General features: G+C 47.5%; 3 protein-coding genes and 1 pseudogene across 8 annotated transcripts; 2 read left to right on the top strand and 2 right to left on the bottom strand.

Moving 5' to 3' along the window:
• Positions 1-14,476: 14,476 nt before the first annotated feature.
• Positions 14,477-55,870, top strand: TNIP1 (TNFAIP3 interacting protein 1). Of its 3 annotated transcripts, none has more exons than XM_047729513.1 (18): positions 14,477-14,667; positions 27,137-27,307; positions 28,480-28,614; positions 29,956-30,041; positions 31,381-31,464; positions 33,951-34,142; positions 37,710-37,804; positions 39,360-39,480; positions 43,499-43,588; positions 45,296-45,361; positions 45,521-45,652; positions 47,793-47,921; positions 49,810-49,941; positions 51,379-51,504; positions 51,963-52,028; positions 52,488-52,679; positions 53,524-53,614; positions 55,103-55,870. In XM_047729513.1, exons 2-18 carry the CDS (start codon positions 27,172-27,174, stop codon positions 55,135-55,137), a joined length of 1,908 nt encoding a protein of 635 aa, XP_047585469.1. In that variant the 5' UTR covers positions 14,477-14,667; positions 27,137-27,171; the 3' UTR covers positions 55,138-55,870. The 3 variants fall into 3 exon arrangements, with proteins under 3 accessions (XP_047585469.1, XP_047585470.1, XP_047585471.1); XM_047729514.1 differs by having other exon boundaries at positions 27,136-27,307; positions 53,528-53,614; XM_047729515.1 differs by lacking the exon at positions 27,137-27,307.
• Positions 55,871-56,378: 508 nt separating this feature from the next.
• On the bottom strand, positions 56,379-64,789 carry GPX3 (glutathione peroxidase 3). The gene is made up of 5 exons (XM_047729516.1): positions 64,629-64,789; positions 59,706-59,859; positions 58,391-58,508; positions 57,836-57,935; positions 56,379-57,456 (listed from the first exon to the last, which is right to left on the bottom strand). The coding sequence occupies exons 1-5, from the start codon at positions 64,713-64,715 to the stop codon at positions 57,235-57,237; spliced, it is 681 nt and encodes a 226-aa protein (XP_047585472.1). The 5' UTR covers positions 64,716-64,789; the 3' UTR covers positions 56,379-57,234.
• Positions 64,790-90,781: 25,992 nt separating this feature from the next.
• Positions 90,782-98,022, bottom strand: LOC125100459 (zinc finger protein 300-like; annotated as a pseudogene).
• Positions 98,023-98,237: 215 nt separating this feature from the next.
• LOC125100451 (zinc finger protein 300-like) lies at positions 98,238-123,103 on the top strand. 4 transcript variants are annotated; one of them, XM_047730632.1, is made up of 7 exons: positions 98,238-98,464; positions 109,136-109,236; positions 111,754-111,881; positions 112,696-112,789; positions 114,062-114,188; positions 114,550-114,660; positions 120,364-123,103. In XM_047730632.1, exons 4-7 carry the CDS (start codon positions 112,775-112,777, stop codon positions 121,905-121,907), a joined length of 1,797 nt encoding a protein of 598 aa, XP_047586588.1. In that variant the 5' UTR covers positions 98,238-98,464; positions 109,136-109,236; positions 111,754-111,881; positions 112,696-112,774; the 3' UTR covers positions 121,908-123,103. The 4 variants fall into 4 exon arrangements, with proteins under 4 accessions (XP_047586588.1, XP_047586590.1, XP_047586587.1 ...); XM_047730634.1 differs by lacking the exons at positions 98,238-98,464; positions 109,136-109,236 and adding an exon at positions 110,439-110,635 and having other exon boundaries at positions 111,706-111,881; positions 114,550-114,645; XM_047730631.1 differs by lacking the exons at positions 98,238-98,464; positions 109,136-109,236 and adding an exon at positions 110,442-110,517.
• Positions 123,104-125,244: the final 2,141 nt, after the last annotated feature.

The raw sequence follows: 125,244 nt of genomic DNA, 5'->3' as shown, positions 1-125,244 counted from the left end.
GAGGATGGTGGTGATGTTTTCGGTGTGGAAGGGGCCCTCGGAAAGTCTCACCTCCCTCTCCCACTTACAGACAACTGTCACTTCCACAGAGGAAGTGACCGGCCCCAGGGCACTTGGCACTTCAGCGGAGGACCGAGGTGGAGCCTCGCAGTCCTGCCAGGTCCCAACCTTCTGGCACTGACCTTCCTCTTGCCCTGGACCCCGGCCTCTCCCTCCCGCGGCCACGCCCCCGCCCCGCCTCTAGCTCCTTGCCTCGCCTCCTGCCTCCACGCCTGCATTTTCCCCTCCGAGGGAACACTTCTCAGAACCCCTAAACCCCGGTGCTCCAACCTCGGTCTTTGGGGCCACAAGGAACTGTCTCAAGTGACCGGCGGGGAGGGGGTTTCCGGGCACCGCTGGGGCCACACTTCAGCTGTTGGAGAGCAGCGTGAGGACAGCGGGCTGTTGGAAGCCCCCTGAAATGTTCCCCGGCTTTGCGGGGCCACCAGTCACCTCGGGAGGAGCAGCTTCTCCTCCGCAGCCCAGACTTCCTTTGTGGTAGTGCCCGGGATCACCCCTATTCTCCTAATGAGGAAACTGAGGGACCAAGCGGTGAAGCAAACTGGCCAAAGGTACAGGCGACACACCATGGACTGAGCCGGAAATGGGCTGAGAGCTCATCCAAACCAACGCTCCTGTTTCACGAGTTTGAAAATCGAGGCCCAGTGACCATGGTATTGCTGGGGGTTGGTACTTGGGTCTCCTGATTCCTGCTCTGCTCACTATAGACATGTTGTTGTCCTCCTCCACTTGATTAATGGAAGCCAGACTTCAGTGAGAATGGGAGGGAGAAGTGTCAAGTTGCCCAACTCGAATTTCAGAACCCCAAAGTAGCAAATCGGTGTTTCTAACAGACCTGCGAGACCTCAGGTTTCCCCAGGCAGATTTCCCCACTTTACAGCTGAGTTAGGCAAGCAGGAAATTATAGTTCCTAACTGAGCCCTCTGCTCAGCAGTTAATCTATGAAAGCAGGCAGGCCGGCTGGATTGGAAACCCAGCCAACCACTTAGAAGTAGCTAAGTCACTTGGCCTTTCTATGCCTTGGTTTCCTTATCTATAGAGTGGGAATCACAAAAGTTTCTACTGCACCAGATTTTGTGAAGATTAAATAAGGCAATGCACGGATACCTCTGAGCACACTATCTGGGACATAATAAGGGCCCCATATTGGGTCTTTGGTATTAATACATAGTCTGGATTCCATTTCCTAGAGGAGGACTTGGAGGGGGAATCTCTTTCAACAACCTCTGGTGAGTCCCTACACTGTGCCTGCCCCTTACCCCTGAAGAGCTCAGTGGGGAAAAGAAGAAAAAATACAACCAAGACAGAGCAAGAAGTACCTCGTGCAGAGGCCACAGATAACCACAGAAGGACGGACACAGGATCCTTAGAAAAGGGGCATGTGAGAGGCACCTCAAAAGACAAGGAGAGATGTCTTCAACAATAAAAAATATCAAAGAAGAAAGGGAGTTCCAGGCAGAGGCAACAGTAGGAGCAAAGGCCCAGAAGTGGGAAGTGGAGACCATGGGAAGTGGCCCTGGGTGTCTTGGATCGCGTATCCAGTGTGTGAAGACACCATCTGGGAGGGTCACAGAGAGTCCAGACCACAGTGTGGACCTTACCCTCCAGGCCCTGGCCAGCCCCCAAAGGTGCCAGGGACAGGGTAGTGTGAGTAGAGATATCCTTTAGAAAGAGGTCTCTGTGGCCAAGGTGGAGAGGGAAACTGGCTGGGAGACCATCAGACAGGCTTGCAGTGTTTCCCAGAAATGGAGGGATGGGGACATGAGCCAGGGCAGAAGAAGCTGACATGGAGAAAAGAGAAGAAAGATGTGGTGGTGCAGGAAACCGAGGAACCTGCTATGGAGAATCAGAGACAGAGGCAGATACACAAAGCCAGATGTCACTATCTGGGAACAGAGGCAGGAAATGCTTTTAAAAGCAGGATGTGGGGGCACCTGGATGGCTCAGTGGGATAAAGCCTCTGCCTTCAGCTCAGGGTCCTGGGATTGAGCCCTGCATCGGGATCTCTGCTTGGTGGGGAGCCTGCTTCTTCCTCTCTCTGCCTGCCTCTCTGTCTACTTGTGATCTCTGTCTGTCGAATAAATAAATAAAATATTTTTTAAAAATAATAAAAAAAATAAAAGCAGTTGTGAGGCCAGAGGCTTCTTGTACCGACCTCCCAGATAAGGAAGAAGACCTAAACCAGAGCCATCTGGGAATGAGCCCTGTCCATGAGCCCAGCTGTTGTAGCAGTTTCCAGAACATGTATTTCCTTCTGTGGGATGGTCTCACCCCTCCCAGCTACCACCATCTGCCTATTGTTCTGCCAACTGAAATCAGAAGGAACTAGTGTCCCCCCACACTGGGATGGCCATGGACCTTGACCTGGAGATAGCCATAGGCGGGGACAGGATGGCCTGATAGGCAAGCCAGGAGGGCGGGGAGTGGACCTAGAGATCCCATGCCTGTGCTGGGCCAGTAATTACTGCTCTCCCACACAGCTGTTGTCCTCTCAAAGTCCATAAATACTATTTATCACACACCCAGAATTCCAAATCACTGCCTGTCATACCCACAGGGACACACTATGTATATCCAGAATCAGAAAGAAGCCCACGGCTATTAACACTCGCACAGAAACACACACTGCAGACCACGTGGGGAAAAATCAAATGATTGGGCCCCAAACACACTGCTTAGAAGTACAGATATTGTCATCTCTACATGAACTACCGGCCATACAGGAAACTCTTTGCACAAGTACCCAGACTTGCCTTTCACACACACTCCCCAGGGCGTGTATGCACTTGTACTTTGCTTGGCACACAGCCTTAGTGTGTAGCACACAACTCCAGAAATCAGTGACCTGCCTGCTCTCATGTACGTTCTTTCACAGGACAACAAACCACAAAACCACCGGAATCTACGGAGGGCAGACTTTGCACCCAACTGCTCTGACTTGAGCCTGCTCCTACTGGCATCCCTGCTCAGAGGAAGCAGAAGCAGCTCCTCGGAGAACCAGGCTATAAGTGGGATCAGCCTTCCGGAAAGAACAAAATCCCTGCGGAGGTCTTCCTGGGGTAGTGAGGCTCGATGTGAGTGAGATATAAAGAGGCAAGAGGGAGAGATTTCCCTTCAGAAGCCCCCGTCCCATTCTGTTCCCTTTTCTAGGAGTGTTCTAGAAGCTAGCAGTGGAAGGGTTAACAGTGCCCAGGCCACATACACCCCACCTTTGGGCTTTGGAAAACCTGAGTGCAGGGATTTGCCCAAGGGAAGTCAGGGTCACTACCTCCCTATCTGCCTTTTAGCTGTCCCCAGGATAAAACTCCCCAGGTGAGTGAGATGGAAACCCAAAATGAAACTTCACTGGAGTTCTCTGACTCTAGTCTTGTTGCTGTCACTCTGGCCAAGCAGCAATAGCAGCTCCAAATCCACCCCTATCACAGCTCTCCCAGGCCTGCTCTCCCCTCGGGGTGGTGCTGCGTTCTCTCGGGCAAATGTATCTTCCCCTCACTGTGCCTCAGGCTCCCAGCTCTCCTAGGGAGGAGACTATTGCAGGGACCAAAGGAGATACAGCATACAAGGGGCCTGGCACAGGGCTCTGTTGTCAGGCTCTGTCACTTGCCTTCCCAATTCCCCTGTCTCCCGGTCCTCTCTCCCCAGGCCCCTCTCCCATCCTGGGGTCCAGGTTCATTGGCGTGCATTATTTGCATAGACATGAGACCTCACCCCCCGGGGAAATTCCCCCTGGTGACCAGGCTTCCTTTCTGAGGTCAGGCCACATCATCAGACGCAGCGCCTTCCTCTCCAGCTTGCCCCAGCCTCCCGCTGGTTTGGGCCCCTGTTATCTGGCAGGTGGAGACCCAGCTTCACAGATTTAGTCCATCGTGTGATCTGGGGATCTGGGGTGCTGTCCAAGAATGTGAGCGTAGAGGGTGGTCTGGGGGCCTGGAGCAAAGCCAGAAATGACAGACACGGGAGGACTAGAGAAAAAGACAGCAGGCAGGAGGTGGTTGAGAAGACTAGTAATACTAGCTCTGTCAGCAACTCCCTGCCTGACCTTAGGCACTTGCCTTCCCCTCCCCGGGCCTTAGTTTCCCTTTCTGTCCAGCCAAGGGAGTGGTCAAGATAATCTCTAAATTCTGTTCCAGATTGAATGAGCTAAAAAAACCACTTCCTTTAGCAGCACAGTCTTGCAACATTTGTCCTTGGATCTTCTTCCTTTGAAAAGAACCTTGCAACATACTGCCCTGAGTCCATTTCCTTTCCTTTCCTTGGAAAGCACAATTTTGCAAAATGCATTCCTGAATCCCATTTTTTTCAGATGCTCCAGAATGACACGTACCTCCTCTCCATGTAGTGACTTGGTTTGAGGTTGAATATTGCCTTTCATATCCACTGTGTATAATCCCCAGTGACCCACAGTGCATGGACTTGAGCTCTCTTCTCTCCAGATTCTAAGACCTGTTGTCTTCTTGGTCTCTGACGCTGGTACTGAGAAGGCACTTTTCCTGGAACAAAAAGGGGAGCAGTGAAGTCCCAGGACCACCCGCATCAGAACCAAAGATTTGAAAGGCAGCTTTGAGAGCAGGAGTCCCGACTTTGAATCACCTGGGGGAGACTTTCTTTCTTTTTTTTTTTAAAGATTTTATTTATTTACTTCACAGAGATCACAAGTAGCCAGAGAGGCAGGCAGAGAGAGAGAGAGGAGGAAGCAGGCTTCCTGCTGAGCAGAGAGCCCTATGCGGGGCTCGATCCCAGGACCCTGGGCCAAAGGCAGAGGCTTCAACCCACTGAGCCACCCAGGGACCCCGTGGGGGAGCCTTTCAATGCCAATCCAGGCCACAACCTCTCCCCCACCCACCCCCCGCAAGATCCTGATATATTAGTCTGCGGTGAGGCCTGCACATTTGTATTTTTACAAAGCTCCTCTGGTGATTCTAACACGCAGTCAGGACTGAGAACCACTGACTGAGATCAGCCTAACCCAGACACATGGATCAGATGATGCTGGCAGACACTCAAATGGATGACCCCCTGACCTATGATATTCCTAATGAAATGACCTCAGTGGGCACTTCTTCTGTGCACACAGGTGTTCCCAGGATTATAGATGGCTGAAGAGCATTGACCCCCTTTCCCAGATGAGGAAGGTGAGGGACGGAGAAGGGAATGGCTGCTCACATCACACAGAGAGTTAGTAACAGCAGTGGGACTGGCCCCTAGTGGAAGCTGGTAGACGCAAAGCATTTTTGCAAAAGTCATGGATTTGATGCGTGGGTGACCCAGAGAAGTACTAGCACGCTAGGTACTGCCCACAAGTCCATGACACTGAGTTCTTGGCTGCCTTTATAGGAGCAGATGATGCTCAGTTTGGAGCTGGAAGACCCAATTAGGGAGCTTGGGCCTCTCAAACTACTAAGTACTAAGATAACTGTGGGAGCTTACTGAAAATGCTGCCTCTCAGGCCCTAACCCCCAGAAAGTATGATTTCTTAGGTCTATGATGGGATCCAGAAATCTGCCCAGAGTCCTGGACTAGGTCCCCATGGCATGAGGAATTCCCATCCTTGGGAAGCATTCGGCAGATTTGGTCAATCAGGAGACCCATGGAGTCAAGTCCATTCATTTGTTAAATAAATGTTGATCCACTAGGATGAGACTGGCCCAGTGCTGTTCCCAAAAACGTCAGTGAGACCAGAGATGTCAGGGCAGGAGAGGTGGGCCTGAGCAATTAGGTATCGAAGGGATGGGCCAGTGAGAGGTTCCCTGTGTGTATCCAAATTCAGCCATCTTTTGAGGTCCGGCATGGATCTTGTCTCCCCCAGGTGAACTCTGTAGACATGACCTGAGTTTGAATTCCCCTGTGCTACTCATTAGGTGTTGGCTTAAGCCACGTCATCTGCAAAGCAGGGGTACCAATCTCCTAGAGTTCTGATGAGGAATCCACGAGTATCATGCCTAGTACACGTTAATCTTTTTTTTTAAAGATTTTATTTATTTATTGGACAGAGATCACAAGCAGGCAGATAGGCAGGCAGAGAGAGAGAGGAGAAAGCAGGCTCCCCGCTGATCAGAGAGCCCGACGTGGGGCTCAATCCCAGGACCCTGAGATCATGACCTGAGCTGAAGGCAGAGGCTTTAACCCACTGAGCCACCCAGGCACCCCCAGTACACGTTAATCTTAAATATTAGCTATTAGTGGGCGCTTGGGTGGTTCCATTGGTTAAATGTCTGCCTTCGGCTCAGGTCATGATTCCAGGATCCTGGGATCCAGTCCTGCACTGGCTCCCTCCTCAGTGGGGAGTCTGCTTCTCCCTCTCCCTCTGCCCCTCCTCCCTGCTCTCCCTCTCTCTCTTTCTCAGATAAATAGATACAATCTTTTTCAAACATTAGCTATTAGTGTTATTATTTCCTGATCATCTTGGCCTGCCCTGATTTCTCCTTTTTCTGAACTTCTGGACTTCCTTACGGTATCAGAATGGAAGGTCCCTTAGTGATCATCCGGTCTGATTCCTTCACATTACAGAAGGGGAAGCTGAGGACCAGAGAGGCGAAGGGACTTGCCCAGGCCACACAGCAGAGCCAAGACTCAAGCTCGGCTCCTCTGATGCTCAGTCCAAGGGTCCCTTCCTCCTTGATATCCATCCCACAGCCTGAGCAAGGAAGGCAATTTCAGGGAATCCATGGCTGGATGAAGAAGAGGTGTGAAAGAAGGTGGAGAAGCTAGTTGTGCTCAGCACTCCAGCACAGAGAGCCCAGAGCCAGTTGTCCCCCAGGATCTGCAAGCCAAGTGCTCCTGCCTGGAGATTCCGGTTCATGTGGGGCCAGCTCCTTGAGCCTCCCTAGTCCTTCAAGGTCCTTCCATCATCTAAGATGCCCTGAGCAGGAACCAGTCCAAGCAAGGCTTTGTGAAGTCACAGATGATCTATGATCACCGACGCCTGCGGAAAGATGTCAGGTTTAAAGGAAACACTGCAATCCAGGCACATCAGGGCTGAATTACACACTATACTGATGAGGAATCTGAAACCCAGTTTCCTCAAGGAAGGGACATTCCTCAATTTCATAGAAGGTCCTGGCTGACCCAGATGGCTGGTCACAGGCCACCAGGAGATTTCCCCAGAGGGAGCCAGGGATAAGATCGCTCTCCCTGATGCTGAGTCCTGCCACCATTCTGAGTGCCTGTTCCTGCCCAGCTGGGGACATGGGTGAGGAAGGACCTGCAAGCAGGTAGCAGAGGGCAGAGAGGGGAACATGTGATGCTGTCAGCATGAGGTGTAATTTACTCCTTGCAGAGAAAAGGGTCTATGTGCAGGGAAGTGTATCATCCTTTGCATTTGATCTAGCTCAAGGATTGGTGCTGTAGTCCTGTAGAACTTTCTGTGTGGATGGAAATGCCTGTACTGTATGGTAGGTAGGCATTTGCCCCATGTGGCTATTGAACATTTAAAAATTGGCCAGTGTGACCAAAGGACTGAGTGCAGTGTGGGAAAGAGCACTGGACTAGGAGTCAGGAAGTCCCTTCATTAGTCACGAGGAAAGTCACTTCTCCTGTCTGGCCTTCACTTCCTCCTCTGTTGGGCCGGAGCTCCTCTCTAGCGTTCCCCATGGAATCCCAATCTGGAGGACAACAGAAGCAGGAGAGGATTGGATTCAGTGCACTCTCCCCAATCTCTCACCTCCTATCCTCCGCCTACCAACCCCCTGCTCAAGCTGAGTGTGCCCTTGTGACTTGGCCTTCCTTATTTCTCCAGGACCTACCTCTTTACTTTCCCCTTGCTTCAAAACTCCATGTTCCACTCCGAGGGAACAATTTCAGTTCCCTGAATGTATTCTCTCTTTGCATATTCTATTCCCTTGCTAAGAACACTGTTCCTGTGCTCTTGCTTGGCTGCTTTCAGGTCTTAGCTGATGTGTCACTTCCTCCAGGAAGGCTTCCCAGATCTCCAAATCCTAACTAGATGCTCCCTGTCCACGCTCCTGTAGCTCGCTGTATTTCTCCTGTCATAACACATCTCTACCATTCTTGATTATAACTACCTATTAGCCCACAGCGCCCAGAGCAATGCTATCTAATAGAACTTTCAGTAGTGATGGAAATGTTCTATACATGTGCAGCCTACTCGGACAGCCACATGTGGCTACTGAGCATTTGAAATATGGCGAGCTGTACCGAGGAACTGAGTTATTAATTTATTTAATTTTAACTAATTTATAATTAAATAGCCATAGGTGGCTTATGGCTACCATACTGGACAGGGCAGGAAGTGGGTCTGACTTGTCCATCTCTGTATCCTCAGCAGTCTGTAACGTTGCCGTTAAGAACAAAGTTCCAGAACCTGAAGTTCCAGAACCTGAAATGATCAAGAAAGGCCAGTTCATCCACAGGCAACCCATGTCCTCCCCAAGCATCTTATCGGTGGATAATGAACTAAGAGCTTATGTTTGTAAAGCACTCAAACATTCAGAATCATTCTGTTTTAATCACCTCATCACAAGAGCCAGGCCCAGCAGGACTCATTATACCCATTTTACAGCCGGGGATCACCAAGGCTCCGTCTGGATGGGAAAGTGAGGAGCAGCAGAACCAGCTGGTTAGTGTAGAGCTGGGTGGCTCCTTGCTAAGGAGCTTAGCTTTCTAAGGCCCCAATTGACCTGGAAATTAAAGCCAGCACGTAGGGAAGCAGGGGGCTTTTCCTTCCCTGTGGAGAGTCCACAGACCCTAAATGGAAACAGATGGAACAGGGATGGGGGAGGAGGATGTGGGCTGGACATCTGGCCCTTTCCTGAGGGTCCTGGGCGCTGGAATCCCCCACCTCAGGCAAAGGGAGAAGTCAAGGGCTGGGGTAGGGTGGGCAGACCGGGATGCCTCTGTGCCAGTTCCTGGTCCGGCCACAGAACCCTCAGGCTTCCAGCTCCTCCCCAGAAGGCCCCCCCCCTCCCCAGAATGCTTGGCAAGTGATAGCCAGTCTGGGAAGTGACAGGTGGGGAACTGACAAAGAAGGGCCCTGTGCTCTGCCAGGGGGGGGCAGGATGGGGCCTTGTGGGGTTGCCTGGCGGCTGACTCCTCCATCTCGGGGAATTCCCCTCCTGCCTAAAAGTCAGCCCAGCCCAGCCCTCCTTCCTGCAGAAGCACAGCGAGCTGACGAGCCTTCACAGGGTGCCAGCCCCCGCTGCACCCCCGGTTGTCTTCTCCTGCCCCAGGTAAGTGACCGAGCCCTGGGGCGGCAGGTCAGGACATGGCTAAGAGCTCACTGCGTGAGGGGTCAGGGTCACCAGGCCGCCCCCCCAGCTCTGCCAAGAGCCACCTGGCCTCCTACTTTCCTGCCAGCTGGGGTCGGCTGCTCCCCTGGGTCAGCTCCCTCTTCTCCTACCGGGGCTTAGGTTCTGGGCCTCTCTACCTCCTTGCCTGGTCTCATTCTCCTCTTGCTTCTCTCCCTCCATTTCTTACTTCCTCTTCCTGCCCTCCTCAGCCTGTGTGTTTCTTTCTAGCCACTGCTAGTTCTTCCCAAGGGAAGGCAAAAGCAGAGTCTATTTTTGTCTTATCCTTCCCTGGAGGAAAGGGATTGGGGTCACAAGTATGAACGTGGATTTGTGTTGGTGTGAGAATGTGCATCTCTGTTTGTGAGTTTCGTCTGTGTCAGATCTGTTGAGGTATACATGTGAGTGCAAGTTCACAAGCGTGTCTAAGTGTTTGCGTGTGTGTCTGGGAGTGTCTGGGTCATTATATGAACGTGTGTGCGTCTCTGGGTGAATGTGAGTTTTTGAGGGTGGGCGAGTGTGTGTTGCCCACGTCAGTGGTCTATATAGTGAGGTAGGAAGAGGCCGGGTGGGAGTCTAGCTCTGCCTCCCTCGGGAACTCGATGGAGGGCTGGGACCCTCCTCAGCGCTGGAGCAAATGGCTCTCCGGAAGTTTCGCCCACCTGCTTCCCTCCTAGGGCTGGCTGGACCCTGCTGTGGTTGAACATTTCATACAGGGTCTGAGGCACAGGGAGAGGGTGAGAGCTGGCAGACGGTAGTGATACGGCCTCCTCCTTAATCACAAACAGTCCAGATTTTCCAGAGCCGGTCGGAGGCCCAGCCCCGGGAAGTCCCTGGCTAGGAGGGGCAAGGAATAGAGACCAAGTCATTGTCACAGCAGCTTCTGGGCTGGAGAAGAACGGAGGGAGCAGTGGGAGGGACCCTGAAAGGAGGAGTATGAGAAAGGACATGGGGTGAGGTGGTAGGAGGATTGCTCCCTGGGCCCAGTTAGGGCTTCCCAGGATTAGGAAATGTCTGGTTCCCATGGGGCTGCCTCCCTCAGGGGCTGGGCTGGGCTGACCTCTCTGCACTCCCAGGAGGATCACGAGGAGCAAGCTTGGATCCAAACTCAGATCTGGCTTGACACCCTGAACTGAAGACAGGGAGGCCAGAGGGAGAGGACGTGGACTAGGGGAAGCCTGGGGCTCCCGGGAACTATGGGAGGTGCCTGGCCACATAGGCTCTGAGGCCGGGAATTTCCCCCAGAGTCACTGGCTCTTTCCTCTCCGCAGTGGTGTCCTAGAAACCCTAGTGCAAATGGCAGGCTCAGGGCTACAACGGAAACAGCTGGGAGGGAGAAGGAGGAAAACAGGGAAGACCCTGGAGAAAAAGTCAGAGAAATGCCATCTAGGCCTGGTGCTTCTGAGGACACTTTGTGAGGTCTTGGGCAAGCTCCTCCGTAGCTCTGGGCCCTGGGCTTTGCTGCCTTTAACTCATGCCAGGCCCTATGGCACCTCATTCTTTCTCTACCCTATGCACTGGACCCTGCCCTTCACATTCTTTGTGAGAAAACCGGCAGAGAGTGATCACAAGGTGTAAGGGCAAGGCTGTGACCTAAACCCAGATCTGTCTGACTCCAGAGCCCATACCCTAACCCTTGCATGACCCACATGCTCTTGGAGGAGGGGCAAATTGTGAGTTTGGTATGGTTTAATTCACCTTAAGGTGCCTAATGAACATGAAAAGTTATGGAAATCTTAGAGCTACCCATCCATCCCTCATGCAATGATCTGGGAGGTAGATAGAATTAAAATGCTTCTGAGGCTGAGGATGGGAAATGGGACCATTGCTTCTGCTTACTTATTTCTTACCAAAAAATATAGTTACCTACAATTTCAGCCAACAGCATGTGCTTGACTTGCATTTCTCATTTAACTATCACTAAAATCTCTCTCTCATGTGCACACACCCAATACCAGAAAGCACCTAGAATTCACCAAGGGTTTTATATTCCCCAGATTGCCTCAGGCTATGGGACCAGGAGACTGGATAGAAGGAAGGGACCCAGAGCCGGGACTGCTCTTTTCCTAGTTCATCAGCCGCTCACCTTGAGTTTCATTCCCCTGCAGCCAAGACCCTAACTCACAAATTCACCTCCTAGAGTAAGGCTGAGCTTGGTGGTTTTAGAAGCTCCTCTTCCCATCAGTGGGGTGTACAGATGGCCCTCAGTGGTTATATCCATGTGAAAGAAAGGTTGGATCTAATCCTTCCTAAACGAGCCATAAGGACTGGTATTTTGAGCTCTTACTGGCTGGCAAGACTCCATAGCCTAATGCTTAAGAACAGAAAGAATTTAAGACTTGTTGCTGTATAAGACCTTGGGCGAGTCATCTAACACCTCAAAGCCCCAGTTTCATCTGTGAAATGGGCATGACAGTGGTAATGACCTCAGGGTGCTTGGGAGATATCCTGTTAGGTCAGAGAGCAGAGCCACCACATGGCGAAAACAACCTTTTTGCATGGCAAAAACACTCCTTTTCAGGCACTTGATTTAAAGCTCGGTTGGTGACAGGTGAGGTTTTTGGTAGGTCTTTTATTTCTATCAAGTGTGGACTTCGGTTCTTCTTTGGAGCATCCTTAGTGGAGGTAGTAGAGAGGGAAGGACTGGTGGGAAGTTGCATGCTTTAAAACAAAAACCAAAACAAACCAAACACAGGCCTTTGATTCTCCTCCCAGGTGGGGCTCTATGCAGGTGCTTGTCATCACTCTGGAAGAGCAAGAATTTTCCAGCTGCCTGAGTCACTCGGCTCTTGGCTTGGACATCTCCTTCCGGATTTAGGGATGGCAGGGGGTGCCAGGCTGGGGGGCCCATTTCCCACCCTGCCAGGGATCTCAGGGACCATAGAGGATGTGGATGGTGACATGGAACTTGGGGAGAGTGCATTCCTGGGTTTAACAGTAAAGTTCTGTCCAGTGCTGGCAATCCGTGTATATACGCCACTACCATTTCTCAGATGCCTACTGTGTGCCAAGCTTTGGGCTTTCCTTGCATTAACTCATTTATCCCCATGATCCCCTGAGGGGTAAGATGCAATTTCCTCCATTTTTCATTTCATTTAGGGAGACCACCCAGGTAGCAAGTGGTCGAGTAGGAGTTAGATAGAACCCAGCCTTGTTCCTAATGAGTGTTGAGTTTCTATAGGGAAAATCATGACACTGGAAAGATAACAGGGTGCAGTGAAAAGAGCGCATATTACTGCAAACCAAGGTCCTGGCTTCTCACCGTGGTGGCATCATTCATTGGGTGCAGCCCTGAACAAGTCCTTTATTATCCTGAGGACTCAGTTTACCTATCTATCAAATAGGGGATTGCGAACAATGGTCTCCATGGCTTCTAACCTGGTGGGAAGTTCTGAATTCAGAGGAAGATTTAAAAAGGTGGGAAGGGGTGGGTGTGGTCACGATTTTGAAGAGGATTTTCTCACACATTATAAGTGTTAGGAAAAAGTACGCCAAAACAGGGAATCAGTCCAAAAAAAAGAAAAGACCACGTGACCTTTTTGTCATACCAGAGCACTGTCCAACAAGTCCTCCTAGTGGTCATCAGGCAATTTAAGGGATGAAGCTATTTGCCTAAATCTCGAAGGTCAGACATTTTACAAAGACAGCTGAAATAGTCTGGAAGCAATATGCAACTAGGTGGAAACTCTTCATTTTTTTAAAAGTAAATTTCAGCGTTCACGAGAAGAGTTGGGTTGAGATTAGGAAGACAGCATTCCAGGAGGAGGCAAATTGGGAACTGTAGACAAAGAGCAGGAAGAAAACCCTGCTTTGGGGAAAGCCTACTGGGTAGAGGTGATGCCTACGAGCCTCTGGTGAACCAGCTCGATTCTAATCCCTCCGTCCCCTCCTGTTGGTGACACTCAAATGTGCTTGGCTTGGCCTTTGTATCCCGCTCTCCCCACCCTCCTTAAAATCAGAGTTTATGACTACTTCTTTTCCTACTTAGAAATGAACCAGAATTACTATTGTTTTGAGAATGTGGTAACACTTTTGAAGTTAACTAAAGGCATCCCAGAATTTGAAGACACCTTTGAAGTAAATGAAGTCACAAGGCCTGACAGGATAATCTTCCAATTAGGTTCCTACTTGGGTAGAGGGGTGTGTGTGTGTGTTCACAGTCACAGTTGATTGACAGATCTCCACTTCTGTAAAATGAGGACCTGTACGAAACAGCTCACCAAGTCCTTTCTGAGGACCAGGACCTGTCAATGACTAAGTTTTCATCAGTTCTGGGGAAATGAGTCTTTTGCAATAGGTTTTTCATAAAGCTGTATTTACCCCCATTTAAAGAGCTGTCCTTTATTCTCAGTTTAGGTCCTTCCACTTTTTGAAATCAAAACCCTCTTAAATAAAATGATGGGCTTAAAAAGAAACCAAAGACAGCGTTCCCACCATTAAACCAAGCTGCTCCTTAAGGGTCTGGGAAATCCCACAGCTGTTTGGATGATCTGACCCACAAATATGTAGGCAGGGTGGGAGGAGGACTCTGGATTTGCCCATTGGGGTTTAAATGCTGGTTCAGCCACTTACTGTCAACCAACCTCCTCTCAGTGCCTTTTTTAATTTACTTACAATAAACAAGGGGTAAACCCATTTCACTAGGGTGGCTCAGTGAAAGAAATAATGCATACAAAATGCTTTCAATGTCTGGGGCTGTAAGTTTATGAAAAAAAAAAAGTTATTTAGGGGGTCCTTTCAGCTTGAATTTCTGGGAGTTCCGCGAAGTCGTTCAGGAGCGCCCTGGACCCCACTCTGCGGCCTCGAGCTCCAGCCCTGGCCCAGCTCCAGATGCTTACGTGCCTTTCGGCAAGTTCCCTCCCCGCTGTGGTCCTCGAGCCCCTAGCATCACGGAAGAGAAGGGGTGGTCTCTGCGGTTCGTCTCCGCTCTGAGATTCCGGCCTCAGCCCGGGCTCCGGGGCTTCCGGCGCGGGGAGTGACACGGGGGGCTGCCCAAGCCCCGAAGGTCACCGCCCGAAGGGCTGGCCCACGGGAGCGGGTAACAGCTACAGCTCAGCAGCTCCCGGCCCCGGACCTCCCCGGGCGGGTGCTGTTTACCTCGCTCCGTCCCGCCCCCGCGGCCGCGGGCCCGCCCCGAGGGCGCAGCGCGATTGGGCGAGCGGCCTGTCAGTCGCCCGGGACTTTCCCAGGGGTAGGGCGGCCCTGCCCCCAACACTTCCTCGTCCGCGGCGCGGTCCCCCTACCCGGCCCGGGAACCCGCGGAGTGCCGGAGGGCCGGACCGTGGCCGCGGCCGATAACCCGTCCCTGGATCCGGGGCTGGACGCAGAGGGGGAGGGCGGTGTGTCCCAGGGCCCCCAACCTCAGGTAAGCCGGCCGTGCGGAGCGGGGATGGGGCGGAAGGGAGCCCGCGACCCGGGTGTTCAGAGCCTCGGCAGTGACCGGGCGCAGAGGAAAGGGTTGGTCGGGCCCGGCCAGGTGACCTAGGCTCCTCGGCTCCTGGGCCCAGGCACCTGAGGTCCCGGCGGCGGCGAGGGTCGGACGGCGGCGAATCCCTGCCCCTCGCCGAGGGCGGTGGGCGCGCCTGCGCACTGTGTGGGCGAGCGCGTCTGGGAACGGCGTGCAGGCGGAGTGTGCAAGGCGTGCGGACCAGCGGGGTGGGGGGAGTGAGCCGGCGCGGGTCAGTGTAGAATGTGCGGGACCGGCCTGGAAGCAGTGTGCACATGTAATGCAAAAGAAAATAATTTATTGGGCGCTTTCCAAGTGCTCATCCAAACCCTTTTGGTGTATTAAACTTGTAATTGTCGCATCTTTCTTTAAAATGAATATTATTATTATCACCCCCATTTTACAATTTAGGAAACTGGGGCACCTGGAGATTGGGTTCACACAGCTAGGGAGTTGCAAAGGCAGGATTCGAACCTTGGCCTTTGGCTCCAGAGTTCAGCTGTCCAGTTTGTTTTGAACATACTTTGCACACTGTTGGAGGCAACATTTGTGTGCATGTGTAGTGCAGGAGAGCTGTAGTGAATCTCTGGGAGTGATTTTCGGTGTGTTTTTACGAATGGGTGAGTTTTCCACTGTAGAACATTTGTGTGTGTGTGTGTGTGTGTGTGTGTGTGTGTGTGAGAGAGAGAGAGAGAGATGGTGCAATACGGAAGTGATTACATTGTACATTCATTAATTGTATGTATGGAGGTGGGCGTGAATTTTGTGCCACAGGGTGAGACATTGTGTTTGGTTGGGGGTGGTTTGTGGATGATGCAGAATAGGCAATATCCCTCCCCACCCCCTTGCAGAATGACAGTACAGAAAAATCTGTGGATTCCTAATGCATCATTTTAATTTCACAGTATCATGAAATAGAATTTAATCAGCACGTATTTTCCAGGTTATGGTAGAGGGGAATTCATCATCGGATGAGAGGTCAGAGAGGATGATTCTCAATTTTTTTTTTCTTTATTCTTGAGCATGCAGGAGGCTGGAATATTTATTAGTACAAAGGCTTAGGAATCTTGTGATGTTATATTAATATCCTTACAGCAGACAGAACTGAGGCACTGAAAAATCAAGGGCAGTAATGATGACAGTGTACATTTATGAACACTTAATCTCTGCCAGGCACACTGCTTTATATTCAGTATCTCATTTAATCTTTTCAACAACCTTGGGAGACAGTCACTAATAGTAGCCTCAATTTTCAAATGAGGAAATTGAGGCCCACAAAGGTTAAGATTTGGCCAAGACCAGTAAGCCTTGCATAGTATCGCCCTGTTCCCTTTCCACTGACCAAGGTTGCTGTCTTCTCTGTGTCCTGGGAAAATAGTGTCATCAGGAACTGGCCTTTCATGGAACCACTTGATCATGACCCACTGGGAGCTGCAGTTGAGTGTCTTGTATTCTACATACTTCTGTGATCCTGTTTTCCCCCACCTGTGGGTGTCCTGGGGCTATGGTGAGGCTCTCAGGCTGAGGGGCGCTACCTGCCTCTATGCCCACACCAGACCTTGGGGGGCCCCAGGAAGCCATGGGGTCTGACTCACACCCTTACCCCTAATGCTGCCTGTGTCCTGGGGTGGCTGTGTCCTGGGGTGGCTCGGGCCGCCCTGGTTTGAGCACCTCACCATTGTAGGAGGTCGTCTGTCTGTCACTCTGAATACCCCGGGTACTGCTGCCGCTTCCCCTGCAGTTTAGCCACGGCAGCCTGCTTTTTTTCCCCTCTAACGTGCCAAGCTTGTTCTTGACTTGAGGGCTTTGTGTGTGCTGTTCCTTCTGCCGGAACGCCTTTCCCCATTTCTTCACATGGCTGGTTCTTATCTGTCAAGTCTCAGCTCAAATGTCACCTTCTTAGAGGGACCTTCCCTGACCTTTCTATGCAAAGTGGCCCCCTTTTTTTCACTTTCTGTCATATTACTATTGTGTTTTTGTACGCTCATCATACTCTGCAATAATCTTATTTGCGAATGAGAAAGTATATATATGGAACTTAGTGTCTAGAATGTAATAATGTTTAGTGTTTCCTTGTTTGTTGCCTTTCTCTGTTTCCTGGAGCAGAAGGGTGAGAGCAGGGACCAGTCCCTGATCCTGGATCAGAGTGTTGGGGGGCAAGGCTCTGCTGCATTCGCTCAGTGGACGAGTAGAATCGAAGAAACTAGAATAATGGTGCATTTCACAGATGAGGGAACTGAGACCCGGAGATGGGAAGGCACTTATCCCAGAAAGGTAGTGGCAGCATCAGGATGAGAACCAGACCATGCTCCCCAAGGGGACATTTTTCTTTCTTTCTTACAGTCAACCAATTTTTCCTGACCAGCCTCGTGCCCAGTGTTTGCTGAGGAGCATGGTGGCTCAGGTGCATAAGAAATGAGCCTGGCCCTCCAGGCACTTGTAGCGGAATGGGGAGAGATGTGCTCTGAGTGTGATCTGGAAGACATTGCACACCAGCAAGTGCCTGGCAGAAGTCTCACTGGAGCGCAGGGCAGTTCGGGGGCCCCAGGTCATTGGGGTGCGGGGTGGGTACCTCTCAGGGCAGGCAGCTTCAAGGCCAGGCTCTAGAAAGATGATGAGTGCAGAGTGGGGCCTGAGCACCTTCTGGAACTTAGTAAACTGGATGGAGGATTTGGGGTAAGGCTCTGCTGGCTTGGGGGAGCTGGCCAGCTGGACCAGGAAAAACCCTAAGGTCTTGACTACCAGGCAGAGAAGTTGTGGTTTCTCCCTGTGGGCAGCATCAGGAAGTGATTAGAGCGGTTGGTTGGCAAACGGTAAGTGTGCCTGTGCAGCACCTGTGTGGCTTGCTCAACACATACGAGGCGGTGTCCCCCCAAGAGGGGCTGATCCCGTGGGCAGTGGCCATGCTGCTGCCACAGGTGTGACTTACTTTGTCCCTGGCGGAGAGTTTGGCACACCTATGTGGGTGTGGCCCCTGCTCCCTGCTTGTAAGGTCCCCTGATGTCAGGGCTGGCTTCTCCGGTGCTGCAAATTAAGGGGACAGACCGCACAAGGCTGGTGTATGCTAAGCAGTCACTCGGTGCTGGCTGCTGATCTTGTGAGTGACGATAATCGTGAGCGTGCTGATGGCATTTCAGTAGGAGATGGTGGGGATGGTCCGATTTTTCATGGTTTGTTCTAACTCGCTTTTAACCCCTCTGCCACCTGTGGACCATGCTATGTCTTCTCTGGATGGGTCATCCTTTGCTCTGGGCCCGAGGTCTGTCTGTCTTTTTTAAGATTTTATTTATTTATTTGAAAGAGAGAGAGAGTGAGAGAGAGGGCACAAGCCAGGGTAAAGTCAGAGGAGGAAGCAGATTCCCCACTGAGCAGGGAGCCTGTTGCAGGACTCGATCCCAGGACCCTGGGATCATGACCTGAGCTGAAGGCAGTTGCCTAACCATCTGAGCCACCCAGGGTCTGATACCTTTCTATCGCTGGGGCGCAGAGGACCTCTGGCCCAAGTTCCCTCAAAAAGCCTCTAGCACCCTAGCACTCCAGCCGGTGGTCATCTAGTCTTGGCTTGACTCCCGTCCCCAGAGTCAGGGGGTGCCGTACCTTGTAGGTAGCCTCTTCCTGTGTCACAGCTGGGGTGCCCTGGGTGCAACTTCGTCCTGTCTCACCTCCCATTTCCCTCCTTGCCCACCTGACCACTTGGAGGGAGGAAGGGCGTGGTGCCAGGCAGTAAGAGAGTGCCTCGCTGGCCCCCGGAGGCCTAGGTTTGCCTCCCCTCTGTGTCACTGCCATCCTCTAATGCCTTAGGCAGGTCTTTTTCCTTCTCTGGCTTCGGTGTGCCCAGTGCAGCATGAAGGGATTGCGCTGGCTGCTGTCTTAAAATGTTCTTTCAGCTCTAAAAACTCTGTGGCCCAGTGCTCTGGATCCATCCATTCCTGAGCTCTTCCCGCGGGGCCAGGCCTCTCTGTGCCCGTCCTTCCTCCCCACTTCTTGCTACTGCACCCCTGCCTGCCCACAGTGCCCGCTTCTCTTTTCGCTGTCCCTCTTTGAAGGGAGGGTGTCCAAGGCCCTCTGGAGAGTTGCCAAAAAGGAGGCACAGGGAAGCAGGGGGAAGCTCCTCCCTTTGCTCTATGGAGCAGAGCTCCCCAACCTCCAGAGTCTGACCTTGGCGGTCACCGTGGCCTATTAGTTGCAGGAAGTTTTTGATGTTTTTCCCCCATGACTGGCCGAGGACAGTCACTCTTCCAAAAGGAACAGATGACTAGCCCAAGGAGCAGCTGAGCTCTTCTCTCCCCGGGACCTCCCCTTGAAGCTGTTCCCCGTGCCCTTGAACACCTACAGGGTGGACAAACCGGGTGGCCCTGCAGATGTATGTGTGGGGGCAGGGCGGGGGCGCGGTGGGAGTTGTGTCACCAAGGAGTCATACTCAGAGGCCGGAGCTGGTATTTTTAGGGCGGGTGTGGGGGGTGTCCCATGAGTCAGGGGCCTGGGGTTTGGTCTCCACCCACACTGGAGAGTGCTTGCTCCATTTTCCACTGTCTGGCAGGCCATTGTCCTGGGCCTTTGTCGTGGCCAGCTTCATCAGTGGTCTGAGGAACCCCGGTCCCTCCATGTCCCCACTTCTACCTCGGCAAGGGCTCTCCCCTCCCGCGCCCCAGCCCCTGGGAAGAACAGGGGTCGAAGGATAGCAGCACTAACTCTTCGAAAATACGAAGGAATCTTTCAGACATAGAGGGTAACGGGTACACCCCGGACACCCAGCCAGAATGAAATTTTTTTAGTAGAACAGGTGTAGATTTCCCTTGTAAAGAGTTTAAATTTTGTAGGTAAAATAAACGTTTCTGTGGTTTCCAGTCCCTATCCTAGCTCCCTTTCTAGAGCTGTCTACCAGTGGCAGTTTGGTATGTATCTTTCCAAACCTTTTCCTATGCACATTTAAGATTTTATATACAAATATGTGCCTATACATATAGATGTACACATATACATATAGACATGTATGTAGTTGTATGTTAAAAAAAATAGTATCTTGGGGTGCCTGGCTGGCTCAGTTGGAAGAGCATACGACTCTTAGTCTCCAGGTCATAAGTACTAAAAAAAAAATTAAATGAACTTTAAAAAGGTATTCTATTATACTTTGCTTGCTTTTTATTCTTAATGATGTTTTATGGACATCTTTTTATGTCCTTGCAAAGCAGTGTGCCCCATTCTTTTGATGGCTGCATAGTATTCCAATGATTGAATGCACCGTGGTTCATTAAACCTGGTGGATATGTAGGACATTTTTGCTGTTACAAAGCAGGTGACAATGCACCTCTATGTTCAGCCCCTGTGGGCAGTGAAGCAGAGATTTCTAGATTCTTAGATAGAGGATTACTGGTTCAGGCAGTAACTTCTGGCCCTATAGATAACTAAACCTCAAGGCATACATTTCTGTAAGAGCACTTTGTTCTCAGCTAATCAGGCATGCAAGCAGGTATTGATATCATTGAGAAAGGACATTCTTTGCTGCAGGTGGCCCAAGGCTGCATCAATAGATACATAATACCTAAAAAGGTGGAGGTGAAAGTTCCTCTGTTTGGTCAGGTAAACCACACCTGGGGTGTTGTGTCCAGTTTCAGGACTTGCTACAGATAGGCTAGGGGGAGAGGGTTGAGGGGAGTGGATAGGGAAGGGTCTTCAGGCCAGTCCCTCAAGGAACAGCACAGGAAACAGGGTCCAATTAGCTTCAAGAGAATGCTGCAGTCTTCAGGGCTGGACTGGAGAAGAGGAATTTGGTGTTCCTGGTTCTAGAACCCCAGAGGGCAGCGTGTAAGGACTGGTGGGAGGAGAACTGGGAGTAACCTAACTACAGCCAGTGTTGGCTACCCAGGGGAGGATCCTTAGGGAGGAAGTGGGGTCACTATAGATGGTCCTCTGGAGTTCTTTGGCTCCCCTGAGGACTGGATAAGCACAGGACTGCGTTTCCCCGGAGCTTCCTTGCAGCCTGAGATTCTAAGGCCCAGTGACTGCAGGGATCAGGGGCAGACTGGGACCTGACTGTATACAAAATTAGAGGTACGTAGAGGCAGGGGCTGGGAACTTGGGAGTCTGTTCCAGCCAGACGCAGGACTGGTTTCCTCCCACTGAGCTTCAGCCCCTTGTCTCTTAGGCTGTGCAGGCCAGCGGAGAGGGTATCAGTGCTGGAGCCTGAACACGTAGAGCCCGAATTAATTGTTCTGCTGCTCACCAGCTGTGTGTTCTTAGGCAAGTGACTTCACCTCTCTGAGTCTGCTTCCTTATCTGAAAGCTAGAGATACTACTATCTAGCTGAGAGGGATTTCCTTGCTGGAAAACAGTGGTAAGTTTTCTCTCTATGCAGTGAGAAGAACACAAGGTCGTGAGCCTCAAGCGGCAGCCCAGCACCCGATCTGCAGCAGACCTAACTGCAGGCTCTCTCCCAGCCCTCAGCAGAGCCTCCTTGTCCTTATTTTTCAGTGGCTCCGGCCAGCTCTCGGCTCTGGTCCAGCCCCTCATCCCCAGGCTGTGCTATGGACCCTGGGTGTTGGAGGCTGGGTGGGGGCAGTGGGGCTCCCTGGGCAGGGGAGGGGAGAAAGGGAGGACACAGAGGAGATGCGGGGACACAGTCCTCAAGCTGGGCTGAAGCCGGGGTGCCTGTTAGGGTAGAGGGAGGACCCCGCGAAGGGCTGTAGACATCATCTGCAGGTTTCTGACTGCCCTTGGTGGAAGGAAAGGCACCCGGAGAGCGCTTAAAGGAGGACTCTTGGTTCAGGGAAATGCACATGGGCGTTAGGAGGGATTGGAGCTGAGGAGAGCAGCCTTCTCCCGACGGTTGTAGGAGGGGGTGATAATAAATTGCAAGTTCCAGAATGTCAGAACCAGAAGGGGCCTTACACATTGCCTAGTGGATCCCTTGTGTTATGTTATTGCTAGCGTTGCAAATACAAACCCCTTCTTTTGGGAAACCGAGGCCCAGTGAGGGGCCGATGTTCACTCTGGAGGACCTTGACTTGATCCCACAGCTTCTGGGCCCAGTTCCCTGTATTACATGCTATGCCTGCAGCCTCTGAATTGTTGCAAAGACCGAGTAAGTCCTTGGCTCATGGCGAGGAGCCAGGATGGGTACCCTGATGGGTGGCCCTGGGTTCATAGTTCCCCTGACAGTGAAATGGGAGGTTGGGGGACGACCGGAGGTCATCATGAAGTACGAATACGGAGAGATTTTTGCTTTAGTTTGCAAGGTGCTTTCATGCCTTCCTGTCATCCCTGGGGCGTGTTGCGGGAGAGTCCCACCTCTGGTTGAGGAAGAGGAACCTCAGATGCTTCCCAATCTTTTGTGAATGTGTTTTCTCAGTCCATCGGCTTTTGGGAGCCACATCTTCATTGGCTGTGGTTGGATCAGCATCCCTACCTAACAGTCTTTCGGAGTTGCCAGAAATTCAGTGGGTGTCACAACCTAGCTTCCTGAGCCGGCAGAGGAACCTAAAAACTCCATTAAAAAGGGGAGTAGATGGGAGTGGGGGAGACTCGGCCCTAAATCGTTGGGGCAGAGGAGTTCTGGGGCTGCCCCAACCTTTTACTGAGAACCCACTGTGTGCCAGACATTTAACTAGGTGCTATACACACATCATTATTACTTTGGAAATTTTATTACTATAAAGTGAACGTGTTTCTTGTTGAGTAAATCAAGTAATCAGGAAGTAAGAAGTAGAAAGTGAGAACTCCCTTCCCACCGTACACATATCGTTGCACTTAATTTCATCAGTCTGACAATCTCTCACTTTCCTTGTTTTGCCACAGAGGCAGCCGAGGCTCAGAAAAGGCACGCAGTCTCCAGGGGTGGACAGGGCAGATGGGGCTGGGATGAGGGAGCAGCAGACACCGATGAGGCCCCCAGGGGCAGGCAGCCCAGGAGCGGGGCTCCTGCTCAGGGGCGTGTGCCTGGCCCGCAGAGCCCCTTTGAGTGTGTGCTGCGTGCCCTGCTTCACCCCACACCCCACGTCGTGTCGAGACTCTTTCTTCCTGACTCCATGGCTGTGCCATCCTGAGTATGTCGGATTGCCTCTCTTTCCTTGCCTTGCTGCTGCCTCCTGAGGCTTGGGTCTGCATGGATCCTTAGGCCAGCTCGACACCATCCCCTGCTTTCTCTCTAGTCCAGGCTCCTCCCTTTGCACACGAGGGAACCGAAATGCATAGAGTGCACAGGCTTGCCCATGGCCGTGAAAGGCAGCAGGGTAGATGCGAGCACCTTTGGACTTACTGTCTGGAGCCTCCTTTCCTAGAGATCACTTCCCTTCAGCCCTCTCTGAGCCCCTCCCTCAGGCATCCCAGGCAGCCCCTGCCTCTGCCTCAGGAGGTGGTCTGGGAGACCTTCTGGGACTTCCTAGCTTCCAGTACCAGAAATCTGCTTGGACTTTTCCTTTGGGGACAAGGGGAACTTCATTTCCTCCAGTCTGCAGCCAGTGCCCAGTGGCTTTAACCCACTGAGCCACCTGGTGTCCGTGCCCGGTGCCTTTAGTCTGAGCTTATTCACGTTCCCAAGTGGGCCTCAGTTTCCTCATCTGTCAAACAGATATCCTGCCTTCTTCCCAGACTGTTAGGACAATCAGAGGGGAAAACAAAGCCTGGGAAAATACCAGGCGTTTCGCAGATGTTACAGGCTATGCAGACTCATCACTTTTGGAGGGCCTGGGAGCGCCCTGTGCGCCCCCCCCTCCCCCCCCGCTGGCACCAGCACATGTATGATCACAAGACAGTCTCTCATGGGCCAAAGCTCTGCAGTTCAGGAGCTGAAACACAGGCCGAGGGCAGTGGGCAGACTAGAGAGAGAGCAAGGACCCTCTGGTCCCAGCTCCGTCCTGACATGTCGGGTGACCTTGGTCTTCGTGTCTAGGCCCCGACTTGTTGCCCTCACATCATGAGGGAGAGAGTCAGATGAGCTGAAGACCAGGATGCCTGGGCACTGACCTCCAGTACTGCCCTGCACGGGGCCTCGGATCTGCACCTCTTGCCGCCTCCACACACATTCTGCCGTCTGTGGCGAGTGGAAGCCAGCCGTCCACCAAGGAGGCAGGAGAGCGGAGCAGCCCCTCCCTCAGAAGGCCTCTGGATGCCTGCTAAAGGATCATCCTGTTGCCCTTGGAGATTCCCTTCCAGTTTTGTCATCCTGGGAAATCATTCCCCTTTTCAGGAAACATTCTAGAAACAACACTGACAGGAGGAGAGTTCCTGTCTGCCCGGCAGTCATCCTGGAACTGCCACTGACCATCTGGGCATGAGGTCAGCAGGACATGGAAATTCCCCATTTCTCTTTTTGTGTTTCTTCCCTCCAGAAGTCCAGGCCCTCCCCTGGGTGGCTCCCCTGAGCTCCAGAGGGTTTTCTCACATAGGGCTGCTTTGTGTGGGTTCTGTTGGCCTACCGCCTGCCAGCCTGTTCTCTTGCCCTGCCCCCGAGCTCTGCCTGCAAGGCCACAATTGGCGGGGGGGGGGGGGGGGGTAAGCCCTGCTTGCTCCTCGCTTGGCTTCCCTGAACCCCCTTCCATGTCAGCTCCCCAATGCTGAGGGAGAACCTGAGCATCACACAGTGTGGAGGACGTGGAGATGGGGTTTCAATTCCTGTGCCCCACACCCTGCTCTGTCACTTGGCCACGTGTCTGGGCATCTCTGAGGGAGCATGGTGGTGCTCGGCCTGGTTCCAGAAGTGTCCAGAGTCCTGCTGGTTGGCGGGTCATAGTCGTGCTCTGAGAACGCTTTCACATGGCCTCTCGGCATAGAGGCAGGTCCCAGGCCCCTTTGGTCCTTCAGTGTCTCTGACTAGAGGCTTACTGAAGGTCTGTTCTGGACTACTTTGAAGAAACCCTGGCAGACAGGGTGGGCTTGCCCCTGCTCTCTGGGAATCCCTGGTCAGCTGGGCTGGAGTGGAGTAGAGAACATACCCACATCATAACATCAGCTGTGAGTTCTGTTCAGGGCGAGTGCAGAGGGGAGAGCAGGACCCAGAAGAGCCTCCACGCCTCCTCTAGCCCTCTGTCTCCCCACTTGGAAACTCCATTCTGTTCTCGGTCATGGCTCACCGTCCAGGCACTAGACCTGTGCTGGTAACAGATGAGCATTCGCACTCCCCCTCCAGGACCTTCTCTGTCGGGCGCACAGCTGCTCACACCAGCCCTGTACCCTGCATCCTGGGCCATGAGTGTGTCACTGGAGAGGCCCCTGAGGAGTGGGGAGCACAGAGGAAGGACTCCCCGCCCCCCATGTCTGCCAGCATCTTGAGCAGCTTGTGATGTGCCAGTCATGGTGCTAAGTGCTTTATCCGCACCGTCTCGTACCTCAGTGAATACTTGGCTGCTTGAACTGCTCTGCTCTGTAACTTTGACCTTTTCAAGTCGAAAACAGGTCCCCCCTAAACTAAGCGATGACTTTTGTGTTGGCTGTGTGGGCAGCTGTCCTTTGCTTCTGTGGGGCCCAGCCGGGCGTGGGTTGCCTCTCGAAGTGTGTCTTCATCTTCTGCTTCTCAGTCTTTCAGGAAGGGGTCCCACTCACCAGAACGCTGTTTTTCTTTCTGGCCCATGTCATTCCATGGTAATACAGACCCTCGGGGCAAAATCTTTATTATTTCTTCTGCATGAGGTAGGGGAAACAGCCCAGAGGGTACCTGATGGCTGGGCAGGTGTCATTCCCTGAGTTCCCCAGGCTGGAACTCGCTGTCCGTCCCTTGGGCCTGAGTCTTGTTGGGGATGTGGAGCCCGTGTAGCAGGGCGTTAATTTAACTCACTTGCTGAGGCAGAACTGGATCCTGGCTGCGTTACTTCGCCTCATGGAGCCTCCCTCACATAACGAGGCTAAAGTAGCCCGTATCTTAGGGCTGTTGAGTGGCTGACAGCAGATAATGCCCCCGAAGCTGTGAGTGCGGTGCCTGGCGAGGGGGCTGTCATGATCAATCCTGATTAATGAATGGGGCTGTCATTATTAGTCCTTGTTCCCTCTTTTCTTTCAATGAGCCCTGTGTGGGTGCTCAAAGGGCCTTTGTGGATTCCTGACTGAAGCAGTTTTTGCTCTGGGGGTGGTGACCTTGGAAGGGAGGTTTTAGGGCCCCAAGTCCTTCTGAGGGCCCCAGTGAAGCCCTTTGGAGCTCTTTCCTGTTGGCTAGCTCTTTGCAGGGCTGGAAGCCAGATCAGTTTTTCAGCCTCAGGACCTTTGCACTTAACTCTTTTCTCTGCCTAGAATATTCTTCCCCCAGATAGCTAGTTCCCTTAACCCCTTTGGGTCTTGGCTAAAATGCCTCCTTCTCTGTGAGGCCTTTCCTGACAGCTCCACCTAAAATTTAAGTCCCTGCCTCATACTTCCCTACTTGACTTTTGTTCATAGATGTTTTAATCACCTCCAATACCGTGTTTATCTCCCTTTCTATCATCTGTCTGTCTTGGCCACTAGAATGCGAGCTCCAGGAGGGCTTTTTGTCTGTCTTATTAGCTGGTCCTTTCCCAGCACCCAGCCTGGTACCTACCACAGAGTAGATAATACGTAAAGGAATGAATGGAAGGAGGGCCTTTCACTACTAAGTTACAGAACTGGGATTCTGAGACCACTTCCCACGGCGGTGTCAAATGAAATAAAGCAGATGAAACTGAACACACTGATGCAAAACCCCGGCTGGCATGAGTAGATAGCGGTTGGATGGAAAATTCGTCTGTTCATTAGAACTGTAAGGGACAGACTGTACACGATATGGGACTGAAGGATGAGGGTGACCGTGTCAGTTAGTATATTAAATATTAGTCATGGTTTTTTCTTCTTCTTCTTTCTCTTAGAGAAGAGGACGTACCTATAAATGAAACCTGGGATTGGATTGACTTGCTTATCCCTTAGGGCCCCGGGCGTCTTAGTCTAAAGATCACTGATTTAGTGTAAGACTTTCATTTCCCCTCAGAGTGGGGAAGGGACTGCCCGCCATCGCGCAGTGAGCCAATGGCGAGGTTGTTGATTCATTCACTGAATGTTCACTGGGCACTCACTTCATAGCTCTACAGAGCTGGGTGCTGGCGCCGTAGGGTCCCCCTCCTTCTGGACCCCACCAACAGGACAGGAACTAGGTGGTTTGATTCCCAAGTTCATTGCTCTTTCTTGTAGCCCCCACTGGCACCTCGGGTGGGTTGCTGTTCCGAATGAACCAGCAGGGCAGTGAGGCCACTTGAAGAAACAGGTGGCGCTCTGGGGTTGTCTTTTCATAGAGACACGGTGTCTGGCTCAAAGTGGGTGACTCTGCTGTTCTGGTGTCCTGTGGCCAGGCCGCCTCGAGCGCTGTACTCTCTCCGGGGTGATGGGGACCACCTTGCGGACTAGGGTGCATCAATGGCCTGGCCAGCCCCCTCACATGCTGTGTTGTCCTTACAGCCCCGTGGGCGCCACGGCAGGGCTTGAACCACCCTCATGGAAGGGAGAGGACCATACCGGATCTACGACCCCGGGGGCGGCCTGCCTCTGGGGGAGGCTTCCGCAACTTTTGATCGCCTAGTGGAGGAGAATTCCCGCCTGAAGGAAAAAATGCAAGGGATAAAGATGTTAGGTAAAACAGAGCCTGCTGCCGCCCCCTGCAAGCCTGCCGTGCCTGCTGGCCTGTGCCTCACCTGAGCGTCCCTCCGCCTCTCCAGGCCCAGCACTGGCTCCCGCCTCACAGCTCTGTCTTTGCGCACTCCTGTAGCATGTTGGCAGTGTCCCCGGCCCTGGTTCCCTGGCCCCAATTCCGCAGCGCCATGGGGGCTGGACTCAGGACACCCCAGTGACCTAGAAGGAGGAGTGGGGTGGGGAAGGGGGGAGGAGCTGGAAGGTCCAGTTTGTGCACATGGAAACAGAATGGCCTTATCTTCTTGGAAGCACCAGAAATGGGAGAGCTGGCCTCACCAGGCCAACAAGGGCACAGTCCCCAAGTGTTGGAGCAGGGAGCTGAGCTCGGCTTGAGGCAAAGCAGGGATAGGTCCCTTGGTTTCTTTTTTCCTGGCTTTTGCTCAAACTGTCCCCTTTGCCTGGAGCAAGTCTGCTTATGTCCCTATGACTGAACCAGTCCAGATGCCGTCTCTTCCTCCGTGTGAAGGATTCACTGATGCCCTGTCCAGAGGAGTCTCTTTGCTCTCCGTACCCCTGAAATTCTTCCTTTGCTTTGCTGCCACCTTTTCTGGCCGTAGGCCTTGAGGGGTGAGCATAGGTCCCCAGTTTTCCAACTGCTTACTCCTTGCTTGGCAGATCTCTGCTTGGAATGGCAGATTAGGCAAGGGGGAGTAGAGTTCCCCATTTTCCACTTGTAGAAAGAAAACTGAGGCCCAGAGGGGTGGTGGTATTACCAAAGGTCTCCTCCCTTCAGGCAGCCCCTGACTGGCAGGTGTAGGCTGTGGGTAGGCCCCAGGGGCCATGATGGCTGCTCTCAGAAAGCCCCTGGCTTTCTGTAGAGTCCCTCGCCAGGTGTGGCAGGAATGGGTCAGCAAGACAGTGCCTGGAGGCCAGGAGTTTGTTTTCGGTTCCCCTCTACTCCATTTCCCCTGATTGCCGGGCCCCTTCTTTCCCTACCCATCTCTGCTTGGGGGCTGGAATGATGTGTGTCGCACTCAGCCCACAGGGCGATGGTTGGGGCACAGCCCAGGGCCCACAGCATCAGAAGCTACACAGAAGCAGGCTTGGGGTGTGGGGCCGGGAGAACGGGTACACTGATCTGAGGAACTCCTTTGCTCCCCATCATCTCCCCAGGGGAGCTTTTGGAAGAGTCCCAGATGGAAGCATCCAGACTGCGGCAGAAGGCAGAGGAGCTGGTCAAGGACAGCGAGCTGCTCCCAACGCCGTCTCCCTCGCTGGCCTCCTATGACCACCTGGCTGAGCTCAAAAGTATGAGGGGGGCCCGGTGGGCCACTGCCTTTCCCCAGACTCCTAACTCTAGATCTGAGGAGTGGTCTCATTCATTCAGAAATCATTCAGAAACCCACATCGCCTCCACTGGTCCTGAGGCCACAGACCCTCCTCCTCATTGTGTTTTGTCTCCAGTATCCTTCAGAAGGTCAGGCATGGAAGGGACCGCAAAATCATTCTGTCCAAAAGTGGCTGGGGACTCAGCACTCCAGGGGCCCTGGCACACCTTAGTGATGGGTCACAGTCCTCTGCACCCAGGATGTGGCCTCAGGGTCTGTGGCAGCGTATTTGTTCTGCACATCTTTAATGAGCAGCTACTATGTGCCAGGCATCGAGTTCCAGACAGCCACTTCGAGCCACTCAGAGTTGGCACATGGGTCGAAAGCTCTCTGGGCTGGCCCAACTTGTTCCATTTTACCATAGGGGAGGCTGAGGCCTGTGGAGGAATCTGGATTTCCTGTTAGCCTGATGCAGTGTATTTCAGGTGTCAGGTACCTGCACACCTATTAAAGGGAAACACTGACTAGGGGGACGGCTTGCAGTCCTGAGTGGGGTCACCACACTTTCCTTGGTGTGTCTCCGAGTATAGGGCAAGGTCAGGGACCAGGAAAGCAAAGGTCCCCTCATGTGAGGCTCAGGTGCCTTCTGCTGCAGCCTGCCTCTGGTCTTGGCCCAGGCCCGTGTGCCGGCCTTCCGCTGGCTGGGGGTTACCTTCGCTGAGTGGACTAGTGAAGAAAGTGATGATCCCAGAGTCCACTGCGCTGTAGTCAGCGGGAGCTTCCAGCCTCCACTGGTCTGCTCAGCAGTGAATTTGGAGTCCCAGCCCCTGAGGGGACATGCAGCCACCCTCCAGCAGCTCCAGGAGGTCAGGGAGAGCTGAGTCTGAGTCCTGGTTTTGCCATTGCTGGCCATGTGACTGTGGGCCGGTTGGTGACCTTTCCTGGCTTCCCATTTCATTACTTGAAAGTGGAGATACAGAGCTGTCCTGAGTATTGGCTGAGATGATAAATATAAAAATATCTGGTTACTCATGCAGAGTCCCCCTTGTCATCAGGGAAGCATGACCGGGGTAGTGAGGAGCAGAGGCCGCCTAGGGATTTTTCCCAGCAAGTGCGGAGAAGATGTCTCTCCACCCAGGTTCTGTCCCCATTATTCCAGTCATTTTCCTAGGCTACCTGCCCCTGGTGGGACCACCTCCCATTTTCCCAGACTCATGTAGGGAACGCTGAGAACGCTTCTGGCCCGGGCTGTCCTCGAGGGCGTGGGACATGGGCTTTCCCCCTTTCCCTTCTGCTTATCCATGTGTTCTCAATTCTCCAGGAAAGGATGCAGGTGGCCCAGCACCACCCGCTGACCCTGCACACCCCAGCGACAAACCCGAGCCAGTCCAAAAACCTCCATCCAGCGTAAGTTACATTTGGAACCATGGCTGAAAGTTGCCTGGACTTCAAGGGCCCCATGGTAGATACAGGAATTTGGAGAGGGAAGGTTGAAGTCAAAACGCTTGGGTTTTGACTTGCTAGGTGATACTGGGCAAGTTGATCTCTGTCTCCTTGGGGCCTCACTTTCCCTGTTTTCAAATGAAGGTCATAATTAACACTTAACCAGGAAGACCCCGGGATGCACAGGGCATTCCTCCCATCTACTGAGTTCCATAATACTGAGTGTGTGTGGACTGTACACAGTGCTGGGAGACTAGATAGATGTGACCTGGAACTCTTCTTCTCCAGGGGGGCTCAGACAGTACTTTCTCCAGATATGCCTTGAGAAGTTCTTCTTGGTATCTTATGACTAGAAGGGGCCATAGTGGTCATATCGTGTAGGGTCTTCATCCTACAGATGAGGTCCACACAGGGAAGAACATTTTGCTGTAAGGTCGTGCAGAACACTGGGGAAGTGGAGGTGAAAGGGATGCTTAGCAGGGTGGGGCCGAGCTGGGTTCTTGGTGGCGGGGAGGCTCAGCTGAAGCTGAGTGCAGAGACCCTTCCACCTGTCTGCCCGTTCCTGGGATGAGGGAAGGGCTGGAATAGGCCTTGGAGACCAGATTCAACTGCAGTCCCAGAGCCAGTTCCTGGTTGAGGGGAACCGTTGGCCTGTCTGTTGGTTACACAATCATGCATCCTGCGTGGTATGGCTGAGAGGTATGATCGTCTGAAAGTCCTTGGCCACCCACCCTGCAGTTGGGTGACTCCTGAAAGGCTCTCCAGATTTGTTGACCTATCCTTGGGCCTTATTGCAGACTGGTCCACACCTCTGAGGTTTCTGGGACTGGGTTAGCAAGGCCAGCCTGGGACTGCCCTGGTATGGGCCCTGCTAACCGTGATCTGTGCTGCCCGCCTTTGCGTGAACCAACGACGTGCTCTCAGTTTCCTCATCTGTCCAAAGGAGATAGGGCCCTCTGATCTCTCTGTAGGTTGCTTTGAGAAACACTGGAATTTGCAAACATTCTAAATATGCAAGGCCTAACGAGCTAGTTAGCAGTTCAAGGTCACTAGCCCCACATCCCCGTTTTACAGATGAGGAAACTGGCTGTGGAGGGGAAAGTGACCTCACATCACACAGTGGGGTGCGGGCAGACCTGCTGGGAATCCTGCTGTGGGGGCTCACAGGAAGCCATGTGGAATTGCCCTGTGGGCGCAGCCTGTGCACGGAGGGGCTGCCCAGATGAACTCCTGCTCTGTCACGAGGCCCCAGAGGGGCGAGGTGGTGTTCTCTCAGGCAGTCCGTAACTCCCTTTCTGTGCAGGGCACCTCCTCCGAATTTGAAGTGGTCCCCGCCGACGACCAGACTTCTCCCCCGGCAAGCAGCGGCCACACCAGAAACACAAAGGTGAGTGGATGGCGGGTCTTGGCTCATCCCACGTCTCCTCTCTGTTTCAGTCACCTGGCGCTGGCAGAGAGGCACAGGATCGCTCACATCCCTGGGGCACTCTGGAGTCACTTGGGGATATACAAGGGGCTGGGGCAGGGGGCGCTTCTCGCTCACATATGCAAATTCCTGGCTGATGACTTCCCCGACTGGGGCCGCACAGGCACCCGACCATTGAGAAAGCCTGGGCACGCTGCCAGCCCCACTGGTCTTGGCCTTGTGCTGGGCACCTCCGCATACTGTGAGTCAGCTCCTGGGCCTGTGGGCTCCTAGCCTGGGTGGAGGAGAAAGGGCCAGAGAAGCCCTGAACAGCTCAAGGCAGGTGATTTACCCTCTTGTGCAGGCTCACTGCTCCTCCCGGGTCCCCTTAGGGCGTTTATGCACACACACGTGCACACACACACTCACACACACACACACACACACACACACACACACACACACACTCCTCCAGCTCTGGGGGTGTCTCCCAGCACCCTCTTTCCATACCTCACCCTGCTTGCTGCCTTTACGCCCACTCTGTACCCCTCTGCTCTCTCTTAAAATGGCAGACTTAGTGGAGAACCATTGCAGAAGGTCTAGAACATTCTTCATAAGTTTTAAAAGTCCTGTCCTCTCCTCCTTCTGCCTCTGTGTCCACTTTGAGATTTTTTCGGTGCTGATTATAAGGCAGGAAGTGGCGTGACTCTTCCCCATGGTTCCTATTTCCTCCTCCCACTGAGGACTAAGGGACAGGTATTGCTCCTTGATTCACTGGTGGTGTGTTGTGTCTGTCAGTCCCCCCGCATTGCAGGGTCCCCGTCAAGTGGTCATCTGGCTTACACTAGCACGCCCTCAGTGACAAGTGGCTCCTCACCGTATTGGGCAGGTCTGAGCATCAGAAAGGTTCTGATGCCTGGAGACTCTGAGATGCTGGCTGAGGAGGAAAGATAGCACCCGCCCCACCCCCGCCCTGCCCCTGCTCAGAGAGTATGTCACTTTATGACCTTGGCCCAGTAGTTGCATCGTGCTGCCCCACCATGTGCCTCGTCTGCACCAAGTAAAGGCAAGATAGCCTCCCTGCTCCCCGGGAGCTTGCAGGCTGGTGGGAGAGATCATGGAGATGAAGCGGTCCACGAGCCATAAATAGAGCAGCAGTCAGCACCTCCAATCCTCTGTGGGAAGAGGCAGTGGGAGATTGATCGCCCAGGGGAAGCAGCAGCCTCAGCTCCTGGGTGGGCAAGGTGCTAACAATATCGCGGAGGCATTCGCTGAACGCCGTGCAGTGGCCGTGGGGCACCTCCAGGGCAGCCGACTGCAGAGACAAGGGAGGTCAGGATGGCATGTGCCGGATCAAGAGTCAAAAGCTGATGTTCCAGTCCTGGCTCTGCCACTGAGTCACTGGGCGACTTCGGGCAAGTTCCTTCTGCCCGTACTGTGGGTTCTCAGCCTGAGCCCTGAGGCTCCCCATGGCGCTGACGTCTGTGACTTCCATAAGTGTTTAGGGGAGGCTGCTGGAGTTGCTGAAGTGTGGGCCTGGCTGGGAAGGATGGGCAGAGGGGGCACTGTGGAAGTGAAGACCGAGGAGGCGTGGGGCCTGGTGTGTGGAGGTCCAGGCAGGGGATGGTGGGGAATCAGATACCCAGCAGGGATCCGGGCTCGACGCAGTGAGCTCTAAGGGGCCAGTGAGGATCCTTGGGCTTGGTGTTGGCATAACTAAGTACCATTGTCTGGTAAGAATGTTCTAGACAGGAGATACCAAGAAGAACTTCTCAAGAATGCCTGAAGAGAGAGAGAGAGAGAAAGAGACTGATTACTGAGATTAGACCCACAGTTTGCTTCATTTCTTTTCTTTTTTTTTTTTTTTTAAGTTTGCTTCATTTCTTAAATGCACTACTCGATTGGGGCTATTTGAACCTTCTAGAGGAGTGGTTCTTGACCTGTTTTGACTCTTGGGCTCTCTGAGGAATGGATGAGTGCTTGGACCATTCCCCAGAAGGGATACACCTATAGACACAAAAGTAGTGTAGGTTTCTGCATGGCTCCCTAGTCGAGAGTCCCTGAACCAAAGAAGCAGTGCTGTTGATAATGGGACACCCCTCTCCTGGGCTTGCAGCTTTCACATCTCGTTCATCCTCTTGAGAACCCTGTGAGGCAGAAGGGAAGGGAGGAGTGTGTGTCCATTTATTAGAGGACTCGGAGGCCTGGTGGACGAGTGGTTTACCTGCAGGCACCCAGTGAGGCCCAGAGTGTGGGAGGAAGGTGGACCCAATGCTGGTGAGCCAGCCTGTAGCCTGGGAGTCCCAAGTCCTGCCTCATGAGTCAGCCCCAGACAGGGAACCCCTGTAACTAGAGAATTTCCCTGGGGTTTGTGGGGCTCGGGGGGAAACGGAGTCATGAGGCATGGGGCAGGGGAAGCTGAGGGAGAATGGCTGGTGATGAGTGGTCCATGTGCCCCCCCCCACCAGGTGTTGGGTCCCCTGCCCCACGAGGACAGCAACCTGATGCTGCATTTGCAGCGCCTGGAGAGCACACTGAGCGTGTGTGCTGAGGAGCCGGACCACAGCCAGCTCTTCACGCACCTGGGCCGCATGGCCCTCGAGTTCAACCGGTTGGCCTCCAAGGTGCACAAGAATGAGCAGCGCACCTCCATCCTGCAGGTGAGGCCGACTGCGGGGCGTGGGGGGGCAGGGATGGCAGGTGTGCTCCCTCTCCACCCCCCCCCAACCCTGCTCCTCCTGGGGAGCCAGAGGTCCCAGGGGCCCCTCCGAGGGTGATGTTGGGGGCTGACCCCGGGCTTACTGTTCAGGGTGGCGAGCAAGGTCAGGAAGTTGTGGGAAGGCCAGAGGAAGAGGCAGGAAATTGGAAAATGTGTGGGCAATGCAAATGTCACAGTCGGGGTGCCACCTGGGAGTGGGCCTGGGCGCTTGGTGGCAGCCCCGCCTCCAGTGGTGGAAGAGTTGGGATTCGGCCCGCAGTCCATCATGCTCTCAATCCCATGCCTGAAGCACCCTTCCCGCCTCCCAACCCTCCCCGCGCCATAGCCGAGACGTCAGGTTTCCTCCTGGGCCGGGCCGGGCCTTGGAGTAGAATGGTCTTGCTTCCAGTAGGGACTTTTTGGTTTGTTCGGCTGTATGAGGATAGCCAGGTCACTTACCCTCTCTGTCCTGCACTGTCCCTCTCCATAACACGGAGTCGGGAATGCCTCCCTCGTGGGATTGCTGTCCCGATGGAGCACCCAGGGTAGCCTCAGATGCAGCATGTGGTCACTGTTAGCGTTTTGTGGGGTTCGGTCTTCTGTACCAGGCTGGGGATCTTAGCCTCAAGGGCCTGGGGCAGAGAAGGATTCCCAGATGGCGAAACTGAGGCACTAAGAGGCCTCCTTCCTGCCTTCATGCCAGTCACTGTTCAGTCACTCATCTGTGGTCTCAATGTCAGCAGACATTCAAGACGCTCCAGTTGTTGTGGGCGGGAGAAGGGGGAGTCTGCTGTGTTGGACCTTGGGAAGGGCTGGGCTGACAAGAGCAGGGGTGGCGTCCAGGCTGGAGACAGGTGTGAGGACAGAGGTGAGGGGCAGAGGACCCCAGGGAGAACGCAGGACTCCCATCCCCCCACGAGGGAGGCGTGTGTTGAGGGGAGTGACCGGAGCATACTGTGAGGGTTTTCAGCGGTGGGGCGGGGGGGGGGGGGTGGCCAGGCTGAGGGTGAGGTCTTTCGCCATCACAGAGGCTTAGCAGTGTCCAGGTCGAGCTCCGAGGAGGTGAACGTGGTGCGCTGTGTGCAGTGAGATCCCGAGTACTGACGTTTTGGTTTTGAAATGGGAATCGATACCAGGCCTCATAAGAGAGGGTCCTGCCAACCTCCTTCTTTATGTATTGAGCTCTTGTGTGTTGCCTTCTTGGTTCTTGGTCATAGCTGGTACTAATTTTATCTTATTCAGTGGGTTATCCACTTTGTGTTTGATTTTGTTGCCTTGCACTCCCTGCTGTGCTGGACTATAAGCCTCCTGCGGCAGGGCAGCTCCTTACCTGGCACGGTCACTGCTGTGTCCTAGGGGCCAGCACATAGCAGGTGTTTCATGCACGTTTTTGACTGAGTGAGTTAGTGATCAAATGACCTCACAGGTCTGCTCTTTTGGCCCCTTCGATGGAAGGTGATGACCTTGGTGACATCCTCCATTGGCTGTTCTGTGCCCAAGGCATTTGCCCTAAGACTCGGAGGAAGCAGCCCTCTGGACTGGCAGGTAGACAGCACAGGAGTCCTCATCCCGGCCTTCCCTTCATGACCAGAAGCAAGATACTCTGTTCCCGCCCAGGGCCATGGCATCCTGGGCATTTGCCTAGCCTGTGGGTGGAGGCACATTAATCCGGTTTTTCCTCATTTATTCATTGATTTGTTTCTTGGTTCACTCCACAAACACTGTCAAAGGCAGGTATAGTGCAAGCCTTCTGCTAGGCACTGGAACCGGGCAGGGTAGTCTTCCGCCCCCTTGGCCTCGGATCCCTTGTGTCCTGCCAGCCTCTGTTTCCAGGCTGTCTCTTCCATGCAGCCTTCCTGGGTCTCCCCTGTATTAGTCAGAAAGGGCTAGGTTTTGCTGTGGAAACAGACAACTCTGAAGTCTCCCTGGTTACCGTACAGGTTTCCCACGGATCCTGTGGGGCGGCGGCTTGTTTCCGCTCCTCAGTTACTGAGAGGCCCAGGCTGACAGACACCCCGGCATCGCGGGCCCTTTGGGCTGTGAGGCAGCCCCAGCCACCGGGGAGAGAGACCAGAGGATTGTGCCTGGGCCAGCCCAGCAGCGAACACACGTCGCTGCTGCTCACTTTCAGGGGCCAGGAGTAGGCAGGTGATGGCAGAGAGCCCGGGACTTGGAAACGGAAGGGAGCAGGTGGTAGGCTGTGATCACCACCAGCTGTGTGCTGGCCCAGCTACAGGCCTTCCCTCCCCTCTCTGTGCAGGGGGCAGGGGGTGGGAGGGACACCCCAGTTTCCATCTGTCACATGGAGTGGAATCCCAGTGGTGATTCTTAGCAGCTGTGTAACCTCATGCAAATCACTTCACCTGCACCGGCTGGGCTTTTAAAACGGAGAGGAGAGGAGTTCAGCAGCTTTGGGGAAGCCGTGCGGCATCCACGAGGCAGTGAGTGGAAGAGCACCCGGCCATGGACATGATGCGTACTAGGTGCTCACTAAGTATGTGTCTGAAGAGTGAGCACCTCTCTATGGACATGCGCATCCATCACGCATGTCCCGCCCTCCAGGTCTGTCCCTCCCATCTTCCATGCCCCACCCCCCGCCTCCCAGCAGGAGTCCACAGATAGGTTGGGGGACTGGCTACAAACAGACAATAAAGGGTCTTGTTTGTAAAGCAGGCAGAGGAGGAACTGTTGTCCCGTGTGAGCTGTGTCTCTGAAGTGAAGCAAGCCCGAGCGGCACCTGAGACCTTGCTGAGGTCTTGAGCAAATGCCCTCTCTCGCCGTCTGACCACACCAGAAGCTTCTGACCTTCCCCAGGTTGACTAGCTCATGAGCCTCCTGGGACATCGCTCCTCACTTGTTCGTTCCTTCACAGGCTGCTCAGTCATGTGGTCGGGCATTCGCTCAGCAGAGTTGAGTGCTGGCTGCGCTAGGACCCGAGCTGGGCTGGGGATTTGACAGCAGACGGGAGAGTGGGGAGGGGCTCCCGGGCCTGTGGGTGCTCACAGACTGTGGCTCTTCGGCTGTCCTTGTCACAGGTCCTAAGCAGGGGGACAGCAGGGCTTGTGAGCAAGGATAAAGGCAGTGACCTCACTCCCCCAAGGTGTGAGAGTCAGGGAGGACTTCTCTGACAAAGGGACGTTTAGGCTAAGAGCTGAAGCAGGAGTAAAAGTCAGCTGGGGGAGGGCTGGTGAGGAAGAGTATTCTGTGCTGTGGGAACAGCAGTAGAAGAGGAGGAGGGATGGAGCTCTCTGCCTAGCAAGACCTGAAGGGCCTGTGGCTGATTCTTGGTCATGCATGCTTATGGCTGGCTCCTGAGGGAGAGGACGCGTAGAGGAGCCTAGAGGAGCCAGTATGGGCCTAGCGCCTGGATTCCCAGCCATCCTGAGAGGGGCTTGCTGAGGCCACGCAAAGGGGATCATGTGTTGGGACCTGGTGTGGCTGTGGCCCTCCCCTGGCCTCCATTGTCAGCCTGCACTTGGGAGATACCCCTGCCCTCACCTTGCCCCCCGTCTACCTCTCTGTCTTGCAGACCCTGTGTGAGCAGCTTCGGAAGGAGAACGAGGCCCTGAAGGCCAAGCTGGACAAGGGCCTGGAACAGCGGGATCAGGCTGCTGAGAGGCTGCGGTAAGTCCTGGCTCCTCAGGAGCGAGGAGTCAGACGGGCAGGAGGAGAGGGTAGTGCCTGGCATTGATTTTTCTGGGCTGTGGTCTGAGGGCTCTGAGGCTTTTGATGTCGGGTCTCCTGGTCCTTCTCCCTGGGTGCCCTCTCTGGCCCTTTTAATACTGTTCTCAAGGGCCTTGAAAGCTTCAGAAGAAGGTCTGCACAAATTAGGCTCCTTCCTTAGGAACTTGCCCCCTTGGCCTGTTAACAGCAGCCGGCCTGCTGTTGGGACAGCTGGGAGAGGGCTCAGGACTTTGCTGCCCTCTGCTGGTCACCATCATGTCCTGCCGTTTTCCTGCCTACCGTCAGGGGTCCCTCATTTGCCTCCTGGCTCTCCATTGTGCCTCAGAGTCACTGCGGGTCTGGGAGAGTTCCCACTCCCAGCCCTCCCTCCTCAGCTGAGCTCCTGATGCAGTGGATGTGAGGTAGGCCTAGGCATTTTCCCAAGGGCCTCTGGGATTACAATGTGGGTAGACCTGGGATCACACTTGAGAAACAGTGCTCCTGTCAGAGTTTGAAGGGCCCTTCGAGATTACACAGGTCAGACCCCGCATTGTGCAAAGGGGAGACTGGGGCCCAGGGAGTGCAACAGGTAACTACTGAGTCCCTGTGCCATTTTGAGTGAGTCCCTGGCCAAACACTTGGGAGGTTTTAGAGCCATAATGACTTCATCCATGGATCCGAGACCCCAGGTGGAGGAAAGACTCAGGGCTAGAAAGCAAGAGTGCAGGTCCCTGCTGTGTGACCTGTGGAAAGCCACTTTGCTTCTCTGTTTTTCTCTTATTACATGGAAGCTTAGCTGGCAAATACAACGTAAATATTTTCCCAATTTTAGTCATACCTGAACCCGCATCAACACTTTCTATTATGTTCTATGTCACCTACCTTCTCGATTTAAGAATTGGCTTTGATTTGAATCATGTTTTTCCTGAAAATTATGATTAAAAAAACTTGCCATTAACAGAATAAATAAAACTCGGAGTTAATAGAAAACTGCATTCCCTATGAGTAGAAGACAAGCCCAACAAGAAATACAGCAACCATGGAAGGGTGTTACTAAGTTCTGGCAAAGTGCCATGGCCCTCGGGAGGCTCTGAGCCTGAAGCCTGCCCTTTCCTGCGAATAAGGCAGAACAGCACGTCCTGGAGGAGAGCTCCAGACCTGTTGGCCTCAGCTGAGAATGTTACCTGCTCTACACAAGAGGTTTGAAGCTGACTGGAAAGAGTGTAACTTGCTCCCTAGAGTGTGATCAGAGTCGTTTAATGAAGGTTTTGAGTGACATCCTGGAGATGTCATGTGTGCAGAGCCCCGACCATTGGGAAACCCTGCTGCTGATGACCAGAGACTTCCAGAGAAGCCCAGATTGCCAGCAAAGGGGCCTAGGGATTCCTTCTTTGGTTTGGGGTCCCACCTTCTCCTCCAGGACTCAGCTACTCTTCGGAAGAGTAGTAGGTCCGAGAACCCTGGCCTCCTTAACACAGGGCCAGCAATGTGACCTCTGTGTTTGCCTCTGACCCAGGGAAGAAAACCTGGAGCTCAAGAAGTTGTTGATGAGCTGCGGCAAAGAGGACGCCTGTGGGCAGCCAGGCTCACCAAAGACAGAAGGCGTAGGCAAGAAGGGGGTGGCCGGACACCAGCAGGTATGTGCCCAGAAACTCCTTCCACAGCATCCTCCATCGTCAGGGCCTGACCTCTGCGGCCACCTCCCGTGGTGGTGAGCTCCCCACCTCCTGCCGCAGCCAGCGTCCCTGGGTCGAGGTTTTTGTTAGATGGCATCTCCTCAGCTCAGCTTGACAGTCCGTACTTCTGGAGCTTCCACTCCTCAGCCCTCATTCAGCATCCCATCCCCTGGCATATACACTCGGGCTGCTGGCCGTGACTCTGGCTCGGTGGCCCCCACAGGCCATCTCCTCTCCAGGCCGAGTAGCTCCACTTCCTTCAGCCACTGCTTACGGAGAGTGGTGTCGAGTCCTTCGCTCAGTCTGGGCACATTCCCTAAACGTGGTCCCATTTGTGAAGGTCTCTGATGGGTGGGTCTCAAAAGTCAGTTTAACGTCTCAGATATTCCTGGTAGAATGGGGTGTTGGGTTGAGAAAGCTCCTCAGGGGACCCAGGTGAGCTCCTGGGATTGCGTCCTGGGACGTCCTCTGACCTGGAGAGAAGTGGGGGTTAGCTGATGTTGCCATGGCCTGGCCCCCCCCTCCCATGGCCGCTCCCAGCTGTGGCTCACATCCAGTTCCCAGGCAGAAGCTGGCTCTCCTCCCTTGCCTGCTCTGTGTCTTTTCCCCTTCCCACAGAGCTGAGTCTCAGCTTTTTCCTGACACGTTTTCCCCTTTTAATGGGGCTTAATGGCTGCACAGCAGGACTCAATATCTTTAACAAACCCCACACCTGTGTAATAGCAGTAATTATCTTAATAACTTAATACCTTGTTACTATGTGGCAATGTGGAACTCAAATCTGTCATCCTATTTGGATCTCCACTCCACACGTATGCTAGGCAGGGCGGGGATGATGACTCCATCACAGCCTTGGCAGGAGGTGTGGAAAGGTCACATGACTTCCTGTCACCAAGCTCCCTGCATCACCTGCTAGCAGGCTGACCAGCGGAGCAGCAGAGACGCACGCTGATAAATGGCAAACTCCAGCCTGTGACGCCCCTCCCCTCCTCCATTCACCCCTCAGGGCAGAGCCCTCCTGGGCTGTCCTTTTGTGGAAGTGACCCATGGATCCGCCCCCCCCCCCCCCCCCGCCCCGAGCCATGATGGTGTAGGATTCTGTAGGCAGTCCTCTTCACTTTCCCCAGCCCTTCGGTGTCAACTCATGTCACTCGACTCCCTGGAGGTCCAGCTCTTAGCATCCTGCTGGGGAGGAAGGTCCCATGGGGGGGCGTGTGTTAGAGGCAGTGGCCACCGGAGCCCCATGTGGCTTGAGTGCTCACTCACCTCTTGCCAGCACAGCCACCTTGGATGAGATGAGTTACACAAACCAGCTGTGTGGCTCCAGCTTCTTCTTTTGTAAAATGGAAGCGATAACACTGGCCTCAGAGGATGGTAGGAGGATTCAGTGGCGTGATACCTGTGAATTAGGTTTAGTGCCGGGAGCACATGGTAACCTGTGACCTTAGCTATTGCTTCTCATGGCAGCTTTGGTGCCGACAGCCAGGCAGGCTGACCCTTCTCTTCTTTGTGGAGGTTAAGGGTGTACCCCCGGGAGCCCCCATCCTCTCTTCCTCCTTGCCCTGTAAGGAGGCAGCAGGCTTCTAGGGGCAGGCCCATGTCTTGCCTTCCTTAAAGGCCAGGGTCTCTGGAGGGCTCCCGCAGCCCACTCTTCCTAGCTCGTTCTGTGGTGTGCTGACAGGCCTCAGCCTACAGGGGGCACTGGAACCTCACGAATGCTGCCCTCATGGCCCGGGCCTGCCCATTCCCACCCAAGCCCTGGGGGAAATGCAGGGAGTTGGGGGGCCAGGGGATAGAGAGAATGTGGGCAGTGACCCCAGGACAAATGCTGACAAGCCCACAGGATATCAGAGGTTGGGGCCTTCGGAGCCCACCTTGTTTGGTCTCCTCGGTGGAGAGCCAGCACTCCACCGCCAGCCTCCTAAGCTGATTCTGCTCTTTCACCTCAACGTCTCCTAGTCCAAAAAAATTTTTTCAAACTTTATTTTGAGATAACTTTAGATTTACAGAAGAGTTGCAAAAGTAGTCCAGAGACTTCCCGAACTCCCTTGACAAGTTACATAACTGCGGTTCAATGATCGGAACTAGAAAATAAACCGCTATTAACTAAAACTATAGACTTTGTTCAGATTTCGCTGGTTTCTCACTGCATCCTCCTCCAGCACTTTCTGTCCGGGCATCACCAGTTCGGGACTCCACATTCCCTTAGATTGTTCCGGTCTGTGACCTGTCCCAGCCGCGTCTTCTCTTTCACGAACTTGATGCTTGGGAGTTCTACCGGCTGGTGATTTTGTAGCATGTCCTTCAGTGTGGGTCTAACTGGTGTTCCCTCATGATCAGATGAAGGGTGTGCCCTTGAACTTGGATGGGAGCACAGTAGGAGTGACGCCATGCACTTCTGGTGCATCCCGGCAAGGGTACATGACGTCACTGTGTCTTATCACCGTCCACACTGATTGCTGGCTAAGGAGGTATGTGTCAGTTTCTCTGTAATAAAGGAACCAATTTTCCCCTTGTGGTTAATAAATACTTAGTTCTGAGGAGAAACTTTAAGTCTGCGCAAATGTCCTGTTTCTCCTTACACTTCTTATTTTAGTATCCATGATGGATCTTACCTGCAGAGATCATGACCGTAGTAGATTTTGAATTTCCCTCGCTCCTTTTTCTGTTTAGTCATTGGAATTCTTCTGTAAGGGAGAGTTAGCCCTTCTCCCCCACTTATTTATTCAGCTAGTCTTTTCTACCAGTTATGGACTCAAGGATATTTATTTTATTCTTTGGGTCATCATCTACTACGACCATGATCTATATTTTTGTTCAAATTGTTCTAGCTTAGGCCAGAGGAAGCTCTTCAAGTTGTCTCCTGTGCCCATGAGACATGCCTTGCTTCTTCATATTATTATTGAGCACTTTCTTACTTTTCTTTTAAAGATTAGTTTATTTTAGAGATGTGGGGGAAGGGGCAGAGGGAGAGAACCTCAACAAGCTTCATACCCAGTTCAGAGCCCAGCGTGAAGCTTGATCTCATCACCCCAAGATCATGACCTGAGCCAAAGCCAAGCGTCAGACGTCTAACTGACAGAGCCACTCAGGTGCCCCAGCGCTTTCTTACTTCCTGGCACAAATTGTTCCCAACTCTGCTTCTGTTTTACCTGCCCCTGGAATCAACAATCCTTTTCTAAGGAGCCCTGCCTCTTTTTGTTGGAGAATAGCATTTAGGGGGCGCCTGGGTGGCTCAGTGGGTTAAAGCCTCTGCCTTTGGCTCAGGTCATGATCTCAGGGTCCTGGGATCGAGCCCCGCATCGGGCTCTCTGCTCAGCTGGGAGCCTGCTTCCTCCTCTCTCTCTGCCTGCCTCTCTGCCTCCTTGTGATCTCTCTCTCTGTCAAGTAAATAAATAAAATCTTTAAAAAAAAAAAGAGAGAGAGAGAGAATAGCATTTAGAAACAAAGATCTGGACACGGGTGTGCTCACTACTCCTGGAGTGTCACTGGGTTAGGCTCTCTCAAAGGACAGAGCTAGGAAGCACATGTACATATACTCATCACACATACACATCTTTATGCCATATCTTTCTAAACAGATTAATTATATATTTAATTATAAATTTTCTAAAAATTTACAAAATAAACATTTTATAAATTATTTTTTTAAAAAGCCATAACTCTTACCTTCTAGTGAAGGATTTTTGGTTGATGTTGGGTGGGGGATGGTGGCAGTGCCTTATAGAGTCTGAGCAGGGGAAGAAGTGGCCATGGGAAGGGGAGCAGAGAGCAGGAGGGCAGGTGGGCAAGGGAGGAGGAATAACGATCTGGATAGACTTTCCAGAGCAGGTTTAGTCATGGCTGGGATGTAGAGTGGTGTCCTGGCTGGTGGGCAGATTAGAGAAGTGGGAGAGTGAGGCCTGGATCCCTGGGTAAAGGCCCTCAGGAGCCTTGTTCTTTGCGGCTTTGCTGAGGGTCCTTCTGTGGTTCTCTCCAGGCTTGTGCAGCAGCAGGGAAGAGCCCAGAGGTGGGGGCCTTGGGTACAGCTGAGAAGAAGGTAAAGATGTTGGAGCAACAGCGCACTGAGGTAGGTGGCGGGGGTGGAGGGGTGGAATTCAGGGAAGACCCTCCTTCCCTCCTGGGCCTGGCAGGACAAAGGCCCTCCCTGGCCCCCTGTCTCCTCCTAGGTCACCATGGTGGTCACCATGGTGACCACAGAACCATCTGTCCATGGGAGAGAGACCTGCCACCTCATTCTGGGCTCTTGTTTCTTAATCAGTTCCCCTGCCTACAAGGGTCGCTCAGAAGACGTGGCATTTGGGGCCTGGCCTAAAATTGTTGGCAGGGGGATAGTTTAGGAAGGCTCCTCTGGCACACCCTGGATGGTGGAAGATAGGCGGGTGGCAGCATCAGGGGCGGGGAGCCCGGAGCTCCTTTGTCACCATGCTGCTGGGTCAGGGAGGGACTGTTACAGAAGAGGAGGATCGGCTGCCTTCTCACGGCACTGCTTCTCACCAGCTGGAAGTTTCTAGAATTGAGGCTATGCCCATGTACCCCCACCATCTCCCACCCCAGGCCAGTGTTTCCAGACTGGAGGCGGAAGCCCAGTCCTGTCTGTAGGCTTCGCCGTTCACCCCCCACCCCCACAGCTCAGCTTTTCCTCTGGATTCCTGGGCCTTGCTGCCCTCCCTGGGCCTCCAGCCCGGGCGCAGGTCAGGCTTCCATCAGTCTTCTGCTTACATGTGTATCAGTTTTAGTTTTCTTTTGGTTTTGCTGTAAGGTCTTCGTTCTGATGACAAAAGTAATATAATGCTCATTAGAGAAATATTGAGAATCTCTCCACCTAGAGATGCCCACAAGTTGGCAACAGTCCCGAGTTTTATTATGTCCTTAAACTAATGCATAATCTGATTTTTTAAAATAAGCAGAAAAAATTATATCCTTCATATTGCATGATTGCAGTTTATAGGTTTTTCTTTTCTCCTCCAAAATCAACTATATCCTTGAGGGTCACTGTTTATGTATCAGACATATACTATATTTCTTCACTTTTGAATACTCTTCATCGTATGTTAATGTGTCTGGAATGGGGATAGCTTTTCCTTTTGTTTTATGTATTTAACGGTGTAGGATTGTTTTTCTTCCCTGAGGAAGTGGTGTGTCACGGAGGGCAAATAATTCGGGTTGTCCTAGAAATGTACCAGTGTATTAGGGGCCTGATTTTCTTACTAACTGCACAGCTTCTCATTTTCGGTTTCTAGTATAATTTTCTTAACCCACATCCTACGCGTCAGTAGTCCTCTAGATTTCGCCGTCATGCAGACGTTGCTGAGACGGCCAGCCTGGTACTGGGTACTTATGTACACTGGTGCGAGGGCTCCTTCAGGTTTCCTTTTCAGACACCAGCAATGAGTTAAGGAAAACAAAAATGGGAAGCTTTCATACACAACCCCAGGTTGCACGTGTGTTGTGTAACCATACTCCAAAATTACATAATTTTACATAAATTACACAAATTTATGTAAATTACATAAAGTTTATTCCAGAATTACATAATTTTACTGCTCCTTTAGTGTTAGTCTTACTTCCCTGGTGAAGATAAAATATAGCACTTGATAAAGGTTCCTCCTTGGGGAACGTGGAGTCTTCAAGAAGGGGAGGGTTCAAGGCAGAGCATCCGTGACCACCATTCTCCCACACACACCGCACGCACTGTGACAGCCAGTCCGTGTGGAGTTGTCCCTCTTTGTGCCTTCACTGCCTGTCTCCTGCTAACCCCAGTCTCTCCCCACAGCTGCTCGAAGTGAACAAGCAGTGGGACCAGCATTTCCGGTCTATGAAGCAGCAGTACGAGCAGAAGGTAGTGTGGGGTGATGGGGACTCACGGCTGAGCCCCAGGTGCCTGGCTGTGCTCTCGGGACCTCCCCGGTCTCCACCTTCTGCTTCCTTCTCAGGAGCCTTGAACCTTGCAGGTTCACCTCTTCCCTCACGCACTCCCCGTCTCTGCCTTTGAACCTAGATCACTGAGCTGCGCCAGAAGCTGGCGGACCTCCAGAAGCAGGTGACTGACCTGGAGGCCGAGCGAGAACAGAAGCAGCGTGACTTTGACCGAAAGCTCCTCCTGGCCAAGTCTAAGATCGAAATGGAGGAGGCAAGTTGACTGCTGGCCCTGCAGGTTCAGCCTGTGAGACCTCTCTCCCCCATCTCAGTAGCTGAGAGCTCAGCATAATAGACAGTGGGGGGGTGGGGAGGCATGGCCAGAGTCGGGAGGCCTGGGGGTCCCAGCTCTGGCTCTAGCGCTAAGGGCTGTGTGGCCACAGGCAAAAGCACTTTCTTTCCCTGTACCTCAGTTTCCCATCTGAAAATTGAGAAGATTGGAATAGCTATTGCTTCCCCTATTTTCATGTTTGCATGCAGGAGAGCTTTTTGTTTAATTAAATGATTTGTTTAATTAAGATGTTACAGACTGGGGAACCGTACAGGGAAGCACAGAGAATAAAAGAGACACATGCAGGCTGCTCGGGTGCTTGCTGGGAGTGGGCGGCGGCTGAGTGTTTAGAGTAGTGACGGCTGTTTGGAGTGAGGTGGGAGGGGGGCCCTAAAATATCAGACAGAGCTCCCTTTCTTCACTGTCTAGCCGCTGTTCAGCAGAGCGTGCACTTGGCGCCGTGCTGGGCACCGAGACTCAGCGGGGAACAGATCAGCGGGTGGGGAAGAAATGGGAAACAAGTCATACAGAAGCAAATAGGAACAAGTGTGTTCAAGTATCACAGGAGAAGTTCCAGGGAGTGAGGGGAGGGCATAAAGGGGAGCCGGGTCTGGTCTGAGCGGGGCCAGGAGCAGGTCCTCTGAAGAAATTGTGTCTGAGCCATCAGTGTGTGACTGATAACAGCCAAGGCTTTCCAGGACCCTGGGACAGCTTAAAGAGGAAAGGCCACTGGGAGCCCCAGATTCTTGGAAGATTGTATTTAAGTCGTTGTGTCTTTCCCTTCATGGGAACTGGGCACAGGCTGTTTTTACCTAGCTTAAAAACGGCCATTTTCAACACGGATTGCATTTCACAGTTCCCTCTTTCAACGTGTGACCCCAGGGGCTTTATCTGAGGGTTTGGCCTGCCTAAGTGACCACCCCTTGCCTTGAATGTGTGTGTTAGGGAGGACACTGTCTGTCTTTTCCCCAAGGGCAGTCACATCTGTGACTGTCTACCAGACCCCTAGTTCTTCGGCCCCTTCCCCTAGCTTACATCGGTGGGTGAGACAAGTCCATGGGATGGGACAGTCCTCCCTGTTAGCTGGGAGGAGGTGGCCCTGTGTTAAGGACACATGGTGACAAGAGGCCCTGCTAATCCTGGAGCCTCTCAGTGGGAGTCCAGACCCCTCCCACAAGTTCTGCCCAAGGCTTCCCTCCCTGATCGCTGGCTGACCTCCCTTATTTGAAACACTTCCTTTGACTTGCAAGGGGAGAGGGAGCACCAACCAGGATTAGGAGACCTGGCTTCTAGCCCCAGCTCACTGTGTGGCCTTAGGTAAGTCACCTCCCCTCTCTGGACAGTCATTTCCCATCACATCAAAGGATTAGGACTTGATGCTCCCCAAAGGCCAATCCAGTTGTGGCCTTCTGCAGTGAAGTAGTCCTGCCTGTCCCATAGTGGGTGTGGGAGCGGGGCTTCCACCTGGAAGCCCTCCCTGGTTTCTTCTCAGCTGTGGTGCCCTTTCTTTTCACCTCACAGTAGTTTGTTTCTCTGTGGAGGAACACTCTACCTTTTATGCTGCATTTATTTCTCTCCCGTGTGTCTTCTCTCCTAGGCTTAGAGACTGTAAGAGCTAAGAGATCCTTTAGATAGTCTCAGTGGTTTTATCATTTCTGTGCATCACAGAAAGCGTCAGTGTGAATCTGGAAGAAACTATGGCTCTTCTCCCTAGAAAATTACACAGGCAAAATTTTGCATCCCATTTTGGGGCTCACAGGCCTCCTGACACCCATCCATGGCTCGTGTGAAGAGCCCCCAACCGGTGGCAGATAGGGGAGCATAGACCAGAGGGTACTGTGACAGTGGCCAAGGTCTCAGCTCATTGGCAAGAGCTGCCTTGAACTGAGCTGCCTTTTCCTTGAGGACAGGATGTTCAGGCATTAGGGCTTTGATGCCCTGCATGGTGTCTTCACGCAAGCACTGGGGACTGCTGAGGGAGAGGCAGAGAGGAGGCCTGGCTGACCCAGGTGGGGGGCAGGTGGGGCAAGGAGTTCAGGCCTCCCGGAGGGGCACCTGCTGATCAGCCCTGTGTTCCCCGCAGACCGACAAGGAGCAGCTGACAGCAGAGGCCAAGGAGCTGCGCCAGAAGGTGAAGCACCTGCAGGATCAGCTGAGCCCGCTCACGCGGCAGCGGGAATACCAGGAAAAGGAGATCCAGAGGCTCAACAAGGTGGGCGCCGTGTATCTCCTTTGGTGGCCTGTTTGCTGCTCCGTCTTCCCTTCCAGCAGGGGGAGGTGCCCCTGTTCACTGGCCTGTGTGCCCCCAGCACTCAGCACAGTGCCTGGCATCAAGCCCATGCTCTGGAAACGCCTGCTGAAGGGAGGGGTGAGCAGAGGCCCCAGGGTTCCTGCCTTGAGAATCAGGACCCAGGGAGACGGGGCATCTGGGTGGAGGCTGGATTTGAAAGCTGAGGCCTGCTGCTTTGAACCTGGGCAAGTGGGTAGGGGTGAGGCTGGCTCTGGGGCTGGTTTTAGTCCCAGCTTAGCCACTACAGACTCTCCCGAGCCTCTGTTTTGCCATCTGAACCCTGGATGGACACCTTCCAGCCCTGCCCACCTTCCAGCATGGAGGTTAAAGGAGCAAGCTGAAGGAGGAAGCTTTGAAAGGAAACGTTCTCCGAAAGCCTGGAGTTGTCTGTGGTTCATCTTTGCCTCCTTTCTTGTCTGTCTGCCTTCCCCTCTGCCTCCTGGCCTTGCCCACAGCAGGGTCTGGCCTGAGTTTGGCATATTTACTGGGCCCCAACCCTGCTAGGGGAGCCCTTTCTGTTTGGTTTTGGGATTTGATAAGCATTGATTTTGCCAAGTGTGGGGAACTGTGGGACCTGTTCTCAGGGAAGAGAATGACCTGTCCCAAGCTGAGGGCCTTGGGGACCTAAATCAGAGTGTGGTATTGCGCATGGTGCTGGACCCTAGAGGTCCCTCAGGCTGGGTCACTGCCCTCTGGGTTTCCCTGGCATAGCAGGAGACAGACACGTGTGGGTGACCAAGGCAAGGGACCTGCTTTGCTTGTGACCTCCGGCAAGTCTCTCCCTGTGCCTGGACCTCAGTCTTCTGATCTGAAAAATGGGCAGACGGAACAGGAGGATAGAGTGGCTCCATAACTTGCCCTTGCAGCGGCTGGGGCTCACTCTCAGCTCAGCACTTGCCATGGGTTTCTGGGAGAGTCAAGGAGACTAAGCAGGGCCCAAGTCCACACTGGGGGAGGTTTTCTTCATCTCCCCCACTGCCTAGGGAGGCACTGTGGGACCTGCTGACACATGGCGAGCAGAAGCCCTGCTGCGCTGGGGGCTAAAGTCCATGTGGCGATGAGCATGGCAGGTCCTGAGCGGGGTTCCAGAGTCCTCAAGTAACACGCTAACTGTGCTGAAGGGGAACCCCATTAACAGAGATCTTTCAAGAAGCTCTGAGCACACTGCTTCCGTAAAAGGAAAGGATTTTGTGAGCGTGGTGGAAGAAGGGTGCTTTTCTGTTTTCAGAATGTTATTTGGTGATGTTTCAGCCCATTTTCAGGCTTAGAAAGACAAAATATTAAATAAGTCAAAATTAAATTCTACTGTAATCTAACTACAGAAGAGCTGGGGACAGAGAGCTCAGCTTGGGAGCCGTGGGTTTGGAAAGCTAAAGAATCTGAGGGCAAGGCAAGTTGAGGACATGGAACCTTTCCCGAAGGGCTTAATATTCTCTCTAGGTCTGGGTGCTGGGAAGTGAGCTGCCCCTGCTCAGGGAAGGGGACATTCTCCCTTCTGTGTGAGGACCCCCCACTTAGCCTGCTTCTAAGCTGTGTGACTTTGGACACATCACGGTTTTCTGAACCTCAGTTTTCACATCTGTCAAATGGGGGTGATGGTCGTAGTCTTTTCTTCGTAGGACTTTGGAGAGGATCCAATGAAATGATGTGTGTCATGTAAATAAATAGGGTAGCCCTTAGTAGATAGTACTGGTGGTGGCGGTTATTATTGTCACTCATGTCAGGAAGGTCCCTGGAGGTGATCTCTCCAATGGGGCCAGACTTCCAGGGCTTCTGCTGATGGACCTGTCTCCTTTCTTCCCAATCCCAGGCGCTGGAGGAAGCGCTGAGCATCCAGGCCTCCCCCTCCTCTCCACCAGCAGCATTTGGGGGCCCAGAAGGAGCTGGCGGCCTCCTACGGAGACAGGAGCTGGTCACGCAGAACGAATTGCTGAAACAACAGGTGAGTCCAAGAAGAGGAGGTCAGGTAGGAGGTGCTGAGTCCGGAGCTAGAGCATTCCTGAGGACCCGCAATGGGCTTGGAATCCCGTAGAAGCTCTAATTAGTAGTCCACATTCTGGCTGCTGGCCAGGACCCCTGTCTGGTTATAGGTTTATCCTTTCCAGCACTGTGTCCCTAACTAAGTCATTCCTCTGCCACCTTTTTGAGTTAACTGTCTCTGTACCTCGGCTGTGCTATTATTTACTTAGTATTTTAAAAATAAATTTTAGGGGCGCCTGGGTGGCTCAGTTAAGCATCTTCCTTCAGCTCAGATCATGATCCCAGGGTCCTGGGATCGAGCCCCACATCAGGCTCTCTGCTCAGGGGGGTGTCTGCTTCTCCCTCTCCCTCTGCCTTTCCCCTGCTTGTGCATCCGCATGCTCTCTCTCTCTGTCTCTAACTGTCAAATAAATAAATAAAAATCTTTTAAAAAATAACAAATTTAAAATACATCGCTTTCAAGGAATGTATTTAAAAAGGGACTTTATGTCACTGCTATAAATGAAAAACACTTTATTTCTTGCTAAGCAAGAAATACAGTAAAAGAAAAATAGTTTTTTAAAGATTTTATTTATTTATTTGACAGAGAGACGTCACAAGTAGGCAGAGAGGCAGACAAAGAAGGGGAAGCAGGCTCCCTGCTGAGCAGAGAGCCCTATGCGGGGCTCTGTCCCAGGACCCTGAGACCATGAGCTGAAGGCAGAGACTTAACCCACTGAGCCACCCAGACACCCCAAAAAACAGTGTTATTAAACTCTAACTGGATACGCTTGCCTGATGAAGACTCTGAACTTGAGTCCTCTTTGAGGGAAGGGAAGGGAAATTCCTAAGTACTGGAAAGATACTAAAGACATGCTAGTATAAATGGAGACTTGCTCCTTGAGGGGCACCTGAGGACTGAAAGGAAATTAGCAAGGCTAGGGCTGTCCCGTGTGTTTCTATCTGATGCTCTGCTTTGGAGCCCCCTAAACCACGTCTAACCTGGCCAGCATCTCACTGGCCTCCGTGGGAGGTGAAAGTGTGGGCTCAGGGAGCCCATGAGGCACCCATGAAGCCTTGGGACAGTTCTGTAGGTCCCCTGGGAGCCAGGAGATGACCCTCGGTCTTGCCCCCACGCCCGTGGCCTCACCTCTCATGGAGGCCTTAGCAGATGAAGAGATGGGACTGATGGGGGGCTTGTGACCCCCCCTTTTTTTAAGCCACGGATACCTTGTTTAAATAAAGCTCTATGTTGAAGCCCAGATTATGAAATAGAGGGAACCAGAAACTTTTCTGTTTGCAGGTGGGAGCCAGAGTCCTCACAATGGCTGTGAGGATGGGGTGACAGCAGCAGGAGGCCAGAGCAGTCTGAGCCCCTCCTCCCTCACCCTCCTTTTCCCTCCCCTCCGTTCCCCTCCAGGTGAAGATCTTTGAGGAGGACTTCCAGAGGGAGCGCAGCGATCGAGAACGCATGAATGAGGAGAAGGAAGAGCTGAAGAAGCAGGTGGAGAGACTACAGGCACAGGTCACCCTGTCCAATGCCCAGGTGAGAGCAGCTGACCAGGGAAGGGGCACCCGGCTCCCCTCACGAGGTGGGGGTGCGGCTTGGTGGGGCCCTGGTGAGACTGGAGGTCAGGATGCACGTGGTCCTTCCAGCTCTGCCTACCTCTGCAAGTCCCACCTGCATGATTGAGTTCCCCACTCTCTCTTAGAAGTGAACTGAAGGATGTTAATAGGGACCTAGGGCAATAGGAGGCTTGTGTGAACCCTCCTGACCTCTGTTCAGACCACGCACAGTGAGCAGGCCTCCCCTGCAGCCACCAGCCGGAGCTGTACTCTGCTCCATGGGGGCTTTCCTTCCCCGGGGCTGGGCCACGAGGGCCGCCAGGAGTGCTGGCCCCCTGCCGAAGTCCATCAGCCCACAGGGCTGCTTATGGCCTGAGTGCAGGCCTGGCCAGGAAGCACCTGGGCCAACAGTCTTCTCTCCCTCCTTTCTCCTTTCAGCTAAAAGCATTCAAAGATGAGGAGAAGACAAAAGAAGCCCTCAAACAGCAGAAGAGGAAAGCAAAGGTGAGGAGGTTTGAGGGAGGAAGCAGCACTTACCTTATCTTACCTTATTCAGGGAGCTATAGTCTGAGGGGGGAGGCAATATCTTCTCAGGTATCCCAACTAATTAATGAGGTAGTGCAGGGCAAGCACTTCGAACAATACTTGGTACAGAGTAGGCGCTCAGAACACATTAGCTTCATTGGTGGATATTTTGTGCCCCTGTACCAGCCTCCTGTGTCCCGGCACCCAGCCACCCGTGCCCTTGTACCCAGCCACCTGTGTCCCTGTACCAGCCACCTGTGCCCCTGTTCCAGCTACCAGTGTCCCGGTACAAGCCACCTGTGTCCCAGTACCCAGCCACCTGTGTCCCTGTACCAGCTTTCAGAGAACTAAGATGCCAAATAGAGAAAGGGCAGCGAGACGGGCATTACTGGGGATGGCCTGTCACAGGCTACAGCCAGACATCAACATTTCTTGCAGGCCTCGGCGGAGCACTACCACGTGGAGCCCCACCCAGAGCACCTGTGCGGGGCCTACCCCTACGCCTACGCACCCATGCCAGCCATGGTGCCACACCATGGCTATGAGGACTGGTCCCAGATTCGCTACCCCCCGCCCCCCATGGCCATGGAGCACCCACCCCCACTCCCAAACTCACGCCTCTTCCACCTGGTGAGTCTGTGTCCCCCCTCCCTTCACTCCAGGACAACACAAGAGGCCCACCCATGCACTTTGCAGAGGGCAAGGTCAAGGGAGGGGATCTGAGACTGCATTCTTAGCCCTTGGCTGAACAGCACTGTGGTGTGCAGGCAGACGTCCAGAGCCAGGCAGGACTCCAGCCCACAGCTACTCAGGGTCTCCTGTGTAGGACAGGAAAGGCTCAGAGGGAGGGCAGGAAGCAGGCCGGGGGCTCAGACTTTGGGTTTGCCTTATTCGTGGAACCTGCACTTGTAACCAGGTACCAGGCCCTCAACTATGCAGTCTCTCCTTTGCTTTCCTTCTCTTTTCCCCTTTCCAGTTTCCCTTCCACTCCCCTCCACTCCCTTCTTTCTTTCCTTTTATTTTGTTTTTCATTCTTTCTCCAAAGAGCTGCTGCCACCTGTCCTACCCTCTCCATCCTTCTGCTACGGTCCTGGTTCGGCATCCCCGCTCCCACCTGGACAATGGCAGTGCCTCCTTCCTGGTCCTCTCGTCCAGTGTCTCCTGCTCTGCCCTGTCCTTACATACATCTTCTTGGCAGTCTACACTGGAGCAGAGGCGGGGCTTAAGAGATTGGCTTGGGGGTTGTAGACACCTAGAACCGAAGCTTGGCCACCTTCTTGGCTAGATGTCCTTCATCGAGTTTCTTAACCCCTCTGAGCCTCAGTTTCCTTACCTGTAAAATGGGGATGGCAGCCCGAGTTGTAAGGATTCAGGTGTGCTGGATTAGCGTGTATTGAGTGCTCTGCTGGAGTGGTAGCTGCTCCTGGGATTTTTGAGGGTGGTGATCGGCTACTAAGCCCCACTTCTGTTGCAGCCAGAATACACCTGGCGGCCACCCTGTGGCGGGATGCGCAACCAGAGCTCCCAAGTGATGGACCCACCCCCAGCCAGGCCTGTGGAGCCAGGTGAGAGTGGCCTTGTCCCGGGTCTCTCCTTCCCCTGCGGGGGATAACTTCTTACCTGCCAGGAACGCCCCAGTCTGGGGATGAGGTCACTACCTTCTGCTCTTGGTGCAGGAGAGGCCTCACGTTCCAAAACAGGGTGGAGAGGATGGGGAGGTGACCGCGGAGCGAGGGGGTTAAAGTCATTCATTCATTCTTCCAAGTGCGTGGTGTCTGAATGGCATGCGCTCTGCTGGGTGCTGGGGAAGCCATGTGGGTAGAAACAGTCGATGGTTCCTGCCCTCGCGGAGCTTACTGCCTCGTGCGGGAGGAAGAAATGAGTAAAAGGCGCACACAGAAGTCACACAGACAGGCATTTGAGTGCACTTAGGTGACCTGAAGGAAGGAGAGCAGATAGCAGAGGAGCCTGACCTGGGCTGGGGACAGCGATGTTGGAGTCGAGACCCTCAGTGCCTGAGGGACAGTAGAAGATGTCCTTGCAGAGAAATGACACGTACAAAGGCCCTGGTGGGAGGGAGGGAAGAAGGAAAGCCAACTGGAGGGTTGAGAGAAGGCCAGAGAAGACTGGAGAAGCCGAGGACGAGGTGGGGAAGGAGAGCCGGGCGAGGCAAGAGCAGGGAGGTAGGCGAGTCCAGGCTCCACAGGGACCTGCAGACCATGGCGGGGGCTGGTCTTTATCCCAAAGATGATGGGCCATCCTCAGAAATGTTTAAAGCAGAGTGGCATGACAGATCAGATCTGCATTTTGAAAAGCTCTCTCTGGTCATAGTGCCGGCCAGCAACAGCTGGGGACCGGAGGTCAGTTTGCTAGTCACAGGGGGACTCCAGGGCCCCGGTGACTGCCTTTGCTTCCTGTGGGGCTCTGCAGGGCAGAGGGCACTGCCTTGCCTTGGGGGGGTGGGGAGCTGAGTCCTTCTCAGCACAAAGAGGTGTTTCCTGCGGGTTGTGGCTTTGCCGAGCTAGAGCCAGCTCTGCCGGGAGGTCAAGGGCCCCTCACGGAAGGTGTGCGAGCAGACACTGCGGGATGATGGGAGCCAGTGTGGTTTGGAGGAGCTGGTGGTTGGCAGGAGGCATTGGGCTGGTCGGCCATTTTCTCCTGGTTCCTGACAGAGCCCTGAAGGTTGTGTGGAGCCCCTGGGATGCTTCGGGGAGAAGCGGCTAGTGGGCAGGGCTCTCTCCTCCCCCAGATATGCTCCCACTCTGGGATCTGGAGCCAAATGGGCTAAGCTCGAACACTTGTAGATCTGGAACTTTGGGCAAATACTTAAAAATCTCTCTGTGCCCTTATTCCCTCCTCCATAAAGGAAAAATAATCTGCCGGCTTCATAGGACTAGGGAAGGACTGAACGACACCTAACGTCCTAGCCCAGGACCTGACGCTCGGAAGCCCTCATCTCTGGGATTTCCACTGTTACTTGCTGGTTCCCATAGGCCTTTGAAACCTGCTGTACCCCATCATTTCTAAAGTCCTCAATATTTTTCTTTATTTAGAGTCTACGAAAAATGACCGTGAGGGGCCTCAGTGAGACCAGATTCTGTCACTTGGCTCCACCCCGTCTTGCAGGATCACCTGATCTCAGATGCTGAAAAACTGGAGGCCGTGTTCCCTGTGTGGCCAGAGCCTTCGCTGGATGGGAGGCCGAGGGGCTCCTGGGTTGTGCCCCAGACCAGCCTAAGCTGTTTCCAGACTGGAGAGCCTCCACATGGAAGGCTTCCATTTGGCCCATCCTTTGAAGCCATGAGGAGAAACTCACCGCCTAGCATGGACCAAGTAGAAAAAGGCCTCATCCGACTTTGACGTGCCATGCTCTGTGGAATCACTGGGGGACTTCAGTCTCAAGAGTGGGGTACAGCTGAGACCCTTCCCTTGCAAAACTTCCCCGGAAGTGGTCCCAGCCCCTCTGTGGAACATGTTCAATTCACATGTGTGTTGAATTTTTGCTTTAAGCCCTGTAGTAGCAGGACCTGCCCCATGCCCAAGCCTTCCCCACCGAGGAGCTGCGAGAAGAACGGGTTTGCTCCCAGAAGCAGAAGACAAGTGTTCTGTCGCAGGGCCCTCCACTTCCACCCACAGCAGCCTTGCCAGCGCCGTGGCAGCCTGGGATGAAGGCCACGCCAGCCACCCATGCCGAGGGGCCGACCGTGAGGCTGGCAGACCCTCGGCCCCACATTGAAGGCTTGGGGCGCCAGACAAGATGGCTGGCTGTCCCTGGCCAGCTGTTTGCACGAATCTTGGACATAAATCCAAGTTGAAGATCAGTATTCTGTGATTTGTGTTTTTTTATGGCCTGGCTAGTGTTCCCTCCGCAATCGATGAGAGTCCTGCTTTCTGTGTGCCATTCGCCCCTAGTCTCGAGACTATCACCAGGGCTCTTGGCAGACTTCCCCCGGGCTCTGCTCCGAGCCCCTCTGAGGGCGGGGCACCCAGGGGCAATGGAAGAAGTCTGGGCTGAGAGTCAGGCGACCTCACATGTTGGGAGGCAGTGGGCAAGGCCGGCCCTTCTGTGAGGCTGTTTCCTCACCCATGACATGGACTACCTCGTCTCACCCCCAGCTTCCTGGAGAATTGCAGGAGGGAATGAGTGTGGATGGGAACTGCTTTTGTAAACTCCAAATGCCAAGTTAGAGAGGCACAGTGGGTCTAGGTAGAAACCAAACAGCAGGGGCACAAAGCACTCCCTCCATTTCCTTTCTCCTCCCTCCAACTCCCGCCCTACCCAGCCCCGTGAGGATAGCCCCAAGGAGGAAGCACCACAGTAGGCTCAGCTGTTGCAGAAAGGCCTTTACTGGGCAGACAGGGAGGGAAGAGTCTGATGCCAGGGACCAGGGTGAGGGGAAAGGGCACATCCTCCAGAAAAGCAGGGGTGGCATCCCTGCCAGGGGCCTCAGCCTGAATGCACTAAGGGCCGGCCCTTCAGACAGGCTCAGGGGAGGTCCGCCCATGAGGGCTTCGGGCCCCTCCTTCATGGAGATGCCATTCCTGACACGGGGATGTGGCCCTGGCTCTCAACGTCTGCCTTGGCTGCTCTAGGGGAGCACTACGGTCAGGATGGAGGGCAGGGGACTCGAGAGGGCCCTTCAGGAAGGAGAAGAGGCTGCATGGTGGAGAAGAAGGAGATTGGGCAGTGTGGTAGGCCCAGAAACTTCTGGGCACTTAAGTGGTGGTGATATCTGGAGGCGAAGGGAGATGCCGGCCCCCAAGTTGAGGTCTAGGTCAGAACAGTTGGAGCTTGAGCTGGTTTTAACGTGGGTTCAGCTGAAAGTGAATGGTTCTCCTCCGAACAGAACAGGAGAGAAAGGGGAGGTGTTCTCCTGCACTCTCCGTAGCACAGAGCTGTGCGTACACATATGGTACACGTTCCCCGTATTCACGCAGGTAGACACAGGTGGTGTTCCCTCCTGCACACACACCGTCACACTACATCTGTAGGCACGTGTGCAGATGCCCATGTGCACAGCAATACAGACACAACTGTTTGCATGTGTTTGGGTCAGGTTGGGGCCTTGTGTAATAGTGAGGGGTCTATGGTGGGAGTGTGGCGTAGTTAGAGAAATGGATTCCTTCCTGAACGGAGCCCCTCCCCAGCCCCCGCACGGTGAACAGGGGCTGGGGCAGGCCTGATTTACTTCCCCTTGACCGCCAGAGCTGCCTGCCGCCTCATGTAGGCCAGGATGTCCATCTTGACAGTGCTGACCGTGGTCCGGTGGTACCAGCGCATGATGGGTTTGCCATCTGGCCCCACCAGGAACTTCTCAAAGTTCCAGCGGATGTCGTGGACCTTCATGGGTTCCCAGAAGAGGCGGCCAGGTGAGCCCAGGAGCTCTGAGGTGGGAGGGCAGGAGTTCTGCAGTGGGAATGAGAAGAGTGTCAACCCTGCTTGGGGCCCTTCCCACCCTCCCTCTCCAGGCCTTCCGCGAGGGGTTAGAGGGCAAGGTAGGAGAAGCCTGGCACTGAGCGAAGAGCACCAGTTTCGGAGTTGAAAATAGAATCCCAGGACCAACTTTGGCTCTAGCGGATTGTAGGACTCTTACAATGGGCTGTTGCGATCCTAGGGTCTGCCAAGCTTGATGGTTAGAATGATAGATGCCAGGAAATCCCCCCAGGGGCCCAGAGGTGGGGGAGGGTGGCGTGGGCTGTGTCTCCCCAAGGGCAGGAGCTGGGAGTGGGTGTAGCTCTGTCCAGAGCCAGGTCAGCGACTCCCGCAGTTGTGGCTACGTACTCACCTTCAGGAACGTGTAGAACTTCTGCTCTTTCTCCCCGTTCACATCCCCTTTCTCAAAGAGTTGGAAATTGGGGACAAAGCCCCCACCTGGTCGGACATGCCTACAAGGAATGTTCTTATGTGGGTCCCAAAGAGATGGGCCTAGGGCTCAGAAATGACAAGAAGGGATTGAGCAGGGAGGGGGTGTTGGGAATCTGGAACTTTTCCCACACCAGGCAGTGGGAGTTGATGAAAATTGAATGGGCACAGGCATAGTGTGGGTGTGCAAGCTTCTTTTTCCAGTTTGGCACCTTCTCAGTAACCCTGTCCGCTGCCTACACTCTCCCCACCACACCCCCCGGCCCCGCCACCATCCCATCATGAACACTCAGGCAGTCATCCCTGTCTCCAACCTCTCTTCCGTTCATGCCAGCGAACAGGGTTCCTGGAAGGGGAGCATGGTTCTTGGTGGCTAAGTACCCATCATGAGCAGGGGCCAATGTAAGAGATCCCTGGCACCTCGGCTGGGGCACAGGGGACTGTGCTTTCTCAGGACACCAAGCAAGCAAGCACTCACTTGAGGCTGGGTAAGATTTCCGAGTTCTCTCCCGGCTCCTGTTTTCCAAATTGGTTGCAGGGGAAGCCCAGAATGACTAGACCGAATGGTTCAAGCTCTTCCTGTAGTGCATTCAGTTCTGGGCCAGGGTGAAAGAGAGCAGAGATGAAGGGAGACTATCAAGGACCCCTGTCTTGTCTGCACCCCTCCACCTGCTCACCCACTGTGAGCTGAAATCACCGAGGCCTGACGGGGGAAGATTGCTCAGTGAGCGTGACAATGCTGGGCTACAAGCCCCATTCTCCTGACTCCAGTATGGTTGCATTGGAGGTCTGGAGAGAACGCAATACGCTTTCTCAAACCAGAAACCAGTCAGCAGCTCACTGCCACTGGGCCTGTAGGCTAATGGCTCCTCCAGGACTCTTAGGATCGAGTCCCTTGGAGCAAGAGTCATACATCCCTGGGCAGAAGGCAGAAGACTTCCTGGCAGTTTGGGAATCAAATGGAGGCCCTGGCCCAGCTTCCCAGTTCCTCAGTGCCAGCACCCAGCCCATCTCTCACACAAACACACTCTGCTGTATTCCAAAGTCTAGAAAGAAGGATTCTAGACGAGCCCACTGGGCCATCCAACCCACTGTCCCTCTGCTTCTGGGAATTTGCCTGAGATGGCCAAGCAGACATGCAGGGTCAGGTGGCCCTTGCTTCCCCCGAAAAGCTGCCAGCAGACTGTGCTCAGCCCCATGGCATTTTCCTGTGGGTGGGATCAGATGCCTCTGGTCGGCCTGTTCCCTCAGGCTGTTTTCCTCTGCCCTGGCTAAGCAGAGGGGAGTGAGGATACCAGGATCACAAAACCTGGGGCAAACACCTGGGATTGCCACTGACACATGTCCTCAGGGCCTCAATCTAACTGCCCAGTTTCTGGGTAGGAGCCAAGAGAAGCACTAGGGCCGATGGAGCTGAGGGCAGATGGGAAATTCTCACCAGGATAAAGCTACCATTTCTTACTCCCCTGGAAGAACATCCCAGGCACAGCCCTAATGTCCTCCATCCCTCCACTTTTGGGGCAGTTGGGGTCCCCAGAGATGAAGGGTTACTGGGAATCTTCTAGAACATGTCTTAAGGCAGTCAGACCTCAGGCTTATATACTCATCTTCACTGAAATATGGAAGACAGTAGAGTTGGGATACAGGACTTGGAATCTTGTGATCTCAGTGCCTTCCTACCCCTTCCTACTTGCACTGAAAAACTCCTGTGATTAGAACAGGCCAAACTGGCAGAAACAGCCCCACAGCAGGGGGCGGGGGCGGGGGGGGGGGGGGGGGGGGTGGGCTCTTACCAACGTACTGGCCCGTCAAGCCTCAGTAGCTGGCCACGTTGACAAAGAGGATGTATTTGCCGGCGTACTGCTTGAAGGGGATGTACTCCTGCCCGTCGATGGTGAGGGCTCCGTACTCATAGATGGTGCTGCTTACATCAGCATGGCAGTCCGTCTGGAACAGAGGAAGACCAGTGCCGGGGAGCGGTTAGGGCTGGAAGGGAACCCGGGCATCTCCGTTTTCAAGATCATGAAAGATACCAACAGGGAGAGTGACTTACCCAAGACCAAGCTAAGAACTAGAACTGGACCAGAACCAAGGTCTACTTCCTCGGGCAAGGGAATGCTTATGAAAGCACTTAATCAGCAGCTGGGTTTGTGGAACCCTGCTGTCCTACTTCCATGGCCATTCTGTCGCCTCTTATGCCCAATGCCTAAACACTGGCCAGGCCTGGAGAGAGACCGTGCTGGGGCAGGAGGTTGCCTTACTCCGAGTTGCTCCTGGAGGTTCCTGGGGCTGCCGCTGCAGACAGCCAGGCAGGGGACAGTGTGGGCCGGCTGATAGCATTGCCAAGGACGAAGTGAACAGAAAGGAGGAAGTGCCTGTGTGCAGAGGGGTGATTCAGATATGGAGGACTGGAGGACTGGAAAGCTGAGGCTGTTGCTACAATATAAGGAAGTAGGAGGAGCCAGGAAGGGGAGAGGCCTGCCTGGAGGATTCCGTGTGCCCGCAAGGGGAAAACAACAGGGCCTCGCCCATGGGAGATGTTCCCTGTAAGCCTGTAGCTGGGATGACCGGTATGCCTTCCTCTGTGCCCAGCTGCTGCGACCCCGCCTCCCCGAACAAGTGACCTTCTAGAACAAGTAGTGGACAATGGACTCAGGTGGGGATGCGGATTCCATGTCCAGCTCTGCCACTAACTCCCTGTGTGATCTGGGGCTAGCCCTTTCTCTTCTCTGGGCCTCAGTTTCCTCTTTTATAAGATGAGAACCTTGAACTGGATCAGCCGTGCTCAACCATGATGGCTTGCCAGCATCACCAGCAGTGGGCAGGGGGAGGAGTGGGACCAGTGCCAACCAGCAGGGCATTGCCTGGACGCCACTCTCCACCTACCCCAGCTCTGGCACAGGCGACGAAAACCTGGGTCTACTCTTGAAAGTGTGTCTTGGCGTCAGTCACACAATCAGCAGCAGTGCTGGTCATGAGGGGAAATTAAAGTGTTGGCCAGCATTATATTGGGTCATCTCTGGCCATGATGGGGAAGGAGACAGGTACCCAGACAATAAACAAATGAAGTATGAACTAGCATTATAGATCAGGAGAGATGGGTGGTAGGAGTCAGAGAAGCAAATTCAAACCCTCACCTCCCCATCCGTCTTGGAAGGCTTGCTGTTGAGGTGAGGCACCTGGGCCCAGCCAGGTGAAGGGAGTCATCTGGTTGGCAGGGTGTGGCCCCAGGAGGGTGTAGAAAACTCATCACAGCCTAGAAAATGTCTCAGGCCTGCTGAGCCAGATGAGACAGGCCTCCCTCCTGAAAGCCATTCCCAGAGAGCTGCAAGCTCTCTTCTCGGCCTCAGTGCCAATTCCCTGTTTTCCATGAGATTGGCAGCCCATGCCCCGTGACTTCCGGTGGGTGCAGGTCCGAAACCTAAGCTCCACATTCCTCTAGCCCCTGTCTCCCTGGCCCCAGCTGGGTCAGTTCCACCGCTGAACACAAACAACCAGGGCACAGCACATCCGGCCCAGCTGGCCGAGGAGGTCTAGCAGCCAGAAGGCAAAGACGGCCCACTTGCCCCTCCAGCTCTTCCCCTCCACCCTGATCCAAAGGCAAATTCTGGGAATTGACGAGAACAAAAGCCTTCAACAGGTTGTCCAAATAACAGAAGCTTGTAAACAGGACAATCTGCTTCTGAGCACAGCTTCAGGATGGGGGTGGGGTGAGGGGACTCGCCTCTCACTAGGCTAGGCTTTTTAGTCTTCGCTGGCTCTGTGGCCCTGGGGGTGTGAGTCACTTTCACTCTGGGAGCCTCAGGTGGCTGACAGGCAAGGATAACGCCACCTGTCCCCAAACAGCTGTGGGAATTTCTGCGCAGATCAGAACAGTCTTGAAAGCCTCAAGGAGAGAAATACCCATATCAGGAGATAGTGATTATTCTGCCGGCAGCTAGGGGAAAGGCCCTGAGGGTCCTCCGTTATTGTGAAGAGGGCTTTGAGGATCTCCAGACAGGGGAAAGAGGAGGCTGCTGCAAGGTGTCTCTGGGGAGAAGCGATGAGGATGGAGCCTCCAAGCTGTCTGCCGGGGCCACTGAGCCCAGGGCTGTGGGTTCAGACACCATCCGTGGTGACTCTGACTGTGACCCCTCCTTTCCTTTCTGCGGGGCTCTGGCGGCTCGCCTGTCAGATAGGCTCAGAGTCAGTGTTGTCTTAAGGGCTCTTCATCTCTGTCAGCCTGTGTTTCCATGATTCTCTCTGACTGGTTGAGTCACCTAGAAACCAGCGGTTACTAGGCTCTCGCGCACGTCAGCGGTCATTACCCTCTCCAGCTTCTGCAGAGTCCTTCTGCACAGCAAGGACAGGGAGCCTGGGTAGCTTAAAGCTGGACTGGAGATGGGACACAGCAAGGAAAGGAGGATTTCCTTCATTATCCGGCTCCTCCCTTTGAACTGGGAGGAGGCAGACATCCCTCCGAGAAGGTCACTTACTGCCCATCCCATTCCTCACGTGCCCCACCATCCTATCCCTTGGCCCTGGAGTTGGAGGTAAGGTAGGTGGTTGAGTCTTAGAATCCGGAGCTAGGACATCTCGACTCTAAGGCCCTGGGAGGAGAGATGGGCATGCCCAGACTGTCGTTAGTCAGCAAGTCCTAATAGGCTGCCTCTGATAGGATCATACCTCACCCTAAGACTTTTCTAGACATACCCATCCTGTTCTCTTTGAATCCACCTATTCCTTCCCCAGAATTCTGCAAATAACACAGAGCTATGATGAGTTATTCATGGGATCCACCTTCTTACCTCCAGCCTTCTCGAGTGAGAGCCCAATCTTCTCTGGCTTTCCCTAGACTGAGAATAAAGGGCTGACTCCATGCTGCTGGCCTGCCCACCCCCAGCTCTACCCCACACCACAATTTTGACACTCAGTCCCATCCCTAACCTGGAAAATGTCTTTTGAGTTGAGGATATGAACAGGGCTGGATACAAAGGAGGAGGCATAGAAATGCCTTTATAACCATCTACTCCAAAGAGATTACTCCAAAGAGAAACAGACTGAATAGAATTTAGCGGAGGACAGGACAGGATGGGGGGACAGACACATACAGAAGGAATCCTGTGCTTGGAATGGGCTAATTGGATAGTGGATAGAACTTTGGAAATAGGATTATGGACTCCTAAGATCTTAAAGACCCAGAAGATTTTAGAAAGACAGAAGCTCAAAGCTTCTCTTGAGCTTATACAAGCACGTAGGGTGTGTATGTGTGCGTGTGTATATGTGTGTATGTGTGTGTGTCTCTCTCTGTGTGTGTTATGTGTGTTGGGAGAGTGGAGACAAAATCTCTCTCTTTGAGAGAGTCAATTATCATATGGTTTCACTTATTTGTGGAGCATAACAAATAGCATGGAGGACAAGGGGAGATGGAGAGGAGAAGGGAGTTGAGGGCAATTGGAAGGGGAGGTGAACCATGAGAGACTATGGACTCTGAAAAACGATCTGAGAATTTTGAAGGGGTGGGGGGTGGGAGGTTGGGGGCACCAGGTGGTGGGTATTGTAGAGGGCACGGATTGCATGGAGCACTGGGTGTGGTGCAAAAATAATGAATACTGTTATGCTGAAAAAATAAAAAAATTTAATAAAAAAAAAAATCTCTCTCTTTGGGTCTATACCCAAAGGCTTCTGCCTCCCACCCTGGGGAAGAAGAGAGGTCTACTGGGCCCATTCTGGCATGTACTATCCTAGGAGATGAGCAGGCTGGGTCACCCCACTCCTGGCTTCAGCATCCCCACTCTAACTAAGGGTCACACACTCTGCTGGGGATAGACAGAGGCTCAGGAGAACTCTGCCTCTCCTGTGAGCTGGCAGTCCCCAACTTTCTCCAGCTAACAGGTCTGCTGGAGCTGCTATGGACAGTGGGTGGCAGGTGGGGAAGCTGCCCCAGAACACACCTTCACAGAGCAGCAGGTGGATTTTGCAGCTTCCCCAAGCATTCCCCGGGAAACCATCAGCTTCCTTGTGCCCCCCACCTTCACTTCCCTCCCCTCCCCTGCCCACCCCGCCCCACCCCCATCCCAGCCCCCCACAGATGAACAGCCTGAGGCCCAGAAAGGATTGAGGGTCTAGCCAGTGTCCTAGGGACTGTGCACTGCCAATCCAGAGTGCTTTCGGTCACGGATGTCTGCCTCTTCTACCAACGCCCTGGAATCCAAGCGGGCATTTCTACCTGCGTTAATGCTTGGGCTAGAAGAGCCCTCGCCGTAATTCTCCAAGACCGGGACCACCCAGCTCCTTCCCTTTCTCCTTGCCAGTCAGTCTCCCCTGGGAACCTCCGCAGCCAGCAGAGATGCGGTCTCTAGGCCTTTTTCTGTGCCCCCGCCCACTTCAGGCCCGCCTGGAGGGGAGTAGCTGGGGACCGGCTTGGCATGCCCGTAACAAGGCGACACTGAGGCAGCTGTGGGGCTGACGGGGTCAACTCGGCGAGGGTGACTCTCCTCCCTATTCATTCTGCCCACCCAGGGCACTCAGATCTCCCATAGATAAAACTGCAAAGATAGGGGCGCGCCGGGCGGGGGTCCCGGAGGCGGAGAGGGAGGAACAGGGGTTAAGGTCCTCGCACCAGGTGTTGCCCCTCCTGGAGGGGAGCCGGGGAAGACGGGTGCCTCGCCACCGACAGACGGACACCTGGGGGCTCTGTTCGTCCCGCCGGGCCCCCACCCCTAAGGCTCACTCACCTTCGACTTCTCCTGCCCCCGGCTCGGCGGGACGAAGCCAGCCAGGAGCAGGGAGAGAAGGCAGGACGCCCGCAACAGCCGGGCCATGGCAGGCACGGGGCGCGTCTGGGGCTTGCCTGAGACGTTGTCTGATCCCGGGCCACCGCCGTCTGAGGGGTCCGATGCCCTCAGCCACCTTTCAAGCCCTCAGCAATGACCAATCCGCGGCCGGCCCGGAGTCCCTGTAGCCAATCGCAGGGCGGCTGGCATTTCAGGGGCGGGCACAGTTTACCCACCTTCTCCTCCCTAGGCTCCGGGCGACAGTGACATAAGCAAGTCTGGGCAGAAATGGGAGCGGGTCCTTGTGGACCTATGAGGCTGCCCCCTCTTCTTCAGGCACTAAAGTGCAGGTGGAGGCACGCACAATGTCCTCCAGCACAGCCAGGGGAGAGGGCTTTAAACTCTAACTGAAGAACCGATGGAAGGCTCAATCCTAGGACATATTTCTTACTCCTAGGTTTTAAAACACCCTGTGGTACTCCCTCCTTCCTCCATTCCAGTTGAAGGGATGTTAAGGATTGAAAATGACAGCAAGATCTGCGGTGAGACTGCTAGGAACATTTGCTCCACGCAGGTTTACCGCTTAAGAAGCAAAGAGTGGGGGCACCTGGGTGGCTCAGTCATTTGAACGTGGGACTCTTGTTTTCCGCTCAGGTCATGATCTCCGAGCTCAGGGAGGCAAATGCTTTGGATTCTCACCCCCTCTTCCCCTCTCCCTGTGCATGCATCCTCTCTAAAATAAATAAATAAAATCCTTAAAAAAAAAAAAAAAAAAGGTGGGGGGAAGCAAAAAGTGGATGCCCACAGATTTTGAAAGAAGCCCCTCCTGGAGAGAACACTGGGATATCTCAGCCCATTTGTGAGCAGAAAATACATTGCTCACTGTGTTGTCTTGAATGTGTTGCTTTCCCCCTCTGGGTCTTGGTTTCCCCCAACTGTGTAATGATGGATTAGCTGATGACCTCCTGAAGCCCTTCTGGTTCCGGCTAGATGTCTTGCTTCTAAAATAAGAGAAAGACCTAGAACAGAAGTTCCTTGAGAGTAGGGACCATAATCATCACCTGGCCCAGAGCCTAGAGCACAGGTGTTAAATACTTGTTGCATTAATCACCCAAAAAATTCATTTCTCTGTTTGGAGATACCGTTGATTAGGTAGGCAGCTCTAGGTCTGGGCTGTCTTGGTACAATCGTGTTCATAGAGAGGGGAATGTGTTGGGATCAGTACTTCCCAAAACTGCCCAACTACCAGAGTCACCTGGGAAGCTTCTAGTTGATTCCCAGACCCCAGTCCAGAATCACTGCATTAGAATCTCGGGGGGCAGAGGCTGAGAATCTGCTTTCAAATATGTCCCAAAGGTGATTCTGAGGCAGGCTATCCTGTCTTCTGGCAGAGAAGTGCCTTGAGATAGCATGCCTTTCCTTTGATTGGGGATTTTGTCCTTGTGGGAGTTTGGAAGTTCTGTTTCAAGTCCCATATTCTCCATAAAGCCTTTCTTACTTCAAACCACAGCCTGGGGGTGCCTGGGTGGCGCAGTGGGTTAAACTTCTGCCTTCGGTTCAGGTCATGATCTCAGGGTCCTGGGATCAAGCCCCGCATTGGGCTCTCTGCTCAGCAGTGAGCCTGCTTCCCCCTCTCTCTCTGCCTCTCTGCCTACTCATGATATCTTTCTCTCTGTCAAATAAATAAATAAAATCTTTAAAAAAAAAAAAAAACCACAGCCTGTTGAAGGGAACATTGAAGTCCAGAAAGTCTTTAAATGAGTTAAAGTGCAATAGTATTTGAACAGCGGCTGACACAAAGTATGTTTTCAATAAATGTTATTTGAAGATTTTATTTATTTATTTGACAGACAGAGATCACAAGTAGGCAGAGAGGTAGGCAGAGAGAGAGGGGGAAGCAGGCTTCCTGCTGAGCAGAGAGCCCGATGTGGGGCTCTATCCCAGGATCCTGAGATCATGACCTGAGCCGAAGGCAAAGGCTTTAACCCACTGAGCCACCCAGGTGCCCCTTCAATAAATGTTATTTAACCACCCATTTCACTGAGGCTTAGAGATGGAGAACGGTCTGCCACGTTCCCACAGTAAATCGGTGGCAGAGTAGGGACCAGAATCAAGATCTCTAGACTTTAATCTCAGGCAGTCCTCGCTTTGCTCCTTGTCTTTTGAAGGTTGTGTTTACCCACAGATACAAATGTCTGTACACCTATCAGTCTGTCAGAAATCCATTGTTCATTATCAGTAGGCATCTAGTGACCCTCAAAATATGTGTCTGGCACCATGTAAACACTATGAGAGACATCAGAGAGTTTTCTGGAAGTTTCAGTCTCTGTCCTCAATGTGTGTCCTACAGAGCCAGGAGTAGAATGAGGCCAGTAAGCCCCTAGGGTCTAACAAGTGCACAGCCAACCCCCAAGAGTGAGGGCCTCCTTCAGTTTGGCACCCTCTGTGCCTGACTTGCCTCATCTTGGTCCCAGCCCTGGTGTTCAGTTTCTTTGGGGGAAATAAGAAGGAGTCAGAAGCCTAAGGCTTGCTGTGGGGCCACACACATGTCACTTTCCTTCTCTGGGTCTCAACCGGTCCAATGGTTGAACAAGAGTCTTTGGCAGTCTCTCAGTGATGGTCTCTGTGGCTCTCCAGTTCCAAGGGTCTAAGGAAAGCACGTGCTTCCAGAAACTCAGGAGTGCTGGCATCACGGACAGTGGCTGTGGTTGGTGGAGCATGGTGGACACCGCGTACCACCTATGCACTACTTTCAAGAGGGCTGAGCCTTCACACCGGGAACATGAAGGCAAACATGGAAACAGCATGCCCCAGTCTTTTCACCACCCACCTTTTGAGCTCATTTAGTTGATTTGTTCCCAGAACCCTGTGTTTTGAAAGATGTTATTCTCCACCAGGCTGTTTCCTCTCGGCCTCAGGTTGAAGTCCAAATTCCTTAGTGCTTTAGACAATGTCCTCAAAGTCCAGCCACACTCTTCTCATTCTCTCTACCCCAGCTGTACTGGGTCTTTTTTCCTTTCTTCCAACATGCCATTCTCTCTTACCTCCAGATTTTGTCTCAGCTGTGTTCCCTCTGCTGGGAGCACTCCACATTCTCTCCTTAACTCATTCACTTCTACCCTGTTTCAGGTCTCCACTTCTGTTCAGGTCCCCTTGCTTTAGTATTGTTTCTAGAATGTCTGATGGTTTCTATATCAACCCTTTGTTTTCCTTTATCATCATTTCTTGTTTACTTTCTACATCAAGTCACAGGGTCCACAAAGGCTTCATTCCCAAAACTTTGCCCAGGGCTTGATACATAGAAGATGCTCAGTAGATATTAAATAAATAAATGTCAAATAAAACACTATTTAACATCTAGAATAAGGGGAGCTTCAGGTCAGCATATACTAACAGTTTAAGCCCACAAAACTGGTCTGATTCTAGCAGCTAGTAAGATCTGAGACATGTGCACGATGCTAAGTGAGCTTATCACAGGAGAGTAAATGATTTGCATTGGATTTCAAGAAAGGAAGGGTAGAGACAGACGCTGTAGGGGAATCAGAAGCCAGTGTGCTTCCAGCCTGAGGCTGTGCTCTACAGAGTCCCAGGTAAGTGGGCACTCAATGCCTCTTCACCATTTTTTTAGGGAGCTTACTACTTACCTGTTTGGTGGGTAGGTAGGGACTAGTGATGACTTAAAGAAGGTTTTCTAAAAAGTGCTGATGCTCTGTGTCATGATAGAACATGAGGTAATAAACAAGGAGGGCTGTAAAAAGCCAGAACAATGGAAGCCAGCCCTATCACTGCTGAGTAAGCGCTGGACTTGACGATGGGGTCAGCCAGCCCAACTGATGGGTTCAGATGGGGGCAAGAGAAGGGAGGCCCAGCCCCCATCAGCGCAGTGCCAATCTCAAACAGTAGCCCTATTTTGCAATCAAGAAGGGATTGCAGAACCCAGGGGCAGCCTGTTGCTGCTGGTTTTCTGACCAATCGGCCAATCCAATCTGAGAGTCAGCCAGGAGACAGGGAGTCCGTCAAAAGGAGACGTAGCTAGAGCCTCTACTTTCGAAACCAGGGCCTTTCAAACTCTGGGCCTTAGTTTCCTATCTGTGGAATGAGGAGTTGGACAAGTTGATCTCAAGGGCAAAACTGTTGGACAGTAAGAGTAACAGCCAGCATTCACCCAAAATCCTATATGGACCAGATATTGCTTTAGATTTATTCATTTTTGGAAAACCCCTGCAAACTTATGAAGTAGCTAACATTACTCTTCCCATTTTGTAGGTAAAGAAACTAACACATAGAGAGGTTAAGGTCATGCAGTTGGTAGATGGTAGAACCAGAATTCTCATCTGGATGCTCTGTCTCCAGAGCCCTTGCCATTAATCTCTAAGCCCGTGTTGTCCAAGTGGCAGCTATGAGCCAGCTGTGGCTAGTGAGCATTTGGAACGTTCCTAGTCCAAATTGAGATGTGCCACTTGTGTAAAATCCACACTGGTTTTTGAAGACTTAGTATGAAAAAGAGAATGTAAAATATCCCAATAAATATTGATATCATTACATGTTGAAATGTTCATAGTTTATATATTGAGTTTAAAAATACATTATTTCTTTAAAAGACTTTATTTATTTACTTTGGAGCTAGAGAGAGAGAGAGCCTACGAGTGGTGGGAGGAGCAGAAGGAGAGGAACAAGCAGACTCTGCACTGAATGCAGAGTCCAACGTGGGGACTGATCCACGACCCTGGGATCATGACCCAAGCTGAAATCAAGAGTCAGTCAATTATTCTTGAAATTAATTTCACTTGTTTCTTTTTACATTTCAAAATGTGACTGCAAGAAAATTTAAAATTACGTATGTGACTGATGTTCTATTTCTACTGGACAGCACTAGTTTAAGCTATATAATCTTAAGACATTGGTAAAGGATTATCGTTGCATGTGATATCTCGGCTTATTGCCTGAGGTCCCCAAGACCGTTTCTGGGTTCAGTGATTCATAAGGAGGACTCCTAGATCTCAGCATATAGTCATCCTCATGCTATGACTTCTTATAGTGAAAGCTCACAAAGCAAAGTCAGCAAAGGGAAAAGGTGGATGGGACAAGGTCTGGAGGAAACCAGGAGCAAGCTTCCAAGAGTCCTCTCCCAGCTGAGTCACATAGGATGTGTTTAATTCCTCTACCAACGAACTGTGACAACACATGTAAAATGCCATCTGCCAGGGAGGCTCAAGAGAAACTCAGTGCCCAGGGCTTTTCCTGGGAGCTAGCCAAGTAGGCATCCTCTGTTTTGCATGTACCAAAATTCTGGACTTCCAGAAGGTGAGCAGGTGTTCAGCATAAACCACATTATCTGTATCAACAGTTTGGGCACAGTGACCCACGCTTATCAGTTCTGGGAATGGTGGAAATTCTCCTGAAACTGAAGTTCCCAAATGCCAAACAAGGGCCAACTGCAAGTTGATCTTTCCAAGCATAGAGGTCCCCTATGTTTAGTCTTTTCTGCAGATCTCCCAGTTAAACTTCACCAGGATCTGGCCTGGCAAATTGGACCAGGTTTATTGAGTTTACGTGACATGAAGTTAATGAATCCCACTTGCCTGCTTAGTGAGAGGAGACTTATAAAAAGTGGAAGGGCCCCTTTAAGAGACTATCTCATTCAACCCTCTCATCTGAGAAGCTGAGTGATGTAAGGTCCCGCAGCAAATACAGGCATCTATAAGGATGACACGTAGAGTAAAGGCAGTGGCAAGCTTTCAGACAAAATGCCCCTTCTGTTCTCTTAGATGCCTTTATATGTTGCTAGAACCCCAAAATCTTTTCCCCATTTCTTAGTAGTAGGGAGCTCTATGTCTCTTCTGACCTCAATCTGCCCCCCACCTCCATCCTTTCTAGGTTATTGTTGGGCTGGAAGACTATAGTGCTGGAGGAGCACTATGTAACAACCTTCATAAATCATCACTTATCAATGAACAACCCACATCCTACTTCCAGTGAGTTAACTAACAATGCATCAAACTGCATCAAACCAATGAGGACTAGAAGGAACTGGTAAACTCTAGAGCAGAAGAACAAGATGGGGTAGGTAGCTTATCACTGCCCGTCCCCCACTGGCTTCTCCCAACACCACCACAGCTAACAAATAGCCAGGTCAGGTCCATATCACTCCTACCCCTTCCTTGACTCAGAATGTTCATGTCAACTGGGCTTGAGAAGTCTCCTTGAGAAGGTTTTGGAGTCCTGGTCCTAACTCAGTATGTACCATAGCCTAGTCCCTTTTACAGTCTCTCCAATTCAGAAATGAGGAAATCAGAATTCTGGCCAGTCTGAGAGGGCACAGCTTCTCATGAATCAACCCCAGGGGAGGAGTCCATGAGGACAAATGGGGTTATGCCCAGGAGAATCTGGGTTGGGTTAAGGGCGAGGGGGGAATGAAGGTAAATCATAGTAAATCATATGGTTTCCTCCTTCATGGCTCTTGTCACTCTTCAGATGGCTGTTTTGGTTTGAAATGAGCAAGGACATGAAGTTCAGAGTCTGCATATTATCATGCCCATGCACATTCCCCACGAGGTCAAGAGGCTGGGCTGACCTCTCTGGGGCCCTAACCTTATTCAGACACACTCTACCACCGCCTGCCTGGGTAGCTTCAGCCAAAGCAGATTCATCCCTCTGGGCCATGACCCTCCCAGTGGGAGGTGTTAAATAGGGTCAATGGCCTTCTGCCCTGCTGGCTCAGGAAGCCTTTTAGAGGGCTCTGATAGAGTGTTGGAGCAGAAAGACGCTAGAAAATGAACTTCAACGAGAACTGAGGATATTTTCCCCCTTCCAATTCATTCTTTCTCTCCAAAGCCATGCCTTGTCAGTGCCTTTTCCTCATGTTACTGAGGTCTTAAACTTACTAAGCCTACTGGTGCTACGCGCTGTCCCAGCTGCTGAGGGTTCAGGGACTCAGAGTGGATAAGGAGTGAGTCCTGCCCACAAGAGGCTTGCAGTCTGGTAGGGAGGTGACCATAAACTGGCTACACAGGGTGACGGTTACTCTCGGAGGGGAAAATGGCAATGCGGAGCAGGAAACCTAGCTTAGCTCAGTGGCTGCAGGGCCGGCTTCCAGGCGGAAGTAACTGGCAATCTGGGAAGGAGTAAAGAGTCCTTTACAGAGAGATGTTTGGAGATGTTTGGAGCTGAAGAAACAACTCCATCAAAGGCTAAGTGGCCTCTTCCAGTTTTAATACTCTACATTCTTCATGGCTGAAGCAGAGAGTTCAAGGTGAAAAGTGACAAGAGGTAAGCCTGGAGAGGTAAACAAGGGCAGATGGAGATGGGCTTTGATGACCTTGGACTTTATCCTGAGGACAGCAGACAGAAGCAGCCTCTTTCCCCACATCACTTTGTTTTGTTATTCTTTTACTACTTTTCACAATTTTAAGTGATCTCGTTCTTTTTTTATATCTATTTACCTATTTTTTAATTTATCTACCTATCTAAGGTCTATCCTCTTCTTCCAACTCGAATGTAAACAACAGGGGGTGGGACCAGGATTAGGGAGAGGGGATGGAATGGAGGGGGAAAAGGGAAAGGCAAACATGTTTTAAATAGCCATTGTGTGTGCTCGCAGGCACGAAACACAGTGCTAGGCACCTCTCAGATATTCTTTGAGGAGAGCCTCATTATTACCCCCATTTTACAAGGGAGGAAACAGACTCCGAGGGATGAAGTACCTGCCCAAAGTTATTAAATGTGTCAAATGTGGAAATGGATCCTCTCTCCATTATGGACGAAGGGGTATAGAAGGGGATAGGAGAAGAGAAAAGGAAGAGGAGGAGAGCCACGGTGGGGAGAAAGGAGCAGGAAGTAAGGTGTGGGGGCCCTGGCATGCTGCCAGGCAAGGGCAAGGGGCCCAGAGTTGTTCTTGCATCCCAGAAGGCTGATGGGGGATGTTTATGAGAAATCTCAACATTCAGAAGGAGCATGACCTCCCAGCCTGCCTGTTCCTGCCCCGTGACTGCTCCTGGCTATAAACAGCCTATTAGCCCCAGGAAACTGGCTCCTTTACCACTTAGCTTTATCTCCCGGGATGGGCGGGCTTGAAGAGCAGGGGGTGCCTGGCCAAGAGGAGGAGAGGCTACTGGAAACCCAGTGATCCTTAAAGAGCGGGGTCAAAAAAAGCCACATAGAGCACACATTCTGTCTACCTCCACCCCCTTGCAGAACTGTCCAAGGCTGCATGGTGGGTTAATGGGCCCTAAAAACCCTTCACCCAATGGTTGCCACTTTAAGGGAATTAAAGTTTGACTCATCTCATTATTCTTCCTAATGACCACCATCATTAGAGCTCTAATGCTGAAATCAAATGAAATGGTGGTGAAATCAAATGAAATAATGGTTATAAAGGCACTTGGCAAACTGAACCCCCCTGAGCCCTTGAGAATTTGTTCCCAGTCCAGTCCCTCGTGCCTCCCCAATTACCACCCCCCCACACACTTAATCCCTTAGGACAACTAACACAGGGAGACACACACACTCTCTCTCACTGACCACCACACATCAGGTCTCAGCTGCGAAATGAGGGTTATTATTTTTTTAAGATTTTATTTACTTATTTTTGCAAGAGAGAGAGAACACAGGGGCCGGCGGGGGTCGGGGGAGGCAAGGAAGAAGCAGACTCCCAGCTGAGTAGGGAGCCTGATGTGGGACTCAATCCAAGGACCCTGGGATCATGACCTGAGCCAAAGGCAGACACCCAAAAACTGAGCCACCCAGGCACCCCTGAAATGAGGGTTATAATAGTACTCACCTACTAGGTTGTTGGAAGGATTAAATAAGATACTTACATGAAGTTTAGCCCCATGTGTGGCACTTCCATGGGCTCAAGAGTTAGCTACATCTGTGTCGGGTGTCCCTTGAGAAATCCCATTAGAAACCTCCCACAGCAATAGGAATAGAAATATTTTTGAACGGGAAAAAGAGATGTGGCAGGTGTTTACTGGGTTTTCATAGACAGTCTGAAAGACTGGAATGAGAACACCAAGAACCCTGTGAAATTTCTGGGAGAGTGGGGATGTCCAAACACAAGAACTGGATGAAATGTCTTAGGACATTTATAGCTCAAAAAGGACAGAAAAACACAATCTCGTTCCAAGGCAAGTGGTAGGACGTGGTGACCTTTCAAGGACACAGGAGCTGTGGCTATAATTGAAAGGTGTTGAAAACTAGCTGAGCTCACAGGGCTCATCCTGCTGGTTGTCCCTGTAGAGCTAGTGAGCGCAGAGGACCCCCCACCCCTCATCTTGCACTTCCAGAAACTTCTCCCAGTATTCCCATTAATAGTGCCTTACCTTGAGTCTTGGAATGTGTCTCTGTCTCTTCCAATCTCTCTTATTCTCATTGGACCTACATTTAATAGTTTGAGAATTTTCATTCACACTCTATATGATTACATTCTTCTTGTAAAATTAAAACTTGATAACTAAGGTGAAAATCTCATTCGCCTCATGAGAAGAGTTCTTCGTGAGAAGAGTCACAACTTTTCTCCTCTAGCATAGTTAGCAGACTGTTTATTCCTCCAGAATATTCTCTGTGCACACACGCACTTAAAATATATATGTGTGACAGCATTTTTATTGTTTGGCTTTTTTCTTTTTTATGACACATTATTATTGTGCTACAACTTGCCTTCCTCATCCACTGTATGTTTTCGAAACTCGTCCATGTGAGCATTTTAAGTCTACTTAATTATTAACCACTACACAACATGGATGTTTAATGGTTTGTTTGCTGACTCCCCCCCTCGCCTGTCTTTTTACTGCCACAGACAATGCTGCCTGAACATCCTTCACACATCTTGTCACATGTGATTTTATTTCTCTAGGACAGAAGAATTATAGGTAATCGGGGTATGAACGTCCCCTGTTGAATCTTAAGTATAGATTCTCCCTAGCCAGTTCCTGGGGCCATTTCTTGTGATTCCCAGGTACCATATCTAAAGCACCAGCTTCCTACTTCCAGCTCCCCAGGGAACATCTCCACACAGAGCTCCCTCAGGCCCCCCAATCTCACATAAGAAAAGTGACGTCATCTCTCTTTCCCTCCCCTCGGCCTTTCCTCTGGAATACACGTTCACATTCTCCCTGTTACCCAAACGTGGAAACTTAACCATAGCTTTCCCTTCTCTATCCCCAGCATCTGACGAGATGTCAAATCCTATGGATTTTCTCTCAGAAATGTCTTTCAGTTCTCGTTCCATCTCTGGTTATCTTTGGCCAGGATTATTTTAACAATCCCCTAACTAGTCTCCTTGGTCCCTTATGCAACGCGACAACTTCATCTTCATAAAGCACAAGTCATGTTATTCTCTTTGGTTGGTTCCCCCCGAATACAAAATCCAGTAGGATTTCCTTGGCCTGCCATTCCCAGACTTCTCCAATCTGGCTCAGTCTTTTTCAGTTTTGATCTCTTCAGATTCCTCCTCTCTCACCCTCCAGGAACACTGATCCCCTTGCATTTGCAAATGTACTGGTATTTCTTTTTTTTTTTTTTTTTTTTTTTTTTAAATTTTTTTATTTTTTCAGCATAACAGTATTCATTATTTTTGCACCACACCCAGTGCTCCATGCAATCTGTGCCCTCCACAATACCCACCACCTGGTGCCCCAACCTCCCACCCCCCACCCCTTCAAAATTCCCAGATCGTTTTTTCAGAGTCCATAGTCTCTCATGGTTCACCTCGCCTTCCAATTTCCCTCAACTCCCCTCTCCATCTCCTCTTGTCCTCCATGCTATTTGTTATGCTCCACAAATAAGTGAAACCATATGATAATTGACTCTCTCTGCTTGACTTATTTCACTCAGCATAATCTCTTGTACTGGTATTTCTTGACTCCAAGACTTTATTTCCATGTTTCCTCTCCTAGAAGTCTCTTTTCGAGCTCTGCCTGTTGAAGGTCTACCATCCCGATTAGGTCCTGTCAAACTGACGTGAAGGATGTGGATTCCAGTGTTCTACCCATTTCTTAACTCTCTGACCATTGATTTTCTTTCCTATAAAAAGGATATAATACCTTCCAGGTCTATGGGGGAACTTTTTCTTTTTTCTTTCTTTCTTTCTTTTTTTAAAAAGATTTTATTTATTTGAAGGGGAAAGAAGAGGGAACACAAGCAGAGGGAGTAGGAGAGGGAGAAGCAGGCTTCCTGCTGTGCAGGGAGCCAGATGTCGGGCTCAATCCCAGGACCCTGGGATCATGATCTGAACCGAAGGCAGATGCTTAACGACCGAGCCACCCAGGTGCCCCCACATTTTTCTTTCTTTTTTTTTTTGTCTTTAAAGATTTTTATTTATTTGAGAGAGAGAGAGAGAGAGAAAGAGAGTAAGAGCACACAAGCAAGGAGAAGGGTAGAGGGAGAAGGAGAAGCAGACCCCCCCACTGGGCAGGGAGCCCAATAATGGGGCGGGGGTGTGGGCAGGAGGTGCTCCATCCAAGGACCCTGAGATCATGACCAGAGCTGAAGGCAGACACTCCACTGACTGAACCACCCAGGCGCCCTACGTGGGGGAATTTCTAATAAGTGCATATAAAGCCCTTAGCGCTTTTTTACAGAGTCAATGCTAAATAAACCTTAGCTCTTACTCTTATCAAGTCTCTTTTATAAAGCCATGCCTAGTCTCACTGCAAAGTGACTTTCCAGCGTACTTGGGCTCTCACTATTCTGGTGGGTTAGTCATTCATTTATTTATGTGTAAGTCTGTCCTCATACCTGACAATACCCTCTGAGGGGCAGGGATCCTCCTATTTATTTCTGCATAGTTTGCCAGCACAGTGCCTAGAACTGAACTGAATGTGGGGAGAACGTTTTCCTGCTGTCAACTTTGGAAGCACAGGGAAATGAAGCAAGCCTGCTGAATGGAATCAGAAGGCAGGTTTGAATCCCACCTCAGCACTCGGTGGTTGGTGAGAATCTGTACATGTCACTTGCTCTCCTAACACCCAGTTTCCTTATGTAGAAAATAGGGAAAATATTAATATCCACCCCCCAAGCTTGGGGTGAACTTATGTATGCCAAAGAACTTTCTAGTTGTTTTTTGCCTTTAACGCTTAGCTTGTCTTCTCACAGTAGCCTGCTTCCCCCTTGTGGATAAAATTCAAACTGCATCTTAAGCTCATCATCCATCTAGAAACCAGAGGTTTCTCTTGGCATTGTTTAGATTACTGAAAAACTGAAAACAAACCAGGCCTCCAAACAGGAGTTTGGATAAGTATATTGTGGCACATCCACAAAGAGGAATATTATCAAGCCATTTTAACATAATGACATAGATGTCGATGGTGTACTGCCAAGTAAAACTGTAGTTATAAACGTAAACACTACATCCTGTTTTTTGTAAATATCTGTACATACATGAAAGGATACCCCATTGAATATTAATAGTGTTTACACTGGGTGGTAGAATTCAGCTGCTTTTCAATTCCTTCTTTACAGTCATATGTCTGATTCTCACAATGAGCACAAATTATTGTTATTAGAAAAATATAGCTCCTTTGCGGCACCTGGGTGGCTCAGTTGGTTAGGTGTCTGCCTTCGGCTCAGGTCATGATCCCAGGGTCCTGGGATTGAGCCCCGCATCGGGATCCCTACTCAGCAAGGGGTCTGCGTCTCCCTCTGCCTCTGCCTGCTGCCATGCTTACTTGTGATCTCTCTCTCTCTGTGTCAAATACAAAAATAAAATCTTAAAATTAAAAAAAAAGAAAAATACAGCTCCTTTAATCATGGGGGAACCTGTCAGTAAAATCAGATGCCTATGAGTTACCTGCTGTGATAAGCCACGCTGATTCAGGGAGTATTGTGAGTCATAGTTTTTTGAAAGAAGATTCCGTGCTCCAGGACAACACATAATGCACCGTAATCTAACGCCGGAGTCACCCCGAGACACATGGGCCTCCGAGAGCAGCTGCTTCCACAGTCGTTTATCAGCTCCTTGGGCCTGCTCCAGGAGCTCAGGGGACAGGAAGAACCTCCTGGGCAGAGGGTTGGAAAAGTTCCTGGGGGAGGTGGCAAATAAGTTAAACAGACGTTGGCTCAGTGTTTACTCAGCATTTGTCAGACTCTGCACCCAAGGGCCACTTCACGGACATCCAGAACATATGAAGACTCTATAGTTTAAGTTTTCAATAATCATGACTTAAGACAAAATTTAAATAATAAAAAAAGTAATGCTCTCATATCCGCAGGAAGGATGATGGTACCATTTTCGGCTTTAACCAGGGCCTGTACATCTGGCTCTGTGAGGGAAGGCCCATTCTGCTTCTGGGTTTTTTTCTTTTTCTTTTTACCATTTTAGAAAGTCTGAAGTTAAAATTGTACCCCAGAAGTCACTACAGAAAACAGTATGGTGGCTCTTCAAAAAATTAAACCAAAATTAAACCAGAATTACCATACAACCAGACAATTCCACTTCTAGGTACATACCTAACCAAACTGGAACCAGGGACTCAAAACGTGTGCTCTTAACCACTGAGCTATATTACTTCCCCAAGTCCCAGAGAGTTTTTAAAACTCATGTGGCAGGGATGCCTGGGTGGCTCAGTCCGTTAAGCTGCTGCCTTCAGCTCAGGTCATGATCCCAGGGTCCTGGGATCGAGTCCCGCATCGGGCTCCTTGCTCAGTGGGGAGCCTGCTTCTCTCTCTCTGCCTGCTTGTGCTCTCGTTCTCTCTCTCTCTGACGAATAAATAAATATCTTTAAATAAGCATCTTTAAATAAAAATCTTTAAAAAAAAATCTTACGTGACAAAAACTGACCCCATTAGTACCAGAGGGCAAGTAAAAATCTAAATGACCTTTCCAGGCAGTGGCTCTGGGGAGAATAACCATTTAGAGAGTCATGAACACATGGGGCAAGCTTGGCACCTTTGGTGCAAACATCATTATGAATTTACAAGACTTCCATGGCCTACAGATAGTATCTTTACTCTCCAAGGTTCTGGACAGAAGAAGGGCAGGAGGACACTGTGGCACAAACTCTGGAGTGTAGGTCAAGTCTGCTGCTTACACAAGTCTGTGACTCAGAATTCTGAGATCACACTCCCTGGTTAATGGAAACGAGGCTCTCCTTGTGCTCCTTCTCAAGTGTTCTGAAGGGGGCAGGAGTACAATACCTCCCTGAGCACAGGAAAGCGGTGAGCTTTCCTGGGGGGGATCCCCAAGCCACTTGAGCACTGTGTGGAAGAGTTAGAGGGTGGATAAGGTCATTACAGACATAGCTTAGACCAGGCTATTGTCTGACCATCTCCAGATGGGGGCGAAATCTGGGGAAATACAGTGCTTGTTTGGTATCCTTCACCTGGGTTCAGAAGGTGAGTAAACCCTGTGGGGGAAGTGCATGTGGGTTCCCTGCAGCATGGCAGAGAGGTTCTTGGGGTAGATGACAAATGGACCATGAGGCCCTCAGAACACTCATCCGAGGAGACACTGACGATACCTGATGGGTATCCTTCCAGGCTCTTCCCCCCACATGCCTCTAAAGCCTGAATTTTGGAACCTGTTAGATGATCATCAAAATGGACACAACTTGAGGTTTCCTTTCAGGGGTCAGAAGGACATCAAGCCCTATCTATTGCCGTCCACCTGCTCTCTTCCCATTACATTCTCACGTCGAGGCTCTTGTGACTCTCCCGCACCCCTTCACTCTCAACAGCAGGAGCCCCGATTCCTAGTGCTTTACGGATGCTGTCTTGTATTCACCTGGTGGGACGGTTGCTTCTCCTAGTCTTCAATCTTGTTCCTCTTTTGAACCTCAGTCAAAAATAAAAATAACATAAATAAGTAAGGAATAAAATCTGTTAAAAATAACTGGTACATCCATACGATGGAATATTATCCAGTGACAAAAAGAAACGAGTTATCAAGCCTCACAAAAACATGGGTGACCCCTCAGTGCATACTGCTAAGTGAAAGAAACCAAATGAAAAGGCCGTGTACTGTATGAGTCCACTGACGAGACCATGGAAAAGAAAACTACACAGGCAGTGAAAGTATCAGTGGTTTTCAGGAATTCAGAGAGGAGAAGGGAGTTGAACAAGGGAAGCCCAGGTGTTTTTAGGGTGCAAAACTATTCTGTATGACACCATAATGAAGAATATACATGACACTGTGAAATTGTCAAAACCCATAGAACTTTAAAGCACAAACCATGAACTTGAATGAAATCAATTAAAAGCAGAACTTGGAAAAAAAAAAAATAAAAGCAGAACTTGGGCAGTAGGAGGATCTCAGGCTGGAGTTTAGACTTTGACAAAAAAGATTCTAACTGTAGGACACATGTATGAAGCAACCTGCCTGCAGGGGGCGAGGGGAAAGTTATTGGCCTAAATTAACTTGGGAAATTAGTGGAACAGTAAGACTAGAGACAAACAAATGTAAGCACCGTACCCTAGTTGCTAATGTTATTTTGCACAGAGGTACAGGATAATAATCCTGAACCACTACACATGTATACTGAAATTGAACAATTAAATAGATGGGTGGCAAATGGAGAAGCCTGGTGTCTCACTGTTGGAGCAACAGGTTACAGACAAGCATGTGGGGAAGCTTAGGATGGTCTACACGATATTGGAGTAGAGCTGGAGACAGTGCAAAATCATGTTTAGCGACTTGTGGATGGAGATAGATACATACAAAGATGTGTATAGGTACATGGATATATGGGAGTTAGTATAAACCTATCTCTTTCCTCTCTCAGCAGACAGGGCCTAGAAGCTGTGATGCTCCAGCAGCAGCAAGCATTCCTGGTCCCAGATCTGGGTTTCATTTTTATATATAACAGTTTGAGATATAATTCACATACATACAATTACCCATATAAAGTTATATTTACATGGTTTTATTGTGGTACAACCAACACATAATCATTTTTAGAATATTTTCGTCGCCTCCCCCCAAAACTCTGTACCCATTAGCAGTCACTCCCCATATCTCCCTAACCTTCCCATCTCTAGACCATCACCAATATACTTTGACCCTGAATTTTCCTAATCTAGACATTTCATATAAATGGAATATTGCAATGCATGGTCCTTGTTTCACTTGGCATAGCATTTTCAAGGTTCATGCTTGTAGTATTGTGTATTCGTAACTTACCTCTTTTCATGGCCAAATGATATTCCATTATTTGGGTTTTGCCAACTTTTCTTTATCATGTGGACAGTTAGGCTCTTTCCACTTTTTGGCTATTATGTATAATGCTGCTATGAACATTTGTGGACAATTTTTGAGTGGGCATATGTTACCATTTTTCTTGGGTAGATACCTAGGAGTGCAATTAATCTTTTGAGGAACTATCGTACTGTTTTCCACAGCAGCTGCTTTTATACAGTTCCATCAGCAAAGAAGTATATGAGGGTACCAGTTTCTATACATCCCCACCAACATTTGCTCTTGTCTATTTTTTCAACTACGGACACACTAGTGGTGTAAGGTGGTATCTCACTGTGGTGTTGCCTTGTATTTTCCTGATGGCTAATCGTGTTCAAGATCTTTTGGGGGGCTTATTGGCCATCTGTATACCTTCTCTGGAAGAACATCTATTCAGATCCTGTGTCTACTTTTTTTTTTTTTTTAAGAGAAAGAGAGCATACACGTGAGTTGAGGGAATGCAAGCAGACGGAGAGGGAGAGAGAGAATCTTAGGCAGGATCCATGCCCAGTGCAGAGCCTGATGCCGGGATTGATCTCACAACCCTGATATCATGACCTGAGCCAAAATCAAGAGTTGGAAGCTTAACAAACTGAGCCATCTGGGTGCCCCTCTTTTTTTTTTTTCCAGGTGTCCCTCTTATATCTACTTTTTAAAAATTTTTATTTTATTCTTTCATTGTTCCAACATTCATTGTTTATGCACCACACCCAGTGCTCCATACAATACGTGCCCTCCTTAATACCCACCACCAGGCTCACCCAACCCCCCAACCCTCTCCCCTCAAAACCCTCAGTTTGTTTCTCAGAGTTCACAGTTTCTCGGTTCATCTCCCTCTCCAATTTCTCCCAACTCACTTCTCTCCTTCTCCCAATGTCCTCCATGTTATTTCTTATGCTCCACAAGTGAAACCATATGATAATTGACTCTCTCTGCTTGACCTATTTCACTCAGCATAATCTCCTCCAGTCCTGTCCATGTTGATACAAAAGTTGGGTATTCATCCTTTCTAATGGAGGCATAATATTCCATTGTATATATGGACCCTATCTTCTTTATCCATCGTCTGTTGAAGGGCATCTTGTCTCCTTCCATAGTTTGGTGACTGTGGCCATTGCTGCTATGAACATTGGGGTACAGATGGCCCTTCTTTTCACTACATCTGTATCTTTGGGGTAAATACCTAGTAGTCCAATTGCTGGGTCATAGAGTAGTTATATTTTTAAAATCTTAAAGAATCTCCATACTGTTTTCCAAAGTGACTGCACCAACTTACATTCCCACCAGCAGTGTAAGAGGGATCCCCTTTCTCCACATCCTCCAACACTTGTTGTTTACTGTCTTGTTGATTTTGGCCATTCTAACTGGCGTTAGATTCTAACTGGTGTAAGGTGGTATCTCAATGTGGTTTTGAATTGAATCTCCCTGATGGCTAATGATGATGAACACTTTTTCATTTGTCTGTTAGCCATTTGTATGTCTTCTTTGGAGAAATGTCTACTTTTAAGTTGGGTTATTTTTCTTTTCAGTAGGAACTCTATATATTCTAATTATAAGTCCCTTAACATCTACATAATTTTCCAAAATTTTGTTCCATATTTACTTGGTTTCATGATAGTGTCCTCTGAAGGATAAAGTTTTTTTTTTATTTTTGATGATATCCAACTCATCTTTTTTTTAAAACTTTGTTGCTTATGCTTTTGGTGTCATATTTAAGCATCTATTGTCTTATGCAAGGTTATGAAGGTATGCCAGGTGAGCTGTCATTGACTGGGCATTATAAGAACTTGATTTCAGAAGTAGCAGCTTTTATATCTGTGTTAAATTTTGTAACTTATATTTTAAAACCAAAGGCAGGTGAATGCAAGTCTTAATAATGAAGAATTTCAGGAGAAAAAATAAAGGAAGTAGTAGTCTCGATCTCTCCACTCCACCTCATGCACCTTCCATTTTTCACTTCCATCACCTTCAAACCTTGATCCAGTAAAAGCTTCTGACTCTCCTGATCAAATAATCTTCCTTTTCCCCATAGCTTCTGGTACATCAGGGTTTTGGGTTTATTTTACGCTTTTATCAGGCAACCAAGATGGTATGACTATTCTTGTGTGTTTAGGTTCAAAAAAAAAAAAAAAAAAGCCACATGGCCAAAAACTTCTACTCAGTAAATGATAAATTTTTTCTTGTTAAATTGTTAGATTACATGAACTTTCTAGTACCACTGGATCCAAAATTCTGTGACTCTGTTCCCATGGTTCTATGGTTTTAAAATTTTAATCCATTGGTTGTTTAGTGGTCAAGGCAGTTAAAGGCAGGCTCATCCTCTTCTCTGATCTCCTGTGTTTGGATTTCAGACATGGCTAGCTGGTATTCCCAAGCCAAGTGATATCTTCCTCTTCTTCTTTTTTTAGAAAATGATTTTATTTATTTATTTGACACAGAGAGATCACAAGTAGGCAGAGAGGCAGGCAGAGAGGGTGGGGGGAAGCAGAATCCCTGCTGAGCAGAGAGTCCAATGCAGGGCTCAATCCCAGGAGCCTGAGATCATACCTGAGCTGAAGGCAGAGGCTTAACCCCCTGAGCCACACAGGCACCCCCAAGTCAAGTGATATCTTCTTAAAGAAAGTAAACACAGGCCACCTGTGGGTCTATGTGACCTACCTTGTAAGAAGAAGACAGCCACAAAAACCATCCTTATGCTCAATAAGGCAGGAAAGTTCCAGTGAGGAGAGACAACACTGAAAAATACCCTGGATACGTTTTTTTAAGAAAGAGAAATAGTCTATTGGCCACTAGGCTCAGATGTGTTTGTGGAGAAAGATGCAAATATGGATGGAGTGGTCAACATGTCCTTACAAGGAACCCATCTCAGCATACAAGATAGTAACTCTTCTCAAGGACCAATGCTGGATGATGGTCTAACTCCCCAAAACAGGAGAGAACCCAAAAGAATTCTGTCTTGCAGCCAACCAGGGACAGAAGGAAAAACCAGTCACCTGGGAGAGAATGAGATCTGGGTCTTTCATCAGGGTTTCTTACCCAAAGGAATTTGCTGTTCTGTGAGGTGAACAGAGGATAAGACTCAGGGCTTCAAAATGTTTCTAAAATCACTCTCATCACAGACGTATGGTACCCACCCTGACCATTTCCCCTACCCTCCCCCCATTCACATGTGTATTCCATCTGTGAACCCAACAGAAATACATTGTAGAAAGCCCTTTTCCCTCATGCATCTCACCTAGACACATCATCCTACACTTTGGACATCCCTCCTTCAGAGCGTTACTCAGACTTCATGTCATTCATGTCATTCTTCTTGCTATCTTCTTCTCCAGGTAGACTGCACTCAAATCTTCATACACATGAAGTTTTCCCAATCCTCCCAACTCTGTCTTTTCCCATCATGCTCTGTGTAGGGGGAGGTGTTAGGATGCTCCCCAAGTAATTTCTATTAAAGAAAAAAGAAGGAGGCGGAAACCTCTTACTCTACCATGTTGGTTCTAAATTTTGTTCCACGTCACAGGGCTTTCTCAAGAACTTCTAGTGGATGATTCCATTTGTGGAATCATGGATATGTGGATATTGGATATTGGAAATGGGTATTCCATTTGTGGAATCAAATGTGGGTAGCATTTGTGGATTCTCTAGTATGTACGATGATAGTCAGGATGTTATATTCTGTTGATTCCATTATCTGAAGTAGTTTAGAAAGAGAAATAATCTATTGGCCACTAGGTTCAAATTACATTCTTATTAACATATTACATTCTATGGAACATTTGTTATAAATAAATGAACGAAAGCTGATACATTATAATTAACTGAAGTCCATGATTTACTCAAATTTCTTTAGCTTTTATCGGATGTCCTTTTTCTGTTCTGGGATTCCCTCTAGGATACTACATTACATTTAGTCATCTTGTCTACTTAGGCTCCTCTTGGCTGAGGCAGTTTCTCTGACTTTCCTTGTTTTTATAACCTTGACAGATTTGAGAAGGACTGGTCAGGTACTTTGTAGAATGTCCCTCTTGAGATTTTTCTGATACTTATCTCATGCTTAGACTGCAGTTCTGTGTTTTAGGGAGGAAGATGACAGAGGCTAAGAGCCATTTCATCATCTTATAGCAAGGGTACCTGGTATCAACATGACTTAGCAGTGTTGTTATCAACACTGATCATGTGTCTGAGGTAGTGTTTGTCATGCTTCTCCACTGTAAATTATTCTTTTCCCCTCTCTTTCTACACTATCCACTTTGGAGGTCACTATGTCCAGCACACACCTAAGGACTAAAAAGTTATGCTCTCCATTCTTGGGGGCAGAGTTTCTATTGATTTTTAAACTATTTGTTATTTCCTCAGTGTTTGCTCTAGGGCTTGGACAGTATCTCTTAATTTGTCATAATATCCTTCAGATTGATATTAATTCCAAGATATATGGAAAATTTGCCACACTTGACCCACTTTATGCTATTGTTTTCACATGTCTCTATATGTTAAAACCCAACAACATAGTGTTGTAATTGTTGCTTTACATAATTTCACATCTTTTGAAGAAACCAAGAGAAGAAAGGACACACAAATACTTCCTTACTTTCTCATAACTTTTCTTTGCTTCTACTTTGTATTGTAAAATATATCTCTTTATGTTAAAGACCCAGCAGCTCAATTTTTAAAAGCAGATTTATGGAGATACAATTGATATATCATACAATTCACCCATTCAAACTATGTAATTCAAGGGTTTCAATGCATGCACAGACATGGGTCACCATCCCCTCAGAAAGTTATACTACACTCCTTAGCCATCCCCCACCCCCGCATAACCTCCCAGTATCTGCCTTCCTGGCTAGTATTCACAGCAGTCCTTTGTCTGTGACCTCAATTCTTTGCAAGATCAAGAGGAATTGCTGATTTCCAGTTTGTTGAGACTGTTTTCCTTGTTGTAAAAAACTGGGACTGACAACTTCCCAGAGTTTTCTATGTCAGATAAGAAACCAGAAGGCTGCTCGGTTAATTATTCTTTGTTCTTTTTTCCCCTTCTGTTCTCAGAATGTATACTAATGATCTAGCTTCAAACTTACTGATTCTTCTGCCAGCTTAAATGGACTGTTGAGCCCTTAGAGTGAATCTCCATTTCAGGTACTGTTACCTTTCAATGCCAGAACTTCTTTTTTTTTTTTTTCTCAAAGGCTGTTGACTGCCGGAAGAAGCATTTCCGGCAGCGGGATGATCTTTTTTTTTTTTTTTTTAAATATTTTATTTATTTATTTGAGATACAGACAGTGAGAGAGAGCATGAGCGAGGAGAAGGTCAGAGGGAGAAGCAGACTCCCTGTGGAGCTGGGAGCCCGATGTGGGACTCGATCCCGGGACTCCAGGATCATGACCTGAGCTGAAGGCAGTTGATTAACCAACTGAGCCACCCAGGCGCCCCTCAATGCCAGAACTTCTACTTGGCTCTTTCAAATGATGTTTACCTACTGATATTCTCTATTTGATGCATTCCTGTCATAAACATAATTTCCTTTAGCTTTTTGGAACTCTAAGAGCTTCTTTGGAGTCTTTGCCATGTAAGTTCAAAGTTTGGGCCTCCTCAAAGTAGTTTCAATTGCCATTGTTTCTCCTGTAGCGAGAGTGACAGTACTCTGTTTCTGTGCATCTCTCAGTTTTTGAGATAACAAAAGTTGGTGTGGCAACTTTGGATTCTGATACATCCCTCTCAGGGCTCATCGATGTCACTCTGTTTTGTTAATTTTGTTAGTTGGCTTCCTGGCTTCCCTGGACTAGTTTCTGTGGAATCCATTTTCCCCAACAGTGTGTCATGTCTGAGGTCAGTGCTCAGTTTCCCCACGGGCTTCCTAGAAGTCACCCCGGCTCAAAAACTGTAGTGTCCAGCCACTGATCAATCAGAGGTTGTGCTTAAGCCCCATGAGCCAGTAAGGCTTCCATTCCATGTTCATAGATCTGTGTATGACTTGGGGAATTCTCTCAAGCCTGCCCCATGTCTAACAGTGACTATCACCTTTCAAGTGCCTGTCTGGTCTGTCCTTGATGTGTACGTGATACCTAGACAGGCGCACAGCCTTCCAGATGGATTACTGTAACTACGACTGTGCAGGGCACTTTTTAGCTATTTCCCTGGTTCTTTCTGTTAAACTTCTGGATGGCCTGCCATTTCATTTGTTGTTACTTGTTTTATAGAACTAGTAGAGTTATAATTGTTTACAAATAAGGTATCTATTTTCACCAATGTCTAAGTCACGCATTCCTCCCACTTTGTACCAAATAAAGGCAGCTCCTTCTGTGGAGCTGCCGCCCTCCCTTCTTGTCTCTCCCTTTGTTCAGATGTCTCATGGCTCCAGTGCAATAGAAGAGCTGGAAGGAGCAGCCAATTTTTCCCGGAGTGACACATCTACCCTACAAGTGGAGCTGTGGAGACTTCTTGGCTTCTCCTCTTGGCATGGAAACTCCTCCCAACCAGTGGGATTTGGGAGGAGAAATGGGAGCCCAAGGTCTTTTTGAGTCACTCCTTCCAGGACAGAACCTCTGCTCTGTAAGTGGGACCTGGGAGAATGATAGCTTGCTATCCTTTCATCTTGCTCCCTGGCATGAAACATCGGCCCTACAAACTAGAGCAGGGTGGTTGGGATGGGATCAGGATCCCAGTGTCCTTGGCTTTCCTTGCCTTAGGCAGAGCCTCTGCTGTACAAGCAGGGTATAGGTTGGGCATGGAAGCCCCAGTCTTCTCAGCTGCAGCTAACTAAAATTGAGCTACTGTAACATGGAGCTAGATTGGTAGATGTAGCTCTCCTTTGAGGATATTGGACTTGGAGGAGATTTCAGACCCTTAATAGGATCTTTTTTCTGAGTCCCTTTATTTCACTGAAAAGATCTATCAGGTTGTTGATATTTAAAGTCTTTTAGGGGTGTGTGGTTGGCTCAATCCGTTGAGTGTCCAACTCTTGATCTCAGCTCAGATCTTGATCTCAGTGTTGCGAGTTCAAGCCCCATGTTGGGCTCCACGCTGGGTGTGAAGACTATTTAAAGAATATTAAAGAAAAAATAAAGAAAATAAAGTATTTTAAATCATTCTCTTATTACTTGGAAGTCTAGGATAGTTGGTTTTTGTTTTGTTTTTTTTTAACTCTGTAAGACTCCAAATGTCTGGACTCTATTTGCTTTCATTTCATAATATTTTGCCCGAGATGATCTCTTTCTTGTAATTGTTTGCCAAAGGCAGCTAATATCAGTCAGCAAATCTTACCAATATTCTGTTTTCTAATATTGAGGTGTCAGCACAGTAGGCTTAAGTAGAGGAAGGCAATTTTATTGTATGTTTTGCCAGTTGGTCACCATCTTTCCAGGCTCTGACATCAGTTTTCTCTCTGCCCCAGTATTAGGCCAATGTTACCTATCTTAGTTTTTGTTACATTAGCAGTACACTTCTAGAATCGACCCCTAAACAAAGTGGCTTAATACAGGAAGGAGGCAGGGCAGTCATTCCAGTGGCACACCCTTGTGAGAATGAAACAGAATGATACATGCACCCCCCCACAGACCTATCCCTTCCATCAAAGCCCTGATCAGAGTGAATCGTTTCCTTATCTGTTTAATTACAATAGGAACTCTAATTATACCCTTGGAAAATACAAAAATAGCTAACATCTTGTGAGCACCATACATACATGTATAATCCTTGCAATGGCCCAAGAAATCATGACACTATTCTAATTCACCAAAGAGAATATGAGGCTCGAAACAAATCCAGAATCTAGATCTAGCTGGCTCCGGAACGAGAGCTCTCCCAACACCTTCTGTATGTTTCCTGTCTGTACTCCTAAATCTCTGTTAAAACTCACTTCCAAAGAATGAAGCTCCATCTTTAATTAATAAATAAGGAACAAGTAGATTTCTAATACCATAGATAGTCATATGTGAATTTGCAGGATATCTCCACAAGTTTAATTTTTAAAAATGAATGATTCTCTGGGGTGCCTGAGTGGCTCCGTCAGTTAAGCATCTGCCTTAGGCTCAGGTCATGATCTCAGGGTCCTGGAATCAAGCCCCTCATTGGGCTCTCTGCTCAGCAGGAGGCCTGCTTCTCCCTCTCCCTCTAGCTGCTCCTCCCCCTCTTGTGCTCTCTCTCTCTCTCTCTGTCAAAAAAATAAAATCTTTAAAAAATAAAATAAAAATGAATGATTCTCTCTGGAAAAAAATCCCTACATTTCTGAATTCTAAAATCCTTATTAAAGTATTTCTTACTATTCTATCAAAAGGTGAATTAGGGAATGCCAAATAGACAGAAAAGGTGCACAGTACAATGAACCCACATCATATTGTTGGGTTATGGAGTACTTATAATTTGTATCTCCCACTTTATGAAGTAATCCAATGAAAAAGAGCAGTAGCATGTGTATTAGTTTGCTAGGACTGCCATAACAAAATGCCAAAAACTGGGTAGCTTAAGAAACAGAAATTTGTTTTCAAACACTTCTGGAGAATAGAAGCCCAAGATCAAGGTGCCAGAATGGCTGGTTCCCTCTGAGGTCACCCTCCTGCTGTCTCTTCACAGGGTCTTTCCTCTATGCACCTGAATCCCTAGTGTCCTAATCTCCTCTTATAAGGACACCAGTCAGATTGGAGTAGGGCCAACCTCATGGCCTCATTTTAATGTCACTGCACTTTAGAAGCCCTATCTCCAAATACAGTTGCACCCTGATACTGAGCATTAGGTCTTTAATTAGGGAAGACAATAACAGTATGTAAGAAGAGGGTAATTTAGTCACTGAAAACAATTATTTAAACCAGAGTGAATGTTGTAAGAAGATGTGGCTATTTTCTTCCACTCATTCTCGTATACCTATATCATATGTATGTACGAACAATAATAATACATTGTCATATTCTTTCATTGATCAAAAACCAGAAGTAAAATATATGTGTATATATACACACATACATATATACATACATATATATGTGTGTATATATACACACACATATGTATAGCAATCAACAGAAAGAAGTTTTTATTTTAGACTTCTGAATTTTTTTAATTGAAGTATGGTTGACATATAATATTAGTTTTAAATTCTTTTTTTTTAAAGATTTTATTTATTTATTTGACAGAGAGAAATCACAAGTAGGCAGAGAGGCAGGCAGAGAGAGAGAAGGAAGCAGGCTCCCTGCTGAGCAGAAAGCCCGATGCGGGGCTCGAACCCAGGACCTGGGATCATGACCTGAGCCGAAGGCAGTGGCTTAACCCACTGAGCCACCCAGGCGCCCCTAGTTTTAAATTCTTGAATGACATATTTTGTGTTAAATAGAAGAAAATAGTATTATTTAATGTGGAAGATCTTGGTCGATGTCATTGTACTTGTAATACTTACTTTATATTCATATTTATGTTAATTTCACATGTAGAATTCCAATATATGATTTATGTTCTGTGGTGCATAACATATTATAATACAACTAGAACTATAGTGTTTTCATACTTTGCAGATTGTCCGTGTATGCTTTTCTAATTATGTTCTGATTAGTCCACTTATGAATACTCCAACGGTCTTTATAGGCCACAGTGAGCATTTTATACTTTAACATGGATAACATCTGAAACAAAAACAAAGCTGCATGCTTTAAAAATATATTGAATTAATAGGGTTGACTTCTCGATACATATAAGATTTGATTTCTCCTGAGGCTTTTGTTTGAGGATATTCCCATATTAGTTTCTCTTTTAAGGAATTTTTTCTTTATGAGTCCTTTTATGTCAACAGAAGGCTGAGCTATGTCTGAAGGCTTTCCCACATTGATTGCACTCATAGGGCTTTTCTCCTTTGTGAGTTCTGTGATGTATACTGAGGTCAGACTTCCCAGAAAAGACTTTTTCCCAGTATGGACTTTCTGATGTCTCATAAGGCAGGACACTTCAGTGAAAGCTCTCTCACACCTGGTACACACATAAGGTTTCTCTCTGTGTGTATTCTCTGATGTACAAAGAGGTGTGACTTCATGCTGAAGGCTCTCCCACATTTATCGCACCCATAGGGTTTCTCTCCAGTATGAGTTCTCTGATGAATGTTGAGGTGTGATTTTTGAAAAAAGGCCTTCCCACACTTATGGCATTCATAGGGTTTCTCCCCAGTGTGGATTCTCTGGTGTTCGATGAGGTGTGATTTATGGGCGAAAGCTTTTCTATATTCAGTACACCCATAAGGTCTCTCGTGCGTATGGATCCTCAGATGGATAACAAAATTGTATTTCTTGCTGAAGGCCTTCCCACACTCCGTACACACAAAGGGATTTTCTCCTGTATGAGTTCTCTTATACATAATGAGGTCTGACTTCTGGAAGAAGGCTTTCCCACATTCGCTACATTCATTCTTTCTTGCATATGTTCTGTTACCATTAAATGAACCCAAATAATTCAAACTCCTGCCACAGGAGTCATATTTTTGGGGTCTTCGTTTGGAAGAAACAAAGTCTGTGCTCGGAGGAAATATATTTCTAAGTGCATTATACTTGTTCCCCTTTTTCTCTGTCACAGTTTCCTGGTCGATGAATGCAACATACTTCAAAAGTGTTTCTTGGTTCTCTTGCTGCCTTTCCAAGTGGTCATCAAGATGCCAGACTTCTTCTATAAGGAAGCATAATTAGCTATATGTTTGTGAATATTTCTGCTAATGTATTGTGGCTCATAACTTTTCACCCGATTGTGAGAATGAATCTTTACCTTAAGGCTAGTATCCCTAACAAATAGAAATACCAAGTTTAATGGAATCTATACCCTTGAGCTTTGTAAGAAAACCACAACTTAAAAAAAAAAAAAAACCACTACATTTGCAGAAACAGAAACAGAGAATATGACCAAAAACACAAATATATCTTGCTATATGCAAATAGGACTTCGCAAACCAGGAAGAGAAATGAAAATGATTATAAGGTGCAATAAAAAGGGAAAAAGGAGGACAGCTCTTACGGGGTCCACAGGAAGAGCCCATCTAGAGAATTATAATGACTGGGTGAAATGGTGATTAGAGGAAGTAAAGGAGACACTGGAGGAGGAACAGAGAGATCTGAGCTGGTGCCTCATCGACTCATTGGATTGCTCCAGTTTAATCCTCACACATCTCTTTGCTTCCAGTGTCTCTGAGCTCTTGTCTATTCATCCATCAACGTGAAGCTGATTTGACAAAGCCATCAAGCCCGCTTGCAAGCAGGAACACCTTTGTAGCCAGTGCTTCGAAAAGCTGTAACAGTAATTCGTTCTTATATGGGTTTGAGGGCCCAGGAACTTGTGTGTCCAGTGAGAGAGAAATAAGCCACAGGATAAGCCAAATACTACCTGCCTCAGGGTTAGATGAACCATCGAATTCTCACTGCTGAGTGTATCATCTTAGTCTAAAATAGTTCACAGACACTGCATTAATCCTGACTTTTCAATACTCTCCCCACCTTCTTCTCTACCTACCATATATGGAAGAGGAATCACAGTTAAGAACACCAGTACTAAAAAAAAAAAAAAAAAGAACACAGGTACTGAGTCCAGATTACCAGGGTTTCAATCCTAGCTCCATCACTAATTAGACATGTAGCACAGGTCAAATTCCTTGATGTCTTTGGGCGTCAACTTCCCCTTCTATAGAAAAGGATAACAACAGTACCTACCTCGTAGCAATGTCATGAGAATTAAAGGAGTCAACAGATGTAAGGTACTCAGAATACTGCCTCACACATAATACGTTTTGTTCGTGAGACACCATTATTATGTGTATTATTACTGACAACTATGTGCTTGCCACTTTTGCTTTACATCATGTTTTCCAAATTTCTGGATTCTGTTAAAGTGGAGACGCTAAGCAGCAGATTTCTCACTCTGGATCTAAAATCCTATCTGTCTTCACTTTTATCTATTTTGTAAACCTCTGACAGTATGTGACTACTGTTCAATTTATGCTACCTACATCCAGAGCAATAAAGTCATTCCTTGGCTCAGAATTCAAAAATTCTCCGGAACTTCCTAACCCACTTCCTGACATATAAGCTATCAGTCTTTAAAGACAGTGAGTAGATTTCCATTCTTTATCCAGCACTGGTTCCCCAGAGGTTAGACTAGACACCTCTCATAGGAAGATACACAGATGGCGAAAAACACATGAAAATGTGCTCAACATCACTAGTCATTCAGTGCAAATCAAAACCACAAAAAGATACCACTTCATACCCATCAGGACCACTGCTAGAAAAACAACAACAACAAAAATAACAAGTGTCGGTGAGGATGCAGAAAAACTGGAACCTTTGTGCACTGCTGGTAGGAATGTAAAATTGTGTATGGTAGCTGTGGGAAAGGTCACAGCAATTCCTTAAAAATGAAAACACAGAGTTACCACATGGTCCAGCAAATTCACTCCTGGGAGTATACCTAAAAGAATTGAAAACAGGGGCTCAAACAGATATTTGGACATCAATGGTCTTAGAAGCATTATTCACAGTAGCCCCAAGGTAGAAACAACTCAAATGTTCATTGCAAATGAACAGATAAGCAAAATGTGGCATATACACACAAGAGAGTACTATACAGCCCTGAAAATGAATCGAATTCTATCACATGCTACAACATGGATGAACCTCAAAGATAGTATACGAAGTAAAATAAATCAGACATAAAAGGGCAGATACGGTTTGGTTTCGTTTATATGAGGTATCTAGGATAGTCAGATTCCTAGCAAAGCAAATAGAGTAGTGGTTAGCATAGCCAGCAGGGAGATAGCGTGTGGAGTTGATGGTGATGTTGAAAGAGCTTTGGAGGTGGATGGTGGCAATGGTACCACATCAGTGTGAATGTACTTAATGCCACTGAAATGCACACTTAAAAACAGTAAATTCTATGTGATGTATATTTTGCAAAAATTAAAAAAAAAAAAAAACAAACTCCTCAAAGTCTTAAATGAAGTTGGTAAGAACCACAGGCAGAATATACCTGGAAGGGAAAATGTGGCTCTCTAATAGCCATGCAAAGAGGGCACAAATATAGAAAGGTGATCTATGGAAATGGCATTCAGGTAAATAAGGAAATTATGCCAACCGTCCCAGCTATTTTCAAAGGTCCAAGGGCTTCAAGAAGAGAGTCCTGAAGCATATTTTTCAAAGATGCCAACCCTTACTGATCAACTGTGATCTTTTTAAAAAAATTCCTTTTAAATTCCAGTAAATATATAGTGTTGTATTAGTTTCAGGTACAACAGAGTGATTCAACAGTTCCGTGTATTACAGTGCTCACCGTGACAAGTATACTCTTAATTTCTTTCCCCTGTTTCACCTAACCTCTGGTAAACATCGGGTCAACTGTGATCTTAATTTCATTCCCTTCCAGCCACAGAGCCCTTTAGCTAACTCACCTGCATGGCTCCAACTTGGGATTTCTCTCTCCATCATCCATGGTTCTTCACCTTGTTCCAACTTGTGGATCACAGATGGCTTTGTGGTTTGATATCCTGTCAATGGGAAATGATATGGGATTTGGACCTAGCTACCTGGGCTTCAGGTCCTTTGAAGCCTGAACTTTATCAGGGACTGCCTGATGAAGGTACCCATTTGTACCTGAAAAAGAGAGGTCTTTAAGCAAACCTGTAGCCATACCTCCCAAAGACAGTCAATCTTAAATCTAATAAGACCCAGAGCCATACTTGTAAAAGTACTTCAAAGGGCTGATTATTTGGAGCAACTGAGAAAGGAAAAGTAGTTAACTAGGCACATGCCATCAACACTGGGAAGTGGTCCTTACCCACTGAGATGAGGTTGATATTGTTCTCTAGCATCACATCCCTGTATAGATCCCTCTGGGGAAGGTCCAGATACTGCCACTCCTCCTGGGTGAAATCCACAGCCACGACGTCCTTGAATGATACCGGTCCCTGCAACAACACATTCCTATTCCAACTAAAGTCATCAATATTGCACCAAATGGAAAAAAAAAAAAAGCATGGCAACTCATTTAAAGCATGTTCATTATTTGATAATGTTTGCTGAACTTTAGCCCCATTTCATTTTTGGTGATATTATACTAATTTGGTCTCATTCTGTTTCTCTAGCACTATGCTTTGATGCCCATTTTTCTAGTTTTATGTTTCATTTTGTGGGTAACACAAACATCATATTTGAGATACTTTACACTGTGTGTTCATTATTCATTAGGCCATTCATTCACTAAATCATCAAGCAAACATTTACTGAACACTCCGTAAATATCTAGAATAGATTGTCCTAGATACAAGGACCAAATATTGAATCTGATCCAATTGGCACGGCACAGAAAAGATACTCACTTGGTATCAAGTTATATAAAGAGAAGAAGGCACCGCATCAGACGCTCTTGATAAGTTGTTTTAACAAAGAAATAAAATATTTTAATTGTCAATGCTTCAAAATAACAATGTACTAAATATTTGTTTTGCTACTTTTCATTTTCCTATACTTGTATGATCAACAGTAAGAGGATTTAATGTTGTAACCAAAATTTTTAAAGGTCATAGAACAACTATAACCATTATTTTAAAAATCCCAGATTATTAAGATTGCTTTGCATGGTTTTAGCTCACATGGTCATTTTTAGTCTTCCATTACTGTTCCTATATAATGGAAAAAACTAACTCTCTTAGGACTTGGTCATTCTCTGCAGCCTTTGGGTGAAGACAGAGATCTATGAATACAGAGGTAAGGGGAAGAAATGGAACCATGACAGACCAGGTATGACTTGAAGATCCCAGAATCACTGGGAGCATATTTTTCAAAGCCACACAGGGGTGCCTCAGCTGTTGGGTTGAGGAAGCCACTCTGTGGGAGAATGTCTCCTGGGCCCTCCAGAATTCATTGTGAGAAAAACCACAGATTTGCACTAAGATTTGTCTGCAAGAATATCTGTTGCAGCACTTTTTAACACACTGAAAAGTTGGAACAACCTAAGTAACTGGTAAAACAAACAAATACACACTCCAAAGGTAAAGTAATTTATGGTCATCAAAAATGATGCTGCCAGGGCGCCGGGTGGCTCAGCGGGTTAAAGCCTCTGCCTTCAGCTCAGGTCATGATCCCAGGGTCCTGGGATCGAGCCCCACATCAGGCTCTCTGCTTGGTGGAGAGCCTGCTTCCCCCTCTCTCTCTCTGCCTGCCTCTCTGCCTACTTGTGATCTCTCTCTCTGTCGAATAAATAAATTTTAAAAAATGATGCTGCCAAATATTTAACTGCATGTAATGGTAGTTGGTGCCCATCCTTCTCTGACCATTTATTCAGGCCTTCCTGTGGATCCTAACCCGGGCTGTAGGAACACAGACAGGTTGGAGTCTGAAGGTAGAATATACCAGCAACAGGTTCTCAGTGGGACCCAGGAACTGTGGAAGAGACACCAACAGACCCGGGAAATATAATGTCTACATGGTGAGATTCGTGCAACAGTCTTTCTGGAATCTTTCCCAGGGGAGGTGAAATCCCTGTGTTTTAAGCTAAGGGAGAGTAGAGATCAGTTAAATGCTATGTTTTAGATTGGGAGACATATATAGAGTAGAAGATTTGGAGGAAAATATTTGGGTTTGAATTTACCTGCTGGCTATTTGACCTTGGGCAAGTGAGTCAACGTCACCTCTCCAGGCTCAGTAAAATTAGAAATAATATCAGTGTTTTATCAGTGATTAAGGTAAGAATCATTGATTAAGGTAACACAAACATATTTTACAAAACAACCTAATGTTAGTATGTTAATGTGTGTGTGTGTGTGTGTGTCCATGCTGACTGTTCCCTCTACCCAGCACACTCTTCTATATCTTTCTTTTTTTTAAGATTTATTTATCAGAGAGACAGAGAGTCGGGGAGGAAGGAGCAAAGGGAGATGAAGATGAAGAGAATCTCAAGCACACCCCCCAGCTGAGCATGGAGCCAGACACACGGCTCCATCTCATGACCCTGAGATCATGACCTGAGCAGAAAAAAGAGTCAGATGCTTAACCAGATTGAGTCAACCAGGTACCCCCACTCTTCTATTTCTTCAAGTCTTTGCTCAACAATCACCAAGGAGGCCTCTGCTGTCTACCTAATTTGAACTTAATTCCCATTTCCCTTACCCTGATCTACTTTGTGTATAAATTCTAATATATCATTTACTATCTAATATACTATATGATTATGCTTATTATTAATTGGCTGTCTCTACTTACTAAAAGTAAAATTTCATAACAGCAGGGATTTTTGTCTACTTCATTCAGTACTGTATATTCAGTACTATATCCCCAGCACCAGAAACAGTGCCTGGTTCATGGATGCCCAATAAATAGTCATTTTTAAAAATACAGTTATATGTAGTAAATTTCATAAAATAAGCCTTATCACAAGGGTATACATATGCAGTATTTTACAGTATTTTACCTATTTTTTAAATGTGCCTGCTTACTGTAGGATTCCATTTATATGATATTCTACAAAGGCAAAATTAACCTATAGAGATAGAAATTGTAAAACTGGTTGGTTTTTAAGGAGATGGGGGGAAGGGCTGACTAAAAAGCAGCAGAACTTTCTGAGGAATTAAAACGTCCCGTATTTTGATGGGGGTGGTAGTTACACGGGTGCATCAACACACTTTACACTTTTGTTCTCTGTAAATTATATGCAAATCATTCTGTGTAAATTATACCGGACCTAAAAGTACTGGCAAATAAAAATACTAGTCTTGGCTCATGAAACAGATTTCACCACTCATACTCACTAGTGGGTTGCAGCCGATGGTCTGAAAAACTGACTTAGAGGGCTGCTGTAAGGGTTAAAGGTTAGATGCCTTTGGAAAAGCAGGCAGCACTCCACCTAGAACATTTCAGACCTTCAGTAAAGCTTGGTTCTGTTTCTGCACCCGGGAGGGCGCTTCTCACCTTAGTGTCCACTACTGGGCGCGCACTGGCACCGCCGGATGCGCTCCAGGCACGACACCTGCAGCGCTACACCAGCAAGAATTCAGTCCCGGGACCTCGCCCACCCCGGGCTCACAGACATAGATTGAGAAGGGTCGCTGTAGCTTTTGACACCACCCCGATCCACGCGTACCCCAAAGTCTTGCTGAGCCCTATTGTTCTTTCCTATCCTCCACGAGCCCGCACCTCCAGCCCCGACCAAGACGAACCAGACGCGGCGCTCAGCGCCTCCGTACTCGCCCCCTCCCCGGTGACACTGCCTTGAGACTCAGGCGGGCACACATGCGCGGAAGAGGGCGCCTCGCGCGGGACTCAAGGGAGCCGGGTCCCTTCGACTGCGAAATACATCTCCCAGAATGCCTGCGCTGCGGCGCTGCACATGCGCAGCGAGAGTCCGGGAGAGCGTGTGGTGTCGCGGCACTTTGCGACTTATGCCAGCACTACGCCCCCTCCGGGGGTCTCCAAGCTCTTGCTCCAAATAGACCCAGATGGAGGGTCTAATGGGCGCACTGAGCTAGGAGTCCAGTGACATCGGCAAGACCTCCAACGTTTCGAGAATTCTACCACTCGTGAGCACGTTTCTTTAAAAGTTTGAGGACTTAACTCTGGAATTTGAGTTTGAGCCCAAAGCCTTTCAAATTTTTGTGGTCAGCCTTTCTGCTTTCGTGAATGGACCTGTGAGTACAGAGTTTTGACGAAAGGGGAAATACGCCTCAGAGATTTCATTAAAATGCCTGTAAATCAAAGTTAACAATGGCATATTTTCTAAGAACACACACAAATTAATTTTGATTGCACAAATATGAAGACCAATAGCTAACTCGTCTGAGTAACAGTAAAAAGAAAAAACTCAGAGGGGCACCTGGTGGCTCAGTGGGGTAAAGCCTCTGCCTTCGGCTCAGGTCATGATCCCAGGGTCCTGGAATGGAGCCCCACATCGGGCTCTCTGCTCAGCAGGGAGCTGGCTTCCCTTCCACCTCTTTGCCTGCCTCTCTGCCTACTTGTGATCTCTGTCTGTCAAATAAATAAATAAAATCTTAAAAAAAAAAAAAAAGGAAGAAAGAAAAAGAAAAACTCGAGAAAACCTAGAAACAGTTTTCCTCTACAGGGCAGTTCGATGTTATGAAGATGCTGTGGCTCCAAATTGATCTAGTGCCACGTGAATCAGTGCCCTGATAGGTATCTGTAGTTCTAGAGAAATGTTATTTGGCAAAAAAAAAAAATAATTTTTGGATGATTACTCCGTGTTGTGCCAGGTTCCTGGCTTAAAAGTTACAACAAAAAGAAATACCTAAATAGCATTTACTTGGAGTAAAGAATATGACTAGCAAAATAAAGATTTGTCCTTGGTTACTGAAAGGTAGCCTCTAGATGCTTGGAATTTTCCTAGTAATGTCCCTCCTGGGCCCTAATCATTCATCCTACCTAGATGATTCATGGTGGGCCCTTGGATAGTTAACAGTAAGAAGATGACTCAGGGTAGGGGCTGGCCACTCCACAAAGATGTATACCTAGAGAGTTGGGGTTTTGAATGACAAGATAGCGTTTGGTGGACCTCTCAACCTCTGAGGAGTGAAGCAGGGTTGGAGATTGTGTTCAGTTTGAAGGTCAGTGATTCAATCATTCACGCCTAGGTAATGAGACCTCAATAAAAACTCTGGACATTGAGCTCAAGTGAACTTCCCTTGTTGGCAATATTATATATATCGTCATACATTGAGGTGTTCAGAGGGTATGACATCCTGACTCAACACAGAGAGGACAACAGATGTTTCATTTTTGTAACCCTTTCAGACCTCACACTGAGTTTCTCCCTTTGGCTAGTTCTCCTTCATATCCTAATGCTATAATAGAACTGCAATCATGAGTATAGTGCTTTCCTGAGTTCTGTGAGTCATTGAAGTAAATTATTGAAGTATCATAGGGGTACTGAGAATCCCTGAATTTTTAGCCCACTAGCCAGAGGTGCCCAGAGGGTGGTTAGAGAACTCCTGGGCTTCTGGCTGGGGACTGAAGTGAGGGCAGACTTATGGAGGATTGTGCCCTTAACTTGTAAAGTTTGGCCCAGTTCCAGCTAGTTGGTGTCAGAAATCACTGAGACTATGTATTATGCATGATTCTAGGTGCTCTAAATATATTAACTAATTTAATGCTGCCTAACAACTCTATGAAACAGATTCTAAAATTAACCCCATTTTAGGCATGAAAGAACTGAGACACACAGATTAATCCACTTATTGGGGTACAGAGCTAGTTAGTGGGAGAGCAAGGCAAAATGGCTGTAGAGCATAGGTTGTCAACTGCCACTCTCTGGCCACATCAACCAGCTGCCTGTTTTTGTACTCTCTGTGACCACAGAATGTTTTTTACATTTGTAAATGACCAGAAAAAAAAAAAAAAAAGAATAGAGGTTTATTTGGGTCTTAGTTTATATAAGTGACTTGTGATGACACAGAAAGGTCTTTTCATTGAAAGAAAAGTTTGATATTACTCAAAGTTTGCCTAGAAATGGGACGCAGGGTCAAAGTTTCTGGGTCCCAGTTCCACTGAGGGCGTTCCTCACACCAACAATAAGCAATTCTCTGACATCAGCCAGGTGTCCTATGACCTAACTCAATGCTGCCACATCCCCCACGAGATAGCATCAGATCCCACAGGTTAAGGGTTCAGCCCTACAAGACTGACACCCCTTCCCACTTCAGACCCTAGCCACAAACAAGCCCAGGTTATTATATGCTTCTGACCCACCAGCTACTGAGTGGAGTTCCCACGCCTCTTTCTTCAACTACAGATGCCAGTCACAAGTCTAGTTGTTACTTGTAGTTCTGACTGACTATAAATCAGAGGTTCCCGCCACCCCTTCCTCGGGTTCAATTAATTTGGTCGAACCACTTAGACCTCAGACATTTTGCTTACTAGATTACTGATTTATTATAAAAATATATGGCTCAGGGGTGCCTGGGTGGCTCAGTGGGTTAAGCCTCTGCCTTTGCTCAGGTCCTGGGATCAAGCCCCACATCGGGCTCTTTGCTCAGCGGGGAGCCTGCTTCCCTCTTTCTCTCTCTGCCTGCCTCTCTGCCTGCTTGTGATCTCTGTCAAGTGAATGGATAAAATCTTTAAAAAAATTAAAAAATATATGACTCAGGAATGCTAAATGGAAGACATATGGAGGGCAGTAATGGGGAGAGGGTGTGGAGCCTCCACGCTCACGGAACAAGCCACTCTCCCCATATCCCCACATGTTCACCAACCTGGAAGCTCTTCAGACCCTGTCCTATTGGGTTTTTATGGGAGTTTCATTACATAGGCATGATTGATTAAGTCATTGGCCATTGGTTTTTTATTTATTTATTTATTTGACAGAGAGAGAGAGGAGGAGGCAGGTTCCCCGCTGAGCAGAGAGCCCGATGTGGGGCTCGATCCCAGGACACTGGGACCATGACCTGAGCCGAAGACAGAGGCCCCAACCCACTGAGCCACCCACGCACCCCGGCCATTGGTTTTTGATTCAACTTCCCGCCCCTATCCCATCCCTGAAGATCAGGGAGTGGGACTGAAAGTTTCATCCCTGTGTTCTTGGTTGGTTGCCCTGGCAACCAGCCACAATGTTTAGGTGCTTTCCACAAGTCACATCAGTAATGTAAACCCAGTTACGGTGGAAAAGGGCTATTATGAGTAATAAGACACCCATTTCACCTTTATGGCTCTAAAGCAATTTCAGAAATTGAGGGCAGGAGACCAATAGGATGACAAAATATGCTCCCATTGCTCTTATCACTCGGGAAATTCCAAGTGTTTTGGAAACTGTGATCCAGGAACCACTAACAATACCAAAGGTATAGAGAAATAGATTTTGGTCATCTGAGTGACCAGGTATGTTTTTCTTATAGATTATAGTATCCCACAGGGCCATAGGGAGAAGCACCAGTGTTAAGAGGTAGGAGTAAAGGCATAGCCCTTTTTTTTTTTTAAGATATGAATGCTTTTTAAAAATTCTAGTATAGTTAACATAGTGTTATATTAGTTTCAGGTGTACAATATGTGATTCAACAATTCCATGCATCACTGAGTGCTCATCACAATAAATGCACTATAGACCATAGCCTTTACTGACGTTTTCATAGGAAAGGATAGGCAGAACAGAGCAAACAGTTTAGGATGGCTGGTTTGAATAATTCTGGTGGGCTTTGGAATATTGGGACTGTCCTTAATTTTCTATTACCTGGGCCTGGATTGATTTAGGGCCGGAGAATATTAGCTTGGTGTGTGACTGTTAGATAAAGGAGGTGGTTGAGAGCATGGACTTGGGATTGGCTGGTTTACCTATGAGAGGAGTGCTGTCAGGCAAGTTATCACAGTAGGAATGAACTAGTTCTAGGAGTTTCCCCAGCCAGCAATGACCTCCATCCCAGGAGGTCAAAACATCATAACATAGAGAAAATTTAAAATATGCTTAATATAAAATAGTATCTCAAGGTACATGAACATTATGTGAAATTCTAATTTTAGTGTCTATAAATAAAGTTTTATTGGAACACAGCAGCATTTATTTATTTACTATTGTCTATGGCTGCTGCTACTCTGCAATGGAGGAATTGACTTATGAGAGAGGCCATATGGCCTACAAAACCTCAATTGTTTACTATTCGGCCTTTTATTAAAAAAATTTGTCAGCCTCTGCTCTGTAATAAATGCCCTTACTCTGTGTGAAATACTGCACTAAAATGAAACTGTAGGGGCGCCTGGGTGGCTCAGTGGGTTGAAGACTCTGCCTTCGGCTCGGGTTGTGATCCCAGGGTCCTGGGATCGAGCCCCGCATCGGTCTCTCTGCTCAGTGAGGAGCCTGCTTCCCCCCCGCTCTCTGCCTGCTTCTCTGCCTACTTGTGATCTGTCTGTCAAATGAATAACCAAAATCTTTAAAAGTAAATAAATAATAAATGAAATGAAACTGTAAAATTATGAACATTTAAAAAAATATAAGGTTATATGTACTAAATCTTTGGGTGGGGAGACTCTTTAACATGTTACTATAAGGAAAAAAGATTAAAATGGAAAATATTAAAACTTTATGGTAAAGAACAATTATAAAGGTATTTCCACTTCTAGGCAGATGGAGTAGATACAGTTTTCCCTAGTGCTTCCACTAAGGTATAACTCAGAATTCTATACGTCTTCTGGGACTGCATTGTTTTCTGTCTTTCTTAGTTTTTTGTTTGTTTGTTTGTTTGTTTTTAAGTTTTTATTTATTTATTTGAGAGAGAGAGCAAATAAGAGAAAGCATGAGAGGGGAGAAGGTCAGAGGAAGAACCAGACTCTCCATGGAGCTGGGAGCTCGATCCGAGACTCGATCCTGGGGACTCTGGGATCATGACCTGAGCTGAAGGCAGGTGCTTAACCAACTGAGCCCCCCGAGCGCCCCTGGCTTTCTTAGTTTCTATTAAGAGTCAATTGATAATCTTAGTCTTCAAAAGGAATATGTCTGTTTTCCTCTGACTACTTTTAAGACTTTCAGCTTTTTAAAGAACATCTTCATTGAGATATACTTCACCCACTTAAAGTGTCTAATTTAGTGGCTTTTAGTATAGTCACAGATACGTGCAACCATTGCTGCACTCAATTTTAGAACATTGTTATCACATCAGAAAGAAACTCCATACTCTTCAGCTGTCACTCCACTATTCACCACATTCCCAGCCCTAAGCAACCAGTAGTCTACTTTCAGTCTCTATCGATGTACCTATTCTATTTATATTTTCATTTAAATGGAATCATATAACATGAACTCTTTTGTGATTGGCTTCTTTCACTTAATGTAATATAGTCAAGGTTCACCCATATGGCAGCATTTATCAGTGCTTCATTCTTTTTATGGCTGAGTAATATTCCATTGCATAAGCATGTACCATCTTTATCCATTTAGCATTGATGGATGTTGGCTTGTCTGTACCTTTTGACTTTTATGATTAGTTATGTAAACAGTGTATACATTTTGGTGTGGACAAACCACTTTCAGTTGTTTTGGTTAGATTCCTGGTGGGGGTTGGGGGCGGGCACCTGGGTGGCTCAGTGGGTTAAGCCTCTGGCTTTAGCTCAGGTCATGATCCCAGGGTCCTGGGATTGAGCCCCTCAGTGGGGAGCCTGCTTCCCCCTCTCTCTCTGCCTGCCTATCTGCCTACTTGTGATCTCTCTCTCTGTCAAATAAATAAATAAATAAAATATTTAAAAAAAATAGATTCCTGGCAGGGGAATTCCTGGGTCCAATAGTAATTCTATGTTTAACCATTTGAGGAACTGCCAACTGGCTGTCCAATTTTACATTCCCACCAGCAGTGTACGAGGGTTCTGATTTCACCATCACCACATCGTCATTAACCACTAACATTTGTTATTGTCTGACTTTTTGATGCGAGCCATCCTAGTGGGTGTGAAGTGGTATCTCATTGTGGTTTTGATTTGTATTTCCCTGGTGACTAATAATGTCAAACATTTTTCATGTGTTTGTTGGCTATTTGCATATAGTGTAAGGGAAGGACTCAGTTTCATTCTTTGTCATGTGCTTAGCAAATTTTCCCAGGACCATTCGTTGAAAGAACAGTCCTTTCCTCATTGAATCATCTTGCCACCCATGTCAAACACCACTTGAATATAGGTGCATGGGTTTATTTCTGGACTCTCCATTCTATTCTCTTGATCTGTGTGTTTACCCATATGCTAGTACCACATTACTTTTATTACCATGATTTTGTAATAACTTTTGAAATGAGGAAGTGTGAGCCCTCCAACTTCGTTTTTTCTCAAGGTTGTTTTAGCTATTCTGGGTCTCTTGTAATTCCACATGCGTTTAAGGATCATCTTTCCCATTTCTGTGAAAGAAGCCACTGAATTTTGATAGGAATTTCATTGAATCTGTAGATGCCTTTGGGGAATATTGCATCTTAAAAATATCAAGTTTTCCAATCAATGATTACATACTGCCTTTACTTTTCCTTAGGTCTTTAATTTTTTTTCCCCAGGAATGTTTTTGTAGTTTTCAATGTAAAAGTGTTGTAGTTGTTTGGCTTAACTTATTCCTTGGTATTGTATTCCTTTGGAAACTTTTATAAATACAGTTGTTAACTTAATGCCCTTTTTGAGTTGTTCATTGATATCGTATAGAAATACCACTTACTTTCTATGCTGATCTTGTTGTGTCCTACAACTTCAATGAATTCCTTTGATACCTTTAATAGTTTGTATGTGAAGCAGGAGGAGGATTTTTTTTTTTTTAACTAAGATTGTGTTACCTGTAAATAGATACAGTTTTACATCTCTCTTTCTAATTTGGATGTCCTTCTTTTCTTTTCCTTGGCTAATTTCTCTGGCTGGAATTTCAACACAGTGTTGAATAAAGGGCTGAAAGAAAACATCCTTGTTCTGTGCTTGATCTTAGAGGAAAAACTTTTAGTCTTTTACGATGAATATGATGTTATTTGTGAGTTATTCATAAGTGGTCTTTATCATGTTTAGCAAGTTTCTTTCTGCTCCTAGTTTGTTGTGTTTTCATCATGAAAGGGTGCTGCTGGACTTTGTAAAATACTATTTCTGCATTAATTGAGATGACCAGATGACCATGATTTCATCCCCCTTGGTTCTTAATGTACACTGATAGATTTTGAAATGATGAATGACTCTTTTATTTCTAGGGTAAATCCCACTTTGTTTAAGGTGTATAATCCTTTTAATATGTTGTATTTGGTTTGATGACATTTTGTTGAGGATTTTCTCGTATATATTCATAAGAGATGTGGGTTTGTAGTTTTCTTGTGATGTCTTTGTATGACTATCACTTCACACCCACTAGGATGGATAGCATCAAAAAGTCAGATAATCTTGGAAGGTCTGAGAATAATTTTCATTAATTATGTGTTTTGTAGAATTTGCCAGTTAAGCCATCTAGTTCGGAACTTTTCTCTTTTTGCTTACTGATTCAGTCTATTTGTTGTAAGTCTGCTATAGGACTGTTCTATTTCTTTTTGAATCCATTTCAGTAGTCTGTGTGCTTCTAGGATTTTGTCTTTTTTCCAGGTTATCTAATTTGTTGGTATGGAGTTGTTCATAGTATCTTTATAATCTTACTCATCTACAGTTCTGTATTAATGTTGCCACCATCATACAGTTAACCTTTGAACAACTTGGGGTTTAGGGGCAATTACCCACCCCCCATGCAGTTGGAAATCCATGTATCACTTTTCACTCCTTCAATATGTAAATAATAGCCTACTGTTAACTAGAAGCCTTACCGCCTTACCAATAACAGTTGATTAACACATATTTTATATGTTGCATATGTTATATACTGTATTCTAGAGAATATACTGTATTCTAGCTAGAGAAAAGAAAGTGTTACTAAGAAAATAATAATAAAAATACATTTACAGTACCATACTGTATTTACTAAAAAAAAATCTTCATGTAAGTGGACCCATGCAGTTCAAACCCATGTTGTTCAAGGGTCAACTGTGTATGATTTTAGTAATTTGGGTTTTTGTTTCTTAGTCAGTCTAGTTAGAGGTGTGTGAATGTTGTTGATCTTTCAAAGAACCAACTTTTGGTTTTGTTGATGATTTCCATTGTTTTTGTTCTCTATTTTGTTATTTCCACTCAAATCTTTATTACCTCCTTCCTTCTGCTAGCTCAGGGTTTAGTTTTCATGTCTTTCTAGTTACTTAAGTTGTAAAGTGAGGTAATTGCTTGCAGTATTGCTTCTCTCTCTCTCTTTTTTAATGGAGGCATTTACAACTCCAAACTTGGCATCCATACACTGCCTTTGCTGTATCCCATAAGTTTGGCATGGTGTGTTTATTTCATTTGTCTCCAAGTATTTTTAAATTTACCTTGTGATTTCTTAGTTTACCCATTGGTTGTTTAAGAGTGTCCTGTTTAGTGTCTACATATTTGTTGACTTTCCAGCTTTTCTTCTCATAAATTTCCAATTTCATTCCCTTGGGGTTGGAGAACATAATATATATGATGTCAGTGTTTTATTTATTTTTTTTCAAAAGATTTTATTTATTTATTTGACAGACAGAGATCACAAATAGGCAGAGAGACAGGCAGAGAGAGAGGAGGAAGCAGGCTCACCGCTGAGCAGAGAACCTGATGCGGGGCTCGATTCCAGGACCCTGGGATTATGACCTGAGCCGAAGGCAGAAGCTTAACCCACTGAGCCACCCAGGTGCCCCAATGTCAGTGTTTTAAAATGTACTGATACTTGTTTTGTAGCCTAAAATATGGTACATCCTGAAGAATGTTCCATGTGAACTTGAAAAAATTGGTATTCTGCTATTGTTGGCTATAGTGTCCTATATGTCACTTAGGGCTAGTTTAAGTTTTAATCAAGTTCTTTATTTCCTTACTGATTTTATGTCTCTATGTTCAATCCATTATGCAAAGTGGGATACTGAAGTCTCCCACTGTTATAAACTGTGCATTTCTCCCTTTAATAATGTCATTATTTGCCTCAATATTTTTGGTCTTTCTTGTTTAGCACATATTTATAATTGTTAATCTTCTTGATAGATTGACCCTTTTGTCAATATATAAAGACCTTTTGTCTCTTGTAACAACTTCTGACCTTATGTTAGTTTTGTCTACAATAATAACATAAAGATGAAAGTTAGGGGAGGGCAGAGTTGTAAAGGGTCAGTGCTTTGTGTGCTGTTAAAATTACATTGATAATGATCCAAAGTAGTTTGTTATACATTTAGGATGTTAATTATAATCATAATAATTACTAAATACTAAATAAGACATATTCAAAGAAAAAATAAGCAGGGAATAAAAATAGTATACAGTAAAAAAAAAATAAAAAGAAGGCAGTATTGAGGGAATTGAGGCACAAATATAGTAAGACACATAGAAACAAATAGCAAAATGACATAAATTCTTAATAGTAGTCACTTTAATGTAAATAGATTAAATTAATGGATGGGGGAAAAAATGCTCCAGCCATATGTTATCTCCAACTATATGCTGTCTCAGCACATAAGATGTTTTCATTTTCTTTGATAAATTTATAGAGTGAATTGAACTGGCCTAGATTTACATTTGCAGTGTCTGCTGAACATTTTTTATAGATGAGCAAAGCCTAGCTTACAATGGGACAAGATACCAACAATTTTATATTGTCTTTAGTTTCATGAAAATCTTTTTAAAATGAAGATGATAGTTTGACCTCCAATTTTCAGTCCAAGAGTGAAGAGCTAGGGGATTTTTTTTTCTTGTCCTGATTTGATGTATCATCTGACATACTGTTGAAAGCAGGATTGGCTCTACACTGTAATGGGCCAACACATCTGTTACCAAAATTTCTCCTTTTGTGTGTCCACAGGCCATTCTAGCTGCAACATTTGAGTTTGGAAATGTAATGTTATTCAGTTTTATATATCAGTGAATAAAACTATACAATAATACATGTTTATGCTGTCTAATATAATTGGGCAATCACTATTTTCAACTCATTATCTATGTCTTTTGGGGAGACAAAAACCTTTTTATTTATTTAGAAGTAATTGCCTGTCATCCTAGATTTGTTTTAGTCTCCATATGTGCTTTCACTGCCCCTTCACCACTATGTCCAAGCCTGAATTCTCTTTTACATATTGGGCAATTTGCTGTTTATTTACCTCTGTAATCCAGGTGTCGATGTATCTTTATATCTGTCATTAAAATAAGAGGCTTTTTTTGGTGATATATGGGTCATGCTGTCATTGGTACTGTAGTTCTCATTTTCATTTCTGAACTCTTAGAAAACACGATCACAACATTTACAATATTAAGAACTAAACTAGCGTTATGTCCGTACAAAGCACAACAGTTAATTCACAAAGCCAAAGACTGTAAATGCTTATGAGTGCCATGCATTTAAGTTACATACTTAAAACGCATCACTCCTGAGTGATGCAACGATGGATAGGTAATTCATTACTGCAAACCACAGTCATGGTTGCCAACATCAGAAACCGGCCGGGGTGGGGGGTGGGGGGGGTCTACAGCGACTAAGAAAGGCCCAAAATCTGTGCCTTATCCACTTGAGTTTAAAAACAGTGTTGCTCGGGGCACCTGGGTGGCTCAGTGGTTAAGCCTCTACCTTCAGCTCAGGTCATGATCTCAGGGTCATGGGATCGAGTCCCACATTGGGCTCTCTCTCTGCAGGGAGCCTGCTTCCTCCTCTCTCTCTCTGCTTGCCTGTCTGCCCGCTTGTGATCTCTCTCTGTCAGATAAATAAAATCCTTAAAAAAAAAAAAAAAAAAAGTGTTGCTCACCGCCTTACTGTTGCTCACCGCCTTACTTTTTGATTCACTTTACAGGTTTCACACTTTGCCTCAACTTTTCCCACCGATCTCCTCAAACCTGGACCTTTTCAGTCCAGACGAAGGATTTCCTGGGACATTCCAGACAAACCTGGACGGTCAGTCACCCTTCCCCCGTCTCTCTCTCCCACTCGTTTCAGTTTTCTCTTTCAGTGTCCCCCCTACCTTCATTATCTCCTAGTCTCAGACCTTGGTCTCTCACTCTCATTCCCCATCTCTTTCCTCTTTTGTCCCTTAGTCTCCCTCCATTCTGTTTCTCAGATTCTCCATTATTTTGTGACTCAGTCTCCTCTTTCCTGTATCAATTTTCCTTTTTTCATCAGTCGGTCCCTGCAACATATTACTGTGGTTGTAATTTCCCTTAGGCGGATTCCTTCTTATTGTTTTTAGCATAATTAGCGGCTTATAACACCCTTTCGCTCCCTGGAACATCAGTTGTGCCCCTCGGTCCCACAGTGGAATCATCCGGTGTAGGGCTGAACCATTATCAGTACTTTTAAGTAGAATCACCTCCAGTGGATTGTACCATTCCAAATTCCTCTTTCCCAGTAAAGGACTGTACTACTGCTACTTCTTCCCCAATCCTCCTGTTAAAGCTCTCATTGGTTTATGTAATACTTTCCGTCATCTTGCCTCCTCCCCTCGCTGCCACGGTGGCACAGTCCAAACTCAGGTTAAGAATAAACCGAGGGGCGCCTGGGTGGCTCGGTGGGTTGAGACGCTGCCTTCGGCTCCGGTCATGATCTCAGGGTCCTGGGATCCAGTCCCGCATCGGGCTCTCTGCTCAGCAAGAAGCCTGCTTCCCTCTCTCTCTCTCTCTCTCTGCCTTCCTCTCCGTCTACTTGTGATCTCTCTCTGTCAAATAAATAAATAAAATCTTAAAAAAAAAAAAAAAGAATAAACCGAATTCCGGGGCACCTGGGTGGCTCAGTGGGTTAAAGCCTCTGCCTTCGGCTCAGGTCATGGTCCCGGTGTCGTGGGATCGAGCCCCACATCGGGCTCTCTGCTCTGCAGGGAGCCTGCTTCCACCTCTCTCTCTATCTGTCTGCCTCTCTGCCTACTTGTGATCTCTGTCTGTCAAATAAATAATAAATAAAATCTTAAAAAAAAAAAAAAGAATAAGCCGAATTCCTCCTCGTGTACGGACCCGACAGGACTCTCAATATGGCGACTCCCACTGGGACATACAGCGAGTGGGAGTCGCCATCTTGCTTCCTGAACAAAGCCACCGAGGTCGCCGAGTGGGCAAAATCGCTCTGCAGGACTCGGCGCATGCTCGGGATCCCGCGCCGCCCTCTCCTTCGTTCCATGTTAATCTGTGACAGCTGTCGGGGGTTATGCTGGGACGGACGTTTCGGGACCTGATAATCGAGCTGGGGGTCAGAAGGGGGATTTATGGATTAAGTCATTAGGAAGTCGGGGTTGGGCGGGGGTCTGTGAGGGTCTGTAATTGGAGGTCTATGCAGACTGATGTGAAGTCTGTGGGGTGAATGTTGGGTACGTACAAGGGGTCAGTAATAGGGAGAGCAGTATGATCTGTGGGTCGGGGATGCAGGTGTTGGAGTATCCCGTGTGCCATTGATTTGTGGACCTGTATGGCCAGTCTTGTGATCGGGGTTCTGTGGAGATGCTCTTTGGGATTTGTGATTTCTGCACCTGGTGATTCAGTGATTTGTTGGGAGTCGATAATGCAGCCAGAGACTGGTAAGGGTCAGCTCTAGTTTAGTGGGAAACACCTCACTTTACAATTTCTGCAGGTCAGAGGCCGCCCCCACGTTGAAGCACCTCCTCAGATGTTTTCTCAAACCTCCATCTCCCTCCATCACTCACGTCCTTATAGAAGAAAACATTCTTTAGACATAAGACCAAACAAATCTAAAGGATTAACCTTATTATTGTCAATTCCCTCTAGTCAAAGACCACCAGGAACACCCTGTAGTTGATTAAGTTGGGTTTATGGCTCTAGCACCTAGCTGGGAACCGGTAGGTACACCATGGAGAAAATGGCGGGGCGGGGCGGGGCGGGGCGGGGGAGGGGAGCTTCTGGTAAGACAGCGTTAGAACTTCTTATAGGACTTATCCTTGTGTTAGGTGATTTTGAGGAGGGCCTAAGGGGGTGGACCTTGCTCTGAATTAGATATTGAGAGAAGTGGGGTAATTCAGTGATGGGGGATTTCAGATATCTAGGGTGAGGAGACTATCCTGACGGTAAAGCTGTAATAGGTGAGGAAGTCGTAGTCACTCATATTAACTCGGAGAGGGGTTGTTCTGTGTATTGGACAATGTTGATGCTTCGTCTGTCTGTGTTCAGACATGATTTCAGGGAGGTCTTGTTTTTGTCTTATTCTATCATGGTCACAGAGTGACCTTGTCTGGTGTTCTGTGTAATTAACTTAAAGAGGAAAATTTGAGGGTCAGGCCAGCTCTGAAATGTGAGGGCTGCTTTTTTTTCTTCCTCTTTTCTTATATGAGGTATAATTTCAGCCCTGTGTCTTCCTGTTTATTGAAAGTGTTCTACATTCTGTTCTGCAAACATTTATTAAACCCCTGCTTTTTACTTGTTTCAGAGCTCGGTGTCCAAAGAGGAGCATGACTATTGGATTGTTTCCTTCCAGGTTTATTTTGACACAGCCTGGGATAACCCCATAGGAAACGGTCTGCCTTTCATGGGAGTACTCACTTCCTGTGAATGAGTTCAGCCTTCTCTGCATGACCCATTCTGGGACTGAGAAGAATTTACCAGGTAAGTATCTTTCTGCATTGTCGTATATTCCTGTTCATCTATGGTTCTGTGACACTATTTTCTTACATAGATGACTGCACTGTTGAATATCAGCAATACAAACTTAAACAAAAACATGTTAAAATCAACAAAGTCAACAGTTTCAATCTATGAATATTGACTTAGCAAGAGAATTTGCTAGATTAGGGGAAAAATGTAAAAAAAGAGCTCTTAGGATTTTGCCAGCTGCTTGTGTCTAGGGAGTATGGTTCTCAGTTTTCTACTTGATCATTCCTATTCTTATTGTCAGGGAACTGCCCCATCTGTAGTTAAATCTTCCATACATATGTATACATGATTATTGTCTTATGGTAGAGTCTTACAGATAGAATTACAAATAGAACTGCTGGTTCAAAGGGGAACAATAAGGTGTTTGTGTATTAACAGAAATATCTGCATTCATCCAATTAAAAATACACCTTGTAGGGAAGCCTGGGTGGCTCAGTGGGTTAAGCCTCTGCCTTTGGCTTAGGTCATGGTCTCAGTGTCCTGGAATTGAGCCCCGCATCGGGCTCTCTGCTCAGTGGGGAGCCTGCTTCCCCGTCTCTCTCTGCCTGCTGCTCTGCCTACTTGTGATCTCTGTCTGTTAAATAAATAAATAAAATCTTTTAAAAAATAAAAAATTTTAAAAAAAATACACCTTGTACAAGATCTATGTAATCATATTACAAGAGGACTTTTTCACGTGGTGCTTATAGACCCTTCTATAAGGATCAAATGACCTTCTACAAGGTGACCTGATTTCCATCTGACTTCTGGTGGTGGTTGTTTCTAGACTGGTAAATGGCTCCTGGAGACTTAGTCTTTCAATCCTGATTCCTCATACCTCTGCTTTTTTGGAAGAGAAGCAGAAAATGACCAAGTCTCACGTAAGTTGCTTGCTTATTTTGTACTTGATTTCCATATAGTCAAATGGAAAAGTGCAGAAAGCTAGAAATCAGAATTAGGGAAAAGGTAGAGAGAGCAAAGACTTGGACTGAGTTGCTATGTACTATGTACATTTATGTGGTTTTAAGCCACATAAAGCAACTATTATAGTTCATGTATATGTTTGTTATATGTATGTTTTATATAAATATAATCCATATCTACATTATGTATTTTATATAAGTGTGTAAAAATTAAAGTGCAAATTTGAAAAAAATAAAGTCAAATTTATTCAGTCTTATCTAGCAGCCACAGTGGAGAGATAGAGGATATCATATATATGATCTGGCATTCTCCACAAATAAAATCAACTGAATTTTCAATGAAAATATTTCTTGCCATTAAGACAAAAAGAAATTTATTATTTTGGGGGATCTTCTGTAGATGATGTCCTGACCTATACTTCTGCATAAGTGTGTCAGATTTTTTGTGGTTGTGTCTTTAAAAAAAAAATTTTTTTAGAAGGCAGTCAGCATAAAGTTAGAGCTGAATTCTATAAGCCTTATTCTTTGGGGGAACTAACGTATAGTTTATCCAGAGATAAAACCTAGAAAAGGGGGAATGATTTCTTTCAAGTAGGCAGTTCTTTACTTAAAATTCAGTGGCAAACACTTGGGAATGCGGGGGTTCTCTGATTCCGTGTAGCCTTTGCTATGGTCCCACAGTTTGTGAAGGTACTCCCCAACTGAATGCCAGTTTTGGTTCATTTTTTTCAATTTATAAAATCATTTTGCTATATTTTGTCTTGGCTTGAATTATCCCTACTTGGTAAAAACATAAAAAAAAAACATTGAAAAATACAAAAAATAAAAATTATAAAGTGAAAGGGACCCTCAGCATTCCCTTTCTCCTGGGATAACCAGTATTAATAATTTGTGATGCTTAGGTTTTTTTTTCTCCCTCTGGAAGTCATTGATTCTCTTGTTTTTAAAACATGAAGTTCCAACTTTATTACTGAACTGATTGACTGTCCATTGTTCCCAGAACCACTTGTTGAATACATTTATTTGAAATGCTGCCTTTATTGAATTCCCATTTGTGATTAAGCCTCTTTGCTCTTCTATTCTTCAAATGTGTTTGATTCCTCTTGCTAAAGACAGAATTTTACGTCATTTTTCTGAATAGGCATGGTGTAGAACTGGGCATATGATTTGGCATGCTATAGTAAAAATAAGAACGATCACTTCAGATTGAACAGGAACGTGCTGTTATAGGGTCCGTTGTCATTTGAGGATGTGGCTATCGCTTTCACCAAGGAGGAGTGGCAGCAACTGGACCGCACTCAGAGGACCCTGTACAGAGATGTGATGCTGGAGAACTTCAGCCACCTGGTCTCATTGGGTAAGGATGGCTTCCCCCATACCACAACAATTCCCAATCCAGTGCCTCTCTCTTCTCCTTTGATCAAGTTGGGTGGGTTCCTGGCATAGGTAATGACTGACTTTGTGCTCTCTTTTTTTCTCCAGCAGAAGGTCACTGCTCTGCTGCCGAGAGCCAGCTGGACAGCTTCACTGTGGGGCTCTAAAATAGCACTTTTTTTTTTTTTTAAATGTAGGGCTTGACTCAGGACCCTGAGATCAAGAGCTGAGCTGAGATCAAGAGTCGGACACATTGACCGACTGAACCACCCAGGTGCCTAGAACCCTTTCTTTTTTTTCTTCCGTGTAGCCAACCGAGTTCCTCTCTGATTTCTCCATAATAGGGCATCCAATGTCCAAACCAGATGTCATCTCCAAGTTGGAACAAGGACAAGAGCCATGGATTGTAAAAAGAGATATACCAAGTTGGATCTATCCAGGTGAAAAGCTGGCAGGTAGGAGTCAAGGGAACTGAAATCTCAGTTTCTTTGTTTTTGATTTTAATTGGTGGGTGGCTAAGATTTATGCTTCCAACCAGATTGGCTGCTCCTGTTCCTTCTTGCTCCTGTGCTGAGTAAGTAGTAAGTATTCAACAACTTGTTAATTAATAGTGAGCCATAAAGAGAAGAAAAATTTCTTTCTGATTCACTCAACAATTATATCTTTAGTGGCTTTCTGGAAGAAATTCAAAGGCAATAGAAGTCAGATGCTTTTCAGGACCAAAGGTTGTACATGGAAAGACAAGACATCAGAGTTCATGGCTGCATAAAATCGTACCACCAATATAATTAATGTTTTAGGATTTCCTGAAAATTATAGTCTAAAGAGATGTGGCATAACTTAAGAAGGCATGTTTTCCAAACAAGAACCAGCTACTCTGAAGTATATTTGAAGTGTGGGTTAGGCAAGAGGAGGGTGAAGGCAAGCTCAGGCAATGGTGTGTACAAATTCTTGGAGTTAGGAATCATTGTGGCTTTTCTGCAGAAATTTGCTAGGCTTGCCTTCAATAAAAACTATTTATTTGGGGACTAAAGGGATATAAGCATGGATACACAGTGTGAATATGGATAGTTAAAGTCCATACTGTAGCTGTACTCTGAATTTTCTACTATTTTATTTATACAACTTTGAGATCTAACTCACTTGCCTTACAATTCACCCATTCAAAGTTAACAATGTAGTGGTTTTATCATATTTGCAGATATGTGAAACGATTGCTGCAGTCAATTTTAAAACATTTTATTACCTATGAAAGAAATCCCGTACCCTTTTGCTACCACACCCCTGCTCCGCGTCTCCAGCCCTAAGCAACCACTAATCTGCTTTCACTATTGATTTACCTACTCTTGATATTTTATTTAAACGAAATTGTACAATATGTGATCTTTGTGATCTTTTGTGACTGGCTTCTTTCAGTTAGCATGCTGTTTCTGAGGGTTATCACGTTATAGTATGTATCCATACTTTGTTTCTTTTTTGGCTGAATAATACTCCATTGTGTGGATACACTACATTTAGTATCATTCATCAGTTAATGGATATTTGGCTTGTGTCCACCTTTTGGAAACATGAATAATGCTGCTATAAGCATTCATGTGCAAGTTCTTGTGTAGGTGTATGTTTTACTTCTTCTTTGGTAGAAGTGGAACTGCTGGGTCGTATGGGAACTCTGGGTTTAACTAAAATCATCTGTAATGACTAATTATGTTGAGTGTATTTTTATCTGCTTGTTGGCCATTATGTATCTTCTTCAGAAAATAGTCTATTGAGAGACTTTGTCTATTTTGAATTATTTGTCTTTTTATTATAGAATTGTAAGAATTCTTTATAGAGGTAAAATTCTTACGCAGAACTTACATGGAACTCCAGAAAGTCCGGTTTTTCTATTTTTCTTTTGTTGCCTGTGCTTTGGTATCGTATCCAAGAATCTGTTGCCAAATCCAGGGTCATGAAGATTTACCCCAAGTTTGTTTTCGAGAAGTTTTATACTGTCAGTGCTCTTACATTTAGGTCTTTGAGTTAATTTTTGCACATGGTGTGAAGTAAGTGTCCAACTCCCTTCTTTTGCTTGTGGCAGTCTATGTGTTCCAGCACTATTGATTGATTTTTATTTTGATTATGACATGAGTTTTAATTTATTTTCTTTAATACCACTATATGTAAATACAGTGTTGTATTAGTTTCAGGTGTACAGTATAGCAGTTCAGCAATTCCATATATTTCTCAGTGCTCATCAAGATAAGTGAGCTCTTAATCCCCTTCACCTGAGTCACCCATCCCCTCACCTACCCCCTCACACACCTCCCCTCTATTTGTTCTCTGTAGTTGAGTCTGTTTTTTGGTTTGTCTCTTTTTTGTTAGTTTCTTCCTTTGTTCATTTGTTTTGTTTCTTAAATTCTACATAGGAGTGAAATCAAATGGTATTTCTCTGACTGGCTTATTTGATTTAGTATTCTACTCTCTAGATCCATCCTTATTGTTGCAAATGGCAAGATTTCATTCTTTCTTATGGATGAATGATAAAATTCTTCAGAATTCAATATTCTGATGGCCGAATAATATATGTGTATATGTATACCACATCTTTATCCATTCATCTGTTGATAGACACTTCCATAATTTGGCTATTGTAAATAATGCTGCAATAAACATAGGGGTGCATGTATCCCTTTGAGTTAGTGTTTTTGTATTTTGGGGGTAAATACCCAGTAATGTGATTACTGGATCATTGGGTAGTTCTGTTTTTAATTTTTTGAGGAACCTCCATACTGACTTCCACAGTGGCTGCACCAGTTTGCATTCCCACCAACAGTGCGCAAGTGCTCTCTTTTCTCCACATCCTCACCAACACTTGTTGTTTCTTGAGCTTTTGATTTTAGCCATTGTGACATGTGTGAGGTGCTATCTCATTTTGGTTTTGATTTGCGTTTCCCTGATGATGAGTGATGTTGAGCATGTTTTCTGTGTCTATTGACCATCTGGATGTCTTCTTTGGAGATATGTCTGTTCATGTCTTCTGCCCATTTTTTTTTTAAAGATTTTATTTATTTATTTGACAGAGATTACAAGTAGGCAGAGAGGCAGGCAGAGCGAGAGAGAGGAGGAAGCAGGCTCCCCGCTGAGCAGAGAGCCCGATGCGGGGCTCGATCCCAGGACCCTGGGATCATGACCTGAGCCGAAGGCAGAGGCTTTAACCCACTGAGCCACCCAGGCACCCCTCTTCTGCCCATTTTTAATTATATTATTTGATTTTTGGGTATTGAGTTGTATAAGTTCCTTATATATTTTGGATACTAACCATCTACCAGATGTGTCATTTGCAAATATCTTCTCCCATTCCAAGGTGGTCTTTTAGTTTTATTGGTTTTCTTTGCTGTGCAAACGCTTTTTATTTTGATGCAGTCCCAATAGTTTATTTTTGCTTTTTGATTGCCTTGCCTCAAGAGACACATCTAAAAAGATGTTGTTAGGGCTGATGTCAGAGAAATTATTCCCTATACTCTCTTTTAGGATTTTTATGGTTTCAGTTCTCATTTAGGTCCTTAATCCATTTTGAGTTTACTTTTGTGTAAGGTGTAAGAAAGTGGTCCTTTTTCATTCTTTTGCATATAGGTGTCCAGTTTTCCCAACACCATTTGTTGGAATGATGTCTTTCCCATTGCATATTCTTGCCTCTTTTGTTGAAGATTAATTGACCGTAGAACTGTGGGTTTATATCTGAGCTCCCTATTCTGTTCTTTTGATCCATGTGTCTGTTTTTGTGCCAGGACCATATTGTTTTGATTACTGCAGTTTTGTAGTATAAATGAAGTCTGGAATTGTGATGCCTCTAGTTTTGTTTTTCTTTTTCAAGATTTCTTTGGCTATTCTGGATCTTTTGTGGTTCCATACAAATTTTAGGATTATTTGTTCTAGTTCTGTGAAAAATGCTGTTGGCATTTTGGTAGGGATTGCCTTAAATGAGTGGATGGCTTTGGGTAATATAGACATTTTAACAATATTTGTTCTTCCAATCAATGAGCATGGAATGTCTTTCTGTTTGTGTTATCTATAATTTCTTTCATCAGTGTTTTATAGTTTTCAGAATACAGGTCTTTTACCTCTTTGGTTAAGTTATTCTTAGGTATTTTATTATTTTTGGTACAGTTGTAAATGAGATTGTTAATTTTTCTTTTAGCTGCTTCATTATTAATGTATAGAAATGTAATAAATTTCTGTACATTGATGTTGTATTCTGTGACCTTGCTGAATTAATTTATAAGTTCCAGCAGTTTTTTGGTGGCATCTTTAGGGTTTTCTAAATGTGGTATCATGTCATCTGCAAATAGTGGAGGTCTTACTTCTTCCTTACCAGTTTGGATGCCTTTTATTTCTTCTTGTCCTATTGCTGTGGCTAGGACTTCCAGTAATATGGAATAAAAGCGGGCATCCTTGTCTTGTTCCTGACCTGAGAGCTTTTGCTCATTGAGTATGATGTTAGCTATGAGTTTTTCATATATGGACTTTATTATATTGAGGTATGTGCCCTCTGCACCTAATTTTTTGAGGGTTTTTATCATTAATATATGTTATACTTTGTCAAATGCTTTTTCTACATCTATTGAAATGATCACTTGGCTTTATTCTTACTGATATGACATATCAATTAACTTTTTGGCAAATATTAAACCATATTGCATATGGAATAAATCCTACTTGATCATAGTGAATAAATTTTTTAATGTATTGTTGGATTCGGTTTGCTAATATTTTGTTGAGGATTTTCTCATCTATGTTCACCAGAGATATTGGCCTGTAGTTCTCTTTTTTGGCTTTCTGCTTTCTCAAATCTAATAAGCCCATCTGGTGAAATTTTAATTTCAGCCTTAGAATTTTCATTTGGTTCTTTTATGTTTTAACTTACACAAAATAAATGTTGGCCATAGAGTAAGTTAACTACTACCACAATCATGATACAAAAGAGTTCTAATAGTCAAAATATCCTCTTCCTGCCTCTTTATAGAAACTAGTTTCTTTATATGCTTTTTTCCTCTTCTAAAATTACATATTTGTTCACTCATTGCCTAGCAATCTTTTCCTTTAAGTTCTTTAATATGTTTATAATAGCTTCTTTGGGATCTTTATTTACAAAATATAGCATTTGTACCCACATAGAGTGATTTTCTATTGACTGATTTTATTCCTTAGTTTAGACCAGTTTTCTGTTTCTTTATATGTCTAGTAATTTTTGGTTGAAAATGCTACATCGTAGATGATATGTTGTAGTGTGGATTCTTCTGATCCTTTTAAGGGTTTCTGTTTTGTCTTAGAGGCATTTAACTTGCTTAGGCTTAAACTGAAATCTTTTTGTCCTATAGAGTGTCATTGCTGATGGCTCTCTTTAGTTCTTGTTTGTTTGTTTAAGTCTGGCTCTCTAAGAGACTCCCCTCCACCTTTGGATAAGGTAGAGGTAAGCTAGTGATTTGGGCAGAGGTTGTATGAGACATCAAACACAAGCGTGGCTTTCACTGTTTGCTGCCTGAGTAGTGCATGTTTCAGAACACTTTACAAGTATAGCAAATTTGCAAGACTCTCCAAATTTTCAATCACTGTTGGGCTCTCTAGAATATCTTTTTACAGATCTTTTAGTGGTCAGGTGGAGGTATATGGACGTTATTATCTCAACCTTTTATGACTCTTTTGGTTCCAAATTCCTGTTAAATTTCTTGCTACTCTTACTAACAGCATTAAGCTGTATCCTGTGGATTTGTGTTATCTTTTAATGCCCCATAAACTAGGGATGGGAGATGGGAAAACCGTGAGAAAGAATGCTAGCTCCCCATTCTTACATAATGAAGTAGAAGTTTCTGGTGAGTAAGCATTTTTCAGCTTATTACCTCCTGCTAATAGTTTTTCAGTGCCCTAAATTAGTTGCTTTTTTATTTTATTTGTTTTTGTACTTGGTTTTTTTGGGAGCAGAATTCCTCAACTACCTCAGCCATCACTATTGGAAGTAAAGTCCATCTTTAATTACTAGTGATAAATTTACATTTTCAAATGGCCTATTGCCCTCCCAGTTCTCTGTCTCCTGGACCATCATATGTCATCCATTTGTTTTTACATCTTTTGTCCTCTACTAAATCTTTTTATCTGTTTGATTTTTTTTTTTATTCTTTCAGAGAGGGAGACTAGACTTGAAAATCCTCAGTTGGATATACCTGGAGGTGTTTCCTTCCATAAGGAGATATTGGCAAATGTGACAAGGGAGCATTCATTGTACTCCATTTTTAAGGTCTGGCAGGGTGATGACCATCTGGAGAGAGATGCGGAAAATCAAGACAGACTTCTCAGGCAAGTCATGGTCATCAAAAACAAAACAGTTTCTGAAGAGTCAGGCTATTCATATAAGACGTTAGGAAAAATATTTCATGACTACGCAGACCTAGATGCTTCAAGACAAGGACTGTATGACCGTGATTCATTTGAAAAGAGCTTGAAACCTAATGTAAAGTTATTCAGTTGTAATAGGAGTTATGCAAGAAAAAACACTGATGAGAATTTTGGGTGTGGGAGTACACCTATTTCTTCCTATTCTAAGCATGAAAAAATTCATAATGGGGTGAAACACTGTGAAGATCGTCAATGTAGAAAGATTATCAGCAATAAACAATCTCTTATTCAATATTTGAATGTTGAAACTGGAGAGAAGACCTGTGTATGCATTGAATGTGGAAAATCTTTTCTAAAAAAGTCACAACTCATAATACATCAAAGAATTCATACTGGAGAGAAACCATATGATTGTGGTGCATGTGGGAAAGCCTTCAGTGAGAAGTCACATCTCATTGTACATCAGAGAACTCATACTGGGGAGAAGCCTTATGAATGTTCTGAATGTGGAAAAGCTTTCTCTCAAAAATCATCCCTCATTATACATCAGAGAGTTCATTCTGGGGAAAAACCATATGAATGTAGTGAATGTGGGAAAGCCTTCTCCCAGAAATCCCCCCTCATTATACATCAGAGAATTCACACTGGAGAGAAACCTTACGAATGTAATCAATGTGGGAAGGCCTTCTCCCAGAAGTCACAGCTGATTATACATCATAGAGCTCATACTGGAGAGAAGCCATATGAATGTACTGAATGTGGGAAAGCCTTCTGTGAGAAGTCCCACCTCATTATACATAAAAGAATTCACACTGGGGAGAAACCCTACAAATGTGCTCAATGTGAGGAAGCCTTCAGCAGAAAGTCAGAACTCATTATACATCAGATAATTCATACTGGGGAGAAACCTTATGAATGTACTGAATGTGGGAAGACCTTCTCCCGGAAGTCACAGCTTATTATACATCAGAGAACACATACTGGAGAGAAACCCTACAAATGCAGCGAGTGTGGAAAAGCCTTCTGTCAGCAGTCACATCTCATTGGACATCAGAGAATTCACACAGGAGAAAAACCTTATATATGCAGTGAATGTGGGAAAGCCTTCTCTCAGAAGTCCCACCTCCCGGGGCATCAGCGCATTCATACGGGAGAGAAACCTTACATGTGTGCTGAGTGTGGAAAGGCCTTTTCCCAAAAGTCAGACCTTGTTGTACATCGGAGAATTCATACTGGGGAGAAACCCTATCAGTGTACTATCTGTGGTAAAGCATTCATCCAGAAGTCACAACTCACTGTACACCAGAGAATTCATACAGTGGTAAAATCATAAGACTATATTAAGCACAGATAAAGTCTTCTTCAGTATTTTCTCAAGCCTTAAAAATGACACAAAACCCATGGATTTCAATGAGTTTGGGAACATCTTTACTGATAAAGTTCCTAATGTATTTAATTTTTTTATCAGCAATAATACAGACATCTCAGTTATATAAATAATGGGTATTTTCACTATGACATGTAAGACTTTTGAACTTGTGAACTGAATGATTAATATCACAAGTTACATATATAGTTTATTTTGAAGTTATGTATTTATGTTATATAATAAGAATTGGATATGTGATAATATTGTTAATGTTAACTTAGCATAATTATGGCTGTGCAGTAATTCCCCACAGAGGACATGAAGAAAGCTTGAGTCAGAAGAAGCCATGACCTTGAAACTGAGCCTGGGGGAAGAATTGATTGTCATTTCTAAAGGTACCTGTAAAATTATTCTTGTAGATGGATGGAAAGACGGGTTGATAAGGTCTAATAAATGTAGTCTCTTTGGTTGTTTGTTTCATTTCAAGAATATAAGTTGATCTGTGTCCATGGATGGACCCAGGATCTTGGAATTGACACTTCTTGCTATTTCTTTCTTTTACTCTTCCTGTCTAGGAGCTTGGCGTGTTGGAAAGACATAGATGGTCATGGGTTTTAATGCTTATTCCACTACTCACTGATTGTGTAACTTCAGGGAAACCTTTTTTCAGCCACAGTATCCGTTCCCTCATCTATGTATAAAATTCTGGCAGAGAACATGTTTTTAGTTCGTATTTGTCCCCTTATCTTCCGTCTCTGTTTTTTTGCAGGAGGTTGCTAATACCCAGGTATATACCTTTAAATTTGATTTGCATTCCAGACACTGTGTTTTTGATTCCCTGATTTCTTTTTCTTTTTTCCATTAACACTGCTCTTGTGTCTGGTGGCCTAACTCATACTGTTGTAGAGACCTCACTTTTTATTTTATTTTGCAAATACATGTAAGTTATGGTGTTTGCACATAAAGACCCTATGTGATACCATCACAGATCCTGTTTTACCCTTTCTCAGAAGCATCCGTTCTTTTTCCTAAGAATTGAATGGCTCTCAGGGAAAATTCCACAGGGAATGTGGAAGACATGCCTGGGGTAGCCTACATGGGCAGGTATGAATCAGGACATAAAAATCCCACCTGCTATCTCTAAAATGTTTCTCATTCTTTGTTGTAGGCCCAAATCTTCTCTCATAAGAATCTTTAGGAAAGCATCTTGATGAGGAAAAGTCCTATGTAGCAAGGATGTGTGGCTAAATATGATTTCTGCAAGAAAGTTCCTACTTAATTCCTTCATATGTCCTGCTTAGCTGCTCTTTCTCTGCAGGACCCCAGTGTTTACTATGAGAAGTTTAAGACTCTGTATGGGAACCTCTGCAGAGGACATGGCATACTTAAAAAGATGTGCGAATGTGTATGAGAAAATTCTCTGTGTCATTATAAATAACAGTGATTGATATTGGATATGATTGGCCATTTGGACCTGGGAAATAAAACATTCAGGCATGTAGTGATCTGCTTTGAGAGGTCTTGATGGCAGTTGGTCCCACCTGGCCCTTACGGAAGCATTGGAAAATCAGGGTCTCAGGAACATACAGAAATGTTGTGAGAAGGAAATGATAATATAGTAACAGTTATGGAAATTGTGTGAGGAAAATAAAGATTCAAGAGTTCTTATCTTCTCATGAGCCTTCCATTTTGCCTTTTCACCTTCCAGGGAACCTCACTGATCTGATAGGATATAATATGTACTATATATAGCCATAAAATATAGCAAAATTTAATACCTATTAGTGTATCAGAAAATTTCCTCTATAGTCTGGAAAAAAGATAATGTTCATTCTCACCAGTTTTATTCAACATTGCATTGAAAGACCTAGTCAGGGAAAATAGGGAAGAAAAAAAGTTGGTATAATGATTGGAAAGCAATAAAACGCATTATTTGTTGATAAAATTATATGCGTAGAGATGAAAATGTATAGGTTATTATTAGAAATAGGAAGTAGCAATGTTTCTAAAAATAAAGTTTTTAAAAATAAAGTTTATGCATTAGATATAAAATGAAAATGTAAAGCTATCAGTTACAGTATCATGAAAAATACATCATGTCTAGAAACATGTATTTCCAGTACAGTCTTGAAGAGAAGGGTCAAGAATGAGCATCCTTGTATTGTTCTTGATCTTAGAGGAAGAGCTTTCTTCACCACTGATTATGATGTTAGCTGCGAGCGTGCCATATGTTGCCTTCATTATGTGGAGGTACGTTCTTTCTGTGACTAATTTGTTGAGAATTTTTATCATGAAAGGGCGTTGAATTTTTGATACTTGATTTTTCTGCAATGTGTTGAGATGATTTTTTTTATCCTTTATTCTGTTAATATGGTGAATTACTCCTATTAATTTGTATATGTTGAAACGTCCTTGCATCCCAGGTGGTCATGGTGTATGACCCTTTAAATGTGCTGTTGAATTCTGTGGGCTTGCATTTTGTTGAGAATTTTGCATTTATATTCATCAATAATGTTGGACTTTTCTTGTAGTGCCCTTACCTGGCTTTGGTGTCAAAGTAATGCTGGCCTTGTAAAATGAATTTGGGAGTGTTCCCTTCTTCAGTATTTTTGGAGTTTAAGTAGGATTGTTGTTAATTCTTTAAATACTTGGTGGAATTCACCAATCAAACTATCTGATTGAGATAGATAGCTTTTCTTTGTTGAGATGTTTTTGATTACTGATTCAGCCTCTTACTCATTATTGGTCTGTTAAGATTTTCTATGAATGGAAGGAGTCAAGATGGCGGAGAAGTAGCAGGCTGAGACTACTTCGGGTAGCGGGAGATCAGCTAAATAGCTTATCTAAAGATTGCAAACACCTACAAATCCAACGGGAGATTGAAGAGAAGAAGAACAGCAATTCTAGAAACAGAAAATCAACCACTATCTGAAAGGTAGGACTGGCGGAGAAGTGAATCCAAAGCGACGGGAAGATAGACCGCGGGGGAAGGGGCCGGCTCCCGGCGAGCGGCGGAGCAACGGAGCAAAATCAGGACTTTTAAAAGTCTGTTCCGCTGAGGGACATCGCTCCAGAGGCTTAACTGGGGTGAAGCCCAGGCGGGGTCAGCGTGGCCTCAGGTCCCGCAGGGTCGCAGAAGGATCGGGGGTGTCTGAGTGTCGCAGAGCTTACCGGTATTAGAACGGGGAAGCCGGCTACAGAGACAGAGCCGAGGAGTGACTCTCAGCTCGGGGTTGCCTTGAACCGGTCGCAGGCTCGGTCAGCTCGGAGCGCGGCCGGAGGCCAGGGTGACGGGAGTCAT

The sequence above is a fragment of the Lutra lutra genome, chromosome 5 (assembly GCF_902655055.1).
Source record: "Lutra lutra chromosome 5, mLutLut1.2, whole genome shotgun sequence".
NCBI lineage: Eukaryota > Metazoa > Chordata > Mammalia > Carnivora > Mustelidae > Lutra > Lutra lutra.
The sequence above is the reverse complement of the archived record's forward strand: the minus strand, read 5'-3'. Positions and strand labels throughout refer to the sequence as shown.

Bases quoted from the DNA above. Each gene is read 5' to 3' on its own strand.
- TNIP1 (XM_047729513.1), top strand. From the start codon at position 27,172: ATGGAAGGGAGAGGACCATACCGGATCTACGACCCCGGGGGCGGCCTG. The intron at 28,615-29,955 runs GTATGAGGGGGG...TCAATTCTCCAG, and splicing joins CCACCTGGCTGAGCTCAAAA to GAAAGGATGCAGGTGGCCCA. The intron at 45,653-47,792 runs GCAAGTTGACTG...TGTTCCCCGCAG, and splicing joins CTAAGATCGAAATGGAGGAG to ACCGACAAGGAGCAGCTGAC.
- LOC125100451 (XM_047730632.1), top strand. The intron at 114,189-114,549 runs GTAAGGATGGCT...TCTCCATAATAG, and splicing joins CAGCCACCTGGTCTCATTGG to GGCATCCAATGTCCAAACCA. The intron at 114,661-120,363 runs GTAGGAGTCAAG...TTATTCTTTCAG, and splicing joins TCCAGGTGAAAAGCTGGCAG to AGAGGGAGACTAGACTTGAA.